The sequence below is a fragment of the Electrona antarctica genome (genome assembly GCF_951216825.1).
Source record: "Electrona antarctica genome assembly, chromosome: 14".
Lineage (NCBI taxonomy): Eukaryota > Metazoa > Chordata > Actinopteri > Myctophiformes > Myctophidae > Electrona > Electrona antarctica.
In genome coordinates, this window is record NC_136795.1 from 25,160,483 (window position 1) to 25,288,656 (window position 128,174).

At 44.1% G+C, this 128,174-nt stretch overlaps 3 protein-coding genes across 7 annotated transcripts; 1 reads left to right on the forward strand and 2 right to left on the reverse strand.

Moving 5' to 3' along the window:
- Positions 1-341: 341 nt before the first annotated feature.
- Positions 342-31,301, reverse strand: kank2 (KN motif and ankyrin repeat domains 2). Of its 3 annotated transcripts, none has more exons than XM_079519422.1 (15): positions 31,245-31,301; positions 19,891-19,981; positions 13,158-13,240; positions 12,247-12,670; positions 11,132-11,327; positions 9,630-10,446; positions 8,820-9,029; positions 8,314-8,425; positions 7,097-7,801; positions 6,418-6,505; positions 5,400-5,619; positions 4,766-4,908; positions 3,635-3,835; positions 2,571-2,669; positions 342-1,844 (listed from the first exon to the last, which is right to left on the reverse strand). In XM_079519422.1, the coding sequence occupies exons 3-15, from the start codon at positions 13,192-13,194 to the stop codon at positions 1,791-1,793; spliced, it is 3,306 nt and encodes a 1,101-aa protein (XP_079375548.1). In that variant the 5' UTR covers positions 13,195-13,240; positions 19,891-19,981; positions 31,245-31,301; the 3' UTR covers positions 342-1,790. The 3 variants fall into 3 exon arrangements, with proteins under 3 accessions (XP_079375548.1, XP_079375547.1, XP_079375549.1); XM_079519421.1 differs by having other exon boundaries at positions 8,314-8,428; XM_079519423.1 differs by lacking the exon at positions 2,571-2,669 and having other exon boundaries at positions 8,314-8,428.
- A 1,235-nt stretch (positions 31,302-32,536) lies between these two features.
- dock6 (dedicator of cytokinesis 6) lies at positions 32,537-95,394 on the reverse strand. 3 transcript variants are annotated; one of them, XM_079519396.1, is made up of 50 exons: positions 95,248-95,394; positions 91,065-91,152; positions 88,003-88,178; positions 87,220-87,288; positions 86,440-86,569; positions 83,693-83,905; positions 83,013-83,098; positions 82,744-82,810; positions 82,325-82,474; positions 76,956-77,036; positions 76,151-76,307; positions 75,390-75,520; positions 74,054-74,147; positions 73,601-73,763; positions 66,065-66,182; positions 64,408-64,478; positions 62,190-62,328; positions 61,375-61,476; positions 60,950-61,036; positions 59,975-60,206; positions 59,261-59,425; positions 57,195-57,370; positions 55,171-55,272; positions 54,274-54,360; positions 53,658-53,753; positions 52,215-52,355; positions 51,458-51,571; positions 51,093-51,263; positions 50,394-50,533; positions 48,534-48,703; positions 47,740-47,891; positions 46,520-46,702; positions 44,723-44,849; positions 44,052-44,136; positions 43,389-43,485; positions 42,704-42,838; positions 41,972-42,124; positions 40,822-40,980; positions 40,229-40,329; positions 39,885-40,077; positions 38,438-38,581; positions 37,828-37,959; positions 37,675-37,689; positions 36,833-36,958; positions 36,624-36,713; positions 36,293-36,529; positions 35,832-35,975; positions 35,573-35,679; positions 35,304-35,477; positions 32,537-34,029 (listed from the first exon to the last, which is right to left on the reverse strand). In XM_079519396.1, exons 1-50 carry the CDS (start codon positions 95,295-95,297, stop codon positions 33,987-33,989), a joined length of 6,363 nt encoding a protein of 2,120 aa, XP_079375522.1. In that variant the 5' UTR covers positions 95,298-95,394; the 3' UTR covers positions 32,537-33,986. The 3 variants fall into 3 exon arrangements, with proteins under 3 accessions (XP_079375522.1, XP_079375524.1, XP_079375523.1); XM_079519398.1 differs by lacking the exon at positions 55,171-55,272; XM_079519397.1 differs by lacking the exon at positions 54,274-54,360.
- A 15,146-nt stretch (positions 95,395-110,540) lies between these two features.
- elavl3 (ELAV like neuron-specific RNA binding protein 3) lies at positions 110,541-124,253 on the forward strand (the record flags this gene model as incomplete). The annotated part of the gene is made up of 8 exons (XM_079520784.1): positions 110,541-110,705; positions 117,760-117,979; positions 118,081-118,184; positions 120,851-121,004; positions 121,559-121,793; positions 122,491-122,544; positions 123,134-123,172; positions 123,905-124,253. 8 exons carry the CDS (start codon positions 110,541-110,543, stop codon positions 124,251-124,253), a joined length of 1,320 nt encoding a protein of 439 aa, XP_079376910.1.
- Between the last annotated feature and the right edge of the window lie 3,921 nt (positions 124,254-128,174).

A 128,174-nucleotide genomic window follows, 5' to 3' on the forward strand; every position in this document is an offset into this window, starting at 1 on the left:
ATTCAAATGTATAAAAAGAGAAAGACAGTTAAATAAAAAAAATTAGAAAGTTTATAAAAGGTCAACTGCTCAAAAGTGAATATGAAAGGTGTGGGTGGAGGGAAACATTTGAAGTACAAATTCTGACATGAATACAATACATATTTTTCTAGGAATCAGATTCTCTGCTAGTTTAGCATAATGACATATCATTTTTAAAATATTTTTTTACGTTACATCAAAAAACACGTTGTAGTTGCCTTTCAATTCCTAACAGGATGCATCATGTAATAGGTGGTTCACCTTCAAATCTATCAGCACTCACAAAACATTAAATCTATCAGCACTCACAAAACATTACATCTCAAAAGCACAAGTTCTTCTCGTGTCAGTCATTATCACTTCATTTCTTTCTTCTTCTTTTCTTTTCTTTTTTTTTTACAACCTTCCAAAATACCTTCATGTATGAAAATACTCATAATATAGTACCATAACCTTCAGAAAGTAACCGTGTCAGTTAAATACAAAAGCTTTTCCCCCTCTATACCTCGCTGATCCCAGGCCTGTGTTGGTGCACCCATACACTGATCACCAACATACAATGTTATACTGTGGTCGCATCAAACAATGTGAGACCTTTTCATCATTTAATAACTTTGACAGGTGGTTATCTGTAGTTAATGGAACAAGTCGTGTTTTTACATGTGGGCTTGATAGCGCAAATCCAAAGGGTATTTTAAAAATAGTCACGAACCCAGCAACCGTAGTGCTCAATGGTTTTCAACTACTTGACCGGAATGTAATGATGTGGAATAGCAAACTCACGTGAAAACCCCAAACTATTCCATTACAAAGGTTTGATATAAGGTATAGTAACTGTCACCATAGGAAATAAAAGCGTGATCAGGAAATTGTGACATTTAATTAGACTAAAAAGACACTATCAAAAATATTCTACGGTAAATAAATCTTGATATATTGTATAATAAGATGTGTTTTGTATAAGAAGTTAAGAACGTTTGCAGCACCAATAAGCTAACCGATGCATTTGATAAAGGACACTTATCTGTGACATTGCTGGCTATTGTTCCAATGAATTAATTCCATGAATGATTGTATGTGACGGTGACACAAAATACATTTATAAACCGTGGCAGAGCAAATAATTACAGTGACAATACACTGTGTTAGGCATAAACTAGTAAAAGATCCACTTGGAGTAAAACAAGAAGTTTCAAATAATGACCTGCATAACGAACTTAACATAACTGACTGAAGCTCAATTTATATGGCATTGCACGACTTGTTAGTGTCGCTTGCCGACCGGAACTGATCTTCAAGCTGACAACGCACACAGTACAACCATCCTGGAGATTCAGTATTTCCACCCGAGACGTATAGTATGTCAACCACCATTCTGGGATTATATATTACAGAACACTGTATACAATGCACACACGGTAAAATCCTCAGTGTGAATTCATCCATTTGTAACTTAGAGGGAGAGTGTTAAATGAACTCTGAGGATTTTAGTGTGCAGTGTATTCGAATGACACCAAGTGCTATCGTTGAGGATGACACGCACGCACGCACGCACGCACGCACGCACGCACGCACGCACGCACGCACGCACGCACGCACGCACGCACGCACGCACGCACGCACACGCTGCATGCATGCATGCACACAAGCACACAAAACATAACCCTTCTTTCTCAGTGACATAGATAAAGAATGACAGTGAAATATGAGCGTGTGTTGTGACGTGGCCGAGGGCCTGGTGGTGTGACAGGCAGCATGGTGGTGGGGGGTCACTTTGATTCACCGGCAGGCGGGGAACCCAGGAGGGGAGACTTTGGTGAAACCTAGAAATGAAGACAAAGAGGAAACAGATTCTTCACAATCTTGAAGAATGTGCTATCTATCTATCTATCCATCCATCCATCCATCCATCCATCCATCCATCCATCCATCCATCCATCCATCCATCCATCCATCCATCCATCCATCCATCCATCCACCATCCATCCATCCATCCATCCATCCATCCATCCATCCATCCATCAGGATCTACTTTAAAGTCACATCACAGGTTTTCAGGTCTAATGAAGTGGCTGAAATCATTTTCGTATTTTTTATTTTCGTGTGAAGGGAGAAGATATAGATAGTGAGCAGAAGCAAAACACAGGATGGTCAAATAATCAAATGGATATACACATACAGTACGCATCCGGTATACAAATAGCATAATGTAGTAGCAGGTATGTGCACAAAGTTTAGAATAGCATCATATGCAGATGTGTACATAAACATGCCGCCATGCAGCGTTTTCTGTTATTGTGGGCAAAACGTTTGCTGAATAGAAGATGGACAAGCTCACACTCAGGATGCTGGGGTTAGGGTGGTTAAGGTGCACTAGAACCTCAGGATGCTGGGGTTAGGGTGGTTAAGGTGCACTAGAACCTCAGGATGCTGGGGTTAGGGTGGTTAAGGTGCACTGGAACCGTGTGACAGGTGTATCATCGTAGTTATGGGACATAGGTCTTCATGCAATAAGGGTAAATCTATCTACTATATACGAAAGCACTCACCGGGGAAGGAGGCTTAGCAAAGTTGAGGTGTGCATAGAGAAGCACAGCGATGTCGTTCTGACTGGCCTCCAGGGCGATGGACAGGGCTGTGCTGCCATCCTAACACAGGACAATGACAACGCTGTTCAAACTTACACCGTGCGATTGTTGTTGTGCAATATTTGTGATATTCACAAGGCTTGAGAAGAAGTAAGATGGCCTGGGCTGGCCGAGCGGTCCAGGCACCTAGGCTGGTAATCCAGCCTGACAGCGTGTTGTGGGTTTGAGTCCCGATCCCGACGACCTTTCTTTGCTGCGTGTCTTCCCCCCATCTCTCTCCCCCTTTCCTGTCAAGCTACTGTTAATCTATCAATAAATGCAAAAAGCTAGATAATAATTAAGCAGACTGAAGGTTTCATTGAGATATAAAGCTACCAAACAATACATTCAGCCATCGTTTATTTGTATTGGTTTTAAACGTGTTGTCAATTTCCCAGTTTCCACTACTGCGTTATGACACCGGCTCTCCAAAATACTCTGTCTTTTCCTGTGTGTTTCGCCCAGGTCGACATGTTTTTGAGATTCAGGCATAGTTTATGTGAGGTTAGGGTTAAGGTTAGGGTTAGGCATAGTGTTTGTGAGGTTAGGGTTAAGGTTAGGCATAGTTTGGGTCAAGTGAAAGGTTAGGGTTTAGGCACCATCTGGGTGACACACCGAAGGACGAGGCAGTCCTGTTATGACACAATATGAATTATGACTTCTAACAGTATTAGGGTTAAATAGCCAGTACAACGATCTAGTTGTAAAAAGTAGCTATATAACCGCTTTAATTGGTCATTGCTTAAATACACTGAAGAATCCACTCAGGTATTACTATGTACCTCTTAATTTCATAACAAAACTGGAGCCTCACGTTGTGCAAGCAGCAGCTTATTGTGGCAATTCCCCTTGTTTACCAGTAGGGGGTGCTTATCACACAAGGCAGCTTTAAATAATTGGAACAGATGGAAAGGAGGGGGTGAGATAATGGGTTCATCTGAAAACAAGAGGCTCAGCCAGCTACAGGGGCGAGGAAGGGAACTCACGTTATCTGTGAGCGTGGCGTCGCAGCCTGGCACGGACAGTAGCTGTTGAACAATGTCCACGTGTCCGTGCTCGCACGCGCACATGAGCGCCGTGGAGCCGTCGTCATCGCGAATGTTGACCTGGGCCCCGCAGGAGAGCAGCGCCCTGACCATGTCCCCTCGACCATGGCTGACTGCCAGCATCAGCGCTGTCTGACCAGCCTATAGAGATATGCACGCACGCACACACACGCACGCACGCACGCACGCACGCGCACACACACACACACACACACACACACACACACACACACACACACACACACACACACACACACACACACACACACACATTTAGTCATATTTCAACATATGACGCTGTCGCTCACCACAAAGCTTTTAGAACTACTATTTTTGGTGTGAAAATCTGAAGGTAAGCCCTTTAAAATGTTTTGTCCATCCAACAAAAATGACCTTCAAGGATATTGGATGATTTAGCAGATAAACATAACATTTTAATACATGTATACTGTATTTAAATTTAAATTTGCTTCATCTGCAATGAAAGGGCGGTGATCATTTATCACGCTCTGGCACGATCAATTATGTTTCAGTTTGGGATTGCTCTACTTATTCATTCTCAGTTCATTTGAAGTGATGCTGCTACACCGGTGGGGCTGTATTTTGTAGGAAATCATACAGATAGAGTTGGCTGGAAACAGTGTAAGCAAGCAATAGAATGAATTATGTTGTTCTAAAAATAAACTCTTCACAAACAATTCTGTAGAGGCAGCGGGGAACACAATGCTGTAGTAGAGCTTAGACTGCATCAGCAAAATGTGTACATTGTAAAATGAGTGTAAGTTATGTTCCAGTGCTCATCACGAGTCACGACTGAATGCTAGGTGGTGCGCAATGCTTCCAGATTTACAGTGATAAGAATTGAAGATGCTTTGAAGTCAACTGTCAAATAATTGTTAAGTTGCATTTCTATTGAAAGTAGCATTATTTAAAAGTTCTGCTCTTCAAAATGTTGCCAATGTAGCAGTTTGTTGCCAGTACTGAATACGTTTGTTTGTGGTCAAGTTCTTTCACGATAAGGCAGTGTAGCTTGGAGGTGCAGTGAGCCCTCTGTACCAGCAGAGGGCATACCTGGCTGGCCTTGGCGTTGACATCCCCAGTGCGCAGCAGCTGCAGGACTGTATGAAGGTCACTGTCGGAGTGGAAGGCTGCCAGGGCTGTGAGCATGATGGCCGTGTAGCCTGCCTTGTTCTGCTTGTCAGCATTACAAAGGCCTGGCGAGTACAGAAGATAATGGTTTGTGGCAGATATTGCCAACGGCACAGAGAATTAGGTAACATGTGACATGTTAGAGAAGGATATCCTGTAAGGCTATGTGTCACACTTACAGTATTACAGGACCACAGGCTACATACTGCTGGTCTGACTTTATATGACTCACTGTATACAGCATGACTCAAGGCCCAAGGGTATACATGACCATTACTGCAGACCATTTCCCGAAGCATGACAGTTTGTTTGCTTTTCAAGGAAGCCACTAGATCCTGGTCCTTTCATTAGGCTATGAAAATCAACTTGAAACCTTCTGGAGATAATTATTGGTGATCCAGTACACTAATATTGTTGTAGTTATTTATTCACTTCAAAGATTGTAGTGTGACTTGAAAACTGGATTGATTTGAAAAGTCTAGCTGGGATTGATTTTAAATATATCCCCCCCCCCACACACTTTATTTAACTATTCCAGGTTTTGCAGATGGCTCACCGGTGTCTAGTAGCAGTTTGACCACAGGGAAGTTGGAGTGGGAGACGGTGTAGTGCAGCGCTGTGTTCCCGTTGCCGTCGGCCATGTTGATCACAAACTCCAGCAGCTGGGGGGAGACGGAGGCAAACGTGTCCATGTAGGCTCTGACCACAGCTGTGTCAGCGTTCTTGTGACAGGACACGCGCAGCCACTCCTGCAGAACCGTCGTGTAGGCCGTCCTCTGAGTAGAATTAACACACACACAATGTTTTTTCTTTCATTTTAATGATTTTTTTGGTGATAATAAACTGTGAGGTAAACACTGTACTAACAAAATGTGCCAAAGTCTGCCACCTCATTCTTAACAGACGACTGTCTTGCTGTTTTGTTTATTTTTGAGTGTCTCACAACTCCTTGTGAGTGGTCCACAACTTTTTGTATTTTGTACAGGTTTTGTATTTTAATATGTTGCAGAGTGACACTTTAATCATCCACGCACGCACGCACGCACGCACGCACGCACGCACGCACGCACGCACGCACGCACGCACACACATAAGCCTATAAGTATGTATGATCACTGCCTAGAGTAGAAACTGTTAGTCTAGAATTGAATGTCCTTGTATGCAGTTGTTTTTAAATCGTTCCCAATTCTTTCATTGTTTGGACACGGATTACAATGTTGATACGTCTTGACATTATTGTGTTTTTCCTTGATGTCTGTGATGTCTGTACTACACATGCAAAAAATAAAACGACATGCACATCCCCAACCTAAACTTGGGCAGGTGCTGAGCAACGAAAAGTAAGCAGAGACAAATAAATAAACGCTCGCACAACAAGGGCTCCAATGAATGCTCGAAACGTCACAGCCTTCCTCAGTCTGAGGAAGAGCTTTGAGCCCCAAAACGCTACAGATGTTTTTGTGGTGCAATAAAGCATTTGTCGCGTTTATTTATTTGTCTTTGACTACACATGCTACACATGTATTTTTCAACTGAACGCCAATTAAATCAAATCAAACAAAGAGGATACATACCGCTTCCTGCTGGCTGAAGGCATTGGGTTCCCCCAGGGCTTTCTGCAGGGCATGAAGAGCTACCAGCACAGTGTCACTCAGTTCCAGTCTGGCACAGTTGGAAATTAAACACAATACAATATCAGCCCTTTGATGCACACTCAAAAAGACACATGTATGCTTTAGCGAAGATTTGTTCGGGTGACAGTATTGTCAACGCTTTATTCAGCGGGACGATACTGTACATCATTTACTGTTGAGCCAACACTTTTTCGCTGAAGAAAAAATGAGGCTTCAGCTCAATCATACAGTATGTGACATAGATCTGACATCTACGTTGCCACTGCTGTGCTGTACATGCATGTGACAAATAAAAACCTTCGTTATTGTCGAGCAGATACCTCATACCTCCATATTTCAATATATTATGGTTTCTTTCAGGAAAAAATAATACCCTATCTCATACGTCATACTACAGTGATTCAAGAGCAGCAAAAATAGCAGATCTATAAGATCACAAATAAGCATCACGATGCGCATAATCTGTTTGTGCGTATGTGTGTTATAAATATTGAATGAAAAGTATAAACAAGAGCAGCTTGGGAATACATAATGACTACATTGGGTTGCCACACAGGTTATTTCGGACATACAAGGTCCAATTCCACTGGATACCTTGAACATTGTTTAATGTGTTTACCTGCTTTGCTCTTTGCCTGAAGCTGATGCAGCATCATTAGGGTTGCTCTCGGTTGCTGGATTTGAAGAAGACGACTGGGCTATCCTTATCTGGGAGCTCTGTTCTGAGTCTGATTGGCTTATCTGGGAGCTCTGTTCTGAGTCTGATTGGCTTGTCCCCTGCTGAGGGGCGAGGTCAGTTGTTTCTGATTGGACGGTGTGCTGCTGCTGGGCAGGATCAGTGGTTTCAGTCTGAGTGGTGCAGGGCGGTGTGGAACAAGTCACTGTGACAGAGCTTGGTTCAAAAGTATGTTCAGTGCTAGATGATGGGGAGGTAGTCTCCTGAAGGACGGTGTTTGTTTCTGATGATAGGCCGATGCTCTTTTCGGGTGCAGAGTCATTCTCTGGACAGGGGAGAGTAAGGTCAGCGCCTGGCGACTGAGAGGCACATGTTTGTACCACAGTGTTCATGGCCGGTGACTCGCTGGCCTCATCTTGGCTGGTGCTTGGTTGAGTATCAGGAATGGCAACTGGTAGGCTGATGATGGCAGTCTGCTGAGGTGTGAGGTTGGTTTCCTGGGGCTGGGAATGCTCCTCTGGAGTGGCTTTGTTTTGCTGGTGCTGGACTGTCGACTCTGGCAGCTTCTCTCTGGCTTCGTGATATTCGCTGGAGTCACTCTCCTCGGAGCTCTCACTGCTACTGTCTTCAGATGAGGTGGACTCGTACCTACGAGACAACACGCTTCTCTGTCAATCGGTAATATGTTGTTATTAGATTGTCTTGAGCCTAATCTATGCTCGGTCGTACGGGTTGTGTTGTGTGCCAATAGCTCACGCCACGCCACATATGTGACGTGGTGTGAGCTTGTAGGTCGGCTATTTTGGTGCATGACACCGTCGTACAATGAAGTATAAATTAGGTTTTAGTCAAGAGGGCCACCATTTAATGGTAATTTGTGGTGTGCCAAATATAGGCTAGCTCCACACCCCAGTGTTTACATTCCTGAGGGAAACACCAAGGAGTTAAAAACTACCAGAAAAAGGGAATACTGTAATATGGAGCACTTACTTACTTACATCATCATCTTATCATCAATCATCTCTGTACTTCCTTTTGACATTTTCAGTAGACTACTTGTCCACTCCAGAGACCTGTCACTCCCTTTTGACAAGGACCTTTTTTTCCCCTTCCTCCAGAGCATCAAATTGTTGTTACAATGCAATCTGCCTGACCCTTACCCTCCATTGACTCCAATGAACTGTAGGTTTTTCTTGGTGGATGGAGAACCAGGTTCACCCTCTGCTTTCCGCTTCATGATGGACCTCAGAGACGACTGGGGGGAGGCCGAGGCTGCTGAGCAGACAGATACAAATCACAAGATGAATACTCAAACTTTCAAACATGAGTTGAGGTCCGTTTCAGAGCCCGATCACTGTGTCCTATTATATATCGGCCATGACATCAGCATCTGTAATTATGCAGCAGATGTCATTTTAACCACATGGTATCGTTATAAGTGAAAAGACTTTCAAAATGTTTCAACACTTTTTAAAAGGTTTCAAAATAGCAGATCTACACGCGTTGCAAGTTGCAAGCAACACGGCATGTTGTGAGCTTATTGGCTAGTATTTTGTTTTTTTACATTTCTGAATAAGGCTTTAGTGGTTAAATACAATACAATGATTGGTCTAGCACTCTGAACTCTATCAGTTTCAGTTGGAAAGTGATATGGAGCTATAATTACCTGGCTTGGACAAGCCTTCTTGACACTGGATGGCTTCTACGGTGGTGTGCTGGTGCGTTTCTACTTTCACATGTGATGAAGCCATCTGATTAGCAGTGGAGCTCATGGCAATGGCAGGATTAGCCAGAGGCACCGAGGTAGACAGCTCACTCCTTAGCACATCTCGTACCTGTTTGGAGCTGATTGCTATTGGCAACTCAACTGGAGCGTCTGACGAAGGAACACAGCGAGGGATACATTGTTTAACACATGGAATTGAAAGAACATTTTTGAGCAAAATAAATGAATAACAATAACTAGACAAGTGTGCTACACGCAGGTCTCCCCCAGGCCTAGTAGCTGATTGTGGGCCAGCAAAGTTTGGAATCCAGTCATAATACTGGTGACACAATTTGGGTGAGGTTTGGACAAAATCAGTAGTAGTAGCAAAAAGAGTGTTTTGCAAAAAAATAAAAATGCAACAGGAGAACCTGTCAGTTTTTATTGTATCACGCTAATGACACTAAAACAGGCCAGTGTGAAAGGTTTGGGGCAGAGGATCAGCCTTCAGCCTGGCGGAGACAATAATTCTGACACAAACTAATTGTGACATTGAGATTATAATGTTCCATCTGCGAGTCAGAGAGAGTTGTTTCAAGATGTTGAGCTTACAGCTTTTCACATTCCATATTGTCCAAGATGCATTACTTGTTCATACTTTTATATAGCCTATTGTGTAGCCTGAGCCCAGTGGCTCAGGGGTAGAGCGGAGTGTCCTTGAGCAAGACGCTGAACCCCTAATTATTACGGAACGCAGAATACAGAACCTACCCTCCGGAGTGGGAGCGTCACTATGTCCTCTGTGCTGGGCCTCTGGGACTGTAGCGGCAGCCGGCTGAACAGATGGGGCGCTACAGCTCTCTGCCCGTAGCAACGTGCCCACCTCCACCACAGTTGGCTGCTCCAGCGTGTACACCTGGATGCCCACAGTCCTCTGCTCCGTCCGCTGGCTGTGCGGCGTGAAGCTGACCACTGTCTGCAGACGGCGGCCCGACGGCGGCTCCCGACAGCTCACACTGGTCTCCATGACCGGGTGCTCCGCCCGCGGGGCCGGAGCTCGCTCCCTCTCCCTCCTTGCGGCCTCAACCTGTCGCTGCGCGGCCTGCAGCTCATTCAGCGCCTTCTGCAGCTGCGCCTCCAGCTGCCCCACCCGGGTCCTCAGGGCCTCGGCCTCTGGCAGCAGCCCCAGGTCTTGCTCCCGGACCCCGACGCCTACCTGATGACTGCCCCCGCCGCCGCCCTCGTCCGGTCCCACCCCGACCGTGCGCACCTCCCTCTTCCCGTCCGGCCCCCGCGCGCCCGCCACAATCACCGTGTCCTCGATCTCGCAGCCGGAGTCTTGCTTGGAGCCGTCGGGGGCGAAAGCAGCAGGCGACAGGGACCCCTTGGGTGTCCCCGGGGTGTCCTTGTTGAGCCCCGCCGCGCCGGCCTCCTCCTCGGGGATGTCGATGTAGAGCTCCCCTCTGGGCCGGACCCCCCGGCTGAACGTGTGGCCCAGGAACTTCTGGCTTTTCAGCTGGACGCTGAGCTGGCGCTTCTCCTCCTGCAGCACGGAGATCTTCACCTGCAGCACAGGGATGGTCTTCACCTGGAGGGAGGGGTGCAACAGTTACTCCTTATCCTTATCCATAAAGGGATAATACTAGGCTGTCTGTGTGTGTGTGTGTGTGTGTGTGTGTGTGTGTGTGTGTGTGTGTGTGTGTGTGTGTGTGTGTGTGTGTGTGTGTGTGTGTGTGTGTGTGTGTGTGTGTGTGTGTGTGTGTGTGTGTGTGTGTGTGTGTGTGTGTGTGTGTGTGTGTTAACCACTTAAATGGTTAATCAAGTCATTTTAAAATCTTTTAAAAACTGTGCTTCTCGGCAATTTGATGAATTGAGAAATGTATAAATAGAACAGTGGTTCTCAAAGTGGGGTCTGGGGATCCCCAGGGGTCCTTGAGGGAGTTCAGGGGGTCTCCAGCTAAATGATAGTTTGGAACCAAATGGACCCTTATGGGTCTGTAACTCTGAGAGTGTACAAATACATTTGTACACTCTAAATTACAATATGAATTGGGATCTCAGAGATGGAAATGCCATTCAATGGGGGTCCGTAACCTAATTCATGTCAAACTGGGGTGTCCTTGAAATTTAAACGGGTTGAGAATCACTGCCAGAGCCGTAAAAAATCTTCTCTTATGGGGGTCCCTGGCATATCTCTTCAAATGGGGGTCAATTTGGGGGTCCTTGACATGACAAAGTTTGGGAATCACTGCAATAGAAAGAAAATAGTATACCTGCTCCTCCAGCTCGCGGATCTTCCTGAGGGCCACGGCCATCTGCTCCCTGACGTGCTGCAGGTGTGCGGGGGTGGGCGACACGGGGGTGGACAGGCCCGAGCTGACGGGGGTGTAGGAGCCCCCTCCTCCTCCGCCCGCCGCGCTGCGGTTGAAGCTGTGGGCGCTGCTCAGCGAGGTGTTGGAGCCGGCCACGCTGCAATTCACATTTTACAATTTTAGGCATTTAGCAGACGTGCTTATCCAGAGATTGGAATAAGCAGAGTGAGCATGAACTCTAGTCAATATACACATGATGAATAGTCAGAGAGAGAACAGTGTGGTGTACCTCAAATTAACTAGGATACCAGGTAAACATTTCACTAGACTAGTGACTAGAGGATAAGCCCCTTGAGAATGAGTTGCAGCATCTCGTTTTCGAGGGGGTCCCCATAATGAACCTAGCATCTGTCTAAACAACAGGCAAACAACATCTAAATCAGTGGTTCTCATCTTCTCAAAGTGGGATCTGGGGACCTCCAGGGGTCCTTGGGGGGGTTCGTCCCCAGAAGAATTAGTCGAGCATCAGAATCTGTTAAACCAGTAATGTAGTAAGCCTTGCCGAGCCATGAGGCCCATAGGGCAGGAGCCTATCTCCTGTTTCTGTAGCGTGACTGTGTGAGGCAGCTTGATGTACACCCTCCTGGACCCAGTCACAGGGTGGACACTTTATACTTTATACTGGACACGTTATAACATGTATAACAACACAAAGAGACCCCAGAAGAGTCTCTACAAAACCATGAGAAAACAAAGACTGCCGAAGCAGACAACCCGCAACACTCCAAATTAACAGGGTAAATTCTTGTAGGTGCAAGGCTCGAAGATATTCAATTGAAAGAAGGAAATACCAGCACTGAATGAATGTCCTTTTCACATGTTGTATTACCTCAACCGTTTTGACCAGGTGGGCCTTCCTCAGCGCTGAGGAAGGCCCACCTGGTCAAAACACGTCCGTGAAAAGGACATTCATTGAGTGCTGGCATCTCTACAAAACCATGAAAAGGTTTGAGAACCACTGATCTAAAACGACATTCTGTCCATTTGAAACTATTAGGATTCAACAATCAACGGACCTGCTGTGCATGCTGCCCAGGTTGGAGTAGCGCCGCGCCTCTCTCTCCTCCTCCAGCTTGCGGCGGGCGTCCTGCAGGGTCTTCTCCACGCGCGCTGCGCTGAAGCCGGGCCTGTGGGAGGCACCGTGGAAGCCCGGCGCGCAGTACGAGAACGACGAGTGCCGGCTGTCCTGGCTGGCGTTGGAGCACAGCGACTCCGTGGAGGTCCACCAGGAGCCCGTGTAGCCCGTATAGCCGCGGGGCAGCGAGCCGTAGCGCGGCCGCCTCTGCATGGGCACCCGCTTGATGGTGTTGCCCTTCTCGATGTCGTTGACATACTTGAGGAAGTCGAGGTCCAGACGGTAGCCGTAGGGCGTCTCCACCGAGTACGATGCATCCTGCTCCTTGCCATGCAGGGATGGGGGCGCGGGCGGGTTGAGCTTCCCTGAGGTGGAAGGAAATCGAGTTTAAACAGACGGAAATCTGACGTCTAATCTCGGACTCAGACTTCAGAAAATAGCATTATTTCAGGGCAGCTGTGTGTTTACGTTCCCTGCGCACCCCGAAGGGATCTTCAAATGAGGGACAAACAACATTACGTGGAATGCTGCTGCCTGCAGTGCCTGCAGGCTGACCATGACAAGGCTTAGAATATCATACTGTAACTCTGAGATGACATGGAATTTTGGAAGCTAAGTGCTGATAAGATTCATACATCTCGGCAACATTAATTGAAAAGAATAAATCGTCGGTGTTGGGTGGAATATTCAGGAAATGGGAAAAAGGAACCTGTATTCCAGTCGATCCAGTATTATTTATAATGAGCTAGAGAAGTCAGCTATTTTTTTGCTACTATTGCTTGACACTGTTCAAAAAACGTAAGAATATGGAGGTTTCTGTCCGACACTAGCAAAATGTGAGTTGTACAGTACCTGGGAAGCCGGGGTCCATATGCAGCACCTGAGCCATAATGAGCCGGTGGCTGTCACTCACTCAATCACCCACAAATTCTCACCTGCGAACAGACAGATAAAATTACTTAATTACTAAGAATCAGTGGTGCGGAAGAATGAATGAACGATTATTAAAAACACAGACTGTCGAAATAGCAGATCTTCAAGCTCACAATGCATGTGACCCTCAACGCATTGCAATGCGATGAGCTTGTAGATAAAGCTACTACTTTCACACTTTGTGTGTAAAAATGATGATGTGTGGTTTTCACAAAATCCCACAAAATTGGCGCACTGTTTGAGAACGACTGGGCTGCAGTGTTCCCATACCTCTGGAAGCAGAGGAAAGCAGAAGACCAACATTTAGGTGGAAAAACCTCTGTTGAGTGGAAACCTCACATGTCCAACCCTGTTACTTTTCAGGGTTCAAATAAAATAAATAATTAAAGTAGCAGATCAACAAGATCAAAATGCGTCACTTTGCGCCACGTTTCTAGCTTGTTTTCGATGTGTTCGGGTGACGCTGTAGTGTGATCAAGTATGGCATTTAATCAACACAACATTTACACAAAACAAGATAGAATGAGGAGATAACAACAACGAAATGCAAAGTATTGTAAGAGCTACTGTACACCTTGGTACAGTTCATTCTTTATTTCTGCCCTGCTTGGACAGCTTCCCAGCGGATGTGTTGTTATCATGTGCTGCCGCCTCATGTGATGCAACCCATCCCATGTTCAGTGAATCAATAATCTAATCAGGGCCCAAAATCCAATCACTGCATGTATAGTATCGTGATTCACTCCCCCTACTGTACCTCTGCCAATCACAGGCAAGAGCCAAAACCCCTCCCTCCTCCACCGAGCAGCCTTGAACAATTTGTGTGTGTGTGTGTGTGTGTGTGTGTGTGTGTGTGTGTGTGTGTGTGTGTGTGTGTGTGTGTGTGTGTGTGTGTGTGTGTGTGTGTGTGTGCGTGTGTGTGTGTGTGTGTGTGTGTGTGTGTGTGTGTGTGTGTGTGTGTGTGTGTGTGAGTGCGTGCGCGCGTGCATGCGTGCGTGTGTATGTGTGTGTGCACGCGCATGTGTGCGTGTGTGTGTGTGTGTGCATAACACCAACATCAAAAATTATGGCAAACACAAATACAGTGTGAGCCTAATGGAAACTAGAAGGACATGACTATAGTGCTAAACTGGAGATCCTTTTATACACGAAACATTATGCACAAAGTCTATATACGTATCCTATACCCATCAATGTTTGTTTTTTGGGTCAAAGATAGCCCTGTACCCTCCACTAGTCATCATGACACATTGGTTCTCTCTGAATACAGGCCATCTAGTCGCCTGTTTGTTTCTGCTCTCCGTGTTCACAGAAGAGAAGAGTTACATGCAGGGGAAAGTTTCCTGGCAGCTTATTCTAGGACCGACGCTTTGAGGCTGCCAGTTACAACCTTATTAGGAATCCTTTGTCCATGCTATCCCCGTGTCTCAATTTAGGGTTTACAGACACTCTCTAGCCCCTTTTTAACCCCCCCCCCCCACACACACACACACACACACATACTAACTGTACACACACTCTATCTCTCCACTATGTTTCCTCTGTACTTCCCCTCTCTGATTTTCTAGCTTGTGTCTTCTCTCTTTCGGCCTCTCTTTGATGTCAGATGATGTGCAGGAGGTTTTCAGCAGGTCACGGTCTCCGCTTGCCCTTTCATCGTCGAGCTCTAGTTCACTTTTATTCAAGCCTGATTCGCATCACATTCAAGCCCCAACGCTTTACTCAAGCCCGATTTTGTGAGCTTGTAGATCTGCTATTTTCGGCCAGGGACACCAGCGTGCAACAAAAGTATTAATCATTCAGGGCTTACTGCTCACTGGATGATTCCCATTAAAATGTTCCTCTAGAGCTTCAAATCCATTATGGAGAGATCAGTCAAATCCTCTTTGTTTACTGAACTCCAAGAGTGTAGAAAACGGACCCAAATAGCAGTGGTGGAAAGTAACTTAGGTACTGTGTGTGAAACTTTGAGGGATTTGTACTTTAATTGAGTATTTCCAATTTCCAATACTTTTATTTTTACTACATCTCAGATCCAAATCTTTTACTTTTACTCCACTACATTTATTTAAAAACTTTAGTTACTAGTTACTTTGTTTTGATTATAATACTTTTTTTTGGTACTTTAGGTACATTTTGAATTCTGGACTTGTAACAAAGTATTTCTAAATGTGAGTACTTTTCCCACCACTGCCAAATGGACCTGTAAAGGGACACTCCCTGAGGATTGACTGTGCATATCAGAAAGTCACGGTCATTTTGATTTCGTATAAACATTTACTGCCCATACCAGATAGATGCCAACATACAGTACAGAAGTGCCAGCCAAGGTGTCACGAACTCAAAGCCATGCCTTTGAATCTATGTACCTCCCCACTAAAGATTAACTTTCTAGGTCATTGGTCTGTGGGAACTGCAGATGTAACGCTGGCCGCTGGGGCATCGTTACGTATACTGTCTTTAAAGATATGGGACCTGTCTCACGTCACGTCGCTTTTAGAACATTCTTGGTTCGCCTCAGTTCACGCTCAGTTTTTTTTATACCACTGGCAAGAACTACGTTTCTATTCTCTCCATCCATCCCTCCCTTCTATCACTCTCCCCCACTATCTCTGTCTCCCCATCCCCCATCTCTTTCCCTTTCTCCCCCCTCCTCTCTCTCTCTCTCTCCCACTATGTCTCTCTTTCCCCTCTCCCTCCCTCTATCTCTCTCTCTCTTCCTGGCTCTCTCTCTCCCCTCTCCCCCTTTCTTTCACTAGTCTCTCTCTCTCCCTCTGTTTCTGTCTCTCTCCTTCTCTCCATCTTGTGACCGTCATCAGTGCTTGCTCGTTTGTGGAAACTGGGGCACTTGGAAACACTGACTGAACCGACTTGGTATTTCTGAAGTCCTTTTAATGTCCCGGTGTAATTCTCTCTATCACTGCCCCTTCATCGAGCCTCTCTCAGCAACACCGCCCGCCTCACACGTAGTGCACACTTAAACACTATGTACTGTATGTGCCTATACAGCTGGAGAACGTTACGTCACTCTGTTAAATTGAGGACGGCCTCGAAAACGAGATGATGCATCTCAAGGGGCTTATCCTCCAAATAATTGTCAAAAAAATAAAATAAATAAATAAATATACTGCTTGAAGCGATTGCACTGCTTTATATGGAGGAAATGTGGTCATCAGTGCATGCATAAAGTGAGTGGCAAATCGAGTTGCAAAGTGAGTTTAATGTTGTTTAATGCAATCAGATAGGACATCTCTGTTTGGATGTATGGGCTGTCTGTCAAGGCCAGGAAGTAGATTTTTGCCACTCGGTAGGCGTTCCTGCATAACTTACGGGATGTCACGCACATAGCCCCCGTGGCAATGACTTGACCTTGTTCAACTAGAACTGAAGTTTTAAAATAAGAGTAAAAGTACAATAGTTTCCTCTGAGACATAGTGGAGTAGAAGTAAAAGTATTGAAAATTGGAAATAGCCTACACTATACATAAAATTTTAAGTACAGTACTTGAGTAAATGTACTTACCGTACACTGTACAGTATGTGGACCATGGTGACATTGATCAATTCTTGATAAAAAGCTTCTATTTAGGCCCCACAATCTATACATCTCACACTATTAAGGCAACCGGCCGGTTCCACGCGCTGCACAAGGTGCCCTTTTTTTCACTTGAGCACCTGCCCCTCTAAATGTCTGTGCACGCCACTGTTCCATTGGTACACTGACTCTCAGAGTTACAGACCACCTTCAACGAACGAACGAAGGTCCCTTGACCACTGTACTATACAGTAGTATACTAGGGCTAGCTCGTTATGCGTTTCTGCCTGGTAATATTATTGCTCATTTCTATGTCCGTGACAAAGGGTTAGTTGACAAATAATGTTCACCTCACAACCCAGCATGGCGATGACAAATGTGTCCATTCCATTTATTTGTATTCTCATAAATAGAATATTTAGAACACCATTACACACAGAATGATTTACAGTGGAGCGTTCATCAGTGTTGGTTTTGTCGGTGTATAAATACTCTTGTCAGGGGATGTGAGAGTGGCAGATACAGTGCATGTGGCATGTTGGGATGATATGAGTGGCAGATATGTAGCGTGTTGTGGGAAAGGGCGTCACTACATGTGTGAGAAAGTGAGAGAATGACAGACTGGAGAGGGGAGCGGCTGAGGGCGAGAGGGCATGTGTGGATGTGTGTGTGTGTGTGTGTGTGTGTGTGTGAGAGAGAGAGAGAGAGAGAGAGAGCATGTGTGTGTGTGTGTGTGTGTGTGTGTGTGTGTGTGTGTGTGTGTGTGTGTGTGTGTGTGTGTGTGTGTGTGTGTGTGTGTGTGTGTGTGTGTGTGTGTGTGTGTAGTGGTGGAAGAAGTACTCAGATATTCTATTTAAGTCAAAGTACTGTAGCAACACCACAATATAAGAATAGTAAAAGGCCTGTGTATAGTAAAGTATGGGCATCAAAATATACTTGAAGTACAAAAATGTTAGCAGATCTACACACTCACAATGCATCACATTGTGTGCTTGTTGATAGTCTATTGTCAAATAGCCTAGGTGCAATATAGGGCTAAAGTGGTTAATGTAAGTTTTATAATATAATAATTTATACCTGCAAAGTAACTAGAACTGAAGTTTTAAAATAAGAGTAAAAGTACAATAGTTTCCTCTGAGACATAGTGGAGTAGAAGTAAAAGTATTGAACATTGGAAATAGCCTACACAATACATAAAATTACAGTACTTGAGTAAATGTACTTACCGTAGTTACTTTTACACCATTGTGTGTGTGTGTGTGTGTGTGTGTGTGTGTGCGCGCGCATGCATGCGTGCGTGTGTGGTACAAGAGGGTGGAGGACAGTTCATGAGATATAATTAGTCTGTGGTTCAGCTACACGAAAATGACCCAAACATCCCATCCCTGAGAAATGACGGCCATCATCCACTTCCTCTCCTTCCCTCTGTCTTTGCCGCTTCCCGTAAACGTTTCATTGTTTTGTTATGTGCACTCGTGCAGTACCCTATTGTGCTGTTTTTTTCCAATGGAAATATCCTAGAAAAACGGGGTCGTATTATAATCGGGGACTAGACTATTTGACATTCAATGTTCTTTTTCCACAAATGAGTCTTGAATTCTTGAAATGGGGGTAGTCTTATAATCAGAGTCGTCTAATATTACTGGTACTGTACTGTAGTCCAGATCTGTGGCTCTGACACCGTAACGTTTCATTGTTTTGTTACGTGCAGTACTGTACGTCCAGATCTGTGGCTCTGACACCAGGCTCTGCTTTCAATATCTCACACCTCTTTATAGTCTCTCTGTGAGGACCGTTCTCTTGCCCCATATACCATTCTGCATCTGCCTGCGCCTCATCGGGTCTTATACTTTGAGGTGTGTGTGTGTGCATCGTTGTGCACTCTCCCATGTGTGTGTGTGCGTGCGTGCGTGCGTGCGTGCGTGCGTGCGTGCGTGCGTGCGTGCGTGCGTGCGTGCGTGCGCGTGCACGTGTGTGTGAGTGAGTGAGAGAAAGAGAGAGAGAGAGTGAGAGTGAGTTAGAGAGAGAGAGAGAGAGAGAGAGAGAGAGAGAGAGAGAGAGAGAGTGTACTTGGGGCCAAATGTCCCCACAAGTCTAGTGAGAAATCTACATTGTGAGGAGGGGACCTTTCCTGGTCCTCATCACTCCTCACAAGAGAAATGCTTGTTTTGTGGTTATAAAAAACATTTGGATTTACAGACTTACAATTAGGGAAAGATTTGGGTTGAGGTTTGGGATAGGATTAGACATCTGAGGTTAGGGGTTGGAGTTATGTTTGATTCATAGTCAGTTGCAATCTGTGTATGTGTGTGCGCTATATGGATGACTTTCCTCCCTCTCTCAAGGCACTCAAACAGTGTTCCTTTGAAATGACGGGGAACTGAAACCAGTGTAACCCCCCTCCCTCCCCAACTCCAGTCTCCCATTCTTCAGCCCGCGCCTCGCCTCCCTCAGACTCCTCCAGGAGAAATGCCTTGTCCCACACTCAGCCCCATATTCTCCCCCACCCTCCACCCTCCCACTGCTACATTCCATACTGACGGAAGTTAACATGGCCTGGCCCCCTCCCCTCCCCTCTCCCCCCCAACCCCAGCACCATTAAGATTAACAAACCCCTAGGGGTGGGTACAGGTCATCCAGCGCAAATTATATGTCTCCGCCATGTCCCTTTTGGATGTCACTACATAGTGGGTTCTTTGATCCTCTCAAGTTCCAACGGCTGCGAAATTGACGGGCTGATTCATCATGTGAAAGCAAGCTTCGGCATTGCACAGTATAAGCCTCCTTAACTGTTAAGCAGCAGAGATCTAAAAATAATGGCTGTAAATTACGGGCACGGAACAGGAGTTATGTCTTTAATGTGTCGAGACGTCTGCGAGCTTAATTTAAAGTTGTCCCGGTTCACACATATCAACCCGTTTTCATTGCCTGTGACAGGGAGATTAAAACCTGAGGATTGCGGTGTTAAAGATATGCCACTCTTTGCACTTCCCAACAAAAATCGTCTGATTTTTTCCACTCCATTACCAAAGTCTCCGCATTTGGCAATCGCTATTCTGAACAACTTTGGGAATGGTTTATGAATTAGGAAAAGGGGGATTTATTTTCCGCTTCTTACCAGCTGCCCAAGCTGCAGGGATAGGATGTGTCCGCCCCAGTCTCCTCGCTCTGGCTTCACTTCTCTCCACTCTGTCTTCTACGGCCCGCACCTGGGGGAAACCACAATAAAACAGGGATCAGGACATATTTTCCGATATTGTTTTGGTTGTGAGAGTTCTACACCAGTGGTTCCCAAACCTGTGTGGATCAGGGTGAAGTGAACCCATCTGACGGTTCGGACGGCCCGTTTGCATTTTCAGAGCATGTTTATATCAACGATCAATCAATCGATTGTGTTCCGGCTTGGATCAATGGAACTATTTGTTGTTTCCTGTCAATGTCATGTGATCATTAAAATCATAGTGTTTTGAGTCTTGACCACTTGCAATATCCTCACGGCCAACCTCTGGGCCCCGGGCCACAGGTTGGGAATCACTGACACAGTAAAACGTTCATTTAACTGTAGAGTGTAGAAATGGATGGACCCGTAAGAGTAAACACATGTTGTTGTGTAGCTACTGAAATGATGATAACTTTAAAGTCGTAAAAGTAAACCCGCCACTCGAAGCCTCCGCTCCTCCGACACCCATCTTCTCCCTGTCCCCCACACCAACTTCCGCACCATGGGCGACTGGGCCTTCTGTCACACAGCCCCATGTCTGTGGAAGTCTCTCCCTACTCACCTGAGAGAACCACAGTCCACTGACTCTTTTAAGAATGGACTTAAGACCCACCTTTTTAAGAAAGCTTTTCCCTAACATGTTTTACTGATTATGATGTTGCTTACGCTTCTTTTATTGTATTTTATTTTATTTCTTTTGCCATGCTTTTAACCTTGTAGCACTTTATAAGCGCTTTATAAATAAAATGCATTATTATCATTAGTATTATTAAAGTAAGAAGACGGGAACTAACGACCGCGTGACTTTCCTGTGGATTTCTGACGTAATGCTGATGACGTCGGTCTTGTCCAAATGTGCCAGTGGAACAGAGATTACAAATTCAGAAAATGTGAATAATACTATTCACACACTCTAAGTATATGGGGGGAAATATGTACTTCCTTGGCCTACTGGCAGTGTGCACAAGACATGTGGAGGTGATTGATCCAATGGTTTGTGCCACTCACTCACGCACACTTTTCCAGACGGTCTTTCTTGGAAGTATTAACAAGTGTCATGTAAAGCAGTCCATCAATGAATGTCTGTGTTACTCATCAGGTTAAAGCACACACATGGGGGAGTCTTTGTTTGGTGTGTTTGTGTAAAAAGCAAAGCTGGCATTAACGACAGCTCTTCTTCACACCGCTATTGCAGGATCGGTGTATAAAAGTGGCTTAAGACTCCATTAAAAGGTGTGTAGGCCTGTCATCAGGAGGATAAAAAACACCTTGAAGTCTGACTTATGAGAGGTTGCACAAAGCCCGGCTACTACAACAAATACAGGTTGCAAATCCAGGAAAACATTCCAGAGTGTCTGAATGATGCCATGTTTTCTTTTTTGACTGACTGAGACACGACTAATATAATACCCCCATTATATCAGTGGTTCTCAACCTGTGGGCCCCACTTGATTTTTATTTATTTGTATTTATTTGTATTTCATTTTTGTTTGTTTGTTTGTTTGTTTGTTTTTTTGGGGGGGGTGACAGTGAAGTGACAATTTAAGGAATTTTGTGACCATTACTGCATCAAATGTAATCAAACAACTACCAAACCAAATTGTCAAATAATACAAGAAATAGGCAAAGGTTTCGAAAATAGTCGATCTACAAGCTCACTGCGCCGGTGGGAGGCAGTGAGTGTTGAGCTTGTAGATCGGCTATTTTTGCAATATTTATCTGTGGAACCGAAAATGTTATACCTCAACTCCTACATTCCAAGTGCTTATCAGTGTGTGTGTGTGTGTGTGTGTGTGTGGGGGGGGTCCCCACTTCAATTATGATTATTTTGGGAGGGTCACAGCCTGAGAAGGAACTTGAGAACCACTGCATTAGAATAGATGACAATCATAATAACTTCCCTACTCAGAAAAAGAATGCACTTCATTTGACACTTTCTGGGTTGAATCAACACAATCAAAACAATGTGACGCAGTAAACCAGCCAAGATGAATCCAGATCCACACACAGAAGCTTTCCTCCATTTCCTCCATTCCCTCACTCAATACCAGTGCTCCATTCCCTCACTCAATACCAGTGCTCCATTCCCTCACTCAATACCAGTGCTCCATTCCCTCACTCAATACCAGTCCTCCATTCCCTCACTCAATACCAGTGCTCCATTCCCTCACTCAATACCAGTGCTCCATTCCCTCACTCAATACCAGTGCTCCATTCCCTCACTCAATACCAGTGCTCCATTCCCTCACTCAATACCAGTGCTCCATTCCCTCACTCAATACCAGTCCTCCATTCCCTCAATACCAGTGCTTTCCTCCATTCCCTCACTCAATACCAGTTTCCTCCATTCCCTCACTAGTCACTCAATACCAGTGCTCCATTCCCTCACTCACTCAATACCAGTGCTCCATTCCCTCACTCAATACCAGGGCTCCATTCCCTCACTAGTCACTCAATACCAGTGCTCCATTCCCTCACTCACTCAATACCAGTGCTCCATTCCCTCACTCAATACCAGTGCTCCATTCCCTCACTCACTCAATACCAGTGCTCCATTCCCTCACTCAATACCAGTGCTCCATTCCCTCACTCAATACCAGTGCTCCATTCCCTCACTCAATACCAGTGCTCCATTCCCTCACTCAATACCAGTGCTCCATTCCCTCACTCAATACCAGTGCTCCATTCCCTCACTCAATACCAGTGCTCCATTCCCTCACTCAATACCAGTGCTTTTCTAACGTCTTTGAGGCCAAGCCACACCAAAAGGGCAAGTCAAAATCTCAAGGCACTCCTGTATTCATATCCATGCAGGATAGGAACTCTAAGTACTCCTGTGAGTGCACACAATGTACTTGTATACTGTCTGTATATTGCAATAATAATAATGTGTGGTCGTCACTAAATCCTATAAGGCACACCCTGGACTCAGGGGCCTGGGCACACCAATGTGCCTGCCCTTGGCACACCATTTTGGGAACCACGGCTTTATACCACCCTAAATCGCTCAATCCACCAGAACAACCCACTGTGTGAATAATCAATCCAAGGCTGGAACCTCCCTGCCATGACGACATTGAGCAATGTTTTCTGTTTTGTTGCCTCCATGACTCACAGTCTCAGCCTCCTAAAAGTGGTGGCATCATGCACAGTACGCCCCTTATGGGAATACCCCTGGTCTGCTCTGCACATTGCACACCTTTAAAGACAAAGCCAAATCTAAAGCTGGATTTAAACTTCGTCGTCCGATTTACACTTTGTCGTTGTGTGCAGAAAATGCAAATCTACAAGCTCACAGGCGTGTGAGCCTGTAGAGCTGTTATTTTCAGTGAGACATGTTGTATGATGGACCATAGTCTAAAATATGCACGACTAGAGAGACTATACTGTCTTCCATGCATGAAGTTGAAGCTTGTGCTGGAACCAATCATCATGTCCAGCAGATTAGCTGTGTGATAATGGTCCCTGACTCTCATACCTTGGCTCGGCTTGCAGGGTACTGTATGATGATGGTGTGGCCGACATTTTGTCGGAGGGGTTCTGTAGCCAAATACTCTGACGACAGCATGACCTTTGCATAACGTCGAAACAAGTGTCAATGCGGCCCAGTCCATTGTTTCAGAATGTGGTCATGCCAATGGGATCAAGGGTGGGAGAGAGAGAAACAGACCCTTACACTGGAACGACAGCCAAAATCACAAAGAGCCATTCATTCAGACCCAGTTCCACAGCTGGTTCTAATATAAAGCTGGGAGGGGCATCGGGGAGAGAGAGAGAACGAGAGAGAGTCAACTACTGAAGAAAATAAGCCTCAAAACAAACATAATGGTTACTGAGGCCTGGTTGTGCATCCACGCACTGTCAGAAATTGGAAATACAAGCAGGCACAAATGTGTTAAGTGACCAACGTCTAGTTCTCGTGGTCCCGGAGGCTCCCACACGGACTGATCAGCCTCTTCATTACGTAAGATACTGAACAAGGCCTGCATTATGAATGCATCCTCATTACCGGTCCATAGAAAATTGACTATCCATGGCAAGATTGTTCAAGTCGTAGTCTGGATGAACAATAGAGTGTAGCTGTACCGACGTGCTTGTGTTGAAGGCAAATGCTTGTGTAACAGACAAATACTTCATGGGAGATAACATAGCATGAACTCAATCTCCCCCACACAGCACAGATGAACACACACAGACAACCATACACACCACCACAACATATCTGAATCCTTCTGGTCACAAGACTCACAGGCTCAACAAACACAGCTGTACTGTAGAGCCTGGCATAACTCTTCCTAATTGAACCATCTCCTCCAACTTGGAACTGATGTTGATCAACCTCGGGTTGACCCTAAGTTTAACAATATTTTCCCATCCATACACTGCAAAATCCTTAAGTATCAATTTACATTTGAGAGTGTAAAAGTGCCCAAATGTTACAGTGGCTATGCCGACCGACTAAAATGCACTCAATGTGCCACTTAAAGCAATATTGCTCTTCTGTGACACGTGGCTCTCATCAGAAAACAGATAAGGTAAAAGGGAACCGGTCAGTTGTGATAGTCTGAGGTTTGATGGAGGAAGGGTTACAGGAAAGGCAGCTCCATCCATCTACTCCCCGGGGACCCAGAAACAACGCACTCACTTCCGCCTAGCCTAGGAGAAAGAGTAACAAGGAGAAAGAGTAACAAGGAGAAGGCCAAGACCAAATGAATGGAAGGGGAAGAAAAGGGGAAGCGAAGGAGAATGGTACAGTACGTTATAGTGAGAGTGGGGGGGGGGGGGGAGGGGGGGAATGGTACAGTACGTTATAGTGAGAGTGGGGGGGGGGGAAGAGGGGGAATGGTACAGTACGTTATAGTGAGAGTGGGGGGGGAAGAGGGGGAATGGTACAGTACGTTATAGTGAGAGTGGGGGGGGGAAGAGGGGGAATGGTACAGTACGTTATAGTGAGAGTGGGGGGGGGAGAGGGGGAATGGTACAGTACGTTATAGTGAGAGTGGGGGGGGGGGAGGGGGAATGGTACAGTATGTTATAGTGAGAGTGGGGGGGGGGGAGAGGGGGAATGGTACAGTACGTTATAGTGAGAGTGGGGGGGGAAGAGGGGGAATGGTACAGTACGTTATAGTGAGAGTGGGGGGGGAAGAGGGGGAATGTGAGAAAAAGAAAGGGGAGACTGAAAGAGGAGGGGGTGGCGAGAAGAAATGCAGTGGAGAGTTTTAGATGGAAACTTCTCGAATGAGAACACCATGACTGTTCGCAGATCTGGAATCCAGCAGTATGAATCATTTTAAATCCCACCACTGACACCAAGACCTCGTCTGCTCTTGTTAAGGAACATCCCAGCGATTAGACACATGGGTTTGCAATAGCTCCTGACCTACAGCAAAGTAAATAAGGTTTCAAAAGACCATTTCCCATGATTTAAAGTGGCTACGCCTTGAGAGATTAAAATCATTGGTGGATTCCACTAAACTAAAAATAGACCCACAATAGAGAATCACTGAGTGAGACGTATTGTTTGTATATGTAGCTAAAAATGAGTTCACTGTTTCTTTATGCAGATAAAAAAAACAGAGATTTGTGTTAAATGTGGAGTGCATAGCTCTAGGTCTGCAGATGTCTTTGTGTTAAATGTGGAGTGCAAAGCTCTAGGTCTGCAGATGTCTTTGTGCCTCCATGCATACTCTGGATCACAGATGGCTTCATTCAGCCAACTGGTCGTCCTGAATGAATAATTAATCAATAAACTACAAACCTCTCTGCTGAACAACTGCTGCACATGCACTGAATGTGGGGGCAGCAATGACATACAGTATTATCATCAAGAAAGGAGGAGGGTTATTTCACATGCCAAGCTGCTGAATGGTGCACATCACTGTAGGTCAAGAACAGCACCATGTTGAGTCCCTATTGTATGCCATTTATAGGTGAAAGTCAAAATATTTCAAAAACATACTGTACAAATAAATCGCGAAATATTTCAAAATGTTTCAGAAATAGTGAGACACTATTTTCACTGTTTTTTAAATGATTTAAAGTGGTTATTGAGGCTCTCATCACTCATACAGTATAGTACAGCAAGCTCTTGTGCTGTTGATCGCGTATGACGTATCTGTGACTCATTCATTCGGAGGTTGAACTGGTGACAGTGAAGTCATCATAGCACAGACGTGGAGGAGACATGCCCCTACAGGGCTGTGTGTGTGTGTGTGTGTGTGTGTGTGTGTGTGTGTGTGTGTGTGTGTGTGTGTGTGTGTGTGTGTGTGTGTGTGTGTGTGTGTGTGTGTGTGTGTGTGTGTGTGTGTGTGTGTCACTGTTTTTCACATTAAAGAGTGGTGGAATGGAGAAACAGACGGCACTAGTGGGGCTGGAGGGAGTGTTCTGGCGTTAAGGCCCAGCAGGGAGGGGTCTGCTGGAGGGAGTGTTCTGGCGTTAAGGCCCAGCAGGGAGGGGTCTGCCTGCTCACATTTCTACTGGAACAGGAGCAGAATAAACACCAAGCCAGTTGCTATTGGTCATTGTGCTGACCTCCGACAGGAAACTGCCTGAGCAAAAGGGTGGGGCCGAGGGACAGGAGAGGAGTGGCGCGCAAACAAAGACGCTGGAGAAGAAAAAACATAAAAAGGAGCTACAGGAGGAGAATTCCTGTACAGCGGCTGTGTGGAGATGGGGATTAGGCAAGAAACGAGCGTCACAGAGTGCTGTAAAGATCTGAGGAAGTGCAGGCCAGGGGTTCTGGGTTCTGGGGTCTGGGGAGGAGGCAGACACAGTCCAGATGGCAGTGTTTGTGTGTCGGAGAGCTGGTCAGAGCAGTGTTGGGGTTCAAAGCTCAGGTCAGCGTGTGTGCTGCTGTGTCACCAGGGGACAGCACAGCAGGGTGGAGGAAGTAATCTCACAGACGGTGCTGATGTAGTAAAGTGGTTTCCTCTCAGGGAACTCATCAATGGCTTCCTGCATGGTTTAACCCATTTAGGACCCGAGGGCGATTCTACAAAAGTCTTCTAAATCCTAACAGTTTTCTAAAAAATCACACCCGTGTGAACTGAGTGGTGTAAGGTTTTATATAGCATGATCAGCTGTGGTCTGACGTAATGTCTGACGTAATGAAATAAGGTAAGGTATTATGTAGCCTGATCAGCTCTGATCTGACGTAATGAAATCACACCCGGATGTGATTTCACAACTGGCTTTTTCTGTGCAGAGAAAATGACCATGGTTGCTACGGTCATCCAGTTCACCCGGGTGTGATTTAATTACGTCAGAAATTATTTTGAACATAGCAACCATGCTCATTTTTTTCTGCACACAAAAGCCAGTTGTAGGAGTGGTTTACACCACTCAAAAAAAGAAAAAGAAAAAAAAACTATGTTGCTTTATCCCAAACATTTTCATCTCAAGGACCCCCGTAATCATATGTATTTGGCCGCAGACACCCCCCTATCTCAAAATATTTAGTTCCAGCCTTCCAGGGAAACTAAAGGACAAAAATTAAAAAATGTAAATGTAAAAATATACTGTATATTTGCGATATGAGCTTGTATATCTGCTGTTTTTGAATAGCCAAAGTATAAAATAATGGTTAAAGTGGTTACACAGGTGTTTTCCCATGCAGGTTTAATGGGTTAATCTGAAGGCCTCTGTGAACACAGACTACAAAAGCAGATGAAGCCACCGTTCCCAAACGACTACATTCTGCTGGCTGGGTGTGCACTGCAGTGCTGAATGGAACTGTCCATCTTCTTTTTTTCAGGTGATTAGCGGATTAAAGGAGATTAAACCAGATTAGTCAAGCAGATAATGATTTTTTTTGCTCGTAGTACTTTAAATTCCTGATCAGACCATATGCCCGCTGCAAACATGACATGGTTTGGTTTGCCCGCTCAATTTAAATAAGTAAGGGTATTAACCCTTAAATCCTGACCAAAATCTCCTGGTGGGCGCTGCAGCCCACCAGCAACTGCAACTGACTGTTTACTTCACTTAGTAAACTGTTCTTCTAAACCTTCTGGTGTAAACAGAGGACGATTAATTAAGCCCTTCATTGGTATGTAGATCTATATTTTGTCATAAGTAAAAGCATAGCTATAGACTGACAACCTGACAAGGTGTTACTTCCAGCATAGTCAGCAATATCCTTATGCGCTTGAGACTGTTTTTTTAAACTTTTTGTGATTGATTTCATGTTTTTTTTTTACTATGTAGCACTCTGAGAATCTGTGTGAATGAAACATGCAATACAAATAAAAATAAAATACATCATTATTATTATTATTATTATTATTATTATTATATTGTTTTTGTTTGTGCATGTCTAATTGGAAGGGTAGGCGGTGTAAGGCTGGCCTTATCCATTGCAACACTCATCCTGGAACAACGTTGGAACAAGAATCCAGAGATTTAAGAGAAACAAATCATTATGAAATAGCAATTAAACCGACAACTTCACTGTCTGGGACTCTGGGGGTAGTGTTATGGTAATAGAGAGATAGCAGGCTATAATAACAAATATTAAAAGGTCTCTCCAAATGTTGTTCTAAGCCGTTAAGCTAAACAAAAATACCAGATCTACAAGCTCACAACGCCTGGCGATGCAATGTATTGTGGATGTCTTCATGCAACAAAGTAGCCTATCAATCAGGCTTAAATTAGCAGTATAGTGCAGGATAGCCAAGTGGTTCTCAAAGTGTGGTCCAGGGACCCCCAAGTCCTTGAGGGGGTTCAGGGGCATTCCAGCAAAAATGTGAGCAACAAAATCAGTTTAACCATTTTAACCCTATTGGATTTTTGAAATTAGCTGATCTACAAGCTCACAAAACACAATGCATACATTGATAATTATAGTGTAGATGTTTTTGTTTTGTTTTTGTTTTTCTGAAGATATTTTAGGGGCTTTTTGCCTTTATTGATAGATAAACAGTATAGGTTGACAGGAAACAGGGAGAAAGATGGGGGGGGGATCTGGATTACCAGCCTAGGTGCCCAGAGTCCAGAGCGCTAGCCGGGCCCAGGCCTATCTATGCCTAGGTGCCCAGAGTCCAGACCGCTAGCCGGGCCCAGGCCTATCTATGCCTATAGGTGCCCAGAGTCCAGACCGCTAGCCGGGCCCAGGCCTATCTATGCCTAGGTGCCCAGAGTCCAGACCGCTAGCCGGGCCCAGGCCTATCTATGCCTATAGGTGCCCACAGTCCAGACCGCTAGCCGGGCCCAGGCCTATCTATGCCTAGGTGCCCACAGTCCAGAGCGCTAGCCGGGCCCAGGACTATCTATGCCTATAGGTGCCCAGAGTCCAGACCGCTAGCCGGGCCCAGGACTATCTATGCCTATAGGTGCCCAGAGTCCAGACCGCTAGCCGGGCCCAAGACTATCTATGCCTAGGTGCCCAGAGTCCAGACCGCTAGCCGGGCCCAGGCCTACTGTATCTATTTTTTATTTTTTTTTATCTTGAAAAAGTTAGAAAAATGTGGATTATTTGTGAAACTTTTCAACAACACAAATCGTGTTATGCTGAAAAGGTCTGACTGAGAACCATTGGGAATGGGATATATAGCCTAAGACAGGCCATGCATGGCCCTAAAATATATATAATTTATCACCTGAATTAAGGTGACTTGATTGATTGATTGACATAAAAAGAGCCTGTCAGCTCAAACCCACAATGCAATAAAGTGTTGCACACAAACGTTAGTTTAAGTGTCTTACAGTATGCAACTACTGTATTTCCAGCAAAGGAATAATACTTATTTTGGTCAGTATAGATCTTGTTGAGCTGGTCATTTTGAAAGTAGCTCTCAAGTCCAAAAAGGGTGGCCTAAGATGTCACAACAAATATGCTATCAAGGGACAAGTGTGGCATGCTGAAAGAGTCCTCCTATCCCTAATGACCCTTGACACATATGGAGCAGCGGGTTCAGCGACATAATTTCATTAGTTTCGCTGAACCATCTAAATTGCCCGGCGTGTGGCCCACCGTGGAGTTTATAACCTTTACATTCCTAGCTGTTGAATTCCTCCGCAGAGCCCCTCATCGGTCCAGAACGCTGTAACCGAGTCCACCGTGAGACAAGGCAGACACATTCCATCCCTCCAGTCAGTGTGGCTGCAGAAAACTTAATGAAGGTAAACTCCAACTGAGCACAAATCTAAAGATGGAGACTATTACCACCAGCCCCGGGCAGCAATATGACAATGGGACTGAAATCATGCGAAGCCATAGAGGCTGTAGGACTACTGCTAATGGTGCTGTTAATTTAGGTCAAATAAACTACTAGAATAGGCGAGCCAAGTATTATTGTATTGTAGTATAGACAGATTAGACAAACAGCTGCGCGGCGCGCCTCAAACCCAGTGTCAAGTTAATTCAGTCTGTCTCCAAAATGTAACTTTGAGAACAACTTTTCTCAATTGTGCAACATCCCCACAAAGGGCTGTCATCGTGGGCTAAATCATCGATTCGTGGTGACCATCTTAACAAGCACGTTTGAGGGCAAAAAGCGGCAGAGAAAAACTGATGCACATCTGGAAGTAATGAAAACTCTCACAATGCATGATCCCACCCGCTAGAGTCTAAAGCAGCTATGGATGGATGGGGGAGTCTTTACATTAACGTATCACACATTGGCCAAATGATGTTGGGCATAAATAAAACAATAGGCTATATAACATATAGGATATAGTAGGCTACACAAATCATGACAAATGCATCATTGTCTAATAAACATGAAACTTTTAATAATAATAATAATATTTTTTTCCACCAGCTACGTTCAATGGAGGAAAACGTGTACTGTACTACTGTACATTAGAATAGAATGATGGTGATATTGCTATAGCAGCACGCACCACACAGCATGCATTGTGTGCGCTCCTCGGCGCACGAGTTTATCAATGATGCACACTGACTGGACTGACGCGCACAGCCACAGGCAGTATAGGGGACAGTCTAAAATATTACACAAATATTCGTTTAAATTCCCAACCCGTAAGCATGTCACCAGAGCGTTCTGGAATGCTCACCACGTTGAAAAATATGATTCAAAGCGGGGTGTTTTTTAAGGATAAACCCAAAACAGACCGTTACCCCGGAGAGAGAGAGAGGGAGGAAAGGGCTGGACCACGCTTCACAAAAGAAAAATAAATCTAATCCAAGACCGCATAACAATCTGTTGATTTAAATACATGTTAACACATCTAAAAGCCTCGTAAACAACCAACATTGCTATATGAGTAGCTATAATGCATGTTGTCCTTACCTGTCCTCTACATGGAAATCCTTTCAGACAGACGCTTTGGCCCAGGGGCTCTCTCTCTCTCTCTCTGACAGGGAGACAAAAACACTGCAGCCAAGATGCTCACAAAGACCTCCCTCCATCTGCTCTTAAAGGCACAGTCCGCCGCTACGTAGAAAACACAGTGGACACATAACCTCGCCTTTCCACCTCGGAGGAAAGCCTGGTGAGGCGAGGTTATGTAGTGGAAGTGGACACACTGTAGTCGAACCCAAGCCTCGTTTATACCCGGTTCCTTTCGGCAAGCCAAGCGACACCGTGCGATGATGAAGTTATATCCAAATACAACGTCCAAACCCCTATGGTCCAAACGTATTGCATCATAGTCTTGGATCAAGAGTAAGACTATTGATTGTTTGATTGATTTAAATATGTATTAACAGTTTGCAGAATTACAGACTATACTATAGGCCTATAGTATTTTATCGATTTTATATTTGCAAATCATATGATTTGCACATTTCAATCATCGTCTTAATCATCTAAATTGGGATGTGATAATGCATGAGGATATTGTTTTTCTCTAGTCGTGAAACGGCTATTAATGTTTCCGTTTGCATAAATCCTCTTCAAACTGGTAGGTTTGTGGTCTGTGGTCAGTCTGGTTAACTCATTTTTGGGTCTTGATTCGACTATAAAATCCTAATAACCCATTTGGTAGGCATAAGCTTCAATTTGTTTTATTTGCGTGTAATAGTTGTATTATATCTAATCACGTGACATCGTAAAACATGTCACATTTTCAAAATGGCTGAGAATATGGGGAAAAAACCCTCAATTCCATTCATTATTTTCAGGAGATATTTACGGATATGATTTCATAACATGATGTCATATGGCCATATTACAACTGGATGGGCACTGCATTGAGGAACTGCATACGCAGATAGATTCTGAGACATGGGGTTTGCATTGATTTAGTGTTAACTTGCATAGAAACATATGCCCTATCCATATGCTCAGGAAGAAACAAACAGCTAAACGGGACAAATTATTTAGGCCTATTCCTATAGTATACTACCCAGTTATGGTAGGGCAATATGAATATGAATATATGAATAATATGACTTAAATGTGCGATCTTTAGATCTGGATGGAGGTTAAGCTGTAATTAAGCTACATGTGAATGAAGATCAATGTTGTCATAACTGACACATTTAGAAGGATGTTGTGTAATTCATCAGTAGTAGGCTACGGTTATCCTTTAGCCGTTTCATTCAAATCTATACATAAACACAAATAACAGTGGCCCCAAATGAGAAAGAAGAAAACTTTAATAGAAGCAGTAAAAAAGTTTGACATGAATAAATAACAAGTACGCAGCTCTGATTGGTAAAAAAAACAAAAGAACATTTTGACCAACTTACAAAAGCAGAGATCATAATAGTAGTACAGTGGCAGGTGCTGGAGTTTGGATACAATAGTGCAATACAATAGCTACAGTAGTTCCAATACAGTAGTTTAGAAATCAGCTACATGGATTATAATTCTTCTGTAGCCAGTGGAAGATAAGATATAGGACACATGCTTTGACACCTGTTCAAATATAACCACAACAGGACATTCTTAACAGGAAAATTAAGGTATTCCATTAAGGTACTCCATTTATAAATCAAACTACCGTTACACTTAAGGTCCTAGTTAAAAACATTCTTGGACTTGCATGACAGCTTGTCAGGGGCAGTGCTTCCAAGGCGAACATCTCTATTGTGACGGTTTTGGTCAGTGCATTCTAGTAGAATTTCACAGTGTTTTAAAAACAAAACATAAATCCAATTTAAAAACATTGTCTTGCCCATTTCTTCCCATGCTAATAAACCTTTACATCTTTAACTCCTACAGTATTGCCTCTCAGCAGAATTTGGACTGAGGCCTCTCAAGTGTGGAAAGTACGATCCTTATCTCTGCTCTATAATGAATTCGTATAATGAGAGATGGGCGGATGAATGTGAGAACTTGATGACGGAGGAATGTCAGTTATTTGGTATGTTGATACCAGAGAAGCTCCCTGGGAAGATTTAGTTTGTTTTGTATGTCAGTTTACTACTGCTTGGTCCCGTAACACAATGAAGTAAAACAAAAATAACTGAACTGAACTTTCAGAAAGGACACAAGACTCTATGAGTGACGGGCCCTCACTCATTTCACAGTGCTAGTAACAGCCCTTTCAACAGCAAACATGACATATACACAGGCAAATGGAAAGAAACCGCGATCCTCTGCAGTCGAGCAGACACACTCTAACACAAACAAGGGATCCAAAACAAACGCGCAATTACAGAAGTTGCTCAGAGAGTGCCTGGATGCCGGGCAGGTGGGCGTTCTATAAAAATCTAAAATCACCACGTCATTCCATGCCATGGGTGCTTCGTGGCCGGACTACCCTTGAAGGCAGGAACTCAGATTCTCAGGAGACAGAACCGTACACCAAATGACTATGTTTACAGTGCAGATAAACGTCCAGTATAAACAGATGAGGGTTTTTCTTTTTCCTATAGGAGTGAGATACAAATGAGGGAGGGGTGAAGGGGGGAGAACTAATGAGTGGCGATCTGGGTGGTAGGCAGGTGCGGTTGGGGGGGAGGATGCAGTCTTTGCCCGTGTGCTCATGACAGTTGGTGTGGGCTGGGGCGCTAAAAGGATATAATGAGACACATTTTCTTAAGCTTGTACTGTAGTTTCTTCTTTTTGCCGGGCCTCTGCTCTTCAGCAGTCCACTTTGCGAAGACTAGAGCGGCTGTAGGAATTCCTATGAGAAGACAACAAGGCAAAGTTGAATGTTGACATTTTCAGTTCGGTTGCTCCATTTCGTATTGTTGTGTAACATTTTGGTCACTTCTAAAAAATGTTTTAGACGTGGTTAAATTGACAAAGAAGACTCACTCATAACTACTGAACAAGTGATCAAATGAGCAATATAAAAGTGTGAATGGTGCCTCATCAGGCCAGCTGGAGGTGATGCACCTGTCAATTATCAGTTGACACTATTGAATAGTGCTGCACGATTCTTGCTCAAATGTGAATCTTGATTTTCCTCCACAATAATTGATTCTCGAGAATCACGATTCTCACACATTTAGTGTCTTTAGTCTGTAGTCGCTGAACATTACTACATTCAAAATGCGGCACCTGGAGCCAACTACTGTGGCTTTAAACAGACATCAAAGTGCTTGACTTAAACCTCTCCTAAAGTCTCTCTCTTGTAGCAAAACACATAAGAGTAAATATGGTGATTTTGGGTGTGACAGTACAGTAAGAGTACAGTACAGTTGAGGGTACAGTAGAGGGACCCCACACTGTAACTGTCATTTCTCAACCGTTTCGGACGCGAGGCGGCTCGCCGGAATCGTGCCGGCACCCTGGGTGCGTTCCTGTGGGTCTGGAACTTTCGCCCCCCCGGGACCCCCACGCGGAGTTGCACCACTCACTTCACACGGGTGTGATTTTTCGATTAAATGTGCAGCACCACTATTGAATGAATTCAACATTATTCCAGTTGATAGCTGGTAATCAGCTGTGTCTGTCATCAAGCTGCAGAATGAAAGGAACTAGTTGAACCCAGCGTTGCTATCATAATGTTGTTCTGGCTCATGCAGTTTGTCTATGGTTCTGCTTTGTATTATAAACCTGACAGTTCTCCAACCATTAGTTACATGCTGCTGCCAAAAGCAGTGAAAAACACAAATGATATACTGTTAGTTTCTATATAGCAAATCAGGTTCCAGCATTTCAACAATTGCACCAGGCACCTCCTATATAATTAATGTTCAACATGGTCGTAGAACATGTGTTAGGCCATTTAGCATCCATTTAATCTATCATGTAGCAGGCCATTATTGTGGGTCCTGTTACTACAAGTCACGTATGAAACACGAGTCTGGAACCTTGGGGTACAATATGGTTAGGTGTCATGTTGCTATTGTTGTGCTTCACATTTTGTAAAGCAGCGTTTCTCTGTGGAGGAGTGTGAGGTCATTTTGTGTACCGGTCTGCGTGGGCGGCATGTGCAGCGTCTCGAGTTACCGTTGTGTTTGTGCAGCGGGAGCCGGCAGGGACCTGTACAGCTGGGGGATCTTGCGGTTGATGAGGGGACCCAGGGCTTCTTTCAGCTTATTGTAGTTCCTCTCCATTTCCCTGTGGTAGTCCTTCTGATCTGGACCAATCAGGGTTTTGTTCTTCCTCAGGGCGTCCTCACACCTGCATGACAAGAGCAGAGTGAGACACAGGGAGTCAAGGCTTTTGTTTTGATTGGTTCTTCTGTGGTGTCTGGGGCTTCGGCCGTGTGTCATCACCTCTTCGTGAAGTCCTTAAAGCAGAGGCGCAGCTTGTTGTGATGGCGGAACAGCTTGGGGTCATCAGGAATGTCGGAGAGGAAGACCTGCGCCACCTCGAGGGGGCCCTGTGAGGGAGAGGAATGGGTTACATATCTGCATAGGAATGTCTGCTAGTTCCTTACATCTCACTAACAAATATAAACCCTTTCATGGTGTATTACTGTACATGCTGTAAAATGACCAGTTGCTCTTGCTCTCTAAATAGAAATACAAGCACCTGGTTGACTGTCGTGCCCACAGAACCCTGCAGCACCATCTGCAGCATCTTGGAGTCGGAAGGCTCCTGGGTGGTGGCAAAGGCCAACTCCTGAGTCTTCTTCTGCATATCCTCAATGGCCACTTCCATGGGAACCAGAATGATCTGGACAATCAAAGCAATCAAAGTCACTTAAAAGTCTGGTTTTGCGCTTATATGTGATTTATTTATAAATTATATTATATCATTTACATTTGGCCAAATGAGCATAAAACCGTCACAACACTAGGACATGCACACAAGCATCGAGCATGTACCATGCAGTGTTTGCCACTGAACACTTTCACGTTTGTGAAGCTAAATTCATAAACTACACACACATTGTCAAAGGAAGCAGCTTTAGAATAACCAAACCAATAAACAAACCATGAAATTAATTCAAACCAGGTTATTCTATTTATGTTCCAGACACTCATCCATACCTCCTCTTTGTGGATGACGTTGATGCGTGTCTTGATGTAGGGGAATGCGTGCGAGGTGGTCAGTATGGTCTTGCGTTTGTACTGCTCATAAAGGTCGCCGTGGGCTCGGCCGTCCAACGTGAAGGGGGTGCAGTACATGAAGGTACGCAGGTTGTAGTTCTTGTCAAAGTAGGTGATTCTCTCCTTGAGCTCATAGGTGTCAAAGAAAGGCTCCACGTAGGTGATCTGGAGGTAGGCCTGAAAGGAAGACAAACACAGTGAGTGCAAACACCTGTTCTGACAAATGGGTATTAGACTGTATGAGCGTTCACTTTGTCTCTCTGGCTTGTACCTTATTGGGATCCATTTTGTTCTTATCCACATGGTTGGAGTCCTTTATAATTTCCACCACATCCTCCCCAAACCGCTCTGAATAAAACTCCTGTATTAAAACCCCACCACACCCCAAACAAACAAACAGGAAATCAGTCATCTTTACAAATATTTAGCTCAGCGCCACAAAGAAATCATTCAGGCTTGTTTTAGCTGCAGATGACGTGCCTCCAGCCTGTGGGAGATCTCCGCCAGCTTGGTGATTGACGGTTCCTTGTAGACAAACTCCTGCTCATCCAGGTCTCCAAAGCGACAGCCATAGAAGCCCACCCGGAAGTAAGTCCCAAACATTCTCTACACACTGAAGAGGAGATGAAAGAGAAGAGCGGATTGAAGGGTGTTGCGGAAAAACAAACAAACAAAAAATGCTGATGACCAAAGATTAGACAGGAATAACAATCCATTTCAGAACGAGCATACACAGTGGCTTAGGAAAGAACGATAGATTAGTGACTATGAATTACCTAAAGTGAGCTAGAAATTAAAGAACCTCCTCCCACCCCCTTCCCCCCGCAGCCCATCAATATTCCCTGTCATTCTCCAGTGTGATGGATAAACCCCAAATGAAAACATTCCTTCTCTAGAAAACAACATTGCATGTTTACCAACAGAAATATGACAATCCTGGGGGACAGTGTGAAAACATACTGTTAAGACAGAAATTGAGTGCTTTCTGCCTTTAGTTGACATGTTGCAACATTTAAAACCAGCTGAAACCACAAAGATCAACGAGCAGGCTCAGGAAAATTGAATCCAGTTGCTCTCGTAACATGGGCTTCACCCAACTATGTGAAAGTGTGAGGGCCAGCCATTTGTCTGAATAAGTGCAGGGAGATGTTTTAGTGCAATTTCACTCACCAATAAAATGTTATTCAAACGGGCCAGGACCAGGGAAGAAGCCACAGGAAAGAAAGGGAAAACATCAGGTTTAATTCAAATTAAGTAGCTGTAACTGTTGTAAAGTATGTCTGATAAATATAAACATGTTTAAGTAAAGATAAATGTCTTACCTCCCATCCTGAGCTCTAGAAGAGTTGAGGAAAAACATCAAAAATAAAAGCATGTGTGAGATGAACATCAAGTGAGAGATTATTTTCTAATCTATTTCAACAAATAAAACCCAGTCCAGCACTCCTGAGAGCAGGATGGAAGCGTGAACTCACCTGGTTGTAGACTTTGTTGAAGGCCTCTTGCAGCTTGCCGTGGACAGTGGAAAGCTTCTTGAAGTCTCGGTTGGCCTCGTGGATGGGCAGCAGGATCTTGTACACTTCATTTATGGCCTCATACATGGCAGCCTGAAACACATGTTGGCACATAATCTATGTGCTTGTGGGCTGACAGCGGCCGAAAGATAGGGAGGCAACCCCAGAAGCTGGTTCCATCCACAGATGGCGGGGTTGATAGTATTATGCACTGGTGAACGGTGGAATGTACATGTATGTGTGTACTGTGTATGTGTGCAACGAATAACATAAATAACATAAACATAAAAAATAACATAAATAATCAATTTAATAATCGCTTTATGTGTATGAATTAGGGCTTAAGTGACTTAAGTGACTAAACAAAACCAAAAAACATTGATAGAATTACGAAAATAATGTGTGTGTGCGTTGGTAAATGTCCTGTTTGGCCGCTGTTCATGTCTAGTCTACTGTCTATAAAGTGCTGTCTATAAAGTGCACAGTCAGTGCAAATGAATAAATGCATTATCTGGTGGGTGAAATGGACAATAAAGGGACTTGACACAACTATGAGCTGTGTTATCCGTACCATGTTGAAAGAGTTAGCCGCTTGCTCCAGGAGACCCACCAGACCAGACTCACTGAAGTACTTCCCCGCACAGATCCCCTCCTCCTCTGGAGACAGGATGTCATCAGACACCGCAGACTCCTCCAGCACGTTGGAGGAAACATTCTGCAGGTGGAAAAGGGAGAGACATGTCAAAACAAAAGTGTTACGTATGGCTGAGTGGAAGCCCTGCATGATGTGCACTGTTTATTTATTTTCATTATGCCAATAAGCTCCTCCCTACACACATTTCTGCTGTTGTCTCCTACTGGCTCACCTACGAGTGAGGAGCCCCCACCGGGAGGACGTAGAGCCTCTGTCCTACTCCTCCCACCCAACACTCCCTGGTGACAGGTGTCGCCCCCAGCCCGTAGGATTACGTGCAGTGACAAATATCACCCTCCCGGCCCGGCTTCCTTCCCCTGAACACGGATCAAATTGTGTTGGTGTTGTAGACGCTCAACAAAGTCGCATGCACCACGGTGGACACTTTACCACTGCGCCACCTGAACCCTGATGTGCACTGTTGCACACAACTTGTGGGTATGTTTTGTGCTCTCTAAACTACCTACTGTACCTCCTCTAGGAATGGTGAACCTGAAATCAACTAACCACTTAAACCACATTATACTGTGTTGCCCGAGGTCCCACAAAGCTCTGTACTAGCTCCTCCTTTTTTCCCTCTAAACAAAACCTCTTTCTCTGAAAATAGCAATCTCCAAGCTTCTAGATCTGCTATTTTCACTGAATGTTTGCCTGTTTTGCCAAACGTTCGTCTATTATGACATGCTCCAAATAGAGACGCTAGGGTTCATGTGGTTAGGAATCAGACTAAACGTGCGCACACACACACACACACACACACACACACACACACACACACACACACACACACACACACACACACACACACACACACACACACACACACACACACACACACACACACACACACACACACACACACACACACACACACACACACACACACACACACACACAGCAGCCTTTTTGGGTATTGTATTTTTCTTTCCTTTTCCATCATTGTTTATCCCTCAGGCTTGCTTTTTTTGTATGTCAGGTTTTGTTATCATAGTTTTGGGTGGGAGCTTACTGCTAGTCCAGTTATCAAGCTTTGTTTGGGTTTAGTGTGGTTTATCTTTGGTTTCGGTAGTTTATGTGGACAAGAGCTGGGTTCACACGGCCCATTGCATGGCTGGCTCAGTAGCTTACCCATCATCTGTTCTGTGTGGCTGGGATCTCCAACCCGTTTCATTTGTTTTCTTTTGTACTTTTGAGTATGGCTTTACTTTTCATCTCCCCAAGTTCTTGCCATATTTTTCTAGCCGAGACTTTAGTCATTTACAGAGGCCCTCAACATATGTGTGACTCATTCATGAGTTTAATCCAATATCAAACCCACGCTAACCTGAAAGGTGACACAACCGATGGGCAGGTAGCGACAGTCCTCCAGCATGTTGAGGTACTCTGCCACTAGGGCAGCACTGTGGACCAGGCAGTGGGCCGCTTCGGCGTGGTTCCCCCTCTCAGAGTGCTTCCCGGCCATATTCTGTAGCCACGTGAGACGGAGGTCTGGAGAGTTCTGGTAGCCCTTAGCAATCCTAGAGAGAGACACAGAGGGAAAGATCAAACTACAACGAGATGAGACTCGCCAAGCAAGGCTGGACTTATATAATGAACAGATTGCAAGAACATGTTGCTGTACATGCGAGTACCTGTACATCAGGTCAATGAGCATCTCTGGGTCAGTACCTGTACATCAGGTCAATGAGCATCTCTGGGTCTTGCTGATGTTCTTTCATCTTGACAGTGTCGGTTAGAATCATGTGCAGGTTGAAAACCAGATCTTGGACCTATGAGTTGAGACAGCAACTCAGCACGACCTGCTTCAACATCACCACTGCAGACAGACTACTTTTCTACATTCTACCTTTTCATTCTACTACGGATGCTGTAAAGACTAGAGTGACGGCTGTGATTGTAGCCTATACCTGTTTCCTTAACACTTAAGGTCCTTAACGAGTAAATTCATACATATTGATGCTTTTATTCAGAGCGAAAAATCGATCTTGTTTCAAAAATACATTATGTCGCTTTATTGCTGCGTAATATTTGTGTTCCGTGTGGATGTAGTACACAATCAGGAGTTTAACTTACCGTAATGTGAATTAATCCCACAAAATAAACGCTCGCAGTGTGTAATGACCTTCATTCTTCTATCACATGGTAGTAATAATAAAAGGTCCATGGAGCTTTCTCCGTCCTTGCACTTTGTAAGTTGCATAAGATGAGATCATCTGCTAAATGCCTATAGGACTTTTTTATACTTGTGTGTTCACATGTACCTGCTCTGGGAAGGGTGTGTCCCTCAGTTCATGGTCCTCTTCAGCGTACGTCAAGATGGTTTTCAGAGAGTGCCGGAGGTGCTCCTCGTTGAAGTTCTGAGACGTTCCCACCAGGGAGGACAGAGACATGGTCACCTGCATCTTCACCCTAGCAAAGTTCTGGGTCCAAGACCAAGGTGTTGCACAACATCATCATTGTGAACACAAATGTACTCCAGGTTTGATGATGTATTCCCACACGTGTGTAGTCTGTGGATAAATTACTGTCTCGTCTTCCATGGTTATGAAAATGTATCAAAAATGCAAAGCTAAAGACTTTGGATTAGTCACTGCACTTCAACCTCTTGTAAAGATGAGTGTGATCCTCTCACTATAGGACAATAGTATGAGGAGGGGGTTTTCACTGGAGCACACTGATGGACTTATATTACGGGGTGACAGGTTGGCATTGACATAATGTGTAATGTATGCTCTAGGAAATTTGCGACACATTGTGAGATTGTAGATTGTACAGTATAAAGAAGTATAAATTGGGTCTTAAAGATCACCACCACAGAGTTAAAGTTCGCTGGTTTGATTCCAGCTGGACACTGGTGACAGGAGACTGTACAGTACAGGGTGCCCACTTTCCCCGAGAGCCCTTGAGCATTGCCCTGCAGCTGAACCAGTGCTCTGAAATCTCTGATTTTCTGTACGAAAATGCATGTGTTCGCTCACAATGAAGAGACATTCTTATATTAATGGTAAATGGTGCATTTATATAGTGCTTTTATCCAAAGCGCTTTACATAGATTGTGCATTACATGTACCCATTCACACACACACACACACACACACACACACACACACACACATTCATACACCGATGGCAGAGGAAACCATGCAAGGCAGTGAGGCACAAACCTGCACATCAGGAGCAATTAGGGATTCAGCGTCTTGCTCAAGGACACTTCGACGCTAACTCTGGGGGAGCCCAGGATCGAACTGGGAACCTCACGGTTCCTATCTGGCTGTTCTACCAGCCACTGTACCCCCAAGCCACTGCCGCCCCACTTATCAAACTCTATTTTCCATCAGTCTGCTCCAGTGCTTTCCTTTTCTAACTAAACACACTCACGTTCTCCTTTCCAACAGAACTGAACACACTTACATTTCCGATCTCAAAGTTCTGCCTCATGAGCAGATAGAGTGAGGCGGAGGCGTGGCTTCGGACGGGCGCCACGCTGCTGCCGCAGTGACGCAGCAGACGCAGACACAGGTCAGCACACAGCTCAGTGTCCTCTTCAAACAGCATCTCTGGAAACTACGCATGCACGCACAACAAAACTGTTACTTTTCAGGATTCAAATTCAAAAACAGTAAAAACACTTTTGATGTTTTAGTGTGATGCTGTAGTATGATCAATTAGGCCCTAATTGATCATACTACAGTATCATACTAAAGTAGGGATTCCCAAACGGTGGTGCGTGCACCCTCTGTGGTGCGAGCGCCTTCTGCAAGTATATGCAGAATATATTGTATGCCATATTCAGGTTCATGCATATATGTGGATATAGGAAATAGCTATATACAGTATCTTATGCAACATATATGCATGTGGACAATTTCAAATAATATGTCACATATGTTGCAAATAAAAATATACTATATTTCATTTCCATGTAGGGGGTCTGTTAGCTAGGTTGGAAGGTAACAGGGGGTGCACGGCCAAAAAAAAAAGTTTGTTAATCGCTCCACTAAAGCGTCAACGGTATTTTATTAGGGCATCCATTAACGGGGGGGGGGAAAAGTTATAATATGGACATAAGAGGTTTCTGCTTGACAGCAACGATATCATTGCTTTTATATTCTGTAATGTCAAAATGGACCATTATTCCGTCACCTTGTAGACCAGAGCCCTCTGTGTGGTGAAACAGTGCTGCAGGAAGAGGGCGCTCTGGTTCCCTGCCATGCTGTGGAGGAGGACCCTCAGCACACCGCCCAGGACACTCTCCTTCAGCTCCGACGCTACCACCGTCTGAACACAACACCACGCATTTAGATTGACTGAAAGCAGCACTATGTAGTTCGGGGTTATCAGTTCAGTGGCCACTTTGGACACATAACATGGCAGCCAACATCTTTCATTTCATTACCCAGCGAGGACACGCTGTGATTGGCCAGTCATCGCTTTGACTGGCAGTTCTGCCTTGGTGCCTTCCTTGGCAAATGCCAGGATGAAACTCATCGTCTCCCCTATAGTAATACAGTGTAATACAGTATAATGTTTGTGTAAGACAAAAATAGCCGATTTGCTCAGACACTATGACGTAAAATTCTTCATTCATTGTCAATGGGAATTTAATGTTTGTGTAAGACAAAAATCTACACTAATAGCTGAATATAGGAGGGGCTAGCCCCCTTAAAAAAAGGTTCCATAGCGCTGCTTTAACTCTGACGGTTCAAACATGGTCCATGTGGAAACGTTTGTACCCTCTTCGAGTTACAGGTGGACAAATGAACACTGAGTGTGCCATCTGAGTGTGCCATCTGAAACAATGTCACGGTTTGATCTCTGTGCTTTTTACCGTGACTATGGTCTCCAGTGTGTCCAGCACGATCAGAGAGGCCTCGGTAGCCAGGTTCCCGTCCACCACAGATTCCTGCTCCATCTCAGCCTTAGTCCTGTAAATAGACGACTAGCATTAGCAGCATTTTCACGATTTTTTCAAAAATAGCAGACCTACAAGCTCATAGCGCGGCACTTGGTGCTGCGCTATGAGCTTGTAGATCTGCTATTTTTCAACAGCTAAAGTATGACATAATGCTTAAAACACCAAAAGGGGTTCCCGTTCAGATGGATTAACGAAGCATGCAGTATGTTTAATACAGTCAAAGACTGAGACTAGGGCTCCAATTAAGAGATAATTTTCATAATTACTTAATGCGTCTGTGTGATTCATTTAGACCATAATAAGGGTACAAAAATCATAACAGACATCTTGCTTAAATTTACCTTACAGTCTATAATATTTAACAAAGACAAACATTTGCATTGTGGTGCAAATAAATAGCACATATTTGCATGCTACATCGCCAGATACAGTATATTATTCTACTCCTAAAATTGTAATCCAATCAACGGTTTCACCCCTAAGTGAGATGAAAGAAAAAAGGTTTTAATTGAATCTTTCATAATATATCCCTTGTGAGACACAGTTTAAATTTGACTTCACATGTAAATGACCCACTTATCAACTCTGTCTGTGTTCTGTCTCCAGTGAGTAACATTCTTCCTCCATCTAACGTTCTCCTGGCTTCCGTAGGGACTCCGCTCTGGAACACACATACGCAACACAGGCATTTACCGAATGAACGCACACACATACGCAACACAGGCATTTACCGAATGAATGCACACACATACACAACACAGGCATTTACCAACACACAGACATACACCACACAGGCATTTACCAACGCAAACATGAGTATTACGCCTGATTCATATTTCATACCCGTTTTGTGCATCGTGTCGAGCAACAACCAGGGGTTTTTATTTTGATTTAGGGTGCCTGGATCTGGCTTGGATGTTACAGGGAGTGTGTGTCTTTCTGTGTGTGTGTCTCTGGTGTCGGTAATATGGCAGACTGAAGTGTATGACCAATGTTGACTGTGAATACGTTCATGTACATGTGTCGTTTACATTCTGGACTTGTTTGGATTCAAGCACCGAGACACATGTTGTGTCAAGCGTGTGGGACATCAGAAGCAACTGAAAAAAGGTTGTGCCCTTGATAATGTATTCTATAAATGTGGACTCAAATAAAGAAATTGAAATTTATGTATGTATGTGTGCGTGCGTGCGTGCATGCGTGCACGCGCACGCACGCACGTACGCACGCACACGTGCGGTAGTCACCTCTGCTGCGGCGCACCATCTCCTGTCGTGCTCCGATGGTTCCCAGTATGGCCTCCTCCAGGCGGGCCTTCATGTCCTGAGACTTCTTGAACGTCAGGCTGTTGATCCTCTCCAGAGTCTTCTTGCCCTGCAAACACCGCCATGGACAACAATGGACATCAATGACAGTAGATACACACACACACACACACACACACACACACTCTCTAACATGAGGTGGAAGATTGTTCCACAGTGTGGGCGCTACAACAGAAAACTATCTGCCTGGGTCTTTCAGCATTGCTGGTGGGTCCCTGCTGGTCGAATGTCTTTTTGAAAGGGGGTCTGTGGACAAATACAGATCAATTTGGGCATCCTTGACATAAAATGGTTTGAGAACCACTTGGTGTAGTGTGCTAGGAACTATATTGATATTGCAGTATAGTAAAAAATAAAATAAAAACGGTAATATAAAAAGTGGGAACAAAAGCCAAGGCCAATCTAAAAGGTTCAAAACATTAGGAGGCTGACCTCAGTACACTGTGATGCAACACAACACAGCTGCAGTTAATTCATGTGTGCGTTGGATTTAGGTGTGCCAATGTGCAAGCACAGATAGTATTAATACTGTAGACTACTGTCAATGCCTGCACATTGGCACATCCAAATGTAACACACCCACTATTAAATTGAATAGCTGCAGATGTGTTGCTTACGTTGAACCTACAAATATGTCTACATAACATGCTAAATCACATTTTTGCCTTTTGTAAAAAACTGCAAGGTCGTCATGGATAGTGCTACTGCCTGGGGGTTTCGTTACTCTTTAATAACAAAGTACAATTACTGTACATAATATAAAAGTAACTGTAGTGTGTTCTGTGCCAAGTAAAAGTATTCCAAACTAAAGCAGAGGATAATAACAAATTGGGCATTGCAGTGAGAATCCTCAGTGGTAAAGGTCCTTGTGGCTCTAATAACAGCTGAGTACACAGTACATTCCTAAGTGGGAATTTGTCCATTTGTAACTATGTCTGTGTACAAAATGTTAAGGTTACATTTGCACACTCTCAGAGCTAAACTAAGTCAGGCGTTTACAGTGTACCTTACCTTGGAATAAAAAAAGGCTCGCCCCAAAACACCCTCGCCCCTGGTAAAATCCGACGACCTCGCAACGGTTGCCACCAGGCATTCCGAAACGTAACTAACCTCAGTAAAACTAAACCTACATCTAACCTTACGACTCGTGTTTTGGGGCGAGCCTTCCGGGCGGTTAGCGTACCTTGTACTCGAAGCAGGACACACAGAGGTAGCGTACCTTGTACTCGAAGCAGGACACACAGAGGTAGCGTACCTTGTACTCGAAGCAGGACACACAGAGGTAGCGTACCTTGTACTCGAAGCAGGACACACAGAGGTAGCGTACCTTGTACTCGAAGCAGGACACACAGAGGTAGCGTACCTTGTACTCGAAGCAGGACACACAGAGGTAGCGTACCTTGTACTCGAAGCAGGACACACAGAGGTCGCGTACCTTGTACTCTAAGCAGGACACAGAGGTAGCGTACCTTGTACTCGAAGCAGGACACACAGAGGTAGCGTACCTTGTACTCGAAGCAGGACACACAGAGGTAGCGTACCTTGTACTCGAAGCAGGACACACAGAGGTAGCGTACCTTGTACTCGAAGCAGGACACAGAGAGGTAGCGTACCTTGTACTCGAAGCAGGACACACAGAGGTAGCGTACCTTGTACTCGAAGCAGGACACACAGAGGTAGCGTACCTTGTACTCGAAGCAGGACACACAGAGGTAGTACCTTGTACTCGAAGCAGGACACACAGAGGTGCAGCAGCTCCAGCAGACGGTTGATCTGCAGCACGGACAGGTCAGACACCCAGCGCTCCAGCAGAGAGCCGTCGGCGTTCTTCAGCACCCACAGGAAGCACACCAGCAGAGTCCTGCTGCACTCTGCAGACAGAGAGCTGCACTGACGCCCCGCCTGAGGATGATGGACACACACACACACACACACGTTTGCATCACTATACTTGTGAGGACGTCAACATTTTAACCCATTTAGACTGGAGGGCGATTCTACAAATGCCTTCTAGATCAGTAGTTCTCAAACGCTTATTACAATTCAAAATGATTCAACATAATATAATATAATAATAACATTTCCGGTTGTCCAGAACCGGCACAAATCCTCATTTGGCATGCCTGACAAAGAACTCCATATGGGCGTATAAGGGACACATACATAATAACTGGGTGGGGCATTCATTTGACACACGTGTTCCACACCACCACAATAATGCGTGGCCTCACCCTTTGTTAGCCTTGATCACACCTGATCACCCCCCAACGGGCACTGTTCTAGTATCGCTAAAAGCACCACGTCTGTGTGTGTACGTCTGTAAATCCACGTAACTCGAGAACCGTTTGCCCCACCGACTTCAAATTTGACACATGCGTTCCAAACCACCACAGGGAGTGCAGTGCCCGGTGTCAAGTCCCGTCGGATCGCCGGTTGTCCAGAACCAGCACAAAAGCCTCCGCCCACACCTGGGCTGAGCAAGCGGTCCAGGCTGGTAATCCAGCCCGACAGTGCTGTCACTCAAATAATTGTGATTAACGATTTTAATGTGTTTCTGTCGTTCGGAACATTATAAAAAAAAAGAAGACATTTCAGTTTGGCTTTTAGCCTTCGTAAACAAAAGTTGCACTGGAAAGATATGACAAACACTATATTTTTAATATATTATCTATAATTTTAAGAATTCAACATGGAAATGATAGCAAAAATGTATTGCGATGATCTCAAATCATTGCCATTAGGCGATTATGTAATAATTGTGACTGTATGTGTGTGTGTGTGTGTGTGTGTGTGTGTGTGTGTGTGTGTGTGTAGAGAGACAGCACTGTCCTCCCATGTGGCAGACAGACAGACAGAGGCTGATCTCCGACCTGTGGGTCTGTGGTGCCCCCCCACCCCCCGAAGGAGCGACCCCACCGACCCCTGCCGCCATCACTCACCGCCGTGGGCAGGGCAAACGGGTTGGCTTTGGCGTGCGGCAGCGGGGAGCCGGCGATCGCCATGGCAACAGACTGACTGATGGTGTTGCCGCCGTCTGGGTCGCCGTCGTCGACGTAGGCGGAGGCGTGCCGGGCCCGGGCGGACGAGGGGTCTGTGGAGAAAAGGCACGTGTGATAAAACACAGACATGACGTTGTCCCACACCCGGAAGCTGTCAGGGCAGAAAACCTTGTGTTTCCATAATTAGACTTTCACATTAATGAACCCATCAAGACCTGAGGCCCATTCGACAAATGTCTAAAATCAGTAGTTCTCACACTTTCGAGATTTTGCAAAGAAATTGCAGATGTACAAGCTCGCAGCGTGGCACGAAGTGAGCTTGCCTTGTACATCTGCTATTTTTTGAATAGTCAACACAAAAATCTAAAATGACAAAATGCTTTACGGGTAAACTGACTGAAAAACTAGTGAAAATAGCTGATCTACAGGTTCATGATGAGACGCGACTCGAGGCTTGTGGGTCAGCTATTTTAGCTATTCCTGACACGTTTTGCGAGGGAAAGTTGAAGTCCGTCCGAGGATTAAAAAATATTGAACCACTGAAAAGTATATTAACAAGAGCTTGTGACTAAATAATAACTTACACTGGATCCATTGGAACACAGGTATTTTTTTCCATTTAATGAAAAGTAGCGGTTTTAGACAGACTGAAACCGTGTATGTCCAAAACAGTAAATAGAAATGACAGCAAAAAAAACATTGAAAAGGAAAAGCGACGTCCCTGCCCAACTAACCGCTGAAGTCGTGGAGCTGCGGCAGGCTGTCCATGGTGATGGGGATGAGTGGCAGGTAGAGCTGGGCGATGTGGGCCCTGACCTGAGGGTCGGTGTAGCGGGGGTCAGCGTCGTGGCTGCACAGCAACGAGTGGACCGCACTGATGGCCTTCTTATGGAGGAAGAACACTCTGGGGAATAGAATACCACTACGATAAGGACCTTCTTATGAAGGAAGAACACTCTGGGGAATAGAATACCGCTATGATAAGGACCTTCTTATGGAGGAAGAACACTCTGGGGAATAGAATACCGCTATGATAAGGACCTTCTTATGGAGGAAGAACACTCTGGGGAATAGAATACCACTATGATAAGGACCTTCTTATGAAGGAACAACACTCTGGGGAATAGAATACCACTACAATAAGGACCTTCTTATGAAGGAACAACACTCTGGGGAATAGAATACCGCTATGATAAGGACCTTCTTATGGAGGAAGAACACTCTGGGGAATAGAATACCGCTATGATAAGGACCTTCTTATGGAGGAAGAACACTCTGGGGAATAGAATACCGCTATGATAAGGACCTTCTTATGAAGGAACAACACTCTGGGGAATAGAATACCGCTATGATAAGGACCTTCTTATGGAGGAACAACACTCTGGGGAATAGAATACCGCTATGATAAGGACCTTCTTATGAAGGAACAACACTCTGGGGAATAGAATACCACTATGATAAGGACCTTCTTATGGAGGAAGAACACTCTGGGGAATAGAATACCGCTATGATAAGGACCTTCTTATGGAGGAAGAACACTCTGGGGAATAGAATACCGCTATGATAAGGACCTTCTTATGGAGGAAGAACACTCTGGGGAATAGAATACCGCTATGATAAGGACCTTCTTATGGAGGAAGAACACTCTGGGGAATAGAATACCGCTATGATAAGGACCTTCTTATGAAGGAACAACACTCTGGGGAATAGAAAACCGCTATGATAAGGACCTTCTTATGGAGGAACAACACTCTGGGGAATAGAATACCGCTATGATAAGGACCTTCTTATGAAGGAACAACACTCTGGGGAATAGAATACCACTATGATAAGGACCTTCTTATGGAGGAAGAACACTCTGGGGAATAGAATACCGCTATGATAAGGACCTTCTTATGGAGGAAGAACACTCTGGGGAATAGAATACCGCTATGATAAGGACCTTCTTATGGAGGAAGAACACTCTGGGGAATAGAATACCGCTATGATAAGGACCTTCTTATGAAGGAACAACACTCTGGGGAATAGAATAACGCTATGATAAGGACCTTCTTATGAAGGAACAACACTCGTACCTTTGGTACTGTTCCGTCTACATCACTGCTTCCCAAACAGTGCGTCTTTTCTTTTCTATTCAGACAGCCAGCAATGAAGACGCTCCCAAAAATAATTTAGTCTCTGCGACACATCTAGGGGCCGCAATCTGCGTTCAAAGATGTTCATAGAAGCTTTGTCATTGGTAGAAAAAAAAACACGGTCGCAATGACCAATCAGGAAGCAGACCAATGACAAAGCTTATAGGAAAATCTTTGAATGCAGATTGCGGCCCCTAGATGTGTCACAGAGGCTATTTTTTACGGAGTGTTCTACCCATTGCTGGCTGTCTGAATACCAAAAGGTCATTACAATTTTGACATATTATTGCTTATAGCAGCTTTAAGAGGTTAGGGGTTTGGGTTAGAGTTAGGCCTGATTTCTGCTTAGTTGCACTGAGGTGTCACGCACTGGAAAACAGCCGCCATTATTCAGCTATTTTGATGCCTCACAAGTATATAATAATACAAGTGTGTGTGTGTGCATGTGTGTGAGCCCACCCCTCTCCGTCAGGCTCCAGAATGAGAGAGAGCTCGCTGAGCAGCAAGCCAGACAGGAAGTGCTGCTGGCGGAACGGGACAGAGAGCTCAAACATGCTGGCCACGCCCCCGTCCTGAACCATGCTGGAAAACGCTGAACTCTGAGGACACACACACACACACACACACACACACACACAGACACAGACACAGACACACACACACACACACACACACACACACACACACAGAATGATGAAGACCATGTTGATATCATCGTCGTCATCATCATCATGAGGGAAGAATAACTTCTCTCGTGAGAAAAGAATAACAGTCGACAGTAAAAAGTGAGCTCAACGGGCTAAATATAATCTTAAAAACAGAAGGTTGAAAGTTGGGAGGATTTGGCAAGGAAATGAACATGCAAGAACGGATTACATCATCATGGTTACCTCACCCAGCTTGTGGAGATATGGTTTCACCAATTAAGGAAGGACAAATAAAGAACCAAACCAAAACCAAAGAAAATTTTAAGATCTTCCATAAATTAGAAAACAAATGTTTAAAAAGTAGTGAAAATAGCCAATCTACAAGCTCACAACTCGGCGCTTAGCGACACATTGTGAACTTGTAGATCGGCTATTTTCCACTAGATTGCACATGAGAGCATTTGGAATTGTAGAAAGCGTCAGTAGAAATGCATTGTATTGTATGTTGTACCTGTGAGGTAGTGGAGGACGTAGAAGGGGAGGGGGAGGCCGGTGGGCTGAGGGTGGAGCAGGGCAGGTTGAGGGTGACGTAGTGCTCGTGGCTGCTCACTATACGGGTGAAGTCCATCCTCAGGGCACTCAGAGAGCTGGGGTTCTGGGCCGTGTGCAGCATTTTGGCAATCTGAGAACGAACAGAGCACAGTTGGTGATATTCAGATTGTTTTGTCCATTTCCAGGAAAAGTAACAGTTTTGGAGGTACAAAGTTTCTCCCTGACAGAGAAGATATGTAGGAGTAATGGGAGTTAAGAGTAGTTGAATACGTCTGTGTGTGTGTGTGTGTGTGTGTGTGTGTGTGTGTGTGTGTGTGTATGTACCTGTTTGTAGTAGGTGCGGATGAGGTTGAACACAAAGCCACGGTCCATGAGAGACAGCAGGTCGTTGAGGAAGAAGGCCAGACTGCTGTTCAGTCTCTCCACAAGCTCCACATCCTGACAAGCAGACACAGATTATGTTAATGTTAATGACAGGCGCTAATGGTGCATCAACAACAACAGAGCAACATTAGCGCGTGATCTGATCGGGTGCTGCTGTTGACCAGCATTCTCCTAAAGGCCGCAATTTGTTTCTTGCTTATCTCTGGAACACTGGCTTTGCAACTTTTTGTTGGCTACTCAGCCCACTGAAAACAAAAAGGCACTTAGTTCCAAGTGAACAATCCATTTCTTGGTTTGCTCATGTAGTGCAGGGGTCTGCAACCTTTTTTAATTGAAGTGCCATGTTTTTAATTTCTACATAGTGTGCCATATCAACATAATTTGAATGGCACCACATAAATAATTCCAACATTTTGATTGTCCACAAATATAACCTTTTTAAATATTATTATAATGATCATTAGACTCAAGCAATAACCCGCCCCAGAGTTATAATTAATGTAGAATGCGCAGGGTGTAATTTACATACAAATGTGAAGGACTACATTTATTTGACTACATTGTTTTCAATAGTTTATTTTAAACCAAAAATACTCTCTCACAAACTTCTGCCAGTGAGCCAGTGATCACCCTCCTTTGAGCCAATGTTGGCACTGGTGCCTAAGGTTGCCTACCCCTGGTGTAGTGGGTTCCGTACCTTATGGCATCGACTGGCGATATCTGCACTTATGGCACAGACGAGAGCAGCAATGTCGTCCACGAAGCGGTCGGGGAAGCGCTGGCGTCTGGGAACATCCAGCCTGTTGGACAGGAACAAGTGATGGGACATGCTCTTTGTCTGGAACAGAAGAAACAAGACAACAACAGGACATTAGATGCTTTAGGAAATCACTGCCATTCTTATATATTCTTTATATAATATAGATCATTTTGTTTTTCAAGTAAAAGGCAACATAGACAATTCACCACCAGAGTTAGAGTTAGTGTCAACATGTCCTTGAGCAAGACTCTGAACCCCTAATTGCTCCCGATGAGCAGGTTGGTGCCTTGCATGGTTTCCGCCGCCATCGGTGTAATTGGTGCATTTATATAGCGCCTTTATCCAAGGCGCTTTACATAGATTGTGCATTACATTCACCCATTCACACACACATTCATACACCGATTGCGGCGGAAGCCATGCAAGGTACCAACCAGCACATCGGGAGCAATTTGGGGTTCAGTGTCTTGCCCAAGGACACTTCGACATGTAGCCAGGAGGAGCCGGGATTCGAACCGCCGACCCATGGATCATTGGACGACCTGCTCTACCTCTTGAGCCACAGTCGCCACGGTGTATGAACGTGTGCGTAATCTATGTAAAGCGCCTTGGATAAAGGCGCTATATTTATAAATACACCATTTACCACAGAATCTCTGAACAGGTAATGGATTACCAATGGACTCTGTATGTACTCATATATAAGATGTAACAATAAAAAGTATTGAATTATAGTCACTGTTGTAAAAAGAAATGACAGAAAAATACAAAACACAAACAATACATACACTCCCTCACCGTAGCCCTCTAATCAATCCCACTTCCACAGGTACTACCGGTACATTTTCTTCTTTTGTTTCATAGTTTTGGTAAATCACAGACGTTCAAATCACATCCAAATAATACATTCCACAATGCCTCTTCCAACTTATTCTGAAACGATCAAGATCCATGCACTTTGTGTATGAGGCAACTCCAGATGTTCCTGTGTGTCAAGTATGTAAGGTCGATCAAGTGGAACCAGTAGTGGAAAGTGATGGAGTACATTTACTAAAGTACTCTACCTAAGTACAATTTTGAAGTATTTGTACTTTACTTGATTAATTTAAATTTCTAATACTCCACTACATCTCGGATCCAAATATTGTACATTTACTTTACTTACATTTATTTGAAAACTTTAGTTACTAGTTACTTGTAGATCTGCTATTTTCAAAAATATTTGTATACATTTGAAATCTTGAAATGGCACATTCTGCATAGTGGGTACAGTACATTTAGAATTTCTACATTGCAGTATTGATACTTTTACTTAAAATAATGTGAGTACCACTGGTGTCAAGCATGTAAGGTTGATCAAGTGGAAGCGTTACTACTGACCATGAGCTGGAAGAAGAACCATGCCTGCTGCAGGGCGGACTCTCTCACTGCACTGGTGCTGACCACCCACTGCAGGGCCAGCTCCTCATGAAGCAGCTACGCAGAGACCAGCACAGCCCCCCCACACACACACACACCCAGGAAAAAACACACACAAACTATGTTCACTTCTCAGTTTACACGAGGAAAACAACTTGTGGTAAGACTAAGACTCAGCTGCACTACATACACCATTATAAGATTAAAGACTGGCTCCATTTGCTCCATTGAACTGTAATTGCGGCGTGTGGAAATTGATTTGCTCAACACCAACAACTCATTGGAATGAATGGGTCTGTCCTTAATTTTCATGAAAACGTTTGGAGATCAAAACAAAGTTTTTTCAAACTATGGACTGTGAAATAGTAAAGAACAAAGGGGCTTAAACACTGGCCATAAATTCCAGTAATGAAAAGGGAACAGTTTACACTTATTATGTTCTGCTAAATCCTACATAAGAAAAGTTCAAAGACTTCAATAACAAACGATCACACCCACATATAAATGGAAAAATGATGGACAACAATGAATGTTAAGACAATGTGTTAGTATGTTTTAGTGTTTATGCCAGGTTTACCTTCTTGGCAATCTGCCTTGTGGGAACTGAACAGAAGCTGGAGCTGTCCAGAAAGGCAGACATGCGATTGCAGCCGCGCTCACTTGCCTGACATGGAGTGGTGGTGAGGGTGGACAACACAGAGATGAGGAGGACAAACAGGATGTGAGGAAAGCATGGAGAAGAGATGGCTGCGCATGGCCAGAGAGCTCCTTCCTTCCTTTACAAACAAATGCTGCCATTTCTCCCAGTAAATCTATCGTCAGTCAAACTTAACTTCTTCACAGTGTGTTAATTTCTACCCGCCACGTTCGTATTTTGGGCCATGTCATAGCGAAAACATTTTCAAGGAGCAGCTCTATAATCTCACAATCTTTTGTGACCTTGTAGATCTGCTTAAGAATGTTCAATGTAAGTATACAATAGGGCTTAAGTGGTTGACAAAGAGTTTAACCCAGAGTTAAATTAACACGCAAGATTTTTTGCTGTGTTCAATGGGTTACTAGGAAAATGACCAAATCTTGACGGACATCTTTGACCCCACTGGTTTAATGTCTCTCACCAGTGGGATAGAAGCGGTGCACCCGCCAATTTCCTCAAGGCTTTAACCAAAGCTAAATAGAGCTTGAAAGGATGATCTCTGAAGAATGCACATAAACAGACAGACAGACAGAGAGAGGACACAGTGGGTCAGAGACAGGCAGTGGCAGACGGTGACAAAACGGTGACACACAGATTCAACCCCTGAGAATGGAGGAGACAGTCAGGCAGAGGCGGGCGAAATGGGAGGATGGTGGTGGTGATGTGGGACTGAGTGATTCTGGGATGGAGGCAAAAAGACGATGAGGGGTGAAGTTGAGTGTACTGTACAGGGATGGGAGGGAGGGGGGAGGGGAGGGTAGAGGGGCGGTTTGGCACCTGCTTGAGCTCACAGCTGGAGTTGGGGTTCCGACGTAGCACAGCTCGGGAGCCCCCGGGGGCGTAAGCAGAGTTTACCCAGGAGTGGGAGCGATCTATCCCCTGCCATCACAGCCACCAGACAGACAGGCACGCACGCACGCACGCACGCACGCAGGCACGCACGCACGCACGCAGGCACGCACGCGCACAGACAAAGAGCAGCGACAGGCGGGGAGGAAGAGAGGAAAGAAGGGAGATCACGATAAGGACAGATTAATGGAATAAGAGGAGAGGGAGGGAGGAGTAGAGAGTAGACAATAAACTAAAAGAACAGTGGAAGGGAGGGGGGGAGAAAAGGAAGCACAGGAAACACAACAGACAGAGGCAACACAGCGTGATTTGGATAATTGGCATCAGTAGTGCAATTAATTGTTGGTACAGAAGTTCATAGGCAGTTGAACTCCAGAGTTCTAAAGGTAAAAACTAAATACCTGTGAGAAGTTGGAACCTGTTGAAAATTACACCTGCACAGCAAAATCCAGTGGATTTTACTACAGTATACGTAGGTATGCACATGGTCAACAACATCAATCTTGAATGCACAACACAGGACAAAAGATAAGAGGCTGCCCCCTGTCATGACGACGCCAGGCCCAGAAAATGAATCCCAATGCATTTTTCCCATAGACATTTCAAAAAGTATTTATTTAAAGACGGTTACGCCACAGACAAAGCCAACTACAGTCGTGACAAATCATGACAATTACAAAGAAGAAAAACAACAAAAAAGTGTTGTAACCTGCCGTTTTTTTCTACTTTCTAATTCTTTGTTTGGCCCAAAACATTGTGTTTATTGTCATGATTTGTCACGACAAGAGTTGGCTTTGTCCGCGGCGTAACCGTCTTTAAATAAATACTTTCTGAAAAGTCTATGAGGAAAATGAACAGAGAATCATTTCCTGGGCCCTGGTAGGGGGCGGGACTGCGACGCTCTATATTGACCGATTTATACTTTGCTGCGTATAAATCAAAAGTTAAAACACAAAAACACAAGCTTGCTCTGACGTCTCACTATTCCACTGTCAAAAACAAATAAGCAAAGGCAATTCTGCTGACACGAGCTCTGGCTAAAGCAGTGGTTCTCATCAACCTGTGGGTCAGGTCAGGACGGTCAGGACCCCACATCATTTTGGGGGTCCCCAGAGGACAGTAAAGTGACTATGTAGTAAGGACTTTTAAGACCTTTTTAATACCTAAAATAAAAAGATAAGAAATGTAAAAAGACCATTACTGCATCAAAAGTAATCAACCAGAATATACTATAAAAACTGGTCAAACATTGGCCAAACATTGTTGAGCTTGTAATGCAGATTGGCTATTTTCATAACATATAGAGCGTCGCAGTCCCGCCCCCATTCAGAACAACGAGTGGACCAGGAAATAATTCCCAATTCATTTTCCCCATAGGCTTTTCAAAAAGTATTTATTTAAAGACGGGTTGTGACAGATCATGACAATAAACACAAGGTTTTGGGCCGATCAAATAATTAGAAAGAAGAAAATAAAAGGCAGGGTACAACACTTTGTTTTGTTTTTCTTCTTACTAATTATTTGATCGTCCCAAAACTATCATGGTCATGATTTGTCACAACTCGAGTTGGCTTTGTCCGCGGCATAAACGTCTTTAAATAAATACTTTTTGAAAAGCCTATGGGGAAAATTAATGGGGAACTATTTCATTTTACACTCTCAAGAGTTAAATTATTGTTAAACATCTGCATTACTTAAGTTAATTTGCAAGAAGAGAATGTAGAAGATTGTTATTTTTATTAGCCTGTTATCTCTCCTATGGTACCAACATCACATACAGCATGGAAATGTGGACATTATAGGGTCTGCAAGGCTAAATCACATAAAATGGTGGTCCGTGGCTCAAATGCCAAATAAATAATGGGCCTTGATATGAAAAGGGTTGAGAACCACTGTGCTAAACAACTACAATATACCCATGCATGCGGTCACCAAGGAGAGGTCCAGCCCACCTTGCTCCCTATGATGCGCTGCACCTCCTCGTCAGGAGAGGCAGGCGAGGAGGTTGCCAGGTCAGGGTTGGAGTTGCTGATACTCTTGGAGCGGGCCAGGTGCAGGCTGCTGGGCCGGGCCGTCGCACGCGATAACGTAGCATACTGGATGGGCATGTCATAGGCTGGGCTCCCGGCTATACAGTTAAAGAGGGATGGAGATATTTATGAGACAGTTTGTACACTTCGTCTACACCAGGGGTGGGAAACTTTGACGATCGAGAGGGCCACTATATTTCCACACTCACTCCAGAGGCCCACATTGCATATTACGGTCTAGTGTCTACAAGCTCAAAGCGCGCTGCACTGCGACACGTTTTGAGCTTGTAGATAGCTAAAAATATTGCTATTTTTTTGCTATATTTGAATTGAAATCCTGATTTTCTTTTTGAATTGCAATCCTGACAAGGAACATTTTTATTTAATTTCAAATGCATTTAGTTAGTCATGTTAACTTTATGAACTAAATACAAATACACTGGACATAAAGAAAAGACAAGAACATTTTAATACTAGTCATTAAGCTACATATAAGTAATTAAAGCAGGTCGTGTTTGCATGTTTGGAAATGTAACAGCTGAAAACAATAATATATGAGACCGACCAGTAGGGGTCAGCAGAGACTAAATTGGAAGAAAAGATTTAAAATTATTGGAAGAATGAATAGATAAATAGTGTGTGTGTGTGTGTGTGTGTCTGTGTGTGTATATATATATATATATATATATATATATTAGGCTGACAGGAAATGGGGAGAGAGAGAAGTGGAGTGACATGCAGCAAAATAAATACAAAATAATTGACGCTCAACGCAAATTGAAAACAGCCTGATCTGGTAATGATTAGAAAACGATACAGATATCTATTTTTGCAGGCTTATTGTAGCTAACTAACAGCTATTTCTCGGATGATCGACCGTTCATGTCAGTTGCCAAGGCGGCGGTTTATAAACCTGACATTCACAAAGGCTGGACCGTTCAGGGCAGCCGTGTTATATTGTTTACCACCCCGAAACGGTCCATAAACGGGGGATGTGAGGAACCCAGTCGAAACACAATTACATGACATTTCATGAAATGGAGTCGTAGAGTGAGCTGCGGTAAAGGTTTCAGCTATGGGGTGACTCACCATGTTTCGGCGGTGGGCAGGTGGATGTAGACTCACCATGGGGGTGTGTGGGGGGCTCGGCGGTGGGCAGGTTGATGTGTAAATTCACCATGGGGGTGTGTGGGGGGCTCGGCGGTGGGCAGGTTGATGTAAAGACTCACCATGGGGGTGTGTGGGGGGCTTGGCGGTGGGCAGGTGGTATAGACTCACCATGGGGGTGTGTGGGGGGCTCGGCGGTGGGCAGGTGGAAGCAGTAGTGGATGTATAGACTCACCATGGGGTGTGTGGGGGGCTCTGCGGTGAGCAGGTTGATGTATAGACTCACCATGGGGGTGTGTGGGGGGCTCGGCGGTGGGCAGGTGGTATAGACTCACCATGGGGGTGTGTGGGGGGCTCGGCGGTGGGCAGGTGGTATAGACTCACCATGGGGGTGTGTGGGGGGCTCGGCGGTGGGCAGGTGGTATAGACTCACGATGGGGGTGTGGGGGGGGCTCGGCGGTGGGCAGGTCGAAGCAGTAGTGGATGTATAGACTCACCATGGGGGTGTGGGGGGGGCTCGGCGGTGGGCAGGTGGAAGCAGTAGTGGATGTATAGACTCACCATGGGGGTGTGGGGGGGGCTCGGCGGTGGGCAGGTCGAAGCAGTAGTGGATGTATAGACTCACCATGGGGGTGTGGGGGGGGCTCGGCGGTGGGCAGGTGGAAGCAGTAGTGGATGTATAGACTCACCATGGGGGTGTGGGGGGGGCTCGGCGGTGGGCAGGTGGAAGCAGTAGTGGATGTATAGACTCACCATGGGGGTGTGGGGGGGGCTCGGCGGTGGGCAGGTGGAAGCAGTAGTGGATGTATAGACTCACCATGGGGGTGTGGGGGGGGCTCGGCGGTGGGCAGGTCGAAGCAGTAGTGGATGTATAGACTCACCATGGGGGTGTGGGGGGGGCTCGGCGGTGGGCAGGTGGAAGCAGTAGTGGATGTAGGAGGCCAGCAGGTTGTTGCGGCCGTGCTGGTCCTGGTTCCCCTCCAGGTTCTTGTGGATCTGGTTGACCAACAGGGATATTGCCTCGAAGGCTGCCCGGCCCAGGTTCACTGCAGCGTGAGAGTATAGGCCCGTCACAATTATTAGTATTACATAATCGACCCAATTATTGAGATAATAGTCACAATCGTGTTCATGTTGAATAAAAATAAATACAACTAAGTTGTATTTGTGTTTTTTGGCATTGAACATTGGAACAAATTATGTTCAATGTAAAAAAAAACATTGCAATTCTTTGTGACAATTAATGGTCAACTTAAATGTGTAATCATGGCAGCCCTATGTGAGAGGGGAGCTAATCAAGTCTGCCGAGATCCCTCGCTTGTACCGTTCGTTAATGAAGGCCTCGCTCACCGCTTGTACCGTTCGTTAATGAAGGCCTCGCTCACCGCTTGTACCGTTAGTTAATGAAGGCCTCGCTCACCTCTTGTACCGTTCGTTAATGAAGGCCTCGCTCACCGCTTGTACCGTTCGTTAATGAAGGCCTCGCTCACCGCTTGTACCGTTCGTTAATGAAGGCCTCGCTCACCGCTTGTACCGTTCGTTAATGAAGGCCTCGCTCACCGCTTGTACCGTTCGTTAATGACAGCCTCGCTCACCGATTTGTCCGGAGATGACGGGCGGGTAGACGATGAGGAGGATGAGCTTGGTGAGCAGCTGGTGGAGGAAGCGCACGCACGTGTCCAGCAGCGCCCCCCGCAGGCCGGCCATGCTGGCCTTCAGCTCGCCCTCCACGTTGGCCTCCGTGATGATGACGTCCTTCAGACGGTACGGGAACGAGTACTCCTCCAGAACATGCACCAGCGTGAAGAACTTGTCCAGGTGAGGATCCTAATGGAAATATAGATTATAGAACCAGTAATAAGTAAGAGAACATAAGTAATATACAGTTGGAGGCCATCGATATTGTCCTTTTCTTTTTGCTGAGGTTTGCGTGATCTGCGCAAAACCCCTTTTGGTGTTTTAAACATTATGTTATAATTTAGCTATTGAAAAATAGCAGATCTACAAGCTCATAGCGCGCCACCGAGTGGCGCGCTACGAGCTTGTAGGTCTGCTATTTTTGAAAAATCGTGAAAATATTTATTTCAGAAAACTGGAGGATTTAGAAGGATTTTTTTTACATTTTGAGGTCAGGCCTAAATGGGTCAAATGATAAGGGACAATATCGGTGGCACCCAACTGTAACTAGTACTCCTCCAGAACGTGCACCCGCGTGAAGAACTTGTCCAGCTGAGGATCCTACGGTGGCGCCAACATTACAAAAATAAATGGGAAATATTAACTAACACCAACCCTTTCCAAACGGGCTCTCCCTTATAGCTCAACAGTATAGGTTTTGGCGGTCACGTGGGGAATCTGAAGTCATATCCCATCGTTCCACATGAAATCTTATGCCGAAGCTCCACTGCAGCCATCGGGCGTCCGTCAGCGTTGCGTCATCGTAGTGAACGTTTCCTTTATAATCAATGAAGGGTGCTCCACCCTTCACATATTCACCACGGCAATGCGATGCAACGCACTCAGTGGAGCCCCGGCCTTACAGATAGCAGCTATAAAAACTTTTTCTGTACCTGAGTATGAACAGAGGACGCTGCCGTCACCTCCACGTTAAACACAGCCTTGTGATTATCCACCCACTTCATGCCAGGGAGCTGAACCTGGAATGGAGACAGACCGACATTCAACACCGTCACACACTCTGCCCGCTGAAGACAAACCGAGACAATTATGAGTCACGTGTTCGTCCGTGCGTCTCTCTCTCTCTCTCCCCGTTCCCCATGCATGCACGCTCACACACACACAGTCACCTCAGGGGTGAGGACGTGCACACACACAGTCACACACTCACATCAGGGGTGAGGACGTGCACACACACAGTCACATCAGGGGTGAGGACGTGCACACACACAGTCACATCAGGGGTGAGGACGTGCACACACACAGTCACATCAGGGGTGAGGACGTGCCACACGCACGCACGCACGCACACACTCACATCAGGGGTGAGGACGGAGTAGCTGGGTGGAGGCTTCTCCACAGAGACGGGCAGGCTGAAGGATCCGGTGCGTAGTCGACCATGCTGCATCAGAGGAATCCACTGTGGAGGGAAGGAACCAAGGAAGCAAAGAAAGGATGTCTTTAACCTCTGGCAAGGCAACATTTTGGAAATATATAAATGGGAGTCAGGATGTGTGTGGCGGTATTGAATCTAGCCCCTCTCGAGGGCGATGGCAACAGTAGTGTACTTACAGTAGGACTAGGCAATTAACCAAATATATGTAACGAATCCACACGAAAAGGTTCTAATATAGACAGTTGTAATATATTTCTTAATATCACCTAAATTGGTTAGTCTTATTGATTAACCACTTAAAGGGGAAAACCACCCATTTTCAACATTTTATTATGTCATTAATATACCTTAGAGCTGTTGTGTGGAAATAATAAAAAAGTCCCCCCATTTTGTGTTTCCTAGAACTGTAATCATGAAAAAAATCATTAACATGGTGAAACACATCTTGATGATGTCATCAAGTTGTGTTTCACCATGTTAATGATTTTTTTCAGACCTCTAGTTCTAGGAAACACAGAATAGGGGAACGTTTTGTATTATTTCCACACAACAGCTCTAAGGTACATTAATGACATAGTAAAATGTTGAAAATGAGTGGAATGCCCCTTTAAGACCTGTATTATACTTTGTTGTACAATGGCAGCATGCAAATATAGTGAGAATAGCCTACATTTAAATGAAAATGAATAACGTTTTAATTCGTGGTCGTATCATATGGCCCAGCAGGCATAACTCACAGTGTAGCCCACGGGCGCCTCCAGGGGGGTGTTCTGTTTGGGCTGGCAGCTGATGTGATAGAAGGTGAACAGCAGGTGGTGGTTGTCTGTCAGGTTGGCAGGAATCTTCATCTTCATCTCCTCGTAGAACTCTGGAGACCTGGTTAGACGGGAGAGGAGACAGTGCTGATCTGACAGGGGGAACGGCTCAGGAAGTCTTAAACACCATGGCTGCTCAGTTCTCAAACTGTTTCATGTCAAGGAAACCTACATTGATGTTTTTTGGCAGCAGATATTTTTTGTAGAGACGTCATAGGAGAGGATTCTTAAAAAGTATTGTTTGTTTGGAATGTTTTAGAATTCTTCAAAAATAGCAGATCAACAATAGTACTTGTTGCATCGTGAGCATAGTATAATAAAAGGGAATCTTCAAAGATACCCTTTTATTATATGCACTTTTGTCCTACGCACCCGTCACCAACCTTTTGAGGTGTGCTGTGCATCGGTCTTTTTCTATAATAGACAAAGTATAAAATATAGGGTAAAAGTGATTACATTGACTTTGATGCCATGCAAACTAATGCTAATCCTGGTCTCCACCAGGTCGAAGGCATGGGGAGAGAGTATGTTTTGCCCGTGAACAGCTAATCTCAGGCACCGTTAACCCGGTCGATGCCACATTTTGCACACACTCTCCCTGGATGCCAACGATGAACCTCTGCCCCAAAATTTCCAAAACGGCCTGTTATAGCGCCACCAGGAGGCCAACTTTTGAGAAACAATTTTTTTTTATATTACTCCTCCAGATTCTGTCCAAAAATCCCACAAATCGTTACACACCATCTCTATAATCAGTCTGTTCAAGATGGATCTGTCCGATATTTCTTATTCCATCCTAATTGGCTAACATTGGCCTTCAACGTTTGCAGGATTGGCCCTTTGGAAACATCATGAATGCAGCGTGCAATTTACGTGAAATCTTTCACAGACTTTCCAACTAGGCTGAGGAATATATCCCACCCTTTTCACATTGGCCTGTTATACCAACAGGTGGATTTTTGCAAAACACATTTGGGAACAAAATGCCTCAAATCATCCAATCCAAATCAATGGTGTAAGAACAAAATATGGCACCCTTTTCACATTGGCCTATTATAGCGCCACCAGGAGGCCACAACCTGACCTGGAAAAGTGCCCCGAGGGGCACTTTTTCTAGTTTAGCTGTGGACCCCTCTGAAACCCACTTCTCCCCGTACATACTGTCGTTGGGAGAACTTATTACCAATCACAGAGTCAATTTTCATTTCTATGCTGATGAAACCCAACTATATCTTTCTGTAGCTCTAGATGATCCCTGTGCTTTAGACCCGTTGTTGACCTGTCTGTCTAGCATCAAATGCTGGATGAGTGAGAACTTTCTCATGCTAAATGAGGATAAGACAGTTCTCATAATCGGTTCTAGTGAGCAGAAAGAATCAATAATAAGCAGACTTGGCAACCTGGCTGTAGAAAGTAACAGTACAGTAAAGAACTTGGGGGTCATTATTGATTCTGAATTTAATTTTAATTCACACATTAATCATGTTACCAAGATTGCCTTTTTTCACCTTAGAAATATTGCACGAATCAGAGTCTATTTGTCATTGGACGATGCAAAAACGCTAATCGACGCCTTTGTTTTTTCTCGTCTTGATTACTGCAATGCACTTTTTTCTGGACTGCCTAAGAAAACAACTGACAGATTACAACTTGTCCAAAATGCGGCAGCCAGAGTTTTAACTAAAACTAAGATGAGAGAACATATTACTTGTTTATAAAGCTCTCAATGGTCTCGCACCTTCCTGCCTAAATGTGTCCCAAACCACCCCCTAAGGTCTTCCACTGCTGGCCTGCTAAAAAATACGGTGAAGGAGCTTTTTGCTTCTACGGGCCGATGGCGTGGAACAAACTCCCACTGTACCTTCGACAGGCAGCCTCTGTAGACATTTTTAAAGCACAGCTCAAGACCCACTTCTACACTCTTAATTTTTTTGTTATTCATGTCCTATTGCATTACTGCTATTATTTTTTATGCCTTGCTTTTCTTTCTTTCTCCTTTGCTCTATAAAGCACTTTGAGCTGCATTTCATGTCATGAAATGTACTATACAAATAAAGTTGTATTATTATTATTGTACTTCAAGGACCCCACTTTGAGAACCATGGGTTAAATGGGAGGCACAATGAATCCAGAGCCTTACTTGTCATGGTAGATGACAGGCGTGTAGGCCTCTTTCATGAACTCTGCACAGCTGGACTTCCCGAAGATGACCTGTTGTGACGACATATACCGGTTATATTAGCGGGAGAGCCCTCTTCAATCACCAGAGGGGGCTCTCTATTGCAGTTTTTTACAATGGCTATCAATCTGTTTTTCTGTAGGGTTAGGGTTGTCTGTGAGCTATATAATTAATCTCTTGTTCCTTTGAAAATGCTTGAACTTTTACAACCAAGATGAAAACAATGGATCTTTACTGCCAAATATACAAATGCTGTCAAACCCTGTCAGAACAGAACTCTCTCAGAAGTTCATGTTCTAAACGTAACGTACAGCATAGGCTACAGTTGAAGTGAACAACCGTTCACATTGTAGACTGAAACACAAATATATGTCCTGTATTCTTGTCCATTGCTATTGTGAATAGCTGTTTTAAGGTATGCAAATAGACCAATCACAGCCGAGTACTGCCAGGGTGGAAAAAGCATGTCAAAAGATTCTTCTCATAGTGCATTGTCAGAGAAGAAGATATACGGTGTGATGTGGATGAGAACATGTGGCCATATGGCATACGCAGAAGATTAGGAGAGGACTTTTTTTTTTATTCAACGCATTTTTCCGTTTGTATATTTAGTTTTTTTTCCTCACACAATGGTGAAATATTGCATATTTTTGTTCTCTTAATTAATTTCAGATTGCAAATAAAGCAATTACTGCAGCAATTCTGTGACTTACTGTCTTCTCTTTTGCAAACTGTACATTCTATAAAGAGACACTGAGATGTGTCATTCGCTTCTAGTATTAACAATGAGATTGAACAAACCACTGTAGGGGAGACGCACACTAGAGCAGTGATCAATGTTTAGGGCCCCAGACAATTCTGGCCTGAATGACAGATTTTGGCCATAACATCATGACATCTGTTAACAGCCAAACTTGGCTGAATTCACTTAAGGTACAACCATCAAAACACATTTGTTGTCCTTTTCTTTCACCCTCCCTGATACAACTAAAGCCTGATTTACAGTATTAGTCAGCGCACTATGGTGTCGCTCACCGGAAATAGCCGACCTAGAATCTATCCGCGATGCCTTGTGAGCTTGTAGATCTGCTATTTTCAGCATGGCTCACGAAGGACATAGATTTGAGCATGGTAATGCTGAAGAGAGGACATCATGTTTCCGGCCCAGGGCTGTTCTTTGTTAGGTGGGGATGCCATTGTCCTGAGTCAGTACTGTTGTGTGATGTTGTGGAGCGTGTGAACGCATGGAATAAAGCAAAATAAAATCTCATCGACATGACTGAAAGTTTATTAATGATGTTTAGGTATTATCATTCTTTGTTGCTGCGGTTCCACATAACAGCCAACCAGTTGAAGAAAACACAGATTGAGGCTTTAAACCTTTGCCTTTATCACATCCATAGACACATTTATGTCTATGGAAGATGCTTCTAAAATCATGTATTCTGTTGCTAGTTGATCAGTTCAAATAATCTTAAAATAACTAAGGCTAATCTTCAAATAACTAACAAACGAAAATAGCCAATCTATGAGCGGCGTGCTGCCATAAAGACATGCTGGCTTCTATGGAATCCAAATGACTGAAATCAGTCACTTTAATCCACGCGAACGGACTCACCGGCATCGCCAGGCTGCTGTCCTCTCCTGCCATGAACTGCACCTTCACAGCGATGTTCCTCACTGAGCCCTGGCGACTGCTGAAGTTCAGACTTTCTGGATACACGTACAGAATGTTCCTGAGCAGGACAAAGAACCATACAGAGGGCATAGAAAGTAAGGAGGAGAACAAGGTGAGAAGGACAAACGAGATGGTAGGGAGGAAGACAAATGTTATGCCATTACACAAACGTGGAGGAAGATATGTACTTGATTTGTTTGGTGGCCATCATTTTCACTCAGAACTAAAAAATCCACAAAACAATGGTTTGTACTGGCTAAACTGGATAACCTACCAGCCATAGTCATATTTCACTGGAAAGAATGTAGTTGTTTATTAATCTGGTATCAGGAATATATGAAGTTGAACATATATTACAGTTGCTCGACAACCTATATGATTAATATAAACAAAATCCAGAGGTTCACTCCAAATAATATTTAGAATATAATGTTAACTGGCAAGACATCCTGTTTCAGCATAACAGAAGTGACATCATTATTACTTCTCTCACAATGAAGGCCATTGTGAATGTGAGCTAAACGAGCTAAACGAGGGAGTCGTGCACTGTCTTGGACTTTGTTGATGAGCCTATACTACAGTTCATACTGGTTTCACCTTGCTTTGACTGCTATTTCTGTATCACAAACACAAATAAATCTACATGATATAAGAGGATACACAGCCACATGTGTGACATATATCATAATAAACTTGTGTCATTAGAGAAGAATTGATATTGACCTTGGCACCCATTTTTAATGACATTGGCATGTTCATGGTGAGACTGACCTCAACTCTTATCCAAGTCAAACAAGAGAGGACAACTGACGTTCATAGTTTACAATGTTCAGCTGATTTGACTTAGTGAGAGGAGGACTGCAACTAAATTAAAATTAACCGTTGCATCCCTGAGAGGTAACTTTCCATATCAAACAATCACATAAAAAAACAAATTATAAACCACACCAGGTGATTATTAATTATAGTCTGGAAACCAGATGAATCTGCCAGTGCATAAACAAAAAAAGCCCTCGGCACATTAGGCCTGGCCCCGCTCGGTGTTGAATGGATTTAGCTGCTCCCCCGAAGATGTGGGGAACCAATCAGGGCCAGCATCGAAATACCCGGCGGGTTAATCACCAGAGGCATTCATTTTAATCCGTCCCCTTAGAAATGCAGGTTCCGCACAGAGATACCAGACCAATATCTAAGCAGTGGTATTAGTCTGGCCATGCCAGGCTCATTATAGTATTGCTCAAATTAAATCTTAAAAGTGTATGGATTTAATATAAAGAATAATAAAAGGGAGATTGTTATGTATGTCATGGATATTTGGGACATGAAAGACAAAATGAGTACTTCAGGAGTTGAAGACCAAGGTCAGTGAGTGATTGGACCACAGCTGAGCTAATGTTTCACTATGGAGACACACACGGCACCTATCATCCAAACACAGGAAATGGGTATTATCACTGTGCAAACCTCTGTGTGACTCTGATACACAGATAACTAGGAAAAGCAGAGCCTTTCTTCAACACTTTTGCAGAGCGACTGCACCAGGCGATCATTCTCCAGGGTCTGCCGGAAAGGATCAATTGCTTTTGAACTACAGAGTCAAACAGACAAGAGTTAAGCTGTCGAAATGCATTGGGCCCTGTGTTTGCTGGTTTGTGCAGGTCTGAGGCAAGTCCCTGCAAGCCCAGTGCGGACGTTTACCAAAAAGGCAAACAGGGCCGCTCCACAAGATCAAGTCAACATTCTGACGTATGGCGTGATACAGTTCAGAGAGACGCTCAGTCATGTCTATGAGACCACCGAGGCTAAGATAGCTCAAATCAGTCGATCTGTGAGGAGCCATGAGGGGAGTCTGCAGCGGCTGGGCAAAGAGACCGAGAAGGCTGCAGAGGTGGAGAGACAGATCAAGGAGGTGCTGGGTCGGCTCCAGGTAACAAACGTGCAGAACGTGTCAACCAGATGTTTTTCTTTCCACAATAAAGATCTGATTATGACTGCTATTCTTATCCACCTAGTATATCTGCATTTCTACAGGAGCAGACAGATGCTGGTGCTTCTGCTATGCAAAGTATTTTTGAAATCCCTGTCAGATAAGTCTCTGTTCATCTGGGGCACTTAGAGAGGGACACAGAGAAACTGTACAAGCAACTATTTGGGGTTTTCCAAGGTCAGAATGGCCAATTAAAAACAATGCCTATGCTACAGTATGACTTCTTTTGATTCCCATGTAACTACTTTGTGCAAGGTAACAATTTACATTGTTTGAAAAAAGAAAGCTTACACTCAGTAGAGTGCATACCTTGCCAACACTAAGCATTTGTTAAGATTTACCCATTTCATTTTCCACCCGAGATGTGACTTGTGTTATTTCTGCCCTTGCCCTTGATTATGACCATGTACTGTACTGACCTTTTACACCCAAAACGTAATCATTTTTTCTGGGCAGCCTAATGCTTATTCCCATCAAGTTGCATCACTTGCATGACGAAAATCCACCAATCCGTTCTCGATTGTGACCTTAACTTTTGGCCCCAAAAGTGAATCATCTCTTCGGCTAAGCCCACTCGATCATTATCACCAAGTTTCATGAAAATGCAATCCGTTCTGGAGTTACTTTATAAACAACGCTGAGGAAGGACCATCAGGCCGAAACACGTCTGTTGTCAGTCAGAGGTAAATTGAGATAAATAGACATGGACCAAGGACATTTCTTGTGTGCTGGCTATTCCTTCATTCCCATTTGTACCTTTGAGCCTGCAAATCTAATTTGGAGTGTTGCAGGCTTTCTGCTTGTGCAGTTTCTCTTTCTCTCAGTTACTTATAAACAGACAAACAAAAGTACATTTTATCCGTCCCAGTTCCGAGTTGGAGGACAGTTTCTGTCCTCCAACTCGGATAGTCGGAACTGGAGCGGATAGTGTGTTCCTCTGCATGCGTTACGGCCTCCCGGTGAAACTCCTCACTGTCAGGTGACAAGAAGTACACGTAGCTGGCGACGCCATGTGTATCGGAGGAGACACGTGGTTGTCTGTCTACACCCTCCCAACAGACCAAACAGTAGGGGTTGGCAGCGACAAGGACAATACAACACACAGTGGTTGTGGCTGCCAGCTGCTCCATGTGGTCAGTGGGAGGGAGTAGATGATGTACTGGGCAGATGTTTCTGTCGACAGGTCCAGATGGCAGGACTACAGGCTCAGACCAACGTGACTAAGCACAGGCTGACCTCCGTGGAGCAGGAGGAGGCATTGCTCAAGACCAAGGTGACCGATCTGGAGAAATATATCAACAACCCCTTACCCACTACCATCATAGAGCTGCAGGTAACAGACAGCTGACCCCCCATTGTCTCTCCACGGGACAGCCATCTTTAACACTTTAACTGACGTGCGTAAAAAACAGTGTTTCATGCATGCATGTCCACCACGACCACACCACTGACAAAACGTCTATCTGATGAGATTATTTTCCTTTTTTTCCCCATAGCAGTGCTAAAGGTTCACAAGAACGCATCACAATGCCAGGCCTTGTAAACTGGTAGATTGGCTATAAATTAGACCTGGCTATAACACCGTTGTAAAGTATAGAATAGTGGATAAGTGGCTAATCAGACTAATCCTTTTACAGCCCTACTTTTCAGCACAACTTCTGCTGCGTTTCAGACACACAGAAGACTTCTTAGTTTTATGGCTGCTAATGGAGCATTAGCACCACATATTTAAGCTCTCAGAGATGTCAAAGGACACATACAGAATGGCTGTGGTTGACAGATTATAATTAAAGTGGGTGCTTTACGTTTTACAAATGCAAATGCAATGCAGGCATGCGGCATTAACCACATGAACCCTAGCCTCCCTATTCTAGGGCGAAAAATCTGCAAAAACAGAAGACCTACAAGCTCACAACGCATTGTTCGCTTGTAGATAAACTATTTTCGATTAAGAGATTTGGTGCGGAGGTAAAAAAAAAAAAGGGGAAAATAAATGAGTGGATCAAGTATACCTGGGGGACCCGGGACCCCAGTTAACGAAGTACAGTAAGTCCTTGAGGGGGTTCCAGGTGGTCCCCAGCTAAATGATGTAGAGTTGGTAACCAAATGGACCCCTATACTTTCTGGGCTTGACGGCCCATACTGTACGTCATCCATACAGAAACTGATTGCATTAAATGACATTAAATGGCCTTAAACTCACTTTGAGTTCCTCGATTTGACACTCACTTTATACATGCGCTCTATTGTTAAACATCTGCATTACATCAACAATTGAGTCGAATGTGAACGAAAATAAAAGCCTGGGTACCGAGGCCACATCAACGCCTGCTGTCTCTCCTATGGTACCACATCAATACAGCATGGAAATATGGACAAAATACTATCCAACAAAACAACAAAATATTCTAAGTCTTTGGTCTGAGAGGCTAAATCTCATCAAATGGTGAATGGTCCGTGTGGCTCAAATGCCAAATAAATAATGGATCTTTCTATGAAAAGGGCTGAAAACCCCTGCAGTATAGGATTAATGGGGCGGTTAAAATAACACTGTACTTTGTTTGATTTGTCTTGTTTAGGAGAGGGCAGAGCTGCACTCAAACATCCTGAACATTCTGCAGCATTTAACCGGCAAACAAAAGCAGAGCCTTGAGAGTCACAGCCATCATCTTTCCAGACTACAGAAAATGGTGCAAAAGGGTCGCCATTTCAGAACTCATAAAAAGGAACAGCAGCTAATGTAATGTCTTTAATTAAGTGCACCATGTTCTCATCCTGATCCAAGAGGGAAGCTACGTCAAGCTGATGCAGCACAGCTGAGGTCTCCATATCAACAGAGCCCTTAATGAATGATGTCATCGTTCTATCTGGACTTTAATGATGTCATCGTCTTATCTGGATTTTAATTTAATTGCACTCCCCTGGCAAGCCAAACATCTGATCAACCAACTGGGCTACAACATGAAATATTTTATCACGCTATGACACCAGATACTTCGATATCTAATAATACTAATACCAAAGTGTGTGGCTGGTTTTTGAATGGCAAAAAGAGTATTTACTATTTTTGTAAGGTTTGTTTTACACGATGACAGTCAAATAAATAAATAAAAACAATAATGGCACGACCTCCCTGTCCAATTTTGAACTATGGATAATTGGATATAACGAAGCCACACAAATCACAATGCGGGCTATACAGGCTAGCTGCTTGTGTGTATGTCAAAGTGTGGTGATGGTCTACTCTAAATTGGCCAAACACAAATAGAGGATCTTTATAAAATAATAAAATGGCTCGGTCGGGGCACCTAGGTGTACCTGAGTTTTTACTTAGGGGTGGAAATTCAAATGGATTCATAGATTAATCGCAATGCAAACATTAAGAAAGCTGCTTAATGTTTGTTTATAGTGTAATAAAAGATAATAAGAGTTGTAAACTAATCTGTTTTCATTATGGATCATCAGAAAGCACTTACACTTACTCATCATACCTGCCCTGATGAAGACTGTTTGAGTCGAAACATGCATATTCTAACTTTTCTAAATAAAGTATTTTTATCCACCCTCTCCTTATTTTTTAACCTTTTGAGTGCTCGGATCACCGCCTTTTCTTTAGCACTTTGCTTATTGGTCACACAGAGAGGGGGAAATAAATTATGTATTGAAATCGACATGCATCGTCATGCATCGGAAATCGATGTGTAATTGAATCATAGCCCTCTGAATCAGAATCGTGGGGTAGATTTTTGCCCCTATGAGGTTACAGGGAGTAGATGTGAAGGTGCAGGAGGACTTAAGTACTTATGGTCAACATTTCAGAACAATGGAGAGTGTGGAAAAGAGGTGAAGAAACAAGTGCAAGCAGGTTGGAATGGGTGGAGAAAAGGTGATGAAGGTGTACAAGACGGTGGTGAGACCAGTTATGTTGTATGGTTTAGAGACAGTTGCACTGAGGAAAAGACAGGACGCAGAGCAGGAGGTAGCAGAGACTAAAATGTTGATGTTGGTTCTCTCTGGGAGTAACAAGGATGGATAGGATCAGGAACGAGTACATTAGAGGGACAGCACATGTTAGATGTATTAATTAAAAATCACACCCGTGTGAACTGAGTGGTGTAAGGTCTTATATAGACTGATCAGCTGTGGTCTGACGTAATGTCTGACGTAATGAAATCACACCCGTGTGAACTGGATGACCATAGCAACCATGCTCATTTTTCACGAACAGACAGACAGACAGACACGTAAACTAACAAAGCCAGTCGTAGGAGTGGTTTACACCACTCAAAAATGAAAGCCAGAGAGGACTGGATTGGTTTGGACACATACAGAGGTCAGATGTTTTGGAAATAAAGCCAGAGAGAACTAGACACATACAGAGGAGGGATAGTGAGTATATTGGTAGAAGGATGTAGAGGTTGGAACTGCCAGGCAGGAGGCCTAGAGGAAGACCAAAGAGAAGATTTATGGATGTAGTAAAAGAGGACATAAAGGTAGTTGGTGTGAGAGAAGAGGAGGCAGAGGACAGGGTGAGTTGGAGGCAGATGATTCGCTGTGGCGACCCCTGAAGGGAAAAGCCGAAAGAAAAAGAAGATGATAACATGGAAGGAGGTATATTACATGCACATGACACGCACATACTGTAACTTTCAATTGCGATCCAACTAGGGATGTCCCGATCACGTCTTTTGCTCCAAATCCGATTTCGATCATTTTGATTTTGAGTATCTGCCAATAGCGGTTTGTCCCGGTCCGATATTTATGTTTTTAGGACACTTATGCCATATCACAAATTCACAATAGTACAATAATCAAAATCACAGACAATATCCAGTCTAATATCATGATGTGGATATCAATATATTGATATTAGGGATGTCCCAATCACATTTTTTTGCTCCCAATCAGATTCCGATTTTTTGAAAATGACGCGATTGATTTCCGATCACGTGATCGGGACAACCCTAGATCCAACATTTCACACTCTTCCCGAGTTCCACTGCATGCTGACCTGTAGGTGGTATGGGGCGTGTACACATAGTGAGCATGCTGACCTGTAGGTGGTATGGGGCGTGTACACATAGTGAGCATGCTGACCTGTAGGTGGTATGGGGCGTGTACACATAGTGAGCATGCTGACCTGTAGGTGGTATGGGGCGTGTACAAATAACACAGTGAGCATGCTGACCTGTAGGTGGTATGGGGCGTGTACACATAGTGAGCATGCTGACCTGTAGGTGGTATGGGGCGTGTACACATAGTGAGCATGCTGACCTGTAGGTGGTATGGGGCGTGTACACATAGTGAGCATGCTGACCTGTAGGTGGTATGGGGCGTGTACACATAGTGAGCATGCTGACCTGTAGGTGGTATGGGGCGTGTACACATAGTGAGCATGCTGACCTGTAGGTGGTATGGGGCGTGTACACATAGTGAGCATGCTGACCTGTAGGTGGTATGTACACATAGTGAGCTTCATGCATGCTGACCTGTAGGTAGTATGGGGCGTGTACACATAGCGAGCAGGGAACTCCAGAACGTCCTTGGTGGGGCGGACACGCAGGTCAGGGTAGGGTTTCACATGGAGCAGTTCAGGAGAAAGACAGTAGTGAGGAGAGTCCGGGGCTGGAGAGATGTCGATCTTTAATTGGGCTGAGAGAGAGAGAGAGAGAGAGAGAGAGAGAGAGAGAGAGAGAGAGAGACACACACACACAGAATGAGTCATATGCTTTACTGGTTTTAATGGGTTATACGCTATGGGCCTTATTTTCGTCACTGCCTTACCCCTTATACCTAAACCTGATATTCTAGCCTAATTGTTTGGCCTATTGTCGTTGAATGTTCAACTTTTAGGAGTTGACCAGAACAGGTGCTAGGATTCTCTGACAAAGCAGTGTGAACATGTACGACGTTGTGAATGTGTATTTGGTTTATGTGCTCACCTGTGACAGGCCTCAGACGACGTAGTACAGAGGATGGCCTCCTCATGTCCGCCAGAAACTTGTAAAGGTCCTCGTCACTCAATCTGTCACCCTCCTTCATGGAGGCAAAATTCAGGGTTTGAGTGTATGGAGATTATAGAATTTAAAATGTTATATATTATTAGGAATTATTTAAAAAAGTATAAGCATATACATATTTTCACTGATAATTGTGTTTTCTGAGTGAAATAACAAGCTGTGAGAATGATGTTACTTAAGCTTTTTTTAATCACCATTAAAAATTGAAAGTTTGGGTACTTTTAAATCATTTTGAAAATAATTGTCCCTATCACTGATCTATATTTTTTAGCCCGCCCCTAACCAGACTGAAACTAGATGAAGCATACAGTTCTGAGACTAATTATTTTGTAAAGTATTTATTTACAATATCAGACAGTCCCACATATAAGCCAGATTGTATGTAGAAAATCTGATCTATGCCCACCTGAAGAAAACTTCAGGTGGGGAGAGCCATTGTTTGAGGCATGTGAAAACTTCACATGCCTCAAACAATACATTGTTTCTCTCTGTACCTAAGTGCAACATTCAAGGATGTGGCCTGCACAAAATGTCTAGTACACAAGCATTTCTATCAACACCTGTAACGTTTAATTACAAACACAGTTCCGCTAGAATATGCCGCTATAAAACAAATCATTATTACCTTACCTTTATAGCAATAAAATAATGATTGTGTAATATAAAAGGCAGACTGCCGCAAGTTCCAGTTTTTAAATTAGCCATTGATTGTGTTTCCGACATCTAATGCCGACCCCTGTATTATAGGATGGTTATCTTTTAATAATTGCAAGTTTTGCAAGTGTGTTAACATGAAATGTATCTGCAGCTCCCGTAAACAATCAACGTTAGTTAGTACATGTACATCATTATGGCACCGCAGGTGGTAAACACACATTAACAGCAAAATTAACAATCATGGATGACTTTAATCCCTATTACCAGTAAGATGCCTGAGGGCGAGAAGCACGCATCTGCCTGGGTGACAGCAGACTGCTGGGCGAGCACTGGCGGTTTGGCATTTACTATGACATCAGGGGTTCCATCCCTGATGATGTCACGTGATGTCACGAGATCTGGGCACCATATATGGGGGCTTTCCCATGTATGGGGATTTTGAGTGATACACTGACTGACTGACTAAAATGTTGAAAAGTAATCTACCAGCTCACAACTCACCACGATGCGACACGTTGTGAGCTTGTATAGATCTGCTATTTTATGTATTTATATTTAACTCGCTTATAATGGCATGTCCAAAATATGGACACAGTCTGACCTGCTTGAAGAAGTTGGTGACTGTGAGGGTGGCAGGACGGAAGGTGGCAAAGTTACACATGTCCTCTCCCACACTCATCCGCTCGAATCCTTTCTTCTTCCTCTCATTCCATGTCCCGTGGCCTTTCCGCTCTGTGCAGTGAGATAAAAAACAGCATGAGAAATTGGAGAGGACAGGTATGGGTGTTGGATGCAAGTAAGCTATTTATTAGGGGTGCACAATTAAATCGGCCATCATATCGTTATCGGCATTGAAACAATATCAAAATAATATTCTATTTTATGATATTTATGTTTAAATGCGATGCTGCCTAAAACTCCTTTTGTAATGATGATGAAGGCTGCAGATTGGAATCAGTGTTTTATGGTGAAGATTTCAAAAGCTAAGAAAATGGTGTCTGACCCGTCCCATGTATTATACCCTGAGTATAGGTTAATTATTATTCAAATATTTTTATTGAAGTTTTTCAGTGTATACCATGAGTATAGGTTAATGCCGTCAGGTAGGAACTAGGAGGTAGTGTTTCTACCTAAATAAATAGGTAGAAACACTCCTTTGTCCCTCTGTCAATTATACGCTTTCCCTACTGAAAACTTTTATTGCAATACCGGAATTGGCCGACTGCCGATTTGACAACGCAATTCATCAGTATTCTGATATCGGCCAATATTTAAATATTGTCCATTAGCCAGATGCAGTGTGTGTACTGTGTACAGGGATGTGTACTGTGTACAGGGATGAGAAACTGATGTAATCTGTACCAGAGTCTGAGTCTGGATCGGAGCGATCCAGGCCTCCAACGCTGCTGACGATGTTGAGAAGGTGAATGGCCGTCCAGGCAAAAGGCATGCGGAATCGGCCCAGACGGCTGCAAGACTGCTCTGCCTGCAAACGCAGCTTTTCCAGCTTCTCCTTGTGCTTTGCAGGGACAAATACAGACAAATATTTGTTTTTTCCTGAAAAGTTGGACATACAAGGTTTCCACCCAACAGCGACGATATACTAGCCTGGGTCAATTTAGGCATCTTGGAGACACTCGTATCCAGAGCAACTTTCAAGTGCGAAGTTAGAATGAGCAGAGTATAAGCATGAGCTTTAGTCAATAAACAACAAGGTAGTCAGTGACAAATACTGTAGAGTGCAAAACAAAGAGAACAAAGTAGTGCCTCAAAGAAACTAGGACACCAAACAATGAATCTAGCTTTTGTCAAAACAACATGGTATCTAAGTCACTTTCTCAACATCTGCGGTCGAGAAAAAGCAACTCCAAGAAACAAAACATGAGAACAAGTGACCAACAAACCACATCAGGGCATTTCTACTGCTCTGAAAGTGACAGTTATAAAGCAAACATCTGATTAAGGAAGCGTAGTGGACAAATGGACCTGTCAAAAACAAACAGGACCGAAATATTGCAGCTGTCGAGACAGAATTGAGTAATGCTTGCTGTGCCCAAACATAACACACACAGTCACACATACAGTCTCGCATGCACATTGGCTGCTACCTCCGTGCCACTGCGTCAGTAAAAAAAAGAAAAGAAAAGTACTTTAGAAGTCTAGTTACCTTTGAGGAATCAGACTCCTTCATGATCATGTACGGCTCACAGCATTCCCCAATGTCTCCCTGTTGAAGGACTTTCTCAAGCTGCAACACACAAACCACAATGCACCAAATGTCATATATACAGTATATCTGAATCGGAACAATTCCAGGATACAAAGTAACTGCCACGGTTAATCAAAGTGAACATATGTTCACTTTGATTGATATAAGTGATATAATGACATCTTATATAATGAAGAAATCAATACTTCTAATATGAATAAATAATTAAAATAAATATAATATGTAACTATATGTAAATATGTATAGCTACAGCTCTTGTCACAAAGGGCTTTAAATGATTAGTAAGATCCAATAAAATATAAACGAAGCGATGGGGAAATGAACCGGAACAGGAAACGTGTATGCTTATTTACCATGACTTTTGGCTTGTTTTTTCCAGAGTCAAGGCCTATTCATAGTCTGGATTTTCGGTGGTGAGGTGACCACCGCTCCGGTGGTGAGCTGACCACCGGAGCTGAAATAACGTTGAGCGGTGGTGAGTAAAAACAGAGAGAAGGGCTGGAGCGGTGGCGGTGGTTTGCTCTTCACCGCGGCTCGTGACGTCATGTTGTAGTTCGGTGGTCACCTAACCACCGAAAATCCAGACTATGTATGAGCCTTTACGGGATACACCGAATTGCGGGTTGCTTGTTTTAAAAAGACGATGGCTTCTTCAAATCTAACAAGCCAACATTTCTGTACATACTATATTTCCCCATAGGTTTGGGGAGGAGTGTGAACCACATTGACTGACAGAATCGGTCTGGTGTCTCTACTTATTAAGCCCCTGGCTGAAGTAAGTATGTAAAGTTATAATAAATAATATAAACATTGATTGATTGATTGATTGATTGATTGAAGAATTTATTAACAGTTTGCAGAATTACAGTACATTTCAAGCACAAACTCAATACAAAGGCTGTTAACTGTGAGTGGACGACCCAATTAAGCATTACACTTGTTTCCAACAGGGTCCACCATGTTCAAATCATCAAAACATTTAGAGACGTACAAATAGACACTTCTATAGACAGAACAGGAATTCATCACAAAAGAATTCATCAAAAAGGAGGTAAAAAGGGAAAAGAAATATATACAGTGAGGGGAAAAAAGGGGGGGGCGGGGGGGGGGATTCAGATTTTACGGGGGCCAGTTTCGAATTGCAGCCATCCGTAGGTGCCCTTTGAGAGCGGTTTTGAAGGAGTCAAGGGATTCGCATGTCTTAATGACAGTTGGTAGGGCGTTCCACATTTTGGTGGCATAGGAGCGAAAAGAATTTAGTCCCTTGTTTGTGCCGAATCTGGGTTGTACATGGTTCGTTGCACTCCCTCTGGTGTTGTGGGTGTGGACTTCGTTAACATTAAGGAAGTATCTAGACAGGTACATGGGTATCTTGGTGGTGTATCGAATCTTGTGGACCAGACCCATTGCAAGATGCTGTACTCTGTCGTCGACCCTAAGCCATTCCAGCCTGTCGAAGTGGGCAGGGGTGAGGTGGGTTCGGGGGGCTAGATCAAGTAGGAGCCTGACCAGTTTGTTTTGGGAAGTCTGGAGTCTGGTTTTAAGGGCCTTTGAGGTGCTGTGGTACCAGGAGGTGCATGCATAGTCAAAGAAACCCTGTACAAGGGCTCCTGTTAAGGTCTTCAAGGTGTTTTTGTTGACCAGTGAGGAGATCCTGTAGAGGAATCTTGTTCTATGGTTGACTTTTTTGATTACGTTGGTGGCCATTTTATCACCGGAAAGATTAGCCTCCAGGATGGAACCTAGGTAGGTAATTTCATCTTTACGTGTGATAACATTGTCACCCACTCTAACCAAGAAGCCATTTGCCTTGCTGAGATTACTAATAGAGCCAAAGAGAATGGATTCAGTTTTTCCCAGGTGTAAAGATAGTTTGTTATCAGCGAGCCAGGTGCAGATTCTACCGAGTTCAGAGCTGAGGGCATTTTCAACCTGCAGTTTGTCCCTGTCCGAGACCAGCAGTGCTGAGTCATCTGCGAACAGGAACAAGTTGCAGTCACAGGCTGAAGTCATGTCGTTTACATATATTAGGAACAGTAGAGGCCCTAGTATGCTTCCTTGTGGAACGCCACAGCTCACTGGGAGGGGGGGGGACAGTGTTCCGTTCACTTCCACCATCTGTTCTCTCCCCTCCAGGTAGGATTGCATCCAGCTCACTGATGTGCTATCGAAACCAATTGCTTTTAGCTTGTTAACCAGTATGGAGTGGTTCACGGTGTCAAAAGCCTTTTGGAGGTCCAGCATGACCATGCCGCAGTATTTGCCAGCGTCCACCTCTTGTTTGATGTGGTCGCTCAAATAGAGGAGGCATGTGTCAGTGGAGTGGGATGTTCTGAAGCCAGATTGGAACTCGTACAATAATTTATTAGTGGCAAGATACTTTTCAACCTGTTCATAGACTATTTTTTCCATCACTTTCGAGATGGAACTAAGAATAGAAATAGGGCGGTAGTTGCCGGGGTCTAATTTACTCCCTTTCTTGTGCAAGGGGGTTACTTTGGCCAGTTTGAAATCTTGGGGGACCTGTCCCTGTTTGATGGAGAGGTTTACTATGTGGGTGATGATTGGAGCTATAGAGATGGCTGAGTCTCTGAGAAATTTGGAGGGAATGTTGTCATGTCCTGTGGCCTTGTGGGGTTGGAGGGCACTCAGTTTCTTAATTACCTCATCGGTTGTTACCATAACTAGTTTAAAATCGTCTTTACAAACACCTAGGTTTTTGTAGAAGGTTGTAATGTGCTCTACACCAAAGAGCCCAGAGTGGGAGGGCAGTTTGTTAACCAGAGTTGTTGATATGTTTGTAAAGAAGATATTCAAGTAGTTGGCCACATCAAGGTTGTCAGTGATGAGAGTGTTGTCAGATTTGATGTTTATGTTCGAAAATCTGGTTTTTAGTTTCTGACCATAGCTTAGTTGATTGTTTAGTAGCTTCCAGAGCTCATGAGGATTGTTTTTGTTTTCCTCAGCTTTATCATTAATGAAGTTACTTTTAGCTGATTTGGTCATGGCAGTTACACTGTTTCGTAGTTTGATTCGTTGTGTATTTAGGTTGTTCAAACGAGCTTGGCGAACACTGTCGAAGCGCTTGGCTAGCTTTGACTTGCATTTTAGAACTTCAGAGCATTTTTTGTCTCTGGCTTTCATTGCAGCCAGTATGTCCGAATTCATCCATGGTTCCGAGCGGGTTTTGCCCCTGGTGGTTCTCAAAGGAGCCATGTAGTTCAGTACTGATGTAAATTTGGTTTTGAAGCCAAGCCAAGCTTCTTCGACAAGTGTGCTATTAAGCTCATCGGACCAATCCAGACTCTCCAATACTTGGTTAAAGACCTCACTAGAGTAGGTTTTGAGGTCCCTTGATATGACTGTTTTGTGGCAGCCGGTCTTAAGTTTTTGTATTTTGCGGGTACAGAATATCATAAAATGATCACTAAGCCCACATACAATAACCCCTTTCTTGGAGATTCTGGATTTGTCCGAGGACAGAATGAGATCAATGACAGTTTGAGTAGAATCACACACTCTAGTGGGTTGGGTAATTAGCTGACTGACACTATGTAGATCACAGAACTTACTGAATGACTTAAACACAGGTGCTTCCTTACGTTGCATGTCTGTATTGTAGTCGCCAATCAGGATTTTCTCTACACATTCCTCCTCAGCTAAGCACCCCTCAAGTATATCATAGAACCCATGTTGGTCAGGCGGTCTGTAGACGGTGCCCACTAATACTGATTTAGCCTTTTTGAAAATTAATTCAACCCACACAGTTTCAATTTCATCATGCTGTAAGTCAGTACGAGTAACATATTCAGTGTCTTTGTGAATATACATACACACGCCACCACCATGCCTGTTTCTGTCGTTTCTGATCAAGGAATAGTTCTCTATTTCAACTTCTGGGTCTTTGGTTGACTCATCAAGTTTGGTTTCAGAGAAGCTAATGATGTTCGCCTTACCGCATTGAAACATATGCCTGATTTCAGCCATTTTGGGTCCAATGCTGTTGACGTTCAGGTGAAAGATATGAAGTCCGTTGGCTCTGACTATGGTGCTTATTTCCTCCGTGGCGAAATAGTGGAGCGGAGGGCCATTGTTGATGTCTGTAGAAGCCGCGGGGTGCCGTGGGGGGAGGGTGGGGGGTGCGTGGGGGTCGTCGTGGGGTGGCGGGAGTGGGGGATGGGGTCCCTCGTCCAGGTTTGTTGAGGGCGCTGGTGGGGCCGATTGAGCCATGGTGTCGACCGGAGAAACAGCAGAAATAGCAGGTAAAGTATCACGGTGTCCGTCTCCAGCCGCTTTGTCCCCCTTGGTTGGATGTGGAGACTCTTCACGCCTGTAGATGGTGGTGTTGTCCGTGTCTTTTGCCTCGACTGCCGATGTAGGATCATTCCGCCTGCTGTTGTCTGGGACGCGCTCGGCTCTTGCGAATGTAGTATTCACAGCCGGGACATCAGCGTGTATATCCAGCATGGGTGTGCAGGTTGGCTGGTGGTGAGGAAGAATGCTATCGGTGTTGTTGTTGTTGTTGGTCGTCGCCTGGCTGGTCGGCATTGGTGTTGTTGAGTCGATGGGGATTCCTTTGTTCTCTCCGGTTTCTTGTTCACTCCGGAGCAGCCTTGCCATTTGTCGTGTGTTCACGGGACCAGGGTTAATCTCGATGTCGCCAGACAGTAACAAAATAATGAGAAAGAAAGATCTCTTCCCTTTGTTAATCTGGAGTTTGTCTCTTTGGGCTAGAAGGGACTGAATAGCTGCTAAGCCGTATCCAGGCCGTTTTCCATTGATCCCGTTGACTTCTTCACTGACCAGGTAAAAGTCGCTGTGAGAATCCGGTTGAAAATCCTCTATTACGGTTTTGTTTTTCTCCATTTCACCTCGATGTAATCCCCTTGGTATATTAAGATATGAATCCGTACACCATAGGAGGAGGAAGAGAAAATGTGGAAAAATCCGTGACTTGGAGTCAGACGTGCAGGAGCTAGAAAAAACACGTCTTGCCATGGTGAGAGCGGAAGTCAAGTGTATGTGTATAACATAATTTATTATAGGCTACATAGTAATTATAATGATATAAGCATCTAATATTCTTTTATTAGGAATATATGGACATAATTTCGGGTTTGTTTTGGCTGGAAACCCAGGAGACAATTGTTAAAAACACTGATATGATCTATAAAATAACCAAAGTAGCATAACATTGGCCTCGCCCCATCATATCTAAAGTATACTGAAGCGTTGGGGTGCATTCCGGTGTGAGTCAGATGAAAACATCTGCATTTGTTGTGGGTAATAAACCATGCAGTTCATACCTTGATGACCAAGAAGATATCAGCAGAAGGGTACGTAATGGAGAAGATGGCGGAGCGGGCCAAGGTGGAGATGGCTGTGTGAGGTGTGTGTGGCTTCAACAGACCTTTCATCTGATCCGAGTTCAAGTCAAAGTGGAAGTTCTCTGAGATCTGCGGGTGGGGGAGGAGAGCGTTGAGATGCAGGGGTGAAGCGGGAGCACAGATGAGAGTGGAAATGCATGTCAAGAAATTTTAATTCACTTTTGACTCTGTGATTTAGACCACAAGGCCACTTAAGCTTTCTGGGTCTGGGGTAATTCAATTAGTCAAGCATGAGCTCAGCATTACTTCAGTAGCAGTAGCAGTAGCAAAAGATAAACACAGCGGATAAACCGTCCCCACCCGTTTCACACCAAAAACTGTTTTATGAAAAAAGGTACCTTTTTCTTTTCTTTGACATCATACAGTGCAAGTGTCCCGAATATTGGCTCAATCTCTATTTCAAATCTGAAAAGAAATGACAAAAGTGTGATGGATTAGTGCATGTACAGGACCACAATGGAAACAAGCCCCTAGGGATTGTTATCCTTTTAGCATCATTGTAAAATGGTACCACGTGTATTATTTGCAAACTGTTGATAAAGTATTCAATCAATCAGAAATGTGCGTGAAGAAAAGGACAGTTTGTCACATTTCAGATGCTACTCACTTGAGGGACAGACATTTGACCATGATCCTCTGCCCACAGTGTTCCTTGGGCACCTCAGGGACAGAGCACCTCTCTACCGCTTCATCCTGACACACACACACACCACACACCACACACACAGATGTCATGGCAACATAGACACCCCAGGCCAGTAGTGTGCACACAGTGGTAAAGAAAGGCAAATGAAACCTGCTTTATATGTCGGTGTCGCGCACTGCAAATATCAGATCTGCAAAATCACGACACGTCGTGATCTTGTAGATCTTGTTTTATAGGTTTTTAATGATGTCCTAATTTGTCTGTGCACCGATGGCCGCCGTTGATGCAGTTTGTTTGCAGTTTGGTCAGCTTTTAAATGTGCTATATAAATAAAGTTTGATTTGAACTGCTATTTTCAGTGCACGACGGCACGCAACCAAGTATAAATCAGGCATGAGGAATATCTAATGAGCTGGAAGGTGGGGGGTGTGGCCCCAAAGAGGTCCCTGGGCATTGGATGGTTACCGACCCTTATTGACCCTGTTCCCTTTATGGGAACAGTCAGTGAGCGTGATCTGAACAAACAGCAACCGCACGGCAGGCCAACGGCAGGCCAACCTTTCTGACGGCGGATTACCGATCCGCAAAAGTGTGATATACGAGTCAATACGACACCCACGTTTGCAGAACCGTGCACGAACCTCATCGGGCGGCGGGTAGAGGCCGAGCAGGTCGGGATGGCGCCCCTGCAGGCGGGCTTCTGCGTTGCGGCGGTCCATGTCCTCTGCCGCCGCGCGCTCCAGAACGGACGGCAGGAGGGCGTCCGGGGAGGAGTTCTTGAGGTCAAAGATACTGGAGGCCCAGCTGCCACGCGGCGTGTCATCAAGGGAGACGGACCGCCGCTTTGCATCATCCTAGAAACACACACACACACACACACACACACACACACACACACACACACACACACACACACACACACACACACACACACACACACACACACACACACACACACACACACACACACACACACACACACACACACACACACACACACACACACACACACACACACACACACACACACACACACACACACAGGAGTGAGCTGAGCTCATAGTATACTGTATCTTCCAGGCAGCGCTGTAATTTGTAAGCGTAATGATGACTCAGACTAATACAGCATAAGATGTTTTCATAGATGATGGGGAAAAGATACTGCAGATCCCATTAGTCGCAGTCAGTCACGAGCTGTACTGTCCGAGAGAACAGAGTCCGTGGTCTGTTATTCATTGCACATTCCCCCATATGATCAGCTTGGCAACCACAGACAGGGCATTCCACCGAGAGGGTCTTTCCCATGCTGCTCAAGTGGGACATTTGACAGATTTCTTTCTAAAATACAATTATTTGACAAAAAGTGCTAAATCAATTCTAATCAATTTGAAAACTGTAGACTTGATTCAGCTTTTTGAAAACTGATACAAAGTCAAATGATCGGTCTGCCTCTACGTAAAAGCCATACATGACTGTCTGACTTTGGCTCCTAAATGCAAATGCTGCCCACATGACATGTGATTGTTATCACTGTTATTTGTTTAACAAACTGTTTTGTTTTTTGCTTTGTCTGTTGTTTTTAACCTTGCACTGTACAGCACTTTGGAACTGCCTGTTGGGACGTACTCTAGTTCAGTGAACCTTTTAAATGTCTCACACTCAAGCACAGCTTGTGGCAGGATTTCACGTCCCTTGCCCTTGCTGATCGTGTCTATGGTAACTTGGCGTAAAGCATGTAATAGCGATTCATCTTCTGTAGCCAGTCCACCCCCACCCACAGACACATAATATGTGTTTCATGGGGTTCCACATAGCAGAGCAAATGGCGGTGTAGCTCAGCAAAGACTGAAACCTAAAACCGGAGCTGAGCAAACAAGAGCTTACCCTGCAAGGTTGGTGGATTCAGGCCTCCAGCAACACAATCAAATATCAAGTTTGATGAATAACTATGTATCCCATTTCTATACTGATTACCTGTGGATATGGAGTGGTTTACTCTTGGTAACCACACGTATTGTACTGCAGTGCTTCTCAAAGTGCGGTTCTGGGACTGCAGGGGGTCCCCAGATACATTTGGCTGTTCAAAAATAGTGTACAAGCTCACAGCACGTCAATTTGTGCTGCGCTGTGAGTTTGTACTATTTTCGAATATTTAAAATATAAATTCCAATTGTGTGAAGTTCAAGTGAGTTGCCTTTGCAAGGCACCCACGTCATAGTTAAAAGTCCATAGACTTGGCTGCGACACACACTACGTGGGGGGCACACAGTACACACTAGGTCATAGTACCAGTAAGACGCCATGAGGGCCTGCATCCGTCTGGGTGACGGCAGACTGCTGGGTGAGCGCTGGCGCTTTGGCATGGGGGGTCAGATCAACATATGGAATTAATTCTGTACTGGCCATAATGGAGCATTTCTTGAGTGTACAGGATTTAATGAGGACAGATCAACATATGGAATCATTGGAATGTCAGAACAAGTCAGCTCCATAAATGGAGATCTGAGATCTGGCAGCGGGGGCAGTGGCTTGTGTACAGATGGAGTGCGTCTTGAGTGTACAGGGTTTGATGAGGGCCCAGGTAGGGCCGGGCCTTAATTTTCGGGCCTGTTGAGAACTCTAGTTTTTGCCGGCTGCGGGGCGCGGCTGCACTAATAACTTTGGGGCGGCCCGTCTAGAGTTTGAATGGACAGGTATCAGTCAAAAGGGAGACATCGAAGAGGAATGATGGGTGGGGAAGGATCAACATATGGAATGACAGAACAGGTCAGCTCCATATAGATCTAAGGGTTTGTGGTTTGAGGTCACGAGGCGTGATGGACTGACAACCATATATGGACGGACAGATCGACGGACGGGTTTTGCAGGTTTTCATAGTAATCTTTCATAGTAAACCTACGGTCGCAAAAAAAGACCAAAGACTTGGCTGCTACATGACGTCATGGGAGGCACAAACAAAGCCAGACGTTGGAGGGGCTACCGCCCGTCAAAACAGTTGGAAAGGTTTGCATACATTTTATTTTATTTATTTAAATTACATTTTCTTTTAACCCATTCTGGACGGGAACCCCTTTTGGTGTTTTAACTAAGCATTATGTTATACTTTAGCTATTGTAAAATAGTAGATCTACAAGCCACCGAGTGGCGCGCTACGAGCTTGTAAGTCTGCTATTTTTGAAATATCGTGAAACATTTTCAGATGGGGGTCTGCGGCCAAATACATATCAATTTAGGGGTCCTTAACATGAAAATGTTTGAGAACCACTGGTATGTGAATGTATCATCCCATGAGAGATAGGATCCAAAAGGAAGCACGCACATCTCCAGAAATTCTACAGGTGCTGAACAAAAATATAATGAAATGTATCATCCCATCCCTCCCGGCTACCTGATCGTCGTGGCGTTCAGCAGCAGGAGCACTCTCGTCCAGTTCAAAGGTCTGTTTGACTAGCCCCCGCTGTCTCTCCCGCTGGCGCTCAGAATTGTGGGGCGTGTACGTGGCGCTGTAGCGGTGGTACCTAGCGGAAAACAGGAAGGAGCATTATGCCACAGGGATACGATATTACTTTATTATCAGCTCACACTGAAATTTGACTTGCGAGTGCGACCCAACAGCCATGTATGCAACACATACTATATAATACACACATTTGACATAACACAGAAACGGAACAAAATAAATTACATACATACAGTAAAAAAACATGAAGAGCAATGTCCACTGCTGGGCCTACCCCTGGCCAGACTCTAGATTAAGCCTCAAAGTCGACTGATGGACAAAGGACTTCTTCAGTCTAACCGTATTGTATATTGGAACGCAGTCTCCTTCCTGAAGGCAGCAAGTTAATAGCAACCTATATTCCCCATACAAAACATGGCTAGTGTTTGAAGTGATATTCCCTGCCAACCTTAGCATACTGTTATTAATATGCGAGTCTCTCAAATGGCTGTCCGACAATCTTTGAACAAAATGTGTTCAGTTGTTGCAGCAGTTGTGACTTTAAAGCAACAGACAAACATGCATACCAGCAGGTGGTACTACAGTACAGAAGAACACTCATAATAACAGAAGTGATCCTGTTACTGTCAATCATTTCACACTGGAAATGGGCCAAGTGGTGCGTTATCCTCATTAAACAATAACTGACACATGTGGGTCATTACTTACTTTCTTTGAATGATGAGCCAGTCATCTGTGTAGACCGCCAATGCATCTCTCACTCTGGGGTCTAGAGTGCTAACACAGAAAAAAGACGCATTAATAATTAAGCAAAGCGGTGTGTTTAATATTTATGTCTATATGATGTTACAGAATTGGAAATGGCTTCCTCGTATGTGGCGTGATGTGTGTCCTCCATTCTGGTGACGCTAATGCTCCAGATGTGTTTTTGTGAGACCGCGTTGCAGACAGTGCATTGACTAAAGCAAAATAAAATCTCTCGTCTGAACATTTGTGTACTAATATGATTTGTGAAAATCATATTAGTACACACATTGTGCTGTTTCCTAAAAAACACAATATGTAAAATCAGGATGTTTTAGTAATACAATTCCTGCTGTTCTACATACTGCTGCTAACCAGGTGAAGAAATCACAGATTTCTTGAAATATGTGATTTTTTGCTTTGATGAATTATATCAGACCATTAGGGATTTATGGAAGATACTTCTGAACATATTGCTAGTTTGACCACTTTAAATGATCTAATCTTAAAATAATAACCAAATAATAACGCATTGAGAGCTTGTAGATAGCCTATCTACTGTACAAGCTCTCTCTACAAGCTCAGTGAGCCTGCGACGCATTGAGAGGCGGAGCTTGTAGATAGGCTATTTTCGCTGCGCTACATGCTTCCATAGATGTCATGCTAGCTTCTATGGAATCCAAATGACTGGTAATCAGTCGTGGCGAGTGGCGACTGAGAACTTTAACCCATGAGTGTGAGACTCACTCCTCCTCGGGCAGCGGCGGCTCCAGTGTAGTACACTCTTTCTCCTGCTGGAGGAGCTCCAGGTCATCCTGGGGGAACTCCATCAGCTGCCTCAGGGGGCCGGGCTCCGGCCCAGGAGCGTGACTGCTCACATACTCCTCGAAGTCCACGGGCTCCACCACCTCCGTCAGGGGCACCTGCCAGTCAACGATAATAACAAGAAGACGTTACTAGACACCATAAAGGTCTCTACACACCAGAAGCGTTTTCAGATTTTTAGCGGCGTTTCTCCATCGGTTTTCCGAAAAACGCGTCCAGTCTGCAACCACTTTAAGGGTCCTAAAAACATGTGGTAAAAACACCTCAAACATTTTGTACAAAGAGAAGTATAGATTTTTTGCAGTTTCTGTCCTGAAATAGTCAGGATGTGCTTGAATCTTAATAATACATTCTAGAAAACTGTGTTGATTCGTTTGTCGTTTACTTCAAGAGTTATGGTATTTTCTGATAGCTCCATTGTGTGGTTCATTTTGGGGATAGCTGCAAGAAAGGATCAAAAATAACCCCCATGGGACATTAGTTTACCCGGGCAACAAGAAGAAATCATAACTAGACATCATAAGGGTCCTGACCTAAAATAGGTTACGAAAACATGTCACTCGGGTGCTGTGGGAGCCTCACCCCTGCCCAACTATAATGCTATTAACGCACCAGTAGCTTTATGTGACATTCATTCACCCAGTTCATCTGATCTACAAGACTGAGCAGGCTTAGACTTAGCGGGAGCAACAGAGAGAGACGACGCTCTCGTCTGCCAGGGATAGATTATTTTAATCTGATTAATGTGGCCGCCTTGGAACGACGTCGTTTAGCTGAGTGTCCATGTGAGCAGTTTGCTGAATGTCTGCTGATGACGTGCAGACCAATGTCAAATCTGTGTACGCACAGTCAAATAAATCTCTCTGTTGATTCAAGTCCAGGCACCTCACATAATACTTCCCCTTTCACTCTGCCCAGTTCTACCATGTATGCCCAGTATCTGATGACAATGTGACAATATCAATTTCGTGACATTGTGACATTGTCATTGTGACATTTCACACCAACTCCATCTTAAACACTAGCCGATAATCGGGCATTTTTGACGCTCGGGGGGTGCCCGACCGCTCAAAGCGCGATCGGCCCGATCAACATCAAGAATGTTTGATATTTGCTCTGCCCCGCTCCGATTATCCTGTAGTGTGTGGTGCTATCAGATTACAGATTGAAAAAAATCGGCTAGTGTAAGGCCACCTTTAGAGAGAGATGCTCCTGTGTCTCCAATTTATATTGGTTGAGCCACGGTCAGATTATTTATGAATCTGATAATCTGTCATGACGATAAAGCCTATTCTCTAGTTTTTAGACAATGTTGTAATTTGATTAGAAAACAACAACACAATTATTTTACAAATGTTGCTTAATGTTGTTGAGCCAACAACAGCCTGCTGCTTCATGCAAATGGAGACTATCTGGACCATGAATTGCTGCTGGGCGTCGGTACCTCAAATTATTGGTCTGCGTTCTGCAGCCTGCCTTCAACCTGTCAGTCTAATTTATAACAGTGTCATTATCATTACACAGCACTGCTCCCTCCACATGCTCACATATCACAGCAACATGCTGAGTTCATCTAAAGCTGCAATCTGCTAATTATTTTAGTGCACGAAATATCATTTTAATGAATCTGTATTGTATTGACATACTGTATGTTTCTGATCTATGTGCGAAATAAAATGAAATGTTAATACAATATACAGTATTATATAACTAGAAGATCTGCAGTGGTTGGAGGTGGTCCCCAAGGATGGGACGATATGAAAATTGCGATAATACGATAACTGTGTCAAAGATAATGGTGATTAATGATATTATCACGATAATAAAAATATGCTTAAAACTTAAAATGGCACTTTTGTTAACACCTTGCTTGCCCGGACCTATTTAATCCATGTGCCCATCATTTATAGCGCCCGGACCACTTTTACCGGCACACCGGAAGTTGGTGTGCATGTCTGTGTAGCAACTAACAATAGCCACACCACTCTAGAGTCGATCGACAACAACGGGAGGTAAGAATAAATCGCGACTAGCGACTGGACCGTGAAGCCCCGTCTAACACAGGATCTTTTTTCATAATTAGACGGGATGATTTAGATCGGGAGTTATAATCGTTTTAAGATTTTCGTTTTCGTCAGCTAAACAGGCAGGGAACATTTTCGATGACGTGTCACTGTTTGACACGTGATCGGATTGGGCAACAAGCGCTCCTAGGCTGTGGAGCGAAGCGATCGGTTTTGATATCATTAATCTCCGTCCTATTTATCAATCTCCGGCTTTGTCACTTGACCATGACCTTGAACTTGACGGAGATCTCCGCCCCGGGCCTCCATGGTGTTAACCACTTGACCACCCAGCTTCCCTATTCTGGGTGGGAAAATTTGCCAGAAATAAACGATCTACAAGCTCACAATGCGTATTTTTGGCGAATTGATTTGTGTTTAGAGTGAAATAGGAGTGTAGCAAATGTGATTGTTACAGTTCCGTTTTAGTATAGTATAGAGTGGTACTGAATTTGCAGCTCAACAATTCCTCCTAGGGTATGATGGAGGATTTATCACGATATTATCGTCTCATCCCTAGTGTCCCTAGTACTTTTCCACCCATTGATTAATTTAGAGACCCTGGTATCGGGTAGGACACCCGCTGATTGACAGGTAGTACGGCATGAAGCTCATAAGAACAATAAATATCTCCCCAGACACACCAGAGTACCCTCTTGAAAATGAGCCGTAGATATTCGGTTACCCATGTGGGAGACCCGGGTTTGAAATCGTAGCACATAAATTATTATAGCTGTAATTCTTCTTCCTTTGGGTCCATGTTTACACTCTCAAGAGTTAAGTTATCACTGAGGTATCATTGCTAATGGTTACACAGTCAAGAAGTAAATTAACAATGAGGATTTGTACTATGTTTAAACTCTGAGTTAAATTAATTAACTCTAAGGATTTTACTGTGCACACTGCACAGCCATGACTTACAGACTGGTGTCCTCCACCTCGCTTCTTCGTCAGCTGAGGGGACCCATATTCCCGAGACACTTGCTTCCGGACCTCCGCAGCAACCGTCCTATGGGACATGGAGATTAAGATACTTTATTATGCAATCAAAAGGAAAGGACATGATTGAATGCTGAGTTTAAGTGGATACCATCTCCTATGTGATGCTCAAGGTTTTGAGGTCAAATTAAACCCATTTCACTGCACACGTTCTAGGCATGCGTACCTTGAATAATACCCATGTATTCTCCTCTAAAACCAGGATCCAAAAAATAAAATCACTGCCAACAACATTGTTGGCTTAAGTGCAGTATTATTATGATGCACACGTACTCCCTCCCTTCCAGCACATTCATCAGCAGTAGTGCCTATTACAACTAAGTCCAACATCTAAAAACTTGATTGCTTTGCACAGCAGTACATATACGGCCGTTAACTCCAGATGCTGAGCTTGCACCTCCTCGCTTCAGAGCTATGATGTCTTATGAAATGTGGGATGGCTTGGTTTCAGGTTTCATCTTCCGAATCCTCTTAGCCAGGCTTCAACAGCAGTGGTGCTGAAGTCATTGTGAATGAGAGTCAAGTGTAGGACTTTAATGAGTCCCTCTTAACGGTCCAATTCCACTTAACAGATTCCTATAGGAGGTTCTAAATGGACCCTTACAGGTCTGTAACTCTGAGAGTGTACAAATGGAAATCAAATGGACCCTCACGGATCCATTTGTACACTTTCAGAGTTATATGGTGGTCGTGGTCCTTGAAATAAAAACATATAAATGTGATGGAACCGATTTCGGTTCCTTGACATTGGATACGGTTTGTACGGTTCTGGATTCCAACCATATCTCTCCGAGGTGGCGGGTCGGCTGTAGTGACTAGTGAGAGCCAGAACTCTTTCCATGGCCTTTATGGACCAGTGGCAAATGACCGGCTTGCCGCTTAGAGGGGGACAAAGCAAAACAAACCCCCCAAGGCCCCAACCCTCTTACAGAGACAGCTTGCAGCTGCTCCTCTAGAAAACACTAAATGGCTGACCCTCATGCATGCACATAATACAGCTGCAAGGCCTTCAAACGTTCCCATGTCACGATCATCATAGAAAAGACCCTACTGCCTACTGATTCCATACATACACATACACCATGGTTGCAAAAGAGTGCTAAAATGTGCACCATGATTTGTTAATACAATCTGATATCATACATCTAATCTCTAATACAGAGTTTAGCTATTTAGCCCTGCTAGAGGGGCACTCACCAATTATGTGACGTACTGCCTGCCATTACTACTTGGTCCCAAGCAACACAATGATCTAAAAGAAATCGCACCTGTGTGATCTGAGCGGTGCAACTATACACGTACCATTAGCGCTCCTCCCTGGCCTCTGTCTGTCTGTCTGTCTGTCTGTCTGTCTGTGTGCACACACGTGACGCGACGCCTGCTCAACACTGCCTTCCAGCAGTATTGGTGAGGTGTTGCAGCTGTCCGTGCTCAATTTACAATTTAGGCATTTAGCAGACGCTCTTAAACCAGAGCGATTTACATTAAGCAAGAACAAAAAACATGGCAATACATCATATACATAAAAAAGTAGTTATCATGAATCATACGTAAGCTAAGAACGTAACAGTGGAATATCTATATAATGAAACTATGCATACACTGTATACTACTACTATGTCTACGTAACATGCTATCTAAGTCTACATAAAATGCTATCTAGTGCTCAGACATACAGACATACACACAGAGACAGACAGACATACTGTACATACATACTGTACATACATTACACACATAGCTGCGTAATAGAGTGGTTAGGCACCGCTCAAAAACTACTGGCTGAGTTGCTATGGAATTTGCTGTGCCTCTTGCTGCTCCCAAGAGGATTGAACCCTACTGATATTGTTGACAGACACTATGACATTTCCTCTAGCACCATATGTTGGCCAAATGTTCCACATCTTGCATACAATACAGATATTTCAAAATCTAATGGTTGGATTGCAGGATGACCCCCCAACTTATGTTGGTGACCCCAATTCCTTTCTTTTAGTGCCTCCTTTACATTGAATATATCCCTGTCCCCAAAATTCTGCCTCTAATGCTGGATCTGCCTCTAATAATTATTTTTTTACGTGCACCATTATAGTGAGAGCGTGAGGCTCCAACAATGACGATGTCAGACGATTTAATTTAAACCACTTTGGTCTGACTGTATGTATGCAAGGAGCAACACAGCCTCTACGGGCTGGAATTTTAGACTTGGTCTTGTTACCTTCCCGATGAGGACATAAGTTGATTTGATTCACATTTATATTAGAGGCTTTTTACAGGCCTTTATCAATAGTGACAGTGTAGACAGGAAATAGGGAGAGAGCAGGGGAGTGACATGCAGCAAAATTGGTCCGCCCCACCTGGGAGTCGAACCGGGGTCAGGCATTAGAACCTAAGTGGTACGCGGCTAACCATTGGACAATCAAGTGCCCCGATATTAGAGTTTTTTAAACTACGAGCTCACATTATCTTCTCACCTATCTTCCAATTTCAAAACAAAGATAAGGAAACTGGCATTTCTGTAGCTCCATACAACTCCCATTAAAACAGGAAAAATTTGCGCTTTCGACTCCAAGGGCAATAGCTGAACACCCCTACACACCCTTTCCTGCATCCTGGACTGAACAATGGACTGTGTCGTCCATTGAGGACTGGACAGGGTCAGGGAGGTATGAGGGAATGTGGCATGATGAGACTGCATAAGAAGTTGCAAAATAGATGTTGAACTTGTCAAGGCCGACCGTTCAGCTAAGCTGAGCATCAAGTTAGTTTGATGAATAGTAGTGAATACCTATGGCATAGCCAGGACATGACTGGTAGCAACGATGTATTGTCCGTCAGAGGCTCTGACCATCCATCCGCTCAGAGCACAACAACAACACCAGCACGAAATTGTGTAAACTTGCATGAAACTGTTATATGGCTTTATGGCTTATGATGAAGATGAAGCCTAGACGACTGTTGTTTACATAGCCTATTTATTACAGACACTAGAAACTTGACCCTCCTCACACTGTGACTGGAATAATGAACAGTCACTTACATGATAGTGACAAAAACACGTGTTAACTAACTGTTCTGAGTTCTGACCAAATTCTGAGAAGCAGATTCTTACTGAAAAATGGTAAGAGATGTAACCTTACATCATCATGTGTTAAGTAATAAGTAGAGTTTGTGTCAAGCTGAGCATCATCTCCCACAGGTGTCTAGATAGATAGTGACAAATATCAACACATTTCTGGCACATTGTAAGTGACATGAAAACATTCAACATGTTTCATTGTTTCTTGCTTTGTATAATTTTAAAATGTGTCTTCAATTTGAGTATGTGCACTGTCTTCTATGTCTGACGAAGTCTCGTGTTTGTCTATGTGCAAAAAAAACTCAAAATAAATTATAAAAAAAGAACATTCAATGTTTCCACGTCACTTAAACTGGCAATGTGTCAGGAAATGTGCCAGTCAAGGGGGCATCATTCATTGAGCTTCCTAATAGAAGCATGGTTGTACATTTTGTTTTTACAACCTGAAATCTGATCAGAAATTCAGAATGGAACAACCTGCTTTACAGGCTTCATCTCTATACGTATTGCAGTGGCCTTTCTAGACATCATCATCATCATCACCACCACCATTCTGGTCAGACGTTGGCCCACACACACACACACACACACACACACACCAGCAGGGCGTACAGCATCGTATTGTTCGTGTGATTTAATCGGTGCAAGAATGTTGGGACCCATTGCCACTTGTTATGGTGTTTAGGACACACGATTAGATTAGACCGAGCAATCGGCAGTCTGACACATTGGGAATTAGCCTCATGTTTTCACAATGGACGATACCATGGCAATAGTTGGATTTAAAAAGGCAAGATATTCAGGGATGACGGCCATTCTAAAAGCAATTTAACCTTTTCTAATTTATTTCGATAGTTACCCTACAGGGTTTCCCGGCTAATACATTATTAATAAAGGAGGAAAAAACTAAATACTAGCACAGGCTACCCGGTTCCGTCAGTCCACTCCAGCGCGTCACGCAAAAAACTATCGGCGCCTTAAAAAATATATATACACCACTTCTATTATACAAAAGATATGTCTCACCGGTTAATTTTGTGCGCAAACGCTCTCCTTTCGCTCGCTGTAGATGTCATTTTGTGTCTCCATGTAAAGGCGTCTTCTCTTCGAACTCCACAATTTCAAAAGTGTAAACTCCTCCAGTAGTCAGTCCTGTGGTTGTGGTGCGTTCACTGTCTGTGTTGCCAGATTGTGTGAGAGAAATAAGCAACCAGGTCTATGAAAACAAGCCCAAAAGAAGCCTGACTAGCCGGCCATTTGAAAATAGAGGATCGTAGAGCTTGTAGATCTGCTATTTTAAAACATCCCTCGCACAAAACAATTCTAGGTGTAGGGTCCGTAGTTGTGAACTTGTGACAAATACATGAATCTGGAGGTCCTTGACATGAAATAAAATGTGTGAGAATCACTTCACTGGTTTAAACGACATTAGGAAGTAAGAACAACATTAAGAAACAAGCCCAAATAAGCAACTACACTAGGAATAAGCCCCAAAAAACGAAACCCACAACTACCACTTCTCTCTTGCCTACTAGTTCCCGGTCTGGGACCCATGACCCATCTCTTCCCAACCCATTTTGAGAGTCTAAACTGGCTCCGGGTAGAAGACAGAGTTAAGCAATTGAAAATGGGTTTGACATTCAAAATTGTAAATACAGCCTCATATCAGTACCTGCATACCTGACTAACTAACTACCTCAAAAAAGTGAGTGACACCCACAGCCATGCACAATAATAGAGGGAGTGGAAACAATAATCCGGTACCACGCACTTTCAAAACAAATAGGCTATGGGTAAATTCTCCTTCCTCAAAAACTGCAGATCACTTACATCTTTATTTAAAACAGGCCCAAGGGAGAGGAAATGATCCTTATACTTTTTCCTGAAATGATTTTGATTTTGTTGTTGTTACTAATGTTATTATTCATGTCAAGTCTATGAAATGAAATGAAATGAAATCTATATTTACCCAGGGTATCTGGGCTAAGCTCAAGAACTTGTTTCCAGCCAGGCCCTGCTCATAGAACACATTTCATCGTAGTGGTTGATGCCTTGTTCAAGGGCATTTCAGCGGTGGTAATTTTAACGTGTCGGACGGCTGGTTCGAACTGGGAATCTTCCGGTATCTAGACCGCGCCGCTATCCGTTCGGCCACCGCTGCCACATTGAATTAATTGCATAGGGCCTAAATGGAAACAAGACGCAAATACTTTTTTGGTGCTATCCCTTTTGAACTGAGTGTTTGACTGTACTCTGTTGCTGTTTTTTTACATTTATGTAATGTTCAATAAACTATTCAAACAATCAATCAAACCAATATTTACAAGCTACTTTACAGGGGGGAAAGCTCAAAGTCGCTTATAATAAGCCAACATGGCAACACTGGTCCTGGTGGAGCTGCTTCCTTTTCCACGCCGCCGTGCGCGGAGGAACACTGGGACTGTGATCCCCGTGTCCCCCTAGTGGCCGGGAGCTGCACTGCACCCGCACCACTGTACTTGTAGGCCTGGCTACTGTATGTTTAGGTAGCACTGTAAACTACGAATTATAAATTACTAATGTATTAGACAACAGACAAGTTACTAGTACATTACCTACTACTAGCCTACTAGTGTGTCCCGCACGACCGCACTACTAACCATTGAGTGTCCGGCGGCTCCCGCCTTATCTGTACAGTAGACCTCCACTAGTAGACCAAACTAGTAAGCTACCAAAGCACCCAATGGAAACAAGACACAGGCTTCTTGGGTTTAAATTCTCTTAGCAGACCTTGTATTGAACTGTACTTTTCTCTGCAAATTGCTAATCAATCAAGAATCAATCAATCAATCAATCAATCAATCAATCAATCAATCAACCTACTGCACATAATATAAACAGAGCTGCTATCTTAAAACGCATTTTAAATTTGAGGATTTATTTTTGCTGCTATTTGTTCAGTCTGTTTTAGTTGTATCATCTTCACAGTTTTTGTTGGACTGTACCCTTTCTACAATCTGTTAATACAAATTTCAATCAATAATGTGACAGTACTGACACTTGCTGTGTGTGTGTGTGTGTGTGTGTGTGTGTGTGTGTGTGTGTGTGTGTGTGTGTGTGTGCGTGCGTGCGTGCGTGTGTGCGTGTGTGTGTGTGTGTGTGTGTGTGCGTGTGTTTAGGCCTACACCGTGTACTGTCATGCACAGTTCTCAATCTCACCTGACCGGTTTGGATACTGACAAGTGACAACAGAGCAGACAATGGCACACATCCTCCTCTGTACTAGTTTAGGGTTACACACTATAGTTTCATTTCAGCATAAAACGCCACAGACCATGCAGCTAAAAGGTTGCAGATCCCCCTTGTTCAAAAATATCTTACTTTGCTTTATGAACAGATGGAAGTCATACCTTACACAGTTCACTAATCACTTATTGCAACTAAATAACAGTGTTCGTTTTAACGGCTTATAAATAGTTTATTCTTTTCAACCTCTCGCAAATTAGGCCCTACTTGCCTACTTATACCTAAAATGCACTATAGCACCATCTAGCGTCGAAGGAGTTGTACTGTACCTGGAGAGAGCAGAGAAGGAGACGCTTGTCACACCACCATTTAAACAGCAGATGGACCTGTTCACCGTGGATCGTTGTAGGGAAGCCTATATTTCTTTAATCCCCAGAGCTAATTTAAGATGCAGTCCTTATATATGACCTCTTGAAGGACAGTATGAAGCTAAAGCCTTGTGTACCCTACTGCCTGACTGACCAAGATCAGATTTCAAGAGCTGGTTACCCATTTTCTATGGATATACTGTAGATATTCATAGATATTTTTGGTGTTATGTGCAAAGCCCATATTATCTACATATCACTATCTGGCATGCAGAAACCATGTATTTCCACATTGTTTTATTGTATTTTTTTTTTATTATCAATGCCCTACTTTATCATACAAGTGTCCCATGTACAAGCTCACACTATTTTAAAAAAATGATTTTGAACAAGGTTTCCAAGGTTTCCACCCGACATAATGATAGGCTATAGATAGGGGCATAGTATATATATATATATATATATATATAGTAATTCACAGATTCCACATAATTCTTCTGTAATATCACTGTTGCACCTCCCCTCTCTATGCCCACCATTGCTCCCTACCCCCATGAGGAAATGCTAGCCCACTGGAGTGCCTGCGCAGTCCCACCCACCCCCACTGCTCGCTCCCCCTGCCTGGCCCGCGGTCTCCTCAGCACCCTGGAGAGCTGCCGCAGGTAGTCAGTCAGATCAGACCAGCCTGTACTGCAAGATGGCTGAAGACTGGCGTGTGCCGTACACGGGACAGATATGAAAAATGGAGAGAGAGAGAGAGAGAGAGAGAGGAGGGGACTGAGGAGAAATTAACCTTGTCTGACAGAGGCTTGGCTGCTCCTCGGGAAGGACAGACATCTCGGGGATGTATGTTTATGCACAGAGCAGCACTCAGAGCAGCCCCAGAGCTCACACAGTAGGCACGAGTCTGGTCTATAGACAGTGTTAATGAAGATAAATGATGCTCACTTTCTCTTCTCTCCTCTATATAGGTCCACTGCCACTACCATGCCCAAAACCATCCCTCATTTTCCCTGCCGGCTCTAAAGGCTCTGCTAAGCAAAGCGTATTCTTACTTCTGCTTACATTGTAAAGATATGCGCTTGCTACATTAGAGCCAGCGAAAGACACATTATAATTTTTGCAAATGTCAAATTTGTCTGGAGCTTTATAACAGATAAAGCGGATAGCAGCTTTATTAATTGAAAATGTGTTTCTATGTTGTCGTTCATATGTGCATACAACCCAGACAACTCTACCCACCTGACCTAAGCAAATCAATATTTTGATGCATTTCTCAATGAAAGAACTATCAGTATAAACCGTGGAGTGAGATATTTTCCTATGACATTGGGGTGTCCTTGCATTGTTGTGAAACCCTCCTTACTGTATGTGGACGCCGGAAGTCATGCAATAGCATGTCTATCCTCCGTTTCCTCACCTTCTGTGGTCTGCCTCCCTTCACGCCTCTCTGTTCATCGAAGGCTTTCAGTTCCTAGATCGGCACTATTGTCTGAGTGCCCAGCCCCCACAGCAGAGTACCCCCCCTCACACCCCCCACCTCCCCCCTCCCCCCTCACCCCCACCACCACTGCTGCGTTACCAAAGAACAAAAGGGAGAGTGTCAGACACCACCCACTAGATCTCTTTCACACTGAAGCCCCCACCACAGTTCCAGATGGGGCTGCCTTTTTTTCAGGGTTTCTCTCAACCCCAAGAGTCCTCCAAAATGGATCCCCCTCCCCCAAAGCCCACTCCTCAGCTGCCCGTCATCCACCTGCTCGCCCCGCCACGCGCCCATGCCCAGAGCACCCCCTCCCCTCTCTATCCCACCCCGACAGGGAGTCCCATTAAAATCATTAACCACTCTCTCAGGCTGTGGCCTGGCTCTAGGACATTGCTTCAGCTGCAATGAGGACTTTAACAACATCAAAGAAGGACAAGGAACACACACGCACACACAAACTAGATACTGAAAAAAACAGATTGCTTGGGTAAAACTTACAAACACCTGCCCAGGGACCCAAAGATGTTCTAAAATAAAACAGGCATAATTCTGCAGATTTCCTTATGGTCCCGGCGGTTCAGCAGCTGTCTGTTGAGGGTGGAGGAATTACCCACACTGACAATAGCAATCAATAATGCTAATGCTAATCTCTCCTCCCTGTCATGGTGCATGGTGCCCTGTATGGGGGCCAGGCAGGCAGGCAGGCAGATGCCCATGTGTTAGCTGCCCTGAGAGTAGCAACATGTAGCATCTTCAGGAGAGATTCCTCTTTAACCTCCACCCCTGCACTGACCTTTCCCCTCGAGGGACAGGGGGTGAAGTGTAGTGTCAGGACACATCTGCTCTGAGGCAGCTGTTAGTCTCCTAATGTAATTTATCCTACAGTTGAAAGGGTAGGGGGTTGATGGTAATCACCGTTGAATCATTCAAAATCAGCTTAATTCCTCTAGAACATCCAAATCTATACCTCTGGGTAGCGCCGGGCACCCACCCCTCCACTACACCCTAAACAGAACGTTGTGCTAATTAGACATTGAAAGTCATGGCTCATTACTGTGCAACATCTCACATCCTGTTTAGAGATGATGCCTATTTGCTGTTGTACTGAAAATAACCTCACACTGATAAAATCCACAGTGCATCTTCTCAATGACGTCAGATAGTGCTTCAGTTACAGACCGGGCTTTGAAGGAGCTACCGATATGAAGAGCCAGTCTATCTCCTGACTACATTACATGCATGGATGCATATATATATATATGCTACCCTGTCACTTACTAAACAGGATCCATGAACATATTCATTCCCAATTCCTGTATACCTCACATGGCTGTGAGCTCTTTAAACCGTGCACTCCTCAGATTGCTGCATATTGCTGCTGCAGGAAATGACCAACAACCCCCCCCCCCCCCCCCCCCCCATATACACACATATTCGCCATTAGCACCACCCCATCCTCCTGCAGTCCCCGAGGGTTCAAGCACCCAAATCAATTGAAAGAAAGAGAAGTGCACCGTGTTCCTCCCCCTACATCTGTCAGGGAGGGAGAGCAGGAGGGGTTGGGACTCATGGGCCGTATAGGGGAACAATATCACTCCATCTGTCACAAACCGCCTCATCTCTGATGGGATGAAATATAGCTCACATATTTATCTGCCAGTATATCATCTGTGTGTATTAGCTTACTGGTACCCAAGCCACCGGCAATTCCCAGCAGCATATACTGGCATTCTGTTTCACTTCACCCACCAACCAGCCAACCAGAGTTCCCGACCACTGTTGCAAAATAATGCTTTTAAGCAAAGCAGCATGCGGAAATGGGAATTATTCCACTTTACATAGTGAATCTGGTTAATGAAAATGGTACAGTAGCATGTGAAAGACATTTGCATGGAAAATGTCCTTGGATTAATGTACAGAGCAGTGGACCGGACAGCTTAATGAAAAGGACAGACACACAATGTGCACAAAGGAAATATTGAAAACAGAAAGATGCAATCTGTTAACAACCAGAGAGCTCTTTCATATTCAAATGGATGCTGCTGTCTCTGTGTTTAGAGAGGATGGGTGTGGCTGTTATGATTCTCCTTGCCTCCTGAACCGTCGCATCGTTGTGACGTGCACGCTCCCATTTGCTCTGTGAAATGATGTTATCTGACTGGTCACTGTTCAGGACAGAAAGAGAAATGACAAAGCCCTCACAAGCGCCCGACCCGCCCGTCAACATTTGCCATGGCGCACACCGACAATGACAAAACAACAATGGGCAGCCCAGTGGTTCCATATTCAGTATTGCATTGCCAGAATTTTGAGTCTGATGCCGATCCTGATTGACTACTGATTACCGATTTTGACCAATATTTTGTCAAAAAGTGCAACATGTTCTAATCAATTTAGAAAAACTTGTTTTGTGATTTTCAATTTGATTTAACTATACATCTATTTAAACATGTACTACACCACTACAACATCAACAAGCTACGCTATTTTTTTAATGTTTTGAAAACTTTAAAATATTATTTTCATCAAGAATTTCGCAGAAGAGGTTGAAGGTTATTAAAAAATCAGGACACATTGCTGCATAACTGCGTAAAAATGCCATAATGACCGATATATAATCAGAATGGCCTGTTTACTGGGGAGAACAGCTAAACAAAAAAACATACATCCCAGTGGGCCGTCATGCATCTCTCACAGTAGCAGGTACAGCCGCAATCTCAGTCATTCATATTTAATTCCTCTGGAGTTTCCGGACAGACTAATGTGCTATTGATTTCAAGTCTCCTATTACAGAAACAGGGGTAGGGCTGAGTGGGGGAGTGGGAGGAGGAGGAGGGGGGGGGGGGGCAGAGAGGGGAGAGGGAGTGGAAGCAAAAGATTGAAAGAGGAGAGGAGGAGGGAGGAGGATGGACAGAAAGAGAGAGAAAATAGAGTGCAGTGGCTGAAATCTCTAGGAAACATTACCATGTTCCATCTTGCATGGCACTGTGTTCTCTGCTATATCTGGGTGATCTACTTTTTCCTGTTTTGACGACCATCTTGGATAAAAAAAAATAATCATCAGACAAATTCAACATGAAAGTACAATGAGAACACATTGCAGGAAAGGTGTTTTTGGTATAAAGTACAATGAGAACACATTGCAGGAAAGGTGTTTTTGGTCTATAGTTCATTTCATTATCCACTTAAGCCCCATTTTATACCTCTGCGAAATAACTAAACATATCGACGTTCCTTTTTGTGTGCCTATAATGGCAAAATAGGGACTCCATGGTTAAATTCATATTTACACAAGCACCAAATCTCAATAGCCCCATCATTTTCTTGCACCCCTTGTATTAATTATCCAGTATACATTTGTGTGCCAGAAAGGGGAAAGGGGAAGCAAAAGAAAAACAGAAAGATTTTGTAAGAGCTTTGTGTATTTTAACTCACTCAGTGCCACAGCCAGGACGCCTTTGGACACCTCCCCTTTATGGTCACTCTCTTCACATCAAATCAGACGGGACATAATAAAAGATTGATAACTACATCTTTGTATTTAACGAGGCGCAGAATAAAACATGTTCTCTGTACTATGCATGTTGATTCTCACACCATCTAAAGATAAACCTGTGTGTGCGCAGCCACTCTTGAATATGAACATGCGCACACACACGCACACACATATACATATAGGTATATATAGTGTTCTGAGCAGCCTATGGAAATGTTTACATACACTATTAATGTGTGATTTCAGCTACCGTACCCGTGAAGCATATGAACTTGAGACATGTTATGCCACTGATACATAAACATAAACCGTACTAGCAGCACTCAACATACAGCTCTGCACAGGGAATTAAACAGCAACATGGATGGAAAGCAGATGATAATCAATAAGTAAAAAGATGACAAGAGGTGTCTACTTCATGCTCTTCCACCCACCAGCCTGTCTACTCTAATAATAGACCAGAGACAACACTTCCAGACAGAGACAGGAGACAACACATCCAGACAGAGAGAGCGAGAGGGACAGAAAGACAGACAGACAGACAGGGAGAGGGACAGACAGGGAGAGGGACAGACAGGGAGAGGGACAGACGGACAGACAGACAGACAGGGGGAGGGACAGACAGGGAGAGGGACATACAGGGAGAGACAGGGAGAGGGACAGACAGGGAGAGGGACAGACAGAGACACAGGGAGAGGGAGAGACACAGGGAGAGGGAGAGACACAGGGAGAGGGAGAGACACAGGGAGAAGGACAGACAGGGAGAGGGAGAGACACAGGGAGAGGGAGAGACACAGGGAGAGGGAGAGACACAGGGAGAGACACAGACAGGGAGAAGGACAGACAGGGAGAGGGAGAGACACAGGGAGAGGGAGAGACACAGGGAGAGGGAGAGACACAGGGAGAGGGACAGACAGGGAGAAGGACAGACAGGGAGAGGGAGAGACACAGGGAGAGGGAGAGACACAGGGAGAGGGACAGACAGGGAGAAGGACAGACAGGGAGAGGGAGAGACACAGGGAGAGGGAGAGACACAGGGAGAGGGAGAGACACAGGGAGAGGGAGAGAAAGCTAAAGAGAGGGGCGGCAGAAGGAGGAAAAAGAGAGAAAGAGGAGAGAGAGTGAGAGATGGAAAAGTAGAGGGAAAGAAAGAAAAGGTGTGAGAAAGTGAGATATATGAGACAAAGAGAGTGGATTAGAAAGAGATACATGTATATGGGAGAGGGGGAGCGGGAGAGAGAGATACATGTATATGGGAGAGGGGGAGCGGGAGAGAGAGATACATGTATATGGGAGAGGGGGAGGGGGAGAGAGAGATACATGTATATGGGAGAGGGGGAGCGGGAGAGAGAGATACATGTATATGGGAGAGGGGGAGGGGGAGAGAGATACATGTATATGGGAGAGGGGGAGCGGGAGAGAGAGATACATGTATATGGGAGAGGGGGAGCGGGAGAGAGAGATACATGTATATGGGAGAGGGGGAGCGGGAGAGAGAGATACATGTATATGGGAGAGGGGGAGAGGGAGAGAGAGATACATGTATATGGGAGAGGGGGAGGGGGAGAGAGATACATGTATATGGGAGAGGGGGAGCGGGAGAGAGATACATGTATATGGGAGAGGGGGAGCGGGAGAGAGAGGGGGAGCGGGAGAGAGAGATACATGTATATGGGAGAGGGGGAGCGGGAGAGAGAGATACATGTATATGGGAGAGGGGGAGCAGGAGGGAGAGGGGGAGCGGGAGAGAGAGATACATGTATATGGGAGAGGGGGAGCGGGAGAGAGAGGGGGAGCGGGAGAGAGAGATACATGTATATGGGAGAGGGGGAGCGGGAGAGAGAGATACATGTATATGGGAGAGGGGGAGCGGGAGAGAGAGATACATGTATATGGGAGAGGGGGAGCGGGAGAGAGAGATACATGTATATGGGAGAGGGGGAGCGGGAGAGAGAGATACATGTATATGGGAGAGGGGGAGCGGGAGAGAGAGATACATGTATATGGGAGAGGGGGAGCGGGAGAGAGAGATACATGTATATGGGAGAGGGGGAGCGGGAGAGAGAGATACATGTATATGGGAGAGGGGGAGCGGGAGAGAGAGGGGGAGCGGGAGAGAGAGGGGGCGGGGGGTATCCGCCAGGGAGAAAACTAGAAAAATGCCAAATAAAACATACAGGGTTGAATTAGGCCAGCAGCCATTATCAACAAATGTCCCTTTAAAAGGGAGGAAATGTAATTTTGGAGCCATTCCTAAAAGCAGTAGCCTATAACTGCTTCAGTGCATGCTGCCATACATCCCTAAATTGCCTAGAGCCAAGCCTAGATCACTGGATTAACCTGGGGCGTCCTGCACACTCAAATCCTCAGTGTTCATACAACTCTGGCAGTGTAGAAAATCTACCCGGAAGTTCATTTTTACAATGTCAGAGTTAAATAAACACTGAGGATTTTGTTGTGTATTCTTTCCCATCCCCCAGAAACATCCTCATAGTCTCTCTGTTTTACATACATGTGCGCGCCTGCACACGCACGCACGCACGCACGCACGCACGCACGCACGCACGCACGCACGCACGCACGCACGCACGCACGCACACACGCACACACGTACCACAAGGCAATGGGAACAAACTAAGTCAGACACTCATGTTGGTGAAATCCGGAATGCTCATTTCACTCTGAGTGCTGCATCCTTGCTATATTACACTGTTCAAGTGTAATAATGAATGCAACACTAATCAAGTAATTTGTTTTGTTATATAATAATCCCACAATTAGTATCACTTTGTGTGACTACAGCGTACCCCACCTTGCCAACATTAAAATCTATAAACGGATTTTCTCAATGCCGTGTCAAGTATTATAATTCATCAGTGTTGCTTACTGAAAATAGCAGTGCGGCTACTTTCGGCGGGCAACACTGCCGTAAGTGGAAGTATACGCTAGGCTACAAAAGCCAATGGGATTCTGTGATATGACCCGAGTAACTGGAAACCAACGCGTTAACCAATACTGTAAGCCCTTGGTTATACTTTGGCTATTCGAAAAGAGCAGATCGAAAATCTCACAAGTTGTGAGCTATTTTTTGCCATATTTTTCTTTTATGTTTGAAAACATTCACCTATGACATGCCCAAAACAGGGATGCCAGGGTTAAAGTGGAAAAGCAGGAACACACTAAGATGCCAGTGGGTTTCTTCAGAACAAGAGGAATCACTAATCACCACTAGTGGTATAGAACCCCTCACAATAAGAAGATAATCAGTGGAATAACAAATAGGTTTTTAAGCAAAACGCAATGCTTGATCCTTTTGAGTCAGAATTGTACAATAGGTGCTTCAGATGCCCTTTTATCCACATGATAGATTCAGATGGCCCTGCTACCAACCAGCACTCTAATGAGGGGCCGCAATTAAGCCCATTTATTCACACCAAGTGTGAACTGTAAAGTGGGTGCTGCAGTCAGTTGAAAGACCTGGCCGCCTTTTGTGTTATAAGAGCCACTTTCATTCAAATCATTCGGTAAACAAAGCAGAAAAAAAACTACACAAGCACCTAATGACTAAATGTGTGCGTGTGCATGTGTGCGTGTGTGTGTGTGTGTGTGTGTGTGTGTGTGTGTGTGTGTGTGTGTGTGTGTGTGTGTGTGCGTGCGTGCGTGCTTGTGTGTGTGTGTGTGTGTGTGTGTGTGTGTGTGTGTGCGTGTGCGTGTGCGTGTGTGTGTGTGTGTGTGTGTGTTTCTGTGGATTTTCACGTATAGTTGCTATACATCCACAGAAAAACACACAGACACACAAGGTAAATTCCCTATAGTGTTAATTGATTTCATACCCTGAAAGTGTACAAATGTAACCAAATGGTCCGATATATACACAGGGTCCCTTTGGTTACATTAGTAGAGTTAAATTAACACGAAGGGTTTTAGTGTGCAGACTCCCTCTCGCTCAAACTAACTAACACACACATCCTGGCTGAGTTGAGTCAGTGCTTGACAGAAAACGTGGGGGCGGGGTTAAGACGGACTGACAGTGGGGCTCCATCTCTATCCTCTTATTAACGCTTAACGAGTGCTTTCCTCATGCAATATTCATCGCCACTAATATCAGCCGAGCTCCGCGAGTGGAGCTAGCTACTTATGTAAGGCAATTATGTAAAATATCAGACAGGGGCTCACATTCAGAAACTGACTGGGAGAGAGCTTCAGGACAACGACAAAGAGAAGCGAGAGGTAGACGGGTAGAGGGTGATTAGATAGGGGGGGGGAGAGAGGGAGAGCGAGAAAGCAAACATTAAAGAGAGATAAGAAGAACTGGAAAACATCTGGAGCTCCACGCTGTACGCAGTAAAATCCTGAGTGTTGAGTGTAAAAAAACCGATCTGTATGGTTTTTCCCCAGCACACCAAACTCCAAAGTGCAGCTTTTCACATTCCCTAGATGTTGCTGTGGACATTCACATACAGTATGTAAACACCCTCGCAGACATCCATCCATTCCATGCGTCCCAATACTCAGAGGCAAATACTTCACTGCAATTATTTGAAAACTTTAGTTACTAGTTACTTTGTAGATTTTGATTATTATTACAAGCTCACTGTACTTTCTACTTTTGGTACTTTAAGTACATTTTGATACCAATACTTTTGTACTTTTACTCAAGTACATTTTTAATTCCAGACTTTTACCTGTAATAGAGTATTTCTATATCCCAAAATGTGAGTATTCTTTTCCACCTCTGCCAATACTTGACCAGCCAGGGGGTCAATGATGTGACGCAACCATCATTCTTCACAGCCAGAGACATCCGAGGACTCCTCAAGGTCAACTCAGGAGAACGAGGCAAAGGACACCATTGTTGATCGTAGGAGGCCTCGCATCAGCACCGCTTACAACCCGCCCACCTACCCATCGCACACACATATAGCACACACACACACACACACACACACACACACACACACACACACACACACATAGCACACACACACACACACACACACACACACACACACAGGCACGCACGCACGCACACACACACACACACACACACACACACACACACACACACACACACACACACACACACACATGCACACGCACTCACATGCACATGCACAATCTTAAGCAAATAAATAAACACACTGATTCATACACACTTGCACGCACACACCCCCCCAGGTCAAGGCCCTATGGGGGTCTGTACAGAAATAGGTCATTTGTCACACATGATGACCGCGGGCAGAGGATGCATTATAGATGAGACCAAACAGCCTGTACCACACAGCCAGGGAGTAGGAGGTGGAGCAAGAGCAATGACAAAACCCCTCCTCCGAAGAGGAGACAACTTCCTATAGTGAGATCATCTTACTCTGAGAGTGTATGAAAAATGGACAGCATGGTTACGTTTGTACACTCTCAGAGTTGGAAATGACAAATACCAAGTATTCAGGATTTGACAGTGTACAGCTTGAATAACAGAAACGAGTGCTGTGTCCGCATTAATCACAAATGACCTCAGAATCGCAACTCCACGTGTTACAGCTCACAATGAAATGTTCTTCCGCTAGACGTTTTTTCACCCCCAGCCTCGCCAAACCCCAACCCGTGTCCATTCAGAGCCATGTATACGTGGGGAATGGTACGCGGGTTAACACAGAGTCTGCCTAATTTGGTATTCTCCATGTCTGCACCTGACCCTGTAGTCAGCCATCTGCCTAGCATGTCAGACAGAGGGGCTAATAGGAAGGTGTGGACATTATCCACTCATTCATTCACCCCATTAGTCCGCTTTGCTGACTTCATGTGTTGTTTGGGGGGGGGGGGGGGGGGGGCACAACTCACTCACCAATTGTGCTAATATATATTCTTTTCCATTTCTTCTTTTGTTCCGGTGTTGCGTCAGGCAACTCAAAAGTGTGGCCATAAGGTGCCCACTGGTGTCCTCACACACACACACACACACACACACACACACACACACACACACACACACACACACACACACACACACACACACACACACACACACACACACACACACACACACACACACACACACACACACACACACACACACACACACACACACACACACACACACACACACACACACACACACACACACACACACACACTTTCATTTCTAAAGACAAAGACCCAAGTAGTGAATTTGCTTAGCACCGCTCCAAGGAAAGCGTAAATGGCGGACGAGGGAGAAAGGAAAGCGAGAGAGTCAGTCAGTGTGTGGAGAAAGTGTGTGGAATAAGAGACAAGGCTGCTGTCTTCTGCTGCACCCATCTGTTCTGAAAGTGCAGGTGGAGCCCTATTCACTCAGCTCTGCGTTCATGTGCGTGTGTGCATGTGAGTGTGAGTGTGTGTGTGTGTGTGTGTGTGTGTGTGTGTGTGTGTGTGTGTGTGTGTGTGTGTGTGTGTGTGTGTGTGTGTGTGTGTGTGTGTGAGAGAGAGAGAGAGTGGGGGGGGGGAACAGGAAGAAAGGAAGGGCATGAGAGAAGAAGGAGGGAGCAGCGAGATGGAGGGGCAGGGATGGAGGAGGGGGCTCTGGGTGCTCTCTCTCTCTCTCCTGAAGGGGATAATGGGAGAGGAGCGCATACATATAGCAATGGCTGCCATGTAGTACCCTCCCTGCACAATTAGCCAATCAGCAGCCCGCTCTGCCAGCCAGAAGGACGCATAAAAGAAGAACATTGCAGCAGCGGCACATAAGGAGACTGCGAGAGTAGCAGGGAAATTGCACACGCACTCAACACACACACTATCGCAAACGCAGCCGAACCAGAACCCCCTCCCCTGGACACACCCTGCCAAGGATCACTGCTTCTTTTTTTTTTTTTTTTTTTTTTTCTCCTTCCTCCTCCTCCTCTCATCTGAACGGTCGCCCACGCCGCTCGGAGGAGAACGCTCTCCCCTCATCATCATCATCATCTTGAAGAAAAAGAGCCCTTTTCTCCTCATTTTCTCCCTACAGAGGACACCTACAATCTCAAAGGACTGAGATCCCCCTGGCGAAGATTGTATTTTTTCCTTTTTTTTTTCTTTTTTACCTTTTTCTTTTAAACTGGACACAACAACCGTATACGCAGAGCGTATAGGCCATATATACTAGGCCACATACAGACTCAACCTACAGCTTCAGGACCAGTGCAAATAAGGCGGACCTAGACCACTTTCATTGTACGTCAAGAATGGTTACTGTACGTATGCCTTTATTTTTCTTCTGTTTTCAAGGGGGGTGTTCTAGCATCAGGGATACAATCTTCAATCCAGAATCTCTGTCTTTCTTGTATATGTGCAGTCTATGTGCCATGCTACAAACATAATATATTTCATGTCTAAAGTCTACAAATATTTACATAAAATAACATCTAAAATAGGACTCACGCTTCTTGTATTGAGAACACCAGCCAATTGCTTACACAAACAGCATAGATTGGATTAGGGATTAGTGGCCTAGGTTTTTGTCCAGTGCTGTATTACTATGACAAGATTAACGATCAATAGAGGCAATTGGTAATCTTATACTGAGTGATGCGCCAAGCGCGGCTATACACACCAGTCTGCGTTCAGCATCAGCGACCGATAACGACTTTCTCCTGCCATTTTACACAACACTTCACGTTTCTGCACCATCCAAATGTCGCAGTTTTGTAACGTTTGACTAAGCCCGTGGCACACGTACACGGCGTCAGCGAAGGTGACTGCATTCCGCAGGAATAAAAGAGGAGGCATGAAGGGAAGGGCGTTGGGGCACATTGAGGCTCTGAGGCCCAATGAGCGACAGACAGAGGCGGAGGATACTGGCGCAGGCAGCACACATGAGCACAGGGATGCTGGAGACGGCTTTCAGAGACAAAACATGATGCCTTGGAGGCTGAGTGAGGGCCCATCGAGAGTAAAGCGAAGAAAAGGGTCGAGTCACTCAGAGATGGGGGGAGGGGGTGGAGAGAGAGAGAGAGATAGAGTGAGTGATTGAGTGAGTGAGTGAGATTACGCATCCGATGGTTTGGATTGAATCAGGCAAGTCAAAATTCCTAAGGGTTTCCCGTTGCGATGCAACCGAGTAAATGGGCTGGAAATTTCACAGGCTGCGATATTAAGGACAGATATGGACTTGTATCTCTGCAATTTCGGTTTGTATGGGGAACATTATTATAGCACACATAGCAGTGATAAATGAGCGTTGCTCGCTCTGTGCCGACGGCTGAACTGGGCGTGTCTCTGCTCTGATCCTGAGCATCACATAATGATGATGGCACGCGCTGGGCTTCGGCCTCAGAGCCGATGTGAACAAACGCCCTACACAGGATTGACTAACTTGTAGACATAGAGGCCTATATTAGCTGCAGGTGGAATGCTTTATTTGGCTAGTCTAGACCTTGTGTTAAGGCTAAACTAAAAAGCACACTCCCAGTTACATTAAATGAATCGTTGATTGTTCAGCCACGGACTGAAATATCAACAAAGCGCGTGTTCACTGTTGTACACCCATGGCTGGCATTAGGCCTATACTGTGTTGGCTAGCGAATATGGCTATTGCAAATAATTGCAATAGGGCTCCTAGATCTGATGTGTTATATTAACTTCTTGGGGGGAATAGCCAAATATACATTGGCAAAATAGAGTTGTGTACGATGCAAATGGTCTTCATTAAGTAGGCTGCGTGCTACTCCATTCTGAAATCAATGCTATAGAATAACAGACTACAAAATGTGATTTAACGTAGGCTAGAGTAGAGTAGAGTAGGCTATAGCCTACACATTTTGTAGCCAATTCATGTAGGCTAACCTAAAACATGGCTATTTTCAGAAGGTCATAAAACAATTCATATATGTGCTAGTGCTTCGACACTTGGAATGCATTGAGGCATTCCACTGATCAACCTAAATGTAGTTAATTGTTATATTCTAAACAGTAAACACCGTATGTATGTTATTTTGTCGCACCTCGCTTGCTTTCTTGAAGGCCGAGAGTGTCAGTCTGACTCAGACGGGCATATCTCTGTCCACATGGTCCGCAGTCCTCCTCCATCGTGTCTGTACCGCAGTGCCAACAAATAAAACCGTTGAGTCAGACAACCTTTCTGAGGCACTTACACAACCCAAGGACAAGGACAGCACACACATGCCATCAATGTAAACGGCTCAAAAAACACGTCTGGTAGGCCGATCCTCCATGGAATCAATCATTTTTGAGTGTTATAGCCAGGGTAGGCAGCCGATATTAAATGGCCCATGTCTTATGCATATTCAATTGGATCGTGTAGCAATATGTTTAGCCTGGTATGGTATATTGAGTATGGACCTTCACACTTTGCAGACAAAGCTAGACTGTCTAACAAATAGGCTATTAGGCATAGCCTATATACAATGCTGTTATGTAAGTCTGTAATTAGTAGTGTTTTGTATAGGCCTAAAGCTTACAAAGGCAGAGAGATGCAGGCCTATGGTGCAATCGCAGAGACCACAGTTCATTTCTAACCTTTTAGGCTAACGATGTTGATAAGCAAAACAAAACACAACTTAGTTAGGCCAGTCATGTTAATAAAATAGTGGTAATAATTACCCTATTAGCATTTTATTTTTGGGGGGCTTTTTGACTTTCTCAAGGGAATCAGAGCTGGCAACTGTACCATGCATTGTTCCCGAAGCGTCCTGTCCTGCAGCCTGGCCGGCCGCGACACAAAGCGCCACTGTTGACATTAATATTCATAGTGCTGCCATAGTCTGTGCGCGACAGAAGAGGAGGAACGGGTGGCTCTTTTGTTTGGCCGTTTCAATACGTTTATTCAGCAAAAAGGCGCTTCGGTTTGTGAATACCCGCCGCAGAGCTCTGGATTTATAGGCTACATCTCGTTTCCAGTAAGAGAAGTATAGCCTAGGATTATTATTATTTAGGCTATTAAGCGATGAAATAAGCATTTATGAACACGCTGAGAAATTAAATCGTGTTTCTATAACGTGCGTGATAAAGTTGAACAAAAAAAGCGACTCGACGGTGTTGAGATTTCACGGGTTCTTTCTGCTCTCGTACAAAATAGCCCGAAAGCCACTCCCTTTTTCTTCTTCAGCACGCTGGATAGCGCCCCGCATGTTGCCATACTACTACGACTACATTCTTCCCCTCGTCTCTGACGACGCCGTCTGCTTTGATCTGATCAATGGCTGTATGGGGAAAATAGAAATCTCCTTTTCTACAGAACCTGAGCACAAAGCGACGCCGGTGACAGTGACACTGACACGAGCTGTGACTCCTGTTGTCTTACAGCTGCCTGCCACCATGATCCTTTAAGCTGCAGGGAGTGTGGCTAATGCCCTTTGTTTAGGATAATCCCCTAATCTGTGTTATTTAGAAGGCCCATTTACATTTCAGACTAGCGTTCAAATATCATTCATGCCTCCTGGAAAATAATGTAGAGTATAGCCAATAATAATTGTAATGAAATTATGTTCTGATATGACTGAAGAATATAGGATGCTACAATAACTGTACATGTCTGTCTGTCTGTCTGTCTGTCTGTCTGTCTGTCTGTCTGTCTGTCTGTCTGTCTGTCTGTCTGTCTGTCTGTCTGTCTGTCTGTCTGTCTGTGTGTGTGTGTGTGTGTGTGTGTGTGTGTGTGTGTGTGTGTGTGTGTGTGTGTGTGTGTGTGTGTGTGTGTGTGTGTGTGTGTGTGTGTGTGTGTGTGTGTGTGTGTGTGTTTGTGTGTGTGTGTGCGTGCGTGTGCATGTCTGTGCGTGTGCACACAGAGAGAGACACACACTTGAAAAATACATTTAAATAATATATTTAAATCCTCCTTGTCAATTGATATAATTTACAATCACCGAAGCTCACAATAAGTAATCAATCAATGCAAATTGTTTACGGGTGCAGATAGAAGGGTCTCTCGATCCCAAAAATGACACAATCCCGGAAAAAATGCACAAAACCCTAAAATTCCTACTCCTTTCTGTCCTGGTATTGATAGTCGCCATCTCTCAGTGTGTTTCTTAAATAGCTCATTTCACATACAGTATAAAGTAAGAAAAGAAAATCGTCAATGTAAGAATGTAACATGGTTACTATGGGTACAGATGGAAAAATTAACACTGAGGATTTGACTATGTAAGGTCATGTTATGTTAAGTGTTGTTCATCACTCTTACTCTAGTGACAGTGCTATGCTCTGAATGTCATGGGATTATAAAGCCACTGTTCAGATACTACAACATTTCAAGCATACCAAGTGTAAGACTTGTTATTTACACAGCAAAATCCATGAGCTGGGTCCATTTTTACACTCTCAGAGTTAACATTAACTCTCAGGATTCCGCTGTGCAGTCATGTATAACGGTCTTGTTTTGTAATTGAAAAGTGCACAGTGTAGGTGGTACAGTATGTGTGCTTGGCAGAGAGGAGGCAGGCTCTTGTTTGCGTGCGAGTCTGGGTTCATGCATTTGGAAAGAGACAGGCAGCGCTGTGGTTGGCGTGCAAGTCTGGGCCCATGTGTAGGCGATGATGCTGATGCAATACATTAAATATTGAGGGAGATCTCTCAGACCCCTGAAATAGAAAAAGCACAGTTGGACAAAATGGTTGGCCCAACTACCTGAATCTGTCAAGAATTTTAAGTTGACAATTTGTGTGTTCTCCGGGGGTTTTAGTGTCTAATGTGGCTGCATCCAGCTTGCCTGTGTATATGTGAGAGTAAATCTGTAATGACTTGTACAGGCTGGCATTTTTCAGCCTGTTTCGAGATTTCTCACAAAACAACAAACGCTTATCATCCCTTAATGCTTATATACAACAGTACAAGCTGTATCCATGGGCGTTGACAGTATTTATGATTAGTTTGGAAGATGGATCGGATGCAACAGTACCGTTTTGTTTATCTGTGTCGTGAAACTTCAGCACCACCCACCAGTCCTCTATTTCTATATGACAATCTGCATTTTAAATGCAGTTTGTGTCAATCTGTGTAGCCAGGCACCCGTCAACTGCATGGCTCTGTGAATTATATAACGTCTACACTGCTCTGAGGATAGTGGTTTGTCATGCTGTGGTTTATTTCAGTTTGAGTCACATAACATTTGTTCTATTGTGGAGTTGTCATGTTAGGGACACATTGAAAATGGCTCAATATTGTATATCGTTGCTGGCGGGTAGAAACCTCATATGTCCAAAACTGTTACTTTTTAGGATTCAAAATTTAAAATGGCAAAAAAATATGGAGATAAGAGGTTTCTGTCCGACAACAATAATATCCTTATATTCAAATTTCAATGGTATTAATCATACCATTTAGTATAAAGAGTAAAGACACCTGCATATTTGAATACCGTTGCACATAGATAAGCAAGCATGTGAGCTATATTCACCACCACATGATTAATAGCCGTTCTACTATTCAGTGCCTTTGTGCACAGGTTTTAGCTTAAAGCGTTTTATTTTTAGCCTTTTTAGTCATAATTCACACTGTTCCACTTCTTTTCTCTGTGTGATGTTCTCACCATGTCAACATTAATTTGACTTAAAGATAACCCCGGTTCACACATACAGTACATACATACATACACACACACACACACATACATACGTGCACACATACATGTATGCACACACGCACGCACTCCAACAGACAAGGACACTGCGCTCATTCAGGCATTAGAAATAACACACCCTTTGTGGAGGTGTTACCTGGACAACTTGAGTGGAGAGGTCATGCTCAAAGCAAGAAGGCAGGTTAGAGCCCTGCAATCCACACAGGGATTTGAGAATAGCTTCAAAGCAACACATGCTTTTAAGGCGCATGTGATCATACCATGAAGTGGAGATGGAAAATATTGTCAGATGGTTACAACAAAGAGACAGTGCACCAATTAGAGGAAGCTAAACTCAGGTAGACATGATGGACGTGAACCAAAATGTAGAAATGTTATCTGCTTGTATTCTTCTCTGCACTGTTTGTATGTGGTAATTTGTAGCTAGAGGGAATACTGTCATACCTCCAAAAACAAATACTAAAAAATGAGACTATTCACTGTACTGTAGTTGTAGACATGCTTTAATGATGTCTGGGTGCCATTCAACTCAGTGCTTTCCTTCACAACCGAAAATCTTAAATAATTCTTCTATAGAAGACGCTTTAATTAAGTCCCTGGACTAAAGATACCTTTTGAGAGCCCATGAGATTCATGGGAGATTCATTTAGCCCCACTGACAGACATAACCAACCAGCTGTGAGACAGCAGCCACAACTCATTTCTAGAAACCAGCATAATAATATTATTCACCTTTGTGACCACACTATGAGTAATACACTGTACAGTACACATAGACACGGTATTAACTATGCAAAATATTATAAGGCTTAGCACAACCGGCTCACCTTTACAGGTACTCGCCCCTGCATCATCGGTGAGTCAGTCTCCTTTTTCCTCACTCAAGGCACATTCCTCCAAACTGGGCCTGAGTTGAGTGGCTTCTGCAGGCTTAATCAATGTTTAGTTGATTATATGCATTGTATCTTATATATATATCAGTCAGTCATTTTGACAGGTAACATGTACGTATCTACTTTCACAGCTATTCATTCACTGTTATATATTTATTGTATTAATAAATATATAACAGTGAATGTATAGCTGTGAAAGTAGATACATTTAGATGAATCCATAAATGCATTTACATCAACTTATCCTTCTTTGTCTTAAACATTTGATGTTCAACATCAGAGAATAGAATAGTATACAACTAAGCACGGAAATATCATTGTTTCAACTTTATTCAGGCACTTTGTCCAAATTGCTCATTGGACTAAGTCTTCACATCAGCATGCTGTAGATATATATATTATTTTATAACTTGTTTTGAGGTTAAAGTGTTCTCCTCTCATTAATGTAAAGTGCCTTATAGTAGTGTTGGTTATCATATGGTTAAATGATTCTTGTAAGGGGTTTGTCCTTGAATTCAATAATACACTCTACTTCGTTTGAAGGTAAATGGATGATGGATGATCCAATCTAAAATGGTGGCATGGAGGTGACATTAATACAAACAATAAAACGACATGTTTTGAGTTTGAAGGTTAAAGGGGTAATTCACAATTTCTTCACACTGAGCAGCCATATACCGACTGTCCAGTGTCGGCAATGACATCAAGGTTTACAATTAAATGAGTCATGGAGAGACAGAGAACTGGGTGTTGAATGAGAGGTCTAGAAACGAGGAAGAAAAGTAGAGCAGGAAGTTTTGTTTCTGCCGCTGCACACAGACGTTCCCTGAGAATCCCCAGTGGATCAAATGAAGCAACATGGTGTACACCGAGGCAACGCATCAAACACACTCGCCATTGCGCACTAGCCCACACTCAAACACACTCGTGAGAAAAGTAAAGGAAACCAAACAAAACTAGCTGAGCATCCCAAAAGTATTCCCAAATGATTTTTATTCCAAAGTCATATTCCTTATTCATGAATTAACCTGATTGATGTTCAGCTGCCTTGTCTGTAACAGAACACCCCCACTGACCCCATGCCTACGCCACCATTATGATCATCCCTTGGTCTGTATAATGATGCGATGGCGTTTGACCCTGAAGAGAGTTGGGGGAGGGGACAGAAAAAAAGGGAAAGGGACTGTGACATCTGCAGGACCAGAGGCAGGGAGTGAGTGAGGAGGAAAGAGGGGGAGATGGGGGCAGGGAAATGGTCTGTGTTGCGTGTATGGCAAATCAAACCCTGTTTCCTGCTCCCTGCAAGCAAAGCTGATTCCTGACCTTTTCTCGTCATGACAATGACAAAGTGGAGAGGGCTGTGTGTGTACGTGTGATTTATGTACATGTGCCTGTATTATATATTAGCTCATTATCAAATAGGGCAGGTGCACATTTCCATTGCGACATAACCACTATTTCCCACTTCCTCCCGATGTGTATTAGTGAGTGAGATCTAATTTCAGCCTTCTCCTCAGCAGATAATCAGTACGATGGAAACCCAGGTGTCCAACGGTCCGAGCGGAACCAGTCTGCCCAACGGCCCAGTCATCAGCACCAACGGTGCCACAGACGACAGCAAGACTAATCTCATCGTCAACTATCTGCCTCAGAACATGACCCAGGAGGAGTTCAAAAGTCTGTTTGGTAGCATCGGAGAGATCGAGTCCTGCAAACTAGTTAGAGACAAGATAACAGGTGCGTGGAGAATTTGATACACATATTTTGCTGCATTGCTTTGTCTTGACAAATTGTTACAGTGAAACACTGATGTTCTTATGTAGTATCCTTGTCTCCAGGTCAAAGTTTGGGTTATGGCTTCGTAAACTACGTAGATCCCAATGATGCAGATAAAGCTATCAACACACTCAACGGTCTAAAACTGCAGACCAAAACAATCAAGGTAAGAGGCCCTTTATTTCCCCCCTCCTTCATCTACATACTTGACTTCTCTCTATCCTCTCACCCTCGTACTCATCCTGTGATTCAACACAGTGTGGAAAGACGAAAGAAAGGAAGTGGGGATTTCTGTAGCGAGAGGCAGAGACAGACGTGACAGAGGGAAGGGGGGGGGGGGGGGGGATGCGCGTGGTTGAGGGGAGCAGTGGCATGAACAAAGGAAGCAACAGAATTGGAAGAAAGAGAAGGAGAGAGTGGAGGTCAGAAAGCAAGGGGCGGGCAGCACGCAGAGGTGATTGTGATGGAAATGTAATTAGGAAGCCTGACTGTGGGGCAGCAGGGTCAGTCCAGGTTACCCCATCTGCCTGCAATCTGGGCTAATTAGGGGGCGTCTTTGTCCCGAAATCAGATGAGGGGGAAAAGGGCTGGGTGGGGCAGATTAAACACTGCTGCCTCCCCTCCCCCCCACCTGATCAAAGTGGATCAAATATTGTGACAAAGCGCAGGATTGAGAAATCGAATCTCTGAAAGACCAGAGCTGGAGATCCTGGAACAGCTGTCCATGGATAAGGAACTTATTGACTCATGGCTTATCATACAACAAGCAATTGACATGTTATAGGCCTACAGAAACAAATACAGCACGTCTATAGGTGTATTCGAGAATAGTAAAAAGGAATGAATGTACTGTAGATTATATATTTATGGATAAAATAAAGATCCAATATGATTATTCTAAAGTATCGGTGGTAGCAGCGCTATATTGTCAATTACATGAATTAATCCGGCTGGTGTGTCTGTTATTTCACCGTTTCACTGCACAATTACTTTTTCACTGAAGCACAAACAGCCACATTTGAAAATGTCACCCTAGTATAGACGTTTGGGTAGATTATGACAAAGCAAATATCCGATTGTGCGTGGAGCCTCAATGGGGAGCGGCGCGGGGTGCGTTGGGGGGGCGTTGGGGGAGGGGGGGGGGGGGGGGGGGCGTAGCTTGGGGAGCAGAATGCCAATGACGGGATTAGAGGCCATATGGGCTGCAGGCACCATCTGCACTGTGGGAGCAGCAGGGAGAGGGTTAATTATAGGGCAGTCTCTGCTCCCCGAATGCAGCAACTCCCTCGACTCCTCCAGAACACCCTAATCACTGCAGCACACAACCCTCCCTCTGATGCACAGTCTGTCTGAATGTCTGTCTGTGCGCACAATGCACACACTGGTGCTCACTCGGCAGTGAACCCAACCACCGCATTGTTTGTTTAATAAGTAACATGCATGTCTCTTCATGTTTATAACACCACGGCCCATGCATGTGAGAGTTAAAAACATGATCCCTAGCGCTGCTATTCTGGGACTGGAACATCCAGCTGAAATAGCAAATCTACAAGCGTACGATGTGTTGCAAAGATATTTGGTGGCTGTAGAGGTAGAGGGGAAAAAAGCAGAACCTAGTATAGAGCCCTGGGGTACTCGGGTGAACTAAGTCTAGGAGGTGGTTAAAATATTCTGTATCAGAATTATTTGAATTTTGGTACACTTGCATTCATCCCTGCCATATTATATCTATGGTCCAGTGCATGCGAGTCAGGTGGCGTTTATAAAATGAGCGAGCAAGCGTGTTTTTATGAGTTGTTGTCAAGGACCCTGGCTGTCTTGTGATGTATTTACATTGTTTGCTGGTTGCCAGTGGAGCTGCTCTCCCCTAGAGGTCGGAGACAAAGGCAGGAGGCACGGGAGGGGCGGTGGTGGTGGCGAGGGGGGGCAGATCAGCCTATCTCAGACAACACTCACACTCTCTTCCTCCATCAGACACAAACACAACACTCCCCAACAATGCTTAGAGTCACACTATCTATCATACACATGCTCACTCACTCGTTCCCATTCACACACATGCATGAATATGCATGGGTTCACAAGCAATCACACTCACACCATATCCCTCTCTAGAACACTACAAAATGTACTCAAAAGTAGGCAGACACCAACAATAAATCACAACGTGCAGAGACACAGTGGCACCAGAAAACAACATTGCACGAATGAAACGGGTAGTAATGCTGCTGATGTTGGATGTACATGTAAACATGTACACTTGTACAGTATCATCGGTGAGGGTGAAAGTAAATCTGTAGGCGTCTGATTGTCTGTGACAGAGTGGGTGAGAGCTCAAAGACACTGGCAAACACTTAGTTTCCATTGGCCGGGGGTGAAAAAGAATCAGGGAGATTATTTTTCTGCGGACAAGACAAACATAGGATTCACAGGAAAGGTTAAGTGTAAAAATAAAATGCCATTAATAATAAGCAACTCCTGGGAGGCTACCATGAAATGTAATGGTTAGAGTAGAGAGCAATGGTCCCGGTTTGATTCCGGGGTTGGGGAACTGCATTGTTTTCCTGTCTCTCTCTACTGCCCTGTCTACAATAAAGCCCTTTGTAACTTTGTTGAGAAGTGCTATATAATATAAATAATGTTTCATCATAAAGCAAACATGTCCAAGAATATAATTATAAGAATAAAATAAATAAAAAACGATTCCCTCAGAGAATAGAGAGGGCGAAGGATGCAACACAGGTCTCCAGATGGAATCTAACCAAAACAACTTGCAATGAAGTAGCCAACAGAGCTGGTACAGAATGTGTCTGACTCCTTGCTGTGCTGTAGGTGTCGTACGCCCGGCCAAGCTCGGCTTCCATTCGTGATGCCAACCTTTATGTGAGTGGTCTCCCCAAGACCATGAGCCAGAAAGACATGGAGCAGCTGTTCTCCCAGTACGGTCGCATCATCACATCCCGAATCCTCGTGGACCAAGTCACAGGTACAGCCTCTTTAACTAGCTCACATTGTGTCTACTGCAGGGGTGGGCAGCCACCTCCTTCTGATCTACCAGTTGATGCGGTTAGGTTATTGACTTGTCAATTCAGTTGATCAAAAACAACCATTATTATATATTTTTTTATTACTTCAAATTTTATCCCACGAGTTTTGTAACCCAAAAACAACCATTATTAACCATTATTGTTTTATGTGCAAAAATAAATTCTACTTACTATTTGTCATTCATATTAAATTATTGACTCCTTTGTTAGTTATTTCTGAATGATGGACTTATTGTATTTTTGTATTCTAATTATAATTAGCAGCTTTGTTATTAATTATTAAGGTGATTTCACGGTCTGCCTAGCCAGCCTTAAAAAATGGTGACCATGTGCCTGAAAAGGCTGCCTACCCCTGCTCTACTGCCTGTTTCACTGGGGGCATTACATTTAGCCCAGGCCAGGCATTCCCATGTGACTATATAGCCAGTGAGTCAGTTCAGTCTTACCACCACCAAAACACCTCCCAGGTACTAACATTGGCCTGTTTTCTGAATCGGAGCAGGCGTATCGCGAGGAGTGGGCTTCATCCGGTTTGACAAGCGAAACGAGGCGGAGGAAGCCATCAAGGGTCTGAACGGGCAGAAACCCCTGGGTGCCGCGGAACCCATCACTGTCAAGTTCGCCAACAATCCCAGCCAGAAGACAGGACAGGCCTTATTGACCCAACTGTACCAGACAGCTGCCCGCCGATACACAGGCCCTCTGCACCACCAGACCCAACGTTTCAGGTACTGAACTCCCAAAGCTATGTATTACAGCCATGTCAATGCCACCCCATCCTCCTAACGAGAACTGCACTGTGAAGGATAGATGTTGTTGAAGCATGTAATCAAATGTAATTGTCCTGTGCTGGGTCTTCGAAGCCAAACCAGTCTGCTAATGCGAATCAAAGCCACCATGCCATCGTTTGAATGATTTGTTTTTAGAGGTTGTATCTAAAAATGCATGTGGAGAAGGAAGATATTATGAAAATACTATAACTTATACCAATTAAATATGCTGTTTTGATATTAGTTGTGTGAACATATCAGTTTGCTCTACAGTTACATATTTAACTTTAATATCTTGAAAGTTGCTTCGGATGAGAAATCTTCATTTGTGCAGAAATAAGTCAAATTATGGACTAGACGGTTTCACAGTATGGGGGATAATTTTTTAGTAATTTAAAAAAAGTCACTCTGTACCATCTGAAATAACTTCAATTTCATCTGTCACTGGTTTAGTTAAGTGAATACATTTATAAACTGTGTTATTTCTTCACAATGAAGCATTGAAGTCAAAACTATGGAATGTAAGTCAACGCGACTGATTGAGTTGTCTAAAAGACATTAGAAAAGTTCATGACATTTCTTCTTACAGTGATAGAGTGAGCTCTGTGGCACTTACTGTATCTTTTTCCCTCTCACTTTTTCTTTTAAATTGCAGTATCATCCCTCCATTTGGAAAGGGACCAGATTCAAATAACGGCACAAAACCAATGTAAGAGACCACATTTTGCCAACCCTAATAAAAACTAAAGTGCCACACAAATCTTGGTTTAAAAAGAAGCATACTGACCCTTCAAACTCTCAGAGTAGATGTACATGTGCAGCATATTAATTATACAATGATCACATCTACAGTGCTCAATTTAAGATGGTTTGAAATTGAGATTGAAATATGTGTCTAATATCAAATATATCATGCTAGATGACTTGTGATTGTAAATAAAAGACGGCACAGCTTTTACTGTTGGTATACTGACAAAATGATAACAGGTACATATATCACAGACACAGATTGTAACATTATTAAGGAGAGAGATACATATTAGAAGCAGCAGCTAAAGATATGTGCATGACTGACCACAACAAAAGGACACAGATAAAGATTAAAGTGGAAATCTATCCACTATTGGGGATTGCTACACCATCACCTTGTGATTGGCTGATTTGCTGTTCGCAGTGAAGGCTGCCCTCTGGAGGCCAGCAGGTGAAGGAGCTGCATGTTGAACTGAAAAAGCCCTCCCTTCCTTGTAGATCTCACTACTAACTTCTCCATCCCCTTCATTCTCCCTCTTGCGTTGCAGACTCGACAATTTACTAAACGCCAGCTACGGAGTCAAGAGGTAATTTCCAACGGTGTACTTTCAAAAGCAAAAAAAAAAAAAACAGTCCTCAAACAAAGCGCCCGGAATACCGCCTGCTGACTTCATCATCTAAAAATTAAGACATTTCCCTGTTCACATTGCCCGGTGCCCAATCACATACAGTAAACAGGCCAAAAGAACAAACTACCGCCGTAGGCTTCTAACAGCAGGGTATTCTGGCATGGCTTTGTTTAACCTTTTTTCGTTCTTTTCGTTTTGATTAATTGAACTGATTTCTATGTATTTCTTTTATGAACTAACATTGTCAATTTCAGTTGCTTTAATGTCTAATTTTCTTTTCCCACCAGCATGGACATACCAGATTCCGTTTGCGTCTCCTCTGTTTGCGCCAGTTTTTTCTGTATGATTTGATTCCAATTTGCTTTTCATCCCCCTCTCTAGGTTTCTGTGTTTTTGTTCGATATTGTGACTTTTTTCCGTTGAACATTGTGATGTGTCTGATTCTTGCAGAGGCTTTTGGTCAGCAGAGAATTATGACTAAAATATGCAGTATGTGTGTATATGTGGGCGTTCGCTGTGTCATTTCGGGTGAAAGCAGGTAGTTTGGAGCCACTGTGGCGCCCACACATATATCAATCTACTTGGGGATGGAGACTCCATACCCAACTCCAGAAAGCTTTATGCTTTCTATTAACAGACAGTATAGAGTGGTGAATGCGGCGTGGAACTTCAGAATGACACCCATGGTAGTTCTCCTTCTCTCCTCCCCAGATTCTCGCCCATCACCATTGACAGCATGACCAGCCTGGCGGGGGTCAACCTCACTGGTCCCACCGGAGCCGGCTGGTGCATCTTTGTCTACAACCTGTCCCCGGAAGCGGACGAGAGCGTCCTGTGGCAGCTCTTTGGGCCATTCGGGGCCGTCACCAACGTCAAGGTCATCCGCGACTTCACCACCAACAAATGTAAGGGCTTTGGCTTTGTCACCATGACCAACTACGACGAGGCGGCCATGGCCATCGCTAGCCTCAACGGCTATCGCCTGGGCGACCGTGTGTTGCAGGTTTCCTTCAAGACCAGCAAGCAGCACAAAGCCTGAACGAGCGAGAGAGAGAGAGTGTGAGAGAGAGGGAGAGAGAGAGCGAGAGAGAGGAGTTGCTGGTGCCAGCACTTCACCCTGCAGGGAGAGTATATGAGCTCCCTGTGCCAACACCTCTACATGGGCCTGGACTGACTCTCTCTGACACACATTCATGACATATTATACGATCACGTACACATGACGCATACACGGACACATACACGCAAACACAATCAAACACATCCATACGCAAAACATAACACACAAGACGTCAGAGTTTAAAAACAAAAAATACACTAGTAGAGTTTTTCTTTTTCTCTTTAGACAACATGCTAGTCTTTCCCTACATTTGCCTGGATTGAATTAGTAGGGCTATACGTAGTCGGGTTTTTCGGAGGCAGGGGTGAGAGACCGAAGCGAGGGAGACAGTCTAACGAATGTGACAGAGAATGTGTGCCGAGTGCTTTGATTGAATTCAGGCAAATAATGACAAACTGCTGAACAAAATGATCAAAAATCTAAATGAACGAATATGTGCAATTTACCCAAACACTTACCCTACCATCTCTCCCCATTATCTTGCTGGAGAGGATGTAGTCACTTTTTTACACTTGGGCATTTTGAATCAGTGATTTTTTTAGATCAAAGAAAAATAAAATTAAAAAACAGTGTTCTCTTATATACGTATATTAAAATATAACTATATATTCAATATTTAAGGTGGTTATAATAGCCGAGTATGTAAGCATTTTCTAGAAACTTTGACTACTGTTTCCTGACTGCATTAGGTGGTGCCTAGTTTCTCTACCCTATGCGAGCTTATAAGCTCAGAGCCAATATTATTTAGGTTAGCTAATGGATACTGGCCACAGAAATTAATAGCCTGAAGGCCATCAGAATCATGCTTCATTTATACTCTGTTTTATGATGAGGTATAAATCAGGCTTCACTATATTTCCCTCACTTTATTTGGTCTCACACCAAAAGACACGGCGACAGTACGCATACTGTACATTTATCATCAAAATGCACATTTAACATGGTTCAATTATCAACTATAAGTATACGAGGGGGGGAGGGGAAGAGCCCTGTAATTTCAAACTGTATCCATCTACAGAATGTTTTCCACCACAAGCTGTCTGTGATCTTAAGAGCGTTGTGGCTGTATTCCCACGTTGACAGTGTTCAATCACGTATCTAGGGAGCTATAGGGAGTTCTGGGTGTAAAGGGAAACCCATTCACCAAAAGACAGCAAACTTTAAAGGAAAATACCGGTGTTACCATTTGATCAGTGTACCTCGATCAGTATTACACATCGGACCGTTCTCTTTTGCGTGGCTTTGATGTACTGATATGAGGTGAGGTCTCATAACACATGACATTCTGTAGCCTATAATGGCTTCCGTAATAATAAACAGATTCCAGTCCCAATGTAATCTGTATTGTTCCAACTGAATGCTATGAATTCAGAAATGCTGTGAACACTATGAACTTGTTCCTGTTTATTACCGGACACGGGAAAGAAATTCACAGTCCAGGATTATGGCTTCCAACTGACAAGGACATCTGTCAGCAGGATATTAGTTCCAAAATAACTGCGACGCAGTGTTCTGCAGAAAGTAGCTTCTGAGTCACATGCTCCAGGCAGGCCCACGGTAGCATAGAAATAATAGAGATGAGCACATACTCGACCACACCTATCGTATATATTCATCTACAACACCGGTATTTTACTTTAAACTAACGCTCCCAAGGAAAGGTCAGTTTTACATTTCAGCAGAAAATATCACTTCTCTATAATTCCAACCTGCATAGAGCAGATAGAGACTGCAGTTCCAATTATACTGAACAATTGGAACTGACTGATTTAGAGTCATGGGTGTGAGCAATGTTACCTGGCAATGATCTCATTATCATTGAGCCTTAGAGGAGACAGTTACCAATTCCTCCAGCTTTGCTAAATGCTCCTTAGTTTCATTTAAACTCCTTCCACTCAATCAAAAGGCTTCCCAGAACAAGCTTTTAACTCACTCCTGCCGTCCTAAATAGATGATTGTACAAAATCAGACCTTCATAATATAGTGTCAAAAATATATTTGCTTTGGACGTTGTTGGGCACTACCACCAAAATAGCATTTCTCAAAATATCCCCAACCCAGTTGCATGGAAATTATTTATGGCACCCTTGATAAAACATTTAAGACCAACGAAAACCTGTCTTGCTGAACTGTCTGTTAGAGACCTGACTTAAAATGTACCAAGGGGAGAGCAATTGCCTTCTAATATTGAGACATCTGCACATGATAATAGATGAAATAAGGTCAACTGTAAGCCTAATTTATATTTGGCAAGCGACACCGTCGCGATGAAGTATAAATTAGACTATAGTCAAGACATTCTTGCTTTTCTAAATGACGCTGTGTTAGCCAAAGAGGATGTCGATCTCTTTGAAAGGATTACATTAGAGATAAATCTATTTTTATACATACAAAAGAACAAGACCTTGTGCTGAATTTTTACAGATTCTTAAGCTTGGAAAAAATTGGGACATCGCATGGCTTTATATGAAACCCTCTGATCTTTGCAGAGAGAGGGCAAACAAGGCATGTGGTGTGAGGGTGGGGATTTAGGGAGGGGGCGAAGGAAAGTTGTATCTCATACAAACTTAACTGTTTTACCATATCGAAATGATTAAATTGTCTTAACTGAAAACAAATTTGATGTAAAAAAACAAAACAAAATAAAAGTAGGAAAAAAGGCAAAATGAAACAGTTAGGGGGTATAACCTGACAGACACATCTGAGTGTGTAGACACACTCGTATCTCCTGTCCTGAGGTAGTGTACAGTGGTGCTTCAATGATAGTGCAGTGAAGTCAAGTGCTTTGACTTGTGAGTCCCAGAAACAGCTGCAGTGAGTCAGGCTCATTGCCCAGCTGGAAAATAAAACTAAAAATCAATGACTGCTTGCAAACAGAAACATTAAAGTCAGTTATATTATCCAGATTCCTATTGAACATCAATTAAAAAAATATGTATGATTAAATTAAAATTGATTTTATTTTAGCCAAAGAATTGTGTTGCAAGCCAGTACCAAGTAGGATAAATTGAGATTAGCTATATTATCTTCCCCAAGTAATTGCTCTATGAATCTTTGTCATTTATTGAATGGGGACCCTCTATAATTTTGGTTTATAATTATTATTTAATATCTTAGTTGTGCATATCAGTTTACATTTTGTAGCCTAAAAATCACCATAGTAAACGCGGACTAATATCACTAGACTGAATTAAATAGAAGCAAGCAAACCCATTTGCATGTTTTTTCAGCTATGTCAGTTAATGGAAATGGCATATCTCAAAACCATAATGGTGATGGATCAATTCATATCTTGGCAAAGGAAAAATATTATGCATCCATAGTGCATTCCCTCCAATCCTAACATCATCAATCCTAATAACAATCTGTGAACATTGCGCCACCTCAAATAACAACCCCAGTTCCTTTCAATATCTGACCCTTCATTCCCAAATATGCTCCAAACGTTTGTGGTGTGTCCAGTCCAAACCACAAGCAGGACCTGTAAAGGTCATAGATAGCTAGATCTTACCACCTAGCTATTTGATTTTATTTATTTATTTATTTATTCAGTTCCGGCCATTTGCACGAAAAAGGTAGCACAGCAGAACTGAGCACTTGATGAGTGGTAAAAACCATTAGGAACAACCAAGACAATAATAGGCCACGTTCAGCTGCAGCTGCAGTCGTTGACCTAGCCATGTCCAGTCTAGTGTAGTCAACCCATACCCCAGACCAACAGCCCTACAACGTGACCCTTCTCCCACACGCCTACAGTACAGTAGAGAGCCAAGGACAACAGTAGTACAACTGCTTCAGCAACAACAATAATCATTAAAAAAGACAAAAAAACTTTCCTAT

Coding starts and splice junctions, on each gene's coding strand:
- kank2 (XM_079519421.1), bottom strand. CDS start 13,194: ATGGCTCAGGTGCTGCATATGGACCCCGGCTTCCCAG. Junction 7,802..8,313: donor TTCATTGGAGTCAATGGAGG/GTAAGGGTCAGG, acceptor GTTGTCTCGTAG/GTACGAGTCCACCTCATCTG. Junction 4,909..5,399: donor CAAACTGCTACTAGACACCG/GTGAGCCATCTG, acceptor TGTACTCGCCAG/GCCTTTGTAATGCTGACAAG.
- dock6 (XM_079519396.1), bottom strand. CDS start 95,297: ATGACATCTACAGCGAGCGAAAGGAGAGCGTTTGCGCACAAAATTAAC. Junction 42,839..43,388: donor CACTGGAGACCATAGTCACG/GTAAAAAGCACA, acceptor TGTTGTGTTCAG/ACGGTGGTAGCGTCGGAGCT. Junction 40,078..40,228: donor CTCATTGACCTGATGTACAG/GTACTGACCCAG, acceptor GTCTCTCTCTAG/GATTGCTAAGGGCTACCAGA.